The sequence below is a fragment of the Strix uralensis genome, chromosome 2, assembly GCF_047716275.1.
Source record: "Strix uralensis isolate ZFMK-TIS-50842 chromosome 2, bStrUra1, whole genome shotgun sequence".
In the NCBI taxonomy this organism is placed as follows: Eukaryota; Metazoa; Chordata; class Aves; order Strigiformes; family Strigidae; genus Strix; species Strix uralensis.
Genome location: NC_133973.1, coordinates 105,464,899 through 105,601,506, shown reverse-complemented (window position 1 = coordinate 105,601,506; position 136,608 = coordinate 105,464,899). Strand labels below are relative to the sequence as shown.

The window sequence follows — 136,608 nt, the reverse complement described above, 5'->3', positions numbered from 1 at the left end:
TCTGGCTGGCGGGGCAGGGTGGTATTTTCCACTAGCAATCCCTCCCCGGGAGACTGGAACAGGTATATCGGGTATTTCAGTGCTCCTCGGTTAATGAACAGGTCACTCGCCCCTCAGGATTTCTCCTCATCATTAACTATAACGACATTGATTTTGCCCCTCGGTTTACAGTTGTGCGGCCGCCTGTGCTGCCTAGCGACACGACAGCAGTATCTAGTTAATATTCCTTAAATCGGTACAGGAACCTTCGGTATCTGCTCTGTGGAGAACAGAAAGGGGCAGGGTGAGTTTAAATAGCTACTTTAAAATACCCCGTTGAATATTTTTTGACAACACAGTTCCACAGGTGACTTTGTTATTATTGTGCAGCTTTGTGCAATTCTAACTACGTTTCTTTGCATTACCAACGCTGAAGTTATGCGCTGGCTATGTAAACTTAACGTTGCATTGTAAATGTATATCCCGTGCCCTTCCAGAAGGATTGCAGTGTGCTGTACAGGACTTTGGCTGTGGCCACCATAATGCTGCCTGGCCAGAGGAGGAACGCGGGGGCTACCCAAAAGGGCAGGTCTCGGCCACTGTGTGAGTGGCAGCAACCAGTCCACGAGGACTGGACAAGAACCAGAACTAGTCTGTTCCCTTAGTTCAGAGCTCAGGACTCCCTGTGACATAGTTGAAATTGGCTCTTTCTCTTCCCCTAAAGGCAGCCTGGTCTGGCAACTCAGCGCTTTCTTGTTCTGGCTGAAGAGCTGCCAGACATCTTGTAGGATCTACCCCCACGGTGCAGCCCTGCTGCCACTGTCACTCCACTGCCTCTCAAGCACATGCATACCTTACCCCTGAAAGGTCAAAACATCCTGCGGTATTGCTTCCCTCACTAATCTGAGGGCAAGGCTAGCAACTGAGAAAGTTTATTTAAGCTTACCGTCTGGTGGAGGAAGGGCATAATGCTCATTCAGCTCTCATAAAGCATCTGGCTGTAGCCTCACATGAATCTGTCAGTAAAACATAAGGAATTCAAAATTTGAGACCCAGTGTGCTGTAAATGCTTCATACAGTGAAAATAGTTCTCTACAACCACCCAAGTCCATTGCAGACCTCCCAGAAATTTTACATTGCTGTTATTACATGGGCAGCCCACAGAGCTCATGCTCCAATCGTGGTGTTGCAAAGTTGTCTTTGCAAATGGGTCTCTCAGAAGGTAGGTACAAACTCACACCTCAGAATTGGTGATCATGCTCAGAACCCCTTCTGAAACTCCTAGTAACTGTCTAGTACTGTCCAGGTTTTATATCTACAGCAGGGAGGATCTCATCTGAGGTAAACTTTAAATGGCTCCTTTCTATTTGGACTAATGCTAAGTGATTTTGCAGGACAGCCACTTTTGTTTTCCAACTTCCCAAATTTCTGTCTGCTTTTAAGACAGACTTTCATTCCAGTTTGACCTTAAGTTGTTCCTGGAGCTTAGCCATCTCCTTCCACAGGCAGCCGGTTTTTATTATCTCTGATGCAAACCAGTTGCTGCTCACACATTACAGCTTGCACCTGATCACATTTCTAAGTACCTGTTAGTACTCAACTGTGTATTTCTGAATAATGAGGAATTCAGGCTAACTTTTGCTACTTCTAGTGACTTTTGGATGGGTCCTCTGAATAACCTCTTTTCTTGTATTTTCAACCCAATTGATACAGAATGCTTTTATCAACAGCCAATAGATTATTTTTGGCAAGCTGCCTTGAGCCTGACATCAATGCCATATCAGCAGTTGACTTTGGTGCTCAGCACCTTTTCACATGTCTCTGAACAATCCATGTGCTACTGGTGTGTCACTGGTTACACAGTCTTACAACAGTTTTGTCCAAAAGGCAGTTCTTTCCTGCTGGGCTGTGTAGGGCTAAAGTTTAGTTACTTAGTTCCCAGACCCCTAACCTTACTGCTCCTGAGTTTCCTCACACATGTTTTGTGTTTCTTTTTTAAACAAAAGAGGGCCGACCCCAAACAATTCTACCAGAGCCCTCTGGTTTTTGTGCATTGATTCTTGTTTCACTGGTTCCCCTGCTTCTTACAGAGGAAAATCATTTCTCTTCTGGTCTCTGCAGTCATGAAAACAGTTTTGCCTGTTGCCCTACTGCTTAAATGAAGGGTTAGTGAAGTGACCCAGATGGTTATGGGCATTATTCAAACTGCCTTGTTGTTTTGTCACTTGTAACCACTGGAGAGTTTCCTTTGTCCCTTGGAAACTCCTAAGTAGTCATCACATAATTCATTTGCTTTGTTCATGTCCCATTGGCTGCATGATGAAAGTGAGTCTGGCACATGGGAGTCAACCACTCCCTGCCCTGGCACAGCCTTCTTGTCCTCGGTGTTTGCACTTTCTGTCTCAGAAGGAGTTAATCTGACCCTCAGTCATACAGCAGATGACTTTTTTGAAAAAAATAAACACTCGACATGCTATTGGCATGTGTAAAAATATAAGACATATTAAACAATCCTTCCATTGTGTTTGCCAGGGGAAAGCCTCAGCTGGAGCACCACGTCCAGCTACGTGCGACACATTTCAGGAGGGCTGTAGAGAGGAGTTAGGAGAGTAAGGCTAGGGATACAAAACACGATCTGCAAGGAAAGATTGAAAGAAATAGACTTGTTTATTTAAAAAAGATTGAGGATAATGTAATCTTCAAGACTGAAAGGTGGCCATACAGAGGAAAGGATTTATCTGTTCTCACAACTTGTATTAGACATTAGAACAGACTTTCTAGGAGTACGGACAGTGCTAGATGAGACTGACTGGGGGGCTTGCAGTGCCTTCATCATCACAAGCTTTTAAAAACTGTTAAGCAGCAGTTTCTCAGAAGTAGTTTCAGTCTGGATGATCCAGCCCAAGCATCAGGGTGGGCTCTCGAGGATCTTTCCAGCCCTTTTTTCTGTAATTATTCATTTCCTGCTCATGCTTCTAGCATATGTCATATAGGCATACAAAGATGGCACATCTTAGAGTTTCTAACTTACTAACAGACTCTGCTGTGTAGAGTTCAAGGAGAAAAGAAAGTGAAAGCAGGCATAACAGCAAATGTTATTTTGTAACCTTTTGTCAATAAATATTTTTTGAGAATCTGATTTGGGTTCTGTCATTGGCAAGAGCCAGAAGTCTTCATGGTATTTGTTTTTAATGTGTCAAGGGTGAAGGAATGGAGGACATTTCCGGGCTTTGAGGGTGAAAGAACTGAGGATAGTCCTGGGCTTTGAGTGGATGAGAGAGTCATACAGCATGAGTTCCCAGCAAGGCAATTCGAGTAAATGTAAACCTGTAATCCAGACAAAATTTTCTGGAAGTGTTGCAATCTTTCAGCAGGTCCTGGGAAACTGATTTCTCCTCATTTCTGAGACTCCCTACAGAGATAATAATTCCTATATATGTCATGGTGTTGGATTTGATGTTATTTGAATGAGCAAATAAAAAGCTGTTAAAGGTTCTCTGGTAGGAAGGCACTACAGAAGGCTTTTCACTACTATACAGTTCTTTCCAACCTCAACAGGCGATCTGAGAAGTAGGCTGTTGTCCTCTGACCACTTGCCAAATAAAGATCAGTCACAATTGCTTCACAGAGGCTTTTGTCTAATATGGCACTGCAGTTAAACGATGCCAATTTGAACGCTAGTAGATGCAACACAAAGAAAAGCAAACATGTTTCTTTGCCCTACTAAAAACCAGGCAGCAGGTGGTGTAGGGTATGGCCTAACCATTTCCACAAGAGGAGATGATTCAATGTTGAACTAAGGACAGAGAGGTCAGCACGACACCAAAGAACATGGTACATACGGTATGTTTTCTTCAAGTACACCCCTTACTTGGCAGTAGTCAATATCCAGGGATACTAGGAAGCATCTGCTGGGGGAAATACATATTTGCACTTGACTATCCCATGAAAGCAGAGATGCAGGTGAAGTAGTTCTACAGTAACAGAAATGTGACTCATACAAGACAACTGACAGTGAGCTGTGGCGCCAAGTGACCCCAAGCCATGTCCTTCACAGTACAGGGTTTAGGCTGATCAAAACACAGAAATGCCAATGTAGGAAAATTTCAAACTTTCAGTGCTGTTACTTTTTAAAGGAGCCTCACTATTCTCTTTCCCGATTTCCAAGTTTTGATCATTTTCCCATGGTGTCTATAGAATGCTTTGCATTAAATCATTACCCAAATAATCCAGTTTTTATTTTGTTTACCACAGTCTGGCTGTGGGTAACCCAGCTTTTCCTATCAGTGTTTGAATACCATCTCCTTCTTTTTAAATTTAAATTTACAAAACTTTTTTGAAATTAAAAGGTTTTGAAAAGAGAAGATGCTTTCTGAAAAAGTACTTTCTTGCTTTCCAGGCCTGCTGATTCACAGCATGACAACGCCAGGGTCCCAGAACTAACACTGTGTTTGGCCAAGATGAGCTGACTGCTGTTAACCTTGAGCAAGATGGGTTATTCTGCACAGCATGGGAAAACAGCTGTAGGATTTTGTCCTTATGGTAGTCATCTGTCACGGAAAACACATCTTGGATGAGTCACTCAGAAGATTTAGTGTGCAGTGGGATTCCTTGCCAATGCTGCAAAGCAGCAGCCACAGGTAGGAACTCACATCTCCACTTGCTTCCAGTAACAAATCCTGACAGAGTGGGAAAGCTGTGGTCTTCCAGGGGCTGAACAGGCACAGACTGTGGTGACACCCTGGGCTTTTGGGAGAACCTGACAGCTGATGTGTTCAAACACCTCCCTCCACTTTCCATAGTCGTCCTTCCCTACACAGGGCTCAGTGGATGCCAGCTTTGGGACTCACTCATGCCTCCGGTGGCAGCACCAGTGAGCACAGAGATGTGCCTCGCAGCTGCAACAAGGGTATTCTGCAACATGGTAGCACTGAGGTAGCAGCTCACTGCCAGCAAGGAGGATGCTCCCTTACCTTCCCACATCACCCTCCCATTCCCAGACACGGTTCTGGCCCTTTGTTCACGCTGGTGATAGCTCTTGTCTGACTCGTGAGCAGGTTCAACTCAGTTGCCAGCTGATGGAACTGAACTGGCTTCACACTGGCACCAGCACCACTGTAACAGAAGCAGCAGGAGTGGATGACTTGCAGTGGGTTCAGCCTTTTTGGAAGTATCAAACTGTGAGAATGACTCAACATCTCACAGGGCTTAGCCACAAGTATCTGGCACAGCAAAAACATTTGAGGGGTTGCAGTATGCATCCTGCCTTTAATGCCACATCCTAATACCTCTGTCTGACTTGCAGTGTGAGCAGGAGGTGGCATTAACCACCAGACTTCACACAGCATGCCAACAACTTTTTCTGACCTTCTTCAAGGTTGGAGAGCAGAGACTGCAACCAAGGCAGAACCACCTTGCAGACTGCAAGGCTGCCAGCTGGACCATGTGTAAAACCTCATCAAAGGACTTTGGATGGACTTCTGCAGTACAGCTGAAAATGCAGTCTATTCATGCAGGAGATGGGTTGGCCTTGTTTCAGCTCTAAGGCCATGGGGAATCCAGTCCTGTATAATCAAAGTACCAGTCTACAAATTTCATCGCTTTTCATTTCAAATGCGATGCCAACAAGAAGACAGGGAGAAGAGACAAAAAAGCAATTAAGAGTGACAGATGAACAAGAGAAGATAGTGCAAATGAAGGCTGAGACAAGAGACATGAGCAGAACAGGCATGTATAAATTGTGAAGAAGCTTTTACTGGTGCTAGACTGTCTGAAATGACAAGAGGGGTTTTTTGTAAGTGAAAAGAATAAGTGATCTTTTGAAAACAGATGGTCTGCCAGTTCTGTAATAGCTGACGTGAGGATTAAGGCATTTAGGTAGCTTGTTCCAGAGAAAAATGCTACTGTTGAAAGACTTCTGACACTTTCAGCAGTCTGAGAGCCAAAATGTTCCAAGGAAAGATTGAGTTGAATTTCCTGGAGGAGGTCTTGAGGGACCTTGGAAGGCCACAGCACTATGTAGTCACACCTCAGGAGACCCAGCATGGCCATCCTTCAGGCTGCTTGGAGAGCAGGACTCAGCAATAGATTATATATTTCCCCCTGGATGGAGTTAAACTTTGCGGGTTTGTAATATCTGTAAATTTTATGGGAAACTATCCCAGATCTTGTAGTTCTGACACATCCTGGATTTTATATGGTTCCAAAAGATGTACATCCACTGTTTTTATTATTTTTATTTCTTAAACTACAGTTCCTACCTGAAAGGCTTCTATAATGGATGCAATTGTATGTGTATGAAAATGTGGTAACTATAGAGGCTACAAAAGTTTTTTTCAAATACTTCTCAGTAATATGGAGATGACAGCACATTTTCTGGTGTTGATTTTCACTGCAGACTCCATTGTAACACTGAATTTTGGAGACTAGAAACAGGATGCTCTATATTTCTAAAACCTTGGAGTATAGAAGCAGTTCCAGAAGCAGGGGAACCCCAGAAGATGGCTTTTGATCAATAAGTGTGCAGCATCTGAAAGGAGTGGGAGAGGTGCAAAGAGTGAGCAATGAAGTGTGCAATATCAATTACCTTACTCTCTCCATACTATCTGGCACATTGTAGAGGCATTTAAATGGTGTGGTTAAAGACTAGGTGGGAAAAAAAATCACAGTGGTGTGCAGACTCCTGCAGCTCCATCTGGTTTATCTGAACAGAGCTCATTCAATTAGCTCAGCAAGTCTCTAATCAGCAAAAAAGATCTTAGTTTAACCACTGCCTTCGTCACCACTGCAGAAGGATATAGCTCCCAAACTGAGCTGCCCTCCCAGCTGACCATGTTAACACATAGCTCTGTGTCAGTCTTTTCGATCTGCATGTTAACACACCTAAATTCAAGGGTGTCAAGTATCAGATTAGTTGTGTCTGAAAAGCCTTCTAAGCTGCCAGACACTGGCTTCCGGATACCTGCCCAGAAATGGTTCTAAGAGTTTACTTAAGCCCATGTAGCCTCTGCAGCAGCTCTGTGCTCTGCTGTGATCCCCCACCAACAGTGGTATGAGACAGAGCTGCTGCAGCAGTGAGACCTTGAAAACTTCCTTTACATGTTGCGGGAAGACAGCATTAGGAACAGAGTACTTGGCACACTGTCACAAGTGCAACACTCCTCATAGCAGGAGAAATCAGAATCAGGACTCTTATGATCAAAGCTGTTCTGCCTGTGCCACAGGTTTTTTATTTTGCTGGTTTGCATTAGAAACAACGAGAGCATTTTTGCATTTTTATAAATAACATTTTTGGTCAAAATCAGTTTATCCAGAAAGATCAGCTGAACAGCTTTTTAATTCTTACTTCTGAATCCACTGCAAAATACATCAGTTCTCCAGAAAACAATTGTTCAGACAGGTCACAACATTTTTTCCTCCCATCCAGTGCTCTCTCTTCCAACAGTTTCAACAACCCTGAAGCGCATTTGCTGACTAGTGGCAATGGCATCTGGTCCTAGAGCTTCTCACTGACATTCACTTCTTTCTCCTTAACTTTGCCTGTTTTATTTACTTCGAATGCACTGACACAACTGGCAATGTAAATGTTATTGAATGATAGGCTTGTTGAAGGGACCTAGGTTTGCCTCCAGGTTTTAGCTGATCTCTCCCGGCTTTGTGAGGATACCGTGAAAATGCTTAGAAAGCCAGAGCTTTGATTTCAGAGGGCAGTGGTGGGAGGCCGATTATTATTTTGTGAGGTTCTCGAGGCAAAAATGAGAAAAAAAGTCTTGAATGAAAATCAAGAGCAAAATATGTCCCCCAGATTTTTGTCAGGATGCTAACAACTGCTCACCCTAAACCGAGAGTGTAACCTCACATCTTCAAATATTAGGCTAGACACAGTAGTGTTAAAATGCTTCACGTGCACTAGCGCTTAAGGTGCTGCCACAAAAGGTACATTAAACCTAAAGACGTGCCGTGATACCGACATTAAGTATTGCACTGTAAATATAGAGATGTATGTTCAAACATTGCTCTGCGCACATATAGGCTTTGCTCTGTTGATTCTGGTTGATTGTGGCCATTGGGGTGAGGAGTCATAGGTGGCAAGTCATAATAGTAGTCACTTCGAATTTTTGGTGGTGGAGACTGGCTGGTTTTATTCATACATTGATCCATCTCGGCTCCAGTATGTCTCAATTTTAAAATCTTTTCAGTCACAGACTGAAAAGTTTACCATCACTGAATGCCACATACCCAGATATAGATACTCTCCACACCACTCCCAAACTTACTTCATACTTGAAGAGGTGCTTGCAAACATGAACTTTAAAAGGTACAGTCAAAAGGGCAGTCAGGAGCACTGTAGGACAGGCAAAAATATATAATAAATCTCCTCTCTCAGAACTGCATCTCAGCTCTTGCTGCCTGTGTTTTGAGCCCAGATTTGAATGTCTGAACTTTTCCCCGAGTAGCACATGACAGAGTGAGTTTGTGCCAGCTTCCAAAACCAGCTCCCAGAGACCTCTCCTGACCACAGACAGGAGCCAATGCAAGCAGTGTGACCTTACTGCGAGGTCACTCTGCACTGGTGTATTAAAAAGTAAGTCTTTTGCTTTCTGCTTTACACTTCTGTAATTGCATTAACAGATTCATGTCTGAGTTAATGCAAGCAATACAAAGAGAAAAAAATACAGCATGCACTTACAAAATAAATGTGTGATCACAAGAAACTAGGAAGAGTACTGCAAATTAAAGCTGTTTATGTATTTGTAGGGAACGTGTAAGCAAATGCATCATGACTTTTGGAAATATAGTGCTGTATTTTATATCAACTGTAAATTAATCACAAACATGTTAACAGAAACCTTGTCTATGGAATACAAACTTACTATGCCTTAATACATTCATGACATTCAGCGTGTTAATTAATAACAACAGTGGCAATAATGATGATGCATCAGCTAAAATATTATGCCAACTGTGTTCATACACAATAATAATTCAGGCCATCCTTTTTCTTAGTTTAAAAATGCTCAAATGCACTTCCTTGTAGAGCAAGCATTGAAAAAGAATTGTACCTAAAATTTTGCAAATCTTCATTGTTTGGCTTCATTTCCTCTTACTATACACTATTAACATACGAATTCGTGTTTGAACTAAGCCAAAATAAAGCCATGGTGTCACTTGTCAGAGTATGGAAAATAAAACATTGCATTGTAAATCACCGCTCTTGTCTTGCAAACTACACGATTAAAAAATGTAACAACGGCAGTCATCTTAATATCACTACTGTATCACACACCAGACAAAACCTGAGCACATATTTTCAACAGTCTTTACCTCTCAGATTTCTACTGGACATTTGCATTTAAAGACTAATGTAATCTGATCACCAATATGTTCTCCATGAGTTCTGTATGCAAGTCCATGTGTGCAGTATATGCAGTCTGTAGCTTTCTTATTTTTCATACAAAAAATTACTTATTAGCTAACAGTAGTTAACACTGTATGCATGTTAATATAATTTCGAATTCTTTGAGATAGATATATGGATGATAACAGTATTGTTGAAATACTGGGGGAAGAGCACAAGTCTGTCTTCACTTTGTGCCTCCTGGTAAATCCTAAACGAGCTATTCCTAGTTACAGTTTTTAAGCTAGCAGGTCCTTCATATTAATGGTATAAAAGGGCAAATAATGGACTTCAAAATCCTGAATACAACTGATATTTCACTGATAGTGAAAAGAGGCTGGAGCACTGCCTGCTGCTGTTCATGTCTCCGCAACTGGGCTTGAGCAAGGGGGTGCCATTCTTACAAGCTTTGTAATACTCAGCCTTCTTTCTCGAGGCTTTAAAAGGATCTCATCCCGTATACTGCACTTCTGAGCTGTCAATAATGAGTCTTCAGGGTACCTCTCTGTGGTCAGAGTTACTGCCCAGAAGTACATCTATGAATAAAGGGACTGAAACCAAAAGATGGAAGCCCAAATTGAGTGCCAAGAGCAAAACCTGAGCATCACAGGAAGATCCTACCTCCTCTGAGAATCAGAAGAAAATTACTTTGATTCTTAAATACAGATTTACAAGCTTAGCCCTGAACACCCTAGAAAGTGGCACTGCTCCAGCAGGGCTGGGACATGGGACTTTCCAGCTGTCAGTCCAAAACCCAGCCCTTTTTCATACTTCTCTTTTAGGGTTAACATTTTGTAACTTGGGGATGCAAGGCCAAATGCCACACTCTGACAACAAACCCTGTAGCTTTCTGAAGACCAAACTCCTGCATCAGCACCACTGAAATATTTTATCATGGCAAGATCTTGGGTTCTTACTCTCCTTCTTGAATATCCATGATCTCCATAGTTTTGTTTCCCTGTCTATGGAAACATGCAATAATTTGTCACAACTGCCTTAAATCAAAAGAAAAGCTATGAATTAATAAACACATTTGGTCAATATATCTACAATCATGGTTGTTTTCAGGAATGGAGAATATCATCAGAAATCAAGGAATTTTATGAAGAAGAATTTTCATGGCCCTTAATTTTCGATGGGCCAACAATCAGAAGATCCAGCCTTTGTGCTTGTACTTTTCATGTGAAATCCTAAAAAGAAAAAAAAAAAAAGCAAGTAAAAAATCACTGTCCCAAGCCTCTGTCTGCCTTGGTGAAACTCCAAGTAGTATAGACACACTGCACTTACAAGTGGTCAGGTTGTTCCTCTGGCAAAGCTGACCCTCAGATAAGCAGCTTGCTTATAAGTCAGAACTGCAGGCAGAAACTGAAATGGTTTCTTTTGTGTTCAGCAGCAGCAGAACTGTTCAATGAGGTAACAGAGAATTTCCTTTTTTTCTATCTGTAGTTCTATGAAGCACGTGAGTGCGGGTTTTGGATAAAAGCCAAGTCTTTAAATAGCACTGGCAGCCAGCAGAAATCCAAAGGAGTGGGTAATAAACTCAGATTAAAAGAAAGAAAGAAAGAAAGAAAGAAAGAAAGAAAGAAAGAAAGAAAGAAAGAAAGAAAGAAAGAAAGAAAGAAAGAAAGAAAGAAAGAAAGAAAGAAAGAAAGAAAGAAAGAAAGAAAGAAAGAAAGAAAGAAAGAAAGAAAGAAAGAAAGAAAGAAAGAAAGAAAGAAAGAAAGAAAGAAAGAAAGAAAGAAAGAAAGAAAGAAAGAAAGAAAGAAAGAAAGAAAGAAAAACTGCCCTCATTTCCATGGCACTGCTCTTAAGTGCCTGGCTGGGGCTCACCCCCTCTGCCTTGCTGCAGAGGAGTTTGAAAACTGAGGCCAATTTCTATCCCGCTGTTCAGCAGCCAACCCTGGCTCTGGGCAGCGCCAGCACACCGTACCCTGCACGCTCTCACCGTGTGTCTGCAACACCCACTGTAACCAAAATGAACTCCTCAGCTTCTCTCTTGGATGTTCAGCACAAAACCATCCGTGAATGGTGAGGAAATGCACCAAAAAGACAAGCAGAATAATTTACATACATTTGATGTTCAGCATAGTGCATCTGTTGCATGGTTTCCATATTCATGCTGTTCTCAGTGGAGAATCATTTGCTTTGTGCTATAAGAGCATATGCCCCCGAGCCTCTTTCTTTTCTCCGCATTCACTTGCTCCTGTATATATTAATTATTTCAGTGGGATTTCTTCCTGGTTTCCTATCCCCATGGAGTAATAATGATTTGTTCTATCAACCCTCACAGTAGGTGGATAAACATTACTAGCCTCATTTCATGCATGGAGAGTCTGAGACAGGAGGGTTATGCACTGACTGCCGTCACAGAGAAGAGCGGCTGTAAACACGAGTTTTGGCACACAGGAATTTCTTTATTGCCTCCCAGGTGTGTACTGTGCTCCCACCCACACCACTGAGATTTTCAAAACTGAAGGACAGCATAACCATTTAGGAAAAAATTAACAAAACCAAACCTAACAGGCACTGTGTGTATCGTGGCCACAGCGGTTTTCATTTACAACAGGAAAATATATATGCTCAACTTTGCATGTGCGTATATGTCTTTTCTATCTCCCGATGCCCTTTGCTTGCTTGCACACATATAAATGTTTGTGGGCAAGGTGTACACGTATGTCAGGATGTCCCGGATGGGAATTTGCTGTCATTTAATGCCCGGTGAGCCACAGGTAGAGGAATACAGGACTAGACCACATTGCAGAACAACTCAAAAGTAAGACAGACAGACGGGGCCTGTGGCTGCCCAAAAGTCTGTGGAGGGTGAACGTGATTTCTTGGCATGGCTGAAACAAAGCAGCCTGACCTCGCAGCACCTCCGTAATCCTTTGCTTACCCAGGGATATCCAACACCGCCTTGGCTGGGCATTTGGGCACAGTCATTAAACAGTAAGGAAGCTGATGGCAGCTAAACCACCTGCCACATGTGAGGGTTTTACTTGGTGTTTCAAATGTCAAAACCAGGTCAGAACTATGAAACAGCAAAATTAGACCAGGGCAGCAGCTAATGCAAGCAGCATAGCTGGGAGCTGGTGAGGCAGAGCAGGCAGCGGTCCTCCCTCACCTCAGCATGGCCCCACAGCTCACCAAGGGTCATTTCAGGCCAGAGGAACAGCCAGAGATGATTCCCCAGCCTCCTTGTGACCTTCTTGCTCCCTCTTCCTTCCTGGAAACGTCCCTCCCTGAGGCTGCACATGATTGATAAGTTAATAAAGGGGATTCAAGGATACAGGAGATCTCTTCCAAACCCTTTATCCTGCAAAACCTACAAATCTATGCAGAGGAGGGTAACATTTCAGTGTTAAATTTCCTGGCCTCCAGCAGTCCTTGGCTGAAGGTCTTGAGCCAGAAGTGCTTAATAGCCCTTTCTGCAATTTTTTTCATGACTCTTTCTAATTGCTTTTGCAATAATCTGAACTTTTGGCATCCACAGCATCCTCGAGCAGTAAGTTCCACAATATAACTATACACAGGGTATAAAAAGGAGCCTTCTTTTGTCTCTTCTGAATCTGTCACCTCATCATTTTCTTGATGTTCCTATAGTTCCTGTCTGCTGACAGGCAGTGAATAATTGACCTTTTTTAACTTTCTCAGTGCCACTGTTAATTTCAAAGACTGCTGTCATACCCACCATCCCAGACATCTCTTTTTAAAGTTGGTGTGTCCTATTCCAGTTTATTATTTTGTTCCTGGCCTCTCTTCCTGGTACTGTTACTACTTTTATCATACCCTTTTGACACTGGGAGGCCAGAACTGCACATGGCATTTGCCATTTGGGCATACAGCAGTTATAAACAAAATGTGTGTGTGTATATATGTGTGTTTACTCTGTGTGTGTGTACAGACATATGTACAGCAGGGATGTTTCTGGTTTTATTCTCTGTTTCTTTCTTAAAATTTCATTAACAGTTTAGTCTTCCGATCAGCACTGAGAACTACTCTTATGTTTTCACAGAAGTATCTATTATCACTTCAGGCAACTCTGCCCTGAATTGTATTCGTTAGCTAAACTGCTTTTTATATAAAAAGCTTCTTGGCAGAAATACATGAGATGGGCTGGTTCCTCCATTTCTCCTCTCTGCCTACAGTGTCACGGCCCTGCAGACTTCCGTGTGCCCACTGGCCCAGTGAAGGAAACAAACAGCGAGGAACATCCTGCTTCATCCTGTGTGAAAGTAATGACAAAATAACACAGAAATTTTTTTGATAAATATGGAAACTGTACAGCCAAGTTCCATGTAGAATGAGGCAGACTGAGCTCCATAAGGATCTGAGCATCAGACAGACCCCTAAATCCACTTTAATGTGGGTTATGATCCATCCTATATTTACAACACTCACAGGGGAGTGGAAGGACCCAGCCCCCAGCCCCTTTTGCAGTAAATGTTTGTTCTGCAGAGGAGGATAGAAATCTCCATCATGAGGACATCTGAAAAACAAGGTAGACAAACATCTCCCCAGAGTGGTGCATGTCTAACTAATCCCCCTGATGCAAGAACACCAGCTGATTGACCACTCAAGGTCCTTTCCTACCCCAATCTTAAAGTGCCTAAGGTTATCAGCCACCTCACAGATAGATAAACAGATCAGCCCTTATTTTCTCAGAGCATATCTGTGGGGGACAATCTGCAAAGAGCTTCTTCTACCATCCTTCTGTTAAGGTTCTCCATTTCATAATGGTTCCTACAGTACTGCCATACCTTTCTAAAACAATATAAACCAGAGCAATTGAAAATCACTCAGAGGCTGGGTGATACCTCCTAATGCTCCGACATATCCTTTGTTGCTCAGGTCCCTTTCTGTTTTTCACAGAAGAAGGGAATCAAGTAGACACAAAATCCTTACCAGAAAATAATAAATAATAAATCTGTCTTGGGATCTTTGAAAATAATAACAGGTTTGTATTTGCCTCTGACAAGTGTTATGAACTCACGTTACTGGATTGTCATTTAGGAAGCTGTTTTCCAAAATGCAGTCTTTTGGTCCTGTTGTCTGCTTTCCCCTACAGTATTTTAAAGTGATGCTTTGCACAACTGGGAGACCAAAAGGTTGATCTACCCATTTCCTTATAATGCCACCTTTATTCCTGCCATTCTCCTGGAGCATCTGTAGCAAGGTTTGCTTTATAAACATAACTGAGTGTGTGCCTTATTTATTACCTGCTGGCAAATCCATTGCCAGAATTTTAGGAATAACACCATTAACGTGCTGCATGCTCTGATGATTATTTCTCTATTGACAAGACCGAGAGCTCACACTGCATAACAATGAACTAAAAAGTACACAGCGATAGATTAAAATGGCAGAACTCAATTTCAGGCTTCAAAACATTTGTGAAGCAAATGCCATTTTGAAAAATGACAATTGAGTGAGTTTAGCACAGCAGGATTAGCCTCTCTAATGGTTAAAAACTCAATAGACCCAAGCTCATCACATGGGGATGCTAATTATCTGGAGAGAATGGTATTTTTGTGCAGCATCCAACTGGCTAGGAGCCCAGAGAGGTTGTATCAGTTACAGGTCCAAGATCGAATTTTTCTCGCACTGGTCCTGGGGCATTCCAGGTGATATGGGAATGACACCAACACCAGTGGAAAAAGCTCTGGCTTCCTAAGGTGAGTCGAGTCCTGTTTGCCATCCACCGGCTCCCGTCCCGCCATCTAGTGGGGTATCTCGGTATGTCACAGGCACCCAAATAAGTAGAAGGGAGGGCAAATACAGAGATCTAGTGGGGGGGAAAGTCTTCTTTGAGTCTTCTCTATGGGGATCGCTAAGTTAACTGAGGATACAGTTCAGCTCAATGGCTTCAGAGAAAAAAATTAGGCAGAGAGGTTAGCTGGAGTTAGAAAAAAGCTGTTCAACTTTAGAGGGGTGTCTGTAGATAGAAGTCATAATCTTGTCTCAAATTGCAGTAAAACCAGCTGCGGTGTGAGACGAAGCCACGAGTGGCCTCACTGGGGCTCTCTCCCCCCACGGCTCAGCAGCTGCATTTGCGCTCAGGCCCTTCCCTCGCTCCACGCCTGCCTTAGGTTGCGGCCATGTTGTGCCTGGCCCCATATCCAGCTCATCCCAGCTCTGGCTTGACTTCGGACCTTGGTCCCACTCCACTGGCCTCGCTGGGGCACTGTGAGACTGAGCCCTTGCTGGGGAGGACACAGTCCCTGCCTGCCTCGCCACCACCCGCACTCCCAGCTCCCCTTCCCTTACATAGCTGGCCCTGCGGCTCCATAAGTCAGATTCAGCTCACTTAACAAAGGGATCTAGTGGTGAGCCATCTCTACTGTGGAGGTTAAATAGGATGAATTCCACTCTCATTCTTTGCAAAGCGACTGAACCAGTCAGGTGTGCACTGATTTTTTTTTTTATTATTATTATTTTTTGTGGATGACTTTCTAAATCTTCCACTCCGCTGTAAGAGCAGATCTCTCTGCAGAGAGATCCAGGCTTACTGCCTACAGATTAAGCAGAGTCCTGCCAAGCACAAGTAGTTAAGTCCCTGCTCACCTTTCCCTTAAGTTTGGCATGCAGCCCTTTCTGCAGCCTCTAATCTGAGTCAAAGGACTGTACCAAGTGGTATTGAGATAGGACTAAAGGTACCAGGGTTAAAGCTCTGGGCACTGCAGAACATGAATGCCCCTCTCTCTGTGCACATGTGATTTCCATGCAGGCCCATCTTGCTGTGCAGGGCAACAAACACATTCCTCTCTGACAACATCCTTTTACCAAACCCTCTTGTCCACTCTGAATAGGGATACGAGGATATTGTTTTTATCCCAGTTGTGTAACCAGTCTAAACAGGTGTAAATGACAGCACATAGTACATCTAAGAATCACTGGGTGACACAGAATAGGAAGAACCTAGAAGCAGTCTGTCCCTCTGTTGTGGGGGAGGATCAGCTATTTTCTGTCCTTCATGGTGGACTAAACATGCTTTCTGAACTCACCTGAGCAGGTTTCTAATCTATTCTCAAAAACCTGCAGGGACAGAGAACCAGGTAGACAGTCTATTCCTTGCTTCTCTATTGACAGTACTGGAAAGTATTTCCAATGTCTAATCTAAAACTCCCTTGCAGCTAAATAAAGCAACTCATATTCCTTCTACTCATTCCTACTGCTCTTCTGAACCCTTGCCAATTAGTCCACACCATTTTCAAAGCGCATTGCTAAAGGTACAGTCAGTGCTCCAGGAGGTATTAGCAGCACTGAACAGAGCTCAGTCCCTCACATATTTAAGAGAGCAGAAGTTTCTTACACATAACATCACCACTTCTATATTGCAATATGGCATGGGCTTTTCTTAAAACAGGTAAGACAGATGAAATTAGGAAAAATTTCTTCACCAAAAGGGTTGTCAAGCACTGGAACAGGCTGCCCAGGAAAGTGGTTGAGTCACCCCTGGAGGTATTTAAAAGACCTGCAGATGTGGCACTTACAGAGAGGGTTTAGAGGCAGACTTGGCAGTGTTAGGTTTATGGTCAGACTCGATGATCTTAAAGGTCTTTTCCAACCTGTGATCCTATGATTCTGATTCAGGTTTGGATCCGCCAGTACCCCAGATTTTTTCTGCAGAACTGCTGCCCAGTTCTCTGTTCTGTGTCTGTGGACGACCATTTCTGCTCTGCACTGAAGAGCATGATGACATCAGAGCAGCCATACAGGGTGCAGCACCAGCTCAGCATCCCCTGACATCTGCCAGCAGCAGAAGCCTAGGGCAGAGCAGAGGACCAGGGTCAGTATGAGGCAGGACTTCCCCCGTACACCCTCTCAGCTTCTAGCAGTGTGTGGCTCAGAACTTGCTTGAACCTCATGTTGCATCTTTGTGTTTGAAAGCCTTTGAAAGATTTTCCTTTAGTAAATTTGTTTGACTGCTCATTGACCTACAGGCCTTGCCCAAGGGCCTTCTAACAATTCAGGCCATTTATCCATTGTGTCAAGATAATTTTTTTAATTCTAACCTCCATCTCAAATACACTTGTGATCCTTCCCAACCTAATGTTGTCTGCAACTTTAATGAATGCACCTTCTGTTCCAGCATTCAGCACATTAGTGAAACACTGAGTGGTAGCAAACCCAAGAAAGGAGCAGACCTTTCTACCACAGTTCTTTTAGTCACATGGATGTTTATATGGTTACTAAGTCTAAAATGTGGCTGCAGATTTGGGCAGCACTTTGCTTTAAAGTTCTTATCTTGGCAAATCCAGTCCTGTTTTTCCTGAAAACACACTAGTTGCAGTGCAGCCTGACACCCTCACACATCCCCACTAGCAAGGTTTTAGGTAAACTGAACTGGTGCATGTAATGTCACAGATAAAAGGGGTTTTGTTGCTGTGCAGTGACCTCTCTGTCTGTTTGAAGAAGTGCAGCCAGCCATCAAGCAAAACAGAGCTGTGGGTGTACAGCCAGGGAAGATGCAGAGGATTTTCAGGGACCCAGCTGCAACAGGAAGGATTGCAAATACTGTAAACGTCAGGGTAACAATACCAACATTACTTCTGAGTGCAGGAGGGGCTGTTGCTGAACCGAAGACCTTTCTTGTCTGCTAAAAAGTGATGCCTTTGTCTGGGATATCTTCATCGATCTAATCCAGTCTAACATACCCTATTGTTTGTGACTAGATCGGACCCAATAAGCTACACTGATGATCAAAGCTCAACTCTTTCAAGTACCAATCTTGGGATGTGGGATTCTGGCTTAGTACACTGCCAACGTCAATCTAAATTATGAATTTTGGCTTGAGATCCAAAAGGTTCCAAGGATAGCCAGGTGTCATGGTTTGAGCCCAGAGGGCAACTGAGCACCACGAAGCCCTTCACTCACCCCTTCCCCCCAGTGCTGGGAAGGAGAAAAATTAAGCAAAAGGTTCGGGAATCGAGATAAGGACAGGGAAGGGTGGCTCACCCGTTGAGGTCATGGGCAAAAGACAAACTTGTTAGGGGAAGAAAAAGGACATCACTTTAATTCAAAAACTAACAACAACACTTAACAGACAGAATGGGACAATGAGAAGCACTACGATATATTAAACACACCTCCCCCCACCCCTCCCTTCTTCCCAGATTCAGTTTTGTTCCCAATATCTCTACTCCCTCCCCTCCAGCGGCGCAAGGGGAGGGGGATGGGGAGTGCAGTCAGTCCACCACTCTTCCTCCAAGAGGGGGGGAAAAAGCACTCTTCTGCATTCTTCCCCCTGCTCCACATGGCATCCCTTTCATGGGAGACAGTCCTCCATGAACTTTCTCCAGCTTGAGTTCTTCCCATGGGCCGCAGACATTCCCATGCTGCTCCAGTGTAGGTCAGCTCCACATGCTGCAGTCCTCCCAGCGCCGAGCTACAACAGTGGGGGCCTCTTCTTCCCACAGAGTCCCGGCCTTCTTTGGGCACAGCCGCCTGCTCCAGTGTGGGGTCCTCCAGAGGCTGCAGGCAAACCTCTGCTCCACCGGTGACCGCTATGGGTGGCAGGAGGGAGCCCCGCTGTCTCACCACGAGATACAGGATAGGTCTCTGCTCGGACGCACCTCCCCTGCTTCCTCCTCCTTCCTTCCACTGACCTCAGTGTTCGCATACTGCCCTTCTCATAACTCCTCCTCACAACTCCCAACCCCCTCTCACATTCCCTTCTTATATACGTTATCGCAGAGGTGCAGCCATTGCTGCTAATTGGCTCAGCCTTGCCCAGAGGTGGGTCCAGCTTGGAGCTGGGGGAGCTTTCGAGAAGCTTCTCACAGGGGTCACGGCTGTAGCCCTCTCCTCCACTACCAAAACCACACCACACAAACCTAGCACACCAGGGCCTGAAAGGCTGGCTGTATTGCATAACCTAAACACACCTGAAAGAATCAAACTGATGGGATGGTTTTCTGAGGTCAATCCCAATTAATAAGAAGGTTTAGCACCTAGGCATCAAATCTTTATTGCCCTGAAACTCCCCGGGGGAAAAAACTTGGACAAAACCAGTTAGACCTACAGTTTCCATCTGGGTGGGTGGAATGAGGGGCTATAAAGTCACAGCTGTTTCAGTCCTAAATTCCAGCCAGATTTGTGAAGACACAAGCTGATCACGGAGTTGCCACGCATCCTCTCTCCCAGCGCAAGAGCCGTAGTACCAGGAGATGCCCTGGGGAAGGGGGCACTGGGCACAGACTGCCCTGCCAAGCCTCTCTGCAGTGCCAGGTCTTGATCAGTTGTTTAGTCTTCAATTTTCCAGTTTCTCTCTAGCAGAATATATATATATATTTAGCACCCTCTCCCCCACATCCAGCAAATGATATAAAATATCACCACCACTATGTGACCTTCACAGCCTTTTACAAATGTTAGAAGAATGCACTGGTGCTGTCCCTTACATCATAGCCCAGCCTCACCTCTCATTTATTTCCACTGACTGCACCTGGCAACAGATTTAGCTGCAGGCAGGATCTCCTCCCTTTTCATACAGCTCAGTGGGAATGGCCACAATGAGCTGAAAATGTACTGTTTACTTAGAGAATGTTTACTTAGAGAATGGTGAAGTATCAGCTGTCATCTGCCATTTTAATCCAAGACACAAACAATTAGCTGAGCACAGTCATATCCAGATGCTAATATTTGATGGAAGTGAGTAACACTGCCATTAATTCACGACTAGCTGTGTCTTCCATGAGAAAGGCTTCTGGCGAGACCCTGCAGACACCTACCTAGAAAATCCTCCTCAAATGATATTAAAAGCCTCATCTATAAAAGCACAGGACTTCCATCAGTCCTTGGGGATTTACACGTCTCCAAAGATGAGGCGCGCTGTCAGGAAAAGCTGTCACATCATTCTAGATGTCAGTTGGCACCTAAAAAGACCCTGCTGCAGAGGGACCACCTTTTTAACCTGCCACTCTGTAATGTATTAACCCTGTCTGGATGCAAGAGGTGCTTGAAGGGGCTGCCTGCACAGCAAGCAGGTGAGGAACACTAAGGTTTTCTTCAAACGACATTGGTTTCTGGGGGAAAAAAAAAAAAAAAAAAATTAATGCATTTTCTTATCTAGTTCATCACAAAGTATCAGCAGATGACAAAATTATCTGTTTATAATGGCATCACAGAAAATTTTTATCACTGGTACCTCGGTGAAGTGCTTCTTGTAAAGCCTACACCAATTAAAATATCACTAACTTAGTCCTGGGATGTATTCAGGGTTGTCTGAGTTTAAATCAGTTTTAAAAGCAACTCAGGTTAAAAGGATGCAAAACCTTGTCACGTCAACACACCTAGTCCCATTTAAAGCTTTTTCAACTTTGTATTTAGCTTAACTCCACCTCAAATTGGTGTTCACGCAGGAGCCTTGACCTATTTAACCAATGCATTTTTAAATAATACCTGCCATTTCACAGCTGCAACTCTGAATATAGACCTACTGGCAAAGCAACCTGAAGGTCCATCTCTACCTTAGCAGTTGTGTCAAAGGGTTTCTACCCTAACTCCAGTAAACTGAGTCAACTGCTGAATTTGTAAGAGGTTTCAATACTACTACAGAAATAAAAATTTTTCTAGAACAATCTCTTCAGAATAAAACCACACTGAAGCACACCTACTAACTGGATGTTTTTAGCTGCATATTACACTACGGTGAAGGAGCCAAATGTTCCCTTGTCACTCAACCTACTGCTAAAGATGTAAGTTGCTCTTTTTCTACTGTGGTTTGTAAAAACAGGGGTTATCTTTTATCAGGACAGCTGCCACAGAAAAAACAGATGAGCTTTTGGGCAGAAGCCCCTTCTTCAGGTCTGAAATAGCAGCAGTAGTCTTGAAGGTGAAAACCAGCAGAGAACGACTTACAAATTTAATGAGATGACGTAAGCAGCTAGACCATTTGAAAAAAAAAAAAAAGGGCACTGATATCTGGAGCAAAAGAAGGGGTATCAGGGGAAGAGAAGATAAAACGTGAGTTCCTCTGGCACACACAAAGCAAGCAATGAGTAATTTACTGCCTGAGGAGGGTGAGGGACAGGGAATTGTATCCTGTACCCTAGCATCTCTGTCAAGTCCAAGATCGTTAGCAGCATTAAGCATTTTAGGTCCCATGATGTCTTTTGAAGGTATTTTGTCAATGTCCCATAAGAATCGGGGTTCAAGGGAGGTCTACATTTATTTCAACTGTGACAGGCTGCTGCAGAAAAGTATGTGCAAGGGGGGAGAAAAAGAGGCCTAGGTATTACTGTCCTTCTGCCTTTCATCTCGACCCTGACTGCTGGGCTTAATCTCACTTATCTGTTTAAAAATAAGAAAAATATACCTGCCCCAACCAGTCCTTTTGCAAGCGCAGAAGTGGCATCTCTGAACACACCCAACTCAATTTATCTAAGGGAGTAATAACAGGAAGAGTCTAACAGCTTCTTAAATATTTGTCCATTTAAAAAATACCATTTATTTGGAGAAGGCACAGCACTCAGTACAGTGAATACATGTCATGGCCCTCACAAGGCATCAGGAGCTCCCCAGCAGCGAGGGAGCACAGCCCACATTGCAGCAGTCATTACAGCTGATGGAGATCACAGCGAGCCACACTGCAGGTGAGCAGGCAGCAGCTGGAGGAGGTCAGGACAGCCGCTACACACCTTCTCGGGCTGTTAATGGAGTGAGCACAGCAAATGACGTAGCGGTACCCCCGACCGCGGCGGGAGACGGGCAGCAGCGCTTCCTCCAGAGGCCTGGGAAAGGCTCGGAGCGTCTCCCCTTGAAAACTGAGCTTGTGCCAGAGCTCAAGAGTAAGATTCGTGCCCAGGTCAGTGGAAAAAAAAAAAAAAATCAGCAAGAGGAAGGCGGCTACAGCCGCTGGGCAAATCTGCCCGTCAAAGCACAGCGAAGAGCCACCACCGCGACAGCCCGCCCTCACCCCCTGCCCGCGGCTGAGGGGAAAGAGGGCTGGCCTCCGACCGCAGCTTCCCCTGCCTGGTCCGCACAGGCACGTAGCCGCCCGCCCGCCGGCACGGCTCTGCGGCCCCGGGCCGGGGGGAGCCGCTTTGCGCTGCAGTAACCCCCCCTCAGGCGGCCCCTCCAGAGGCCGCCGAGCGCCTTCCCGCCCAGCGGCCGCGCGGGGGCGCCGCGCGGGGCGGGGGCGGGGGGGGCGGAGGAGGAGGGCGCGCGTGCGCGATGACGCGCCGGGACGTGCCCGCTATATGAGCTCCGGCAGGCGCTGACTCGGCCCTTTCCGCCTCGCTCCCGCCCGCTCTTGGGTCGCTGCGCAGAGACCCGCGCCGCCGCTCCCCGCCGCCCCCCGCCGTCCCCCGCCGCCATGATCATCTACCGGGACTGCATCAGCCGTAAGGGCGGCGGCGCCGCGCGGGGGAGGGCGCCGGGAGGGCCGGGCGGGGGAAGCGGCTGGCCGCGGCCTGGGCCCGGCAGCTGGGCCCGGCGGTGCCGCGCATGTGCGGTGCGGGCGGCGGGGAGCGGGGCGGGGGGGGAAGGGGACGGGGGTGCCGACCGCCCCGGCCGAGGCCGCCGGGCCCGGGCTGGCGCGCCGAGCCCCCGGCTGGGGGTGACGAGAAGCCGGAGCGGGGCCTGGAAGCGCGGTGAGGGGAAGGTGTCCGCGGGGAGGCGGAGGGCGGAGGGAGGCTGACGCGGCGGCGCCCGCCTGTGTGTGTCTGTGCCCCCGCAGAGGACGAGATGTTCTCGGACATCTACAAGATCCGGGAGGTGGCGAACGGCCTGTGCCTGGAAGTGGAGGGGAAGGTGAGTGGCCCGCCCGCCCCGAGGGAGGGGGGGGAGAGGGAGGCAGGCCTCGCTGCGGTGACTCAGGGCCCGGCCGCTGCGTGGAGCCGGGCCTGCCGGGCCGGTGGCGGAGGCAGGGTTTGGGGGGAGCGGGCTGGCTTCCCTGCCCGGGGCCCGAGAGGGGGAGACCCACCACGGCCTGGTGCCTGTGGCCGGGGCAGGGCCGGCTGCTGCCGCAAGTGGTGTGCCCCAAGGTGGAGTGCAGCGCCGGCGGTGTAACGAAGCTTTGGTCAGGCACCGGGAGAGGAGCCCTGGCTTCAGAAATCCGTGCTCGGGCTGCAGTCAGATTCCTTGCACTTAACTGTGGCTCTGAAGTCATGCCCTGCTGTCAGGTCATAGATGTGTAAGAGCAGTAGCACGAAGATTTTTGCAGAGCCGTTAAGTTTTTTGATGTCTCTAAATCTAGATGGTCACCAGGACAGAGGGTCAAATTGATGACTCTCTAATTGGTGGCAATGCCTCTGCTGAAGGTCCTGAGGGAGATGGAACAGAAGCCACGGTCATAACTGGTGTTGATATAGTAATAAACCACCACCTTCAGGAAACCAGCTTTACAAAAGAAACCTACAAGAAGTACATCAAGGACTACATGAAAGCGTAAGTGTGGGTAGGCATTTTCTTTAAATGAGATTGCAAAATTTTTAGGTGCTGAGATTTTAAAAACAGCTTTGAACTTTATTCCTAGTAGGTGTTAGTTCTGATACAGGTGCCAAACTGGCTGTGAACTTCAGTAATGTCTTAATACTTGGCAAAACCGGAGATCTAAAGAATTGTTACTGGAATATCTAAGTTTACCTTGGCTGAGGTAGAGGACCTGATCATGTGCTTTGGATATTATTTGTAACCTTGCTGTTTTCTTTTGGATTCCTCTATGCCAAACGTTCATGTGGAAGAGGGTGAGGTGTGAAGAAAAGCTTCACGAAGCTTTTCTAACTTGACAGTTTAAATGTCCAAAAACAATGTGTGTGAATGGAACTTTTTGCTAGTTCAAGGTTTAATTTCTGTTGCTCATGGTTCAGTGGGTTATTAGTATTAAAGGTGAAAATGCTTTGTGATACTGATAGATAGTACTCTTGGTGCTGTGGAAATGGCTTGTTAATTTTTGTCTACCACTGGCCTAGAAATAACATGAGTTTGATATGATTGGTGGGCACTATAATTCACTAGCAAAATTAAGTTAAAATTTAGGGGCTTGGAGAGGGGGAAAGGCAGTGAAATCAAGTGGTTTGACTGCTAGTAACTACTGTGTTGTAGTGCTACACATTGAAGTTACTAAGCTAGAACATGTTTTCAGAGCGTTTTTTTTCCTTCCAGAATCAAAGCCAGACTTGAGGAACACAAGCCAGAGAGAGTAAAGCCTTTCATGACAGGGGCTGCAGAACAAATCAAACACATCCTTGCTAACTTCAAAAACTACCAGGTAATGAAACTTAATGTCTGCTTACAGCAGTATTGCAGTGATACTCATCTGAACTAGGTTGTTGAGGGTTTTGAGGGCTCCTGTTGTGGGGACATAACTTGCCCTTCTCTGAGAGTATTAGGGGCCCTGAGAGTCAGGGAGGAGAAAGAGTGGAAGACTCCTAAGTGTTTGGGGATCTCTCCTCAGCTTGCAATGCATGTAGTTAACTACATCTGTAGTTACCACCATTTAGGAACCATGGAGTTAAAGACTTGAAAGATGGATCACTTTGGCCCCTGCTGTGTCTTACTCTGCTGTTCATAGCAGTGTGGTAAAGTTATGTGGTACTGAAACAGACAAACGGCAGAAAGCAAAATCCCTGCAGCTAGTCAGGGAGACTTTTAAACTGAACTTGGAGATGTTACAGCTTTCTTGTATAAAAAGGCACTTTGTCCTGGTAATAGCTCATTAAATTAAATATCTTAGTAACACCTTTCTTTGAAGTTCTTTGTAGGAGAGAACATGAATCCAGATGGTATGGTGGCTCTCCTGGATTTCCGTGAGGATGGTGTGACCCCATATATGATTTTCTTTAAGGATGGCTTAGAAATCGAGAAATGTGTAAGTACTGACCTGAACTGGATGAATGTGCCTAACTACATGATTAGCTCTTTCAATGCATCGCTTGTTTTGTTGTGTCCCTGTTAAAGTTGAACAGTAGCTGCCAGTTTAAAAACTTGAAGTTCATCTAAGTACGGCCTAATTGCTGCTTCATATTATACAACGTGGCTGAAACTTCCCTTGTATACTATTCAGTTATACTAAAGAGGGACATAGTTTCACTGCAATGATTCATGGTGAGTTAATGGCTAAGAAATGTGGGAAGAATTGCCTTGAGATGTGTGTAATTGGTAATGGTTTTAAACTGTTAGATTAAAGACAATGTCCTCTGAAAAGGAGCACTTCTACTTCACATCCCTCTTGTGGGGGTTAATGCTGAAGTACCTTACGTGGTCACGTTCCATCTTCTTTCACTTAATCTGATGCCCTTATTTTGTTATGCAAGAGCTGTGTGTTTAAATACTGCCCTCAGTTTGGGAACATGGTAATACTTGAATGAGTGCTTAACCTTATTCTGTCAGGGATCTCCCAGCTGCCTGAGCTCAGACAGCTCCTGTGGTCTGCTTTGTCTTTAACTGTCCTATGTTGAAATGTGGTTGCAATGAATGAAGTATTTGAATCCCAATACTTGCATTTTTGGGCTTATTTGGAGAGCTGTGGAATTCACTGCAGGCTAGCAGTGTGGGATCACCAATTGTTTTGCTCAGTCATTGTGGACATATGAAGTCTGTTTATAGCCAGCTAAATTTATCTGTAAAGCCTCTTACAAGCTTTCTGGTATGCAAGTCATGTAAAGATGAACCAACTTCTAGTGTGGAGCAGTAGCCCAACTAAAGGAACATTTTTATTGGCCAAAACAGACACACCACTTCCTGCAGCTTGAGTGAAGGGTGATGTCTGCCCTGGGCCCTGGAATGGGTGGTCACCAGGAAGGTGCCTCCTCGGAGCAGCAGCTTGTGTGCATCTCCACTACTTGGGCAGAGCTTTTGGGTGTGTGATTGGGTTTAACTCCATCTGCTTCAAGATGGAGTGAAAGAATAGTAGCAGGGTGTTCCAGTGGGCAAAAAAACTCTTACAGCTTCTTGGTAAAGCACTTGTAAGAGACAGCACATACATGGTAGGCTTTAGCGCTTGTTGAGGGCATTCTCCTCTTTGAGAAGAAACCTGAAACTTGGTGTGTCAAGCAAAAAGAGTGTGAATGAGTATCCTGTCTGGCTTGCTCAGCAGCTGATGCCAGTTGCTTTATATATTGTAAAAATGATCAGCATCCTCTGATAGACCATGAGCACTTTTCTTGTTGCTCTCTGGTTTGCACTAAGATGCAAAAATAACTTCCTTGCGCTTTCTGCCTGCCTGCCTGTGGCAGCTCAGATTGAATTAGGGAATACACAAATAAATTGTAGAAACTTACTGTGACTGTCATGACCTTGGACTAACACTTGCTACTCTTGTTTCAGTAACAAATCAAACAGTATGGTTTTGGATCACCTGTCTTCATAGCTGGCTGCTGTTTCTTCTTCATCGGCACAACACCAGGAATCGGCAATGTCTAATAACTGGACTGATGTCATCTTGAGCTTTATTCACTTATTTTGACCCTGATTTGGAGTGGAGGCATTGTTTTAAAAAAAGAAAACCAAACATCTGTCATGTAGGTTGTCTAAAATAAAACTCATTTAAACCCATTCTAGGTGATACCTCTTGGTCTAGTGTGTTTCTTAGGGTGACTTGCAGGAGAGGTTGCAGCAAGGTGTTTGTCCAAGGATTTGGTACTGTCAGTAGTATAGCCTGGTCCTAGCACACTACAACTTGACTGTCTCCAGACAGACTTCGTGCAGTTTCTACCTGTGGCATTGGAGTGCAAGAGCAGGCTGAGGTCAATAAGGCAGAGCCCAAGAAAAGTCGTCGTAATGGAGAGGATCACCTTCATCTTTCATGATTGTACAGAGACTTCTCTCTGGATTAATAAAAAAAACCAAACCAGAATGGAATATTTGCTACTCAAGCTGAGTGCTGGCTGAGCATCTTTTGTCAGACAAGGATACTTGAGTCTGTCCTCAGTTGTAGTATGACTTCAAGATCCGGGTAGGATGGATGGAGCGGAAGTCTTAACACCAGCACACTCTGAGCCCAGGTACTGGGAACAGTCTGGGGAGGGAGTGAAATGGTAGGTTTTCCAGCACAGCCTGGCTGTGACACTAGCTCCTTTGTATTGGACAGCTTTCAGGAACAGATTAACTAGAGCTCGGTCAAATTGCAGGATTTGGGGGGTTTTCATACTTCTTGGGGAGAGAAATGTTGGAATGGTCTAGCCCTATCCTAGGCTTAATACAAAGCAGGTGCATGTCTGGGCTTGAGACTTACCTGAGTATTTGTAACTTACTGTTCCTGCTGTGTTCCTTGTTGGGAAATGCATCTGTTTGACAGACCTGGAGCAAACTGCCATTGCTTCTCTGGTTCTTGCTACGATGCAACAGTAACCGGTTCCTTGCGCTTTCTGCCTGTCCGACCTCATGGCAGTTTGGATTGAATAAAGGAGCACAAACACCTTCACAGAGCCCCAGCTGGAGCAAGGGGCTTTATGTCACTGCTGACAACACGACTGTGTGCGTGACCAGGGGTGTTGCCTTGGACTACAAATCATTAACTTATTTCCTGCTGCAGTGATGGCAGCAGTCTAGGAGGTGCCTGAAAGGGGAGGGTATGACTCACTTGCCAGCTGTTGATCTGTGAGGCCTCAGGCCTCCAGAGTTTTGGCATCTTTGTCTTGCATGTCAGTTTTTGGCCCCTGGTACCAGAGGGCTGAGCTGGAGGTAGGTTTCTGCAGGGGTGAGATAGATACGGCAGCAGGCTGGGAGGAGCGAGATACTGGCAGTGGAGGTGGGAGCAGAGCGTGCCCTAGTTACCTTGGAGGTTCCTGTCTGGTTTAAACACATCCTATTTTAGTTTTATGGGAACTTCATTTACATACCTATTTTTTGGCTTTCCCGAGAAAGGGTTTTGGGTCAGCTGCGCTTCTGGCTGAGGTACAATTTCAGTGTAATCTGAGCAATGTAAATTAATGCTCCTCTGCCTTCATGCAATGGGGCTGAAAGGCAGAGAGACAGGTTCAAAGCCTAAATAAAATCACTGTAAGACAACTCCTGCTTTCCTTGCAGAAGATTTGTTTAACAGGGCCAGGTGAGGATGTTTTCTTACCCTTCCTGTTGCATCTTTGTTGAAAACTGGGAGCCTTAAAGGAAGGGGAGGGTAAGCACTTGCTTAGTTTGAGACTTACTTGCTTATCATCAGTGGAGCAAGGTTAGTGTGGGCAGGACAGTGGTTGTATGGCCATGCAGCCCCTAGTACTCCTGGCTTCCACTACCAGTGAGTCAAAGTGTTTAAAACTGAGTGGAGCTGGTATGTGAGAGTGAAAACAGCTCTTCCCCTTGCCTGGCTGCTGGGCTAGTTAGGCTGAGGCTGGGAACCCCAGGCACAAGTCTGGAGCAAAGGGCTGTGTGGCAGCTGTGTCCAGATGAAGTGCTGCTTTGAAAAGCAGGTGCTTAAAACCATGATGAGCACAGCCTTGCTGTTGGGTTGAATGGCTTAGGGCAAATTGTGTGACATCCTGTCTGTACTCCAGGCTAATTGGGATATTTAATTGGTGTGCAAACATGCCAAACTAGTGGGTCGCATACTCCTATCAATCTTGTATGCTTTTCTGCATGGCAGAGCCTCTGATGGGAAGTCTCCCTTCAGCCTGTTGTAGGAAAGTGTCAGCTCAGAGGCTCTCGAGGTGCAGAATTTTATTCTGCTTCTCTCCAGTGACCTGCAAGAGAAGTGGTTTTGTGCTGGCTGCACCACTCTTCCCAAAAATGCAGTTTCTCAGGGAAAAGGGCAAGTCGTCTTCTGCAGTGTCAAGGCTGCCAGGCACCAGGGAGGAGAGGTTAAACCACACTTGATGGCAGGGAAGGACGGTGGAGGTGGCAAACAGTGGCCTCAGCCGTGCTGCTGCTACCTGCAGTGGAGGCAGGGCGAGGGAAAGTTGGGATCCAGCTCCTTGCGTTGGGAGCTGCTACGTGCTGTTAGGTGGGAGGCCTGTGGCTGGTAAATGTGTGTGTCAACAATCTGTGGTGGAACTTTGAGTTGGAAGTGAAGTCAGCCTCATAACCGAATTCTTCCTCTTCTGGCCCCTCTTCATTTCAAGCAGCTGTTTTCTGGGGCTGAAAAACTAAAGTGATTTGAGAAGGGAAGGCTTCATGCTGCTGTAATGCTACAGCTTTGGAGTTACTAAACTCATATAAATCCCCCATCATTACAAATTACCCTGGTGCTGCTTAAACACAGCCTGAACTGAAGGACAGCTTTAAAACCTAGCCCCATCTTGTCTTAAAATGTGTTTATCAGGCTTACATCTTGCATTCCTGGGAAGATACTTTCTGTGGCTGGAAGGTCTGTGGAGCTGGGAAGGATTGAAGTAGCTTTTCCCCTGAACTGAGTGGGTCAAGCAGTTGGGTAGAAACCTTTCCTCTGCTAGCTTGGGTCTCAGCCCAGTATGGGACCAGGAGGCTGCTCCTGCACCCACCATGAGCTGGCTGCTGGCAAGGGAAGGAAGGCTGATTGCTCGTAAGGAGGGGAAAAAATGCTCCCTTTTTAGTTTTGTACTTTTGTGGTTAGGGAGTGATGTCTTGAGGCTGGAGGAAGTAGCTACTGTGCTGGGCATGTCCCCCATGGTCCCCTTGGCCTTTTTCCCTCCCACCCCACAATTCCCCTTCAATACCTGATCTTTGTCTCACAGTTCTGCTGCCCTAGCTGGGTCTCACCCCATCTACACTCTTTTTGCCCTCTCAAAGCATCCCCTCAGTGTCTCCAGCCCACAGCCAGTGTGCAGGGATTCAGCCAAGCGCTGGCAAAAAAATCCCACCTCCTTCAGGCCAGTGACTGTGCTGTTAATATCTGAACACTGCTGCAGCAGCTTGTTGCTCCTTGGCTACCTCCTTTGAGGAGAAAGGGTGCAGGCTTGGGGATGTTCATGCAGTGGAGGGAACATCTGGTGTCCTGGGAGAGGTGCTGGTGGGGCCAGGGGGAAGCTAGATACCACCATTGCCCCCCTCTTAGGTACCCTCTTAGCCAAGCCAGCCCGGGTCTGTCCCTGGACTTTGTCTACTTAGTATGGGCAGGGGGTGGGTGCTGGAGCCTTGTGCAGCCTTCAGCTTTGGCACAAGGAGGGAAAACCTGCAGAGGGAAAACTTTAAATGAGTGGATGTAGGGAATAGAATTGGTGTTTGGGTGGGTTTTTTTTCTGTGGTTTAGCTCAAGGTCAGGAGAGGCTTACTGTAAGTTTAGGACATGGTTGTTGTCAGAGAAATAAAATTGGATTATTTTTTTAAAAAGACATAGAAAAAAAATTGCAACTTGCTTCATTTCCTTAGCCAGTCTCTGCATGTTGAGGTGGCTCAGGCCAGTCCACTGCAGTGTTGGCAGTGTTTTCAGCGACAGCTGTCTAGGGAGGATGCTTTTATTCAACAGCAATAGTATCTGCATCAAGATACCTCTTTCTCACATGCTGCTGCTAGCTTGGAGCAGGTAAGACACCTCCCTCTGTTCCCATGGACCTCCGACTGCGCTTCAGCTCTGCAGCCGCTTCCCTGGGATGTGGCTGCCATTGTAAACTGGGATGTTCTGCCCCATGCAAGCCAGCAAGTTAATCTCCATGTCGCCACTAGCCTACAGCGGGAGGTGCAGCAGTTAAACACCGTGTTCATTTAGCTCAGAGATAAACGTCTCAGTAGGAGGGAAAAAACCCACCAAACTAGCCTAGCCTGAGAGTCTTTGCCATAAACAGCCTGAAATCCATTGCCAGGAGTGCAACTGTGCTGGTTTACCGTCCCTGTGCCTTGGCTGTCTTTTGGTTGAAGCTGCAGCTGGAAGCTGTTGTGCAAAGATCACAGCCAAGTGGTTGTGGCCAGGGCTGGAGGCCTGGCGGAGGTTGGTTTTTTTTGTGCCAGCAAATGCTGGTAACGCTGGAAGTGTGTTCTGTAGGAGTGCGGCAGGATGTTGTTGAGGATGTGCATAGCTGCTGGGTGTTTCGAGCCATTAGAGATGCATTCATCACCTTCCACTTCTGGCAGAAAGGAGTCAGACACCCTAGGAGGCCTTTTTAGACTGTTTTGATGTGTGATACCAACCTTGCCAATGAGGCGGCAGCTGAACACGGTGAGAAAAATGAGCAATTGTTTCTCTGCAGCCCTGCTGTTACCCTGGGAGCCAACAGCTGGGATTCACCTCCCTGTCTGTGACTGGCAGCGGCGGGAGGAAGCACTAATGGCATTTCCTCTCCTCCCATCCTCAGCGAGGCATGGGTATGCTGGCAGCCCTGCCAAAGAAACTGCAGCTTTTATAAGGCATGTCCAAAAAATAAATGTCCAGGAAAGATTTAAGGATTGGTTTTCCAAGTTCTTGGTAATAGAGTAGTCAAGAAGAGGCCATGTAAAGCTGGATGCTGCCTCCCTGTTCACTGTGAATGCTCAGCTAGCAAAACCCCACTGTTGCTACTGGCTGAGGTTCATCTCTACCTACAGCTGTGCCTGGGCTGAGCACCCTCGGCTCCTCCAGCTGAGGCAGGAAGGGATGATTTCTCTGCTTCCTGTAGCTGTGTCGTTGATGTGGGCTGTAGCCATAAAACTGCAGCTGCTGGTGCTTGGTCAAGCTGCCCACAGGAAGATGTTTGAAGGGGCTGGTGCAGCCCCCATTGGCTTTGGCTGTCCTGGCTCAGTGGCCACCTCCTGGCAGCATGTGCTGTTCAGTTTACCTGTTGTGGTGGAGCTAAGAGTGCTTTGAACCCCATAAACCCACCTGATTTTTAAGCTGAATGGGCAAGATAGCAGCTGCCCAGAAGTAGAAGGGTTTCACATTCATGGCCACATTGCTTACTGTGGGCCAGGCAGCTTTGGGAGGGACACACAGGAGGAAAATCCTGTGGCTGGGGGTGCATGGGCTGGCAGACTTCACATGGATGCAGCCCTCGCTGCTTGCAGCTTCTCCCATCACTGGAGTATAAATAGCATCTTCCCAAGGCTGGGCTTGTCTGGGTGGTGGAGGGAGGCTTTTCAGGAATCCAAGCTGCATTTTGTGTGAGCCTCCTTGGGGAAAAAAAACAAAAAAACAAACAAAAAAAAAAAACCCAAACCCAAACAGACCTTAAATTAAACGTGTGAAGCCTAGGGTGCGTTGGTCTCATTTCCCTCCCCCAGTGCTATCAACCGTTGCACCACAGACTGGTGGGGACAGCTGGATGGGTGCAGGCATAGACCCAGGCAGCTGAGGAAGGGCTCTCCGTTGTTTCCTCTGTTGCTTTTAATCAAGCCTTTGCCCTTGCCTGTTCCTCTGGTGCTTGGTACTTGGTTGTCCATCTCACAGCTGCTGAAAGCCTTCCCTGACTCCTGGAGGTGTTCAGGCCCCTGTGGAAATCCCACTCCCAAGAATGAGCTCCAGAGGTAAAGCTAGTTAATGGAGTAGAGGGGAAAATAAATAGTTGTGTTCTTCCTTTCAAGATGGAAAACCAACTACTGCAGCTTCTCCCTTCTCCTATTTATTTGCCTATAGTTGCAAACATACTGGCTGCAAAAGCCCAAACCCCTATGTATGCCATCAAGAGCAGGAAGCCCTTTCTCGGATGGTTGCACTTCTCCAAGGAATGCATTTTGGCTGAGGTATTCCCAAGACCAGTACCAAGCAGATCCTTGCACTGAGGTTTGCTGAGCTGGGCAGAACAGGGTAGCTGTAAGTTTAGCTGCTGGTGCTCAGATCTCACTCATCACCCAAGCCCTAAGTGTGGTTAGCTGAAGTGATGTCAATGGCACCTGTGTTCATTGACCCCTCCGGCTTATAGGTGCCTCTTGTTTCCCATCCAAAGGTATTTATCAATTCCTTATTCCAAAATGCAATGAACTCAAGAATTTTTTGAGTTTGATGAGAACTGAAGGTAGAAGAGTTTGACCTTGAGTCAGACAAGAGATGTGACCCTTAAGACACCTGCTGCAGCACTGGGTGCTGAGCTCTTCTGGAAAGGGCCTTTTCTGATCTTTCCTGTTGGAGTTTGTCATCCTTGTGCGAATAATTAAACACTCCCTGAGAAAGGCTGACCCTGCAGCCTGGTAGCCACACACAGTCTTGGTAAGGAGAGCCAAGAAAAAGAGTCCTCCAGTCCTGCCATCAGCATGAGAAATGAGGCAGGTTGTGCCCAGCCACAGAAAAGCTCAAGAAGGAAAGCTATCTTCCAGGTGAGCCTGGAGCAAGGACTCAGCTCTGATACTGCGTTAGTGAGAAAAAGGATTTGTTAGGAGTCAGTAAATACAGTGACTAATGAAAATGCCATCCTGCCGACAGGGACATGTGAGTGTGGGTGGGCATAGCTGACACATGCAGGAGGTACCTTCAGCTGGAGCCAACTCCAAGCAGCTGGTGAAGACAGTATGGAGCTGACTCAAAGCATGGACAACTTTTAGGGAGCATCCACTGGGATCACAGCAGCTAGTGAGCTCTGATCCCACTCTGAGTTCTGTGTCAAAGATGTGGTGTCAGCAGCAGAGGTCTCATAGCTGCGGGCTGGCAGAAAGTTATGTTGCTAATGTTCACACTTGGTGCTTTCTGTTCCCATGCCTCATGCAGCCCTGCCTGTCCCACCAGCAGTCTCTGGGCTGGCTGCAGGCAGGGCTGCAGAGGCGGCAGGCAGCAGCGGAGGCAGGCAGATGTTTAGAGCTGTGAGCTGGCAGGGAGGGAAGCAGGGCAGCACTGAGACCTGTCTGTCCCATGCCGGGTTCAAATACACCCCCCTTCCTCATGTAGCAGTGACAGCCTCCAGGCTGGCACCTTCTTACCCATTCCCAGCTCACTGGCACAGGGATGTCTCTACTGGGGCAGCTGCATCACTGTCACCTCGCATCAGCTCAGGTCCATGCTGGTACTGCCTGGGCTTACTGAGTATGAAATTTTGGATGACTCAAAGAACTGGTCATTTGGGAGAAGTAATGTTAGAGGGGAGACACACTCATTTAATGGCATTTAGCACATTGATACTTCTGCTCATGCCTATGGGACCCACTTGTGGACCAATGTTTTGACCACAATTATTCAAGAACATCTGCACAAGTAGAGTTCATCAGTGAGCAGAGACAGCAGCACATGGGAAGACCAGCAGGGAATCGGTGTTCATCACTGCCGCAAGTTCAGAGTTTAAATTAATCCAAATGTGGGGGCTGGGGAATCAGACTTGAATGCCTGCAAGCCGCCTCCTCCTCCTCCCTTTTGGCAGACGGCAATCCTGCTAACAGCACTTGCATACTGTCCTCCCGCAGAACAAGTGGAGCAGAACTGGAGAGTTCTTGCTGGTTATTGCGTGCTGGATCCAAATGAGGTTGCCCCAAATGCTAAATCATTATTGCAACCTCACATGAAGTTAAACCGGTCCCACAGTGCCTTGAGTTACTGCAAAAGGGAGAATGTGGGGCCCATAGCAGCGTGTCTACCCTGCTGCTTCTATCTCCAGGGTGGGATGTGCTGCAAGACCCTGTGGCTTGGCTGCAGGCTGGATGATGATCTGCCAATGGCACCTAACAACTCCACCTCCATCTTTACCGTGTGCTCCCACCAGGCAGGAGCCAGCAGAGTCCTTGAATGCACGGCACAGGGCCTGGTGCTGGCACAGGACAGCATCTTTCATCCTCCTGGTCAGCACCCCTGAAGGCTCACTGTGCCAGTCTCTCAGGACATGTGGATTCTGTGGCTGCTCTTAGGGCTAAAATTCCAGTTGCAGCCTAACAAGCTAGAAAGCCTTCAAAATCACGCAGGAAGCAGGTAAAAAAGTGCTTCATGAGCCGCCTGGCTTCTGGACCGTCCACTGCATGTATTTTCTTTATTTACCCTGACATAGCATCTCCCAGTTCTATTTCCTAGTTCCATTTTTGAAATGGAGTTTCCTCACTGTGTCAGTCCCCATTTCACCCTGAAAACTGGTGCTACTCCAGTGAAGGCTGCAAGCAAACCAGGACAATTTGGCTTTCCTCAACCCTTCCGTTGCTCGTTGGTTGAAAACTCCACTGCTCGTTTACTTCTAGCACTCTCCACGTTTTTAATGACACCCATAAAAATCAGTCTTTTGTAAAAAACATGAAACCCACAAAAAAATGGGAGTGCTCCATACACTTTCCATTACTCCTAAGTAGAGCCTATTTACCCTGTCCAAAGGCACCCTGCAGATCAATAAAATACCTACTTTACTTAGATCTCCTGGCATTTCGCGCTGATTATGTCTCTCTCAAGGCAAATTGTGAAGCAGTAAACTTACATAAAACCAAAAATACAAGCAGATCCAAAATACTTTTCTGCTAAGCTAATCCTGCTAGAGATTCCACTAAAGGTAACCTTTTGCCTCTGAAACAGCACAGTCATTTTTACTTGTGGCACTGAATTGCAACACTACAAAATCAGAATCGCATGGCATTCCCCTGCATGGTTTTTGAAGACCATGTGAAGGACACAAGGGAGAAGCTGACCTAGACCTTCTAGGTACCTTAGCTGCTCAAACATGACACGAATCCAACAGAGGAGCCCAGCTCATGAAAAGCGAGTCCTCATCCTACATGGTTGTGAACGCAAGTCTCCGGAGGACTCGAACAGCATGAAGAGGACAGCAGTGTGTGCAGGCTCTGGCTGTTGCTGGGGAACACGTGATGTACCATAGCAAGACACGAAGGCTGACTTCCTGGGTTCCTCTCAGCATCCTCAGATATCGCCTGCAGCCATTAGCAAGCTGAGTCCTGCTTGTAGAGCCTGAGAAGACGGGAGTCAGTGGCAATATTTATGAAAGCACACACACACATCCCTGGAACATGATCTGCTTTTCAAAAAATCTCAGTAGTCCGCCTCCTAGGAACTGGACACTTCATGCCATGGAAAGCTGAGCACCAGCAGGAAGCATATCTGCAGAGATACCTACACAAACAATTCTAGAAAAAAATGAATCGAGCAAAATTAAAATGTGTGACTTATGCATAAGGAGTTAAGAGTTGTTTTACAAACCTCCCAAGGCATTTGACACCCCCCCACCCCACCCCAGACCTTTAATTGCTTCCAGGTGGACCAATAATGGAAAGTTTGCTTTTCATGCAGATCTGTTATTTTATTAGTGTGCGCTGAAGCGATGCACACATCTGAAGGGCCAGAGGGAATGTGAAAGTTGTGCTATAAAACCTCACTTTCTGCTTCATTTACAAGTATACCAATGAAGTTTTTTCCACTGTTTTCCTTGCCCTTTTTTGAAATAAAAGCTTTGAGAATATAATTAAATAGTCCCGTCCTATCTCCCTCCCAAAAATGATGCTGAAGAGACAACCCTTGCAATGTGCATTTCAAAAATGGGGGAACAGAGACACAGATACATTAAGCAATTGTACTGGGTCTGGCACAACAACCTTCCCCAAAACACACAGAAACCCAGTGGCCAGCAACAAAAACATGGTTTGAAAAAAACCTTCATACCTATGCTATCTAAATCACATGTATTCAGTCAGTAATGTAGAACATTGCATGGTACAAATTAAAATAACGCTTTTATTGATATGCTTAAACATAAAACATAGGTAACATCATAAAAAAATCAAAAGATAAATCTATTCCTTGATGTACATAATAGACAGACATTTAATTTTTTTTCTCAGTAATCACCTGGAGGGGATTTTCATCTTCCCACTGACCTGTGTATCAAACAGCCTTTGCTTTATGGGTTTTTTTAACTGTGTTGATTTGTTCCCATGGAGTCTAAGGACTGTGATGAGCACCACGGTTGTGGCTGTTTTTCCTAAAGCCTGACCCCAAAAGGAATTTCCACCTAAATACTGCACAGAGGGTTGGGTACCTTTGCAGCCTTCTGGATGAAGCCCTGACAGATCCCAGCAGAAGTGAGGGTATTAACCTGGTTCTACTGGAATGCAAAACCACAAAGTTACAGGTTCCTCTAGTACACACTCCTTCAAAGTCATTAAGGCTTGGAAAAGCCACAAAGCTACCAAGAAAAAGATCAGAACTCAAAAGATTTCTAATAAAGATAAATCTAATACAGGTTTATTCTATAAATATTTTTTTCCTGTGGAAAGACAGAACACTTATAGAAACATACAAGAAATATTCCTTGGAAAAAAAAAATGAAGCTACATAAAATTACAAAGTATCAGCTGCTTGAATTTAACTTGAGCCTTGCAAAATTGCGCTGCGCTCAGTCCTGTCTGTAAACCCACCACAGTTCCCTCAGTGCAATCACTCTAATTCTCTCTTGCTTTGTAAAAGCTTTTGTTAATCACTCTTGTCTTCTCCTTGGTAGTGTCTGTATTCTGGCTTCAGCTCCCAAGTGTTTTTGTGGGTCCCCTTTACATTGTAGATGCCTATTTCTCTTAAAATTTCTTTCAAGTATATCTGAAAGGGAAACAAAAATTCAAATTATACAGGCAGGCAATTACTATGGTTCCTACGCATCGTCTCACGATCTGCTCAATCACATCAACTTGGTTGATAAAAACAACCGGTGGACAGCAAGGTTGGGTGATTGGCACTAACTCATGGGATAATGACTCTGTGACAGACTTCAATCCCCAGGCACCAACAGGGATTAGAGCAGCCTGGGTGTAACGCCCACCCAGGGATGCAGCAAGGAGCACCCGAGCCCCAGGGGTGACGGCTCCCAGGCAGTCCCTGCACAGCCCTGCCCGGCTGCAGAGAGGCAGGTACCAGCTAGATGGATGCTCCAAGGGCTGCCGAAACGAGCTCCCAGTGCCTCCTCTGGGAAGGCGATGCTGAGGTTCTCTTAGACATCTTCCTCCTGCTGGAATTTCTGCACCTGAGCTAAAAGCTCTTGGCTTTTCGTCTTGCTTGGGCTGGGATTATTTTGAAACTCCCTGCCTTATTCAGATCCCATCAAAGGCCTGAGCCGTTGGTTTTCATGTCATTTTGCAAAGCTTTAAGCATTTTATTATGGCCTCATTTTTAGAGGAGAGCTGAGCAGGTGCCAGAGAATTTTCTAATACATTCAAATATTAAGGCTAGGAAGAGAAATTAAAAAAATCCAAGCAAAGCTGTGATACCAGTAGTGTAACCTTTGACACAAGACAGCTCACTAATACCACGCTCCTCTACTCTTTGTAATAAACACCAGTATTTTGTTTCATTTTTTAAAGAGCTGTTTGCCTTCTTGTTTGTTTAAATATTAATCAGGACTGACTTGAGTGGGTTGCCATGGCAACCACAGACCACAGTTTAAGAACCCCCACATAAAATTCATAATTGCTTTAGTCTGAGCCATTTAATCCTCTTTGAGTGCATAAATTGAGCTGGAGTTACTGGAACCCTTGTATTCTCTTTTTCTACAGTTCCACCAAGCACAAATATCAACATACTCCAACTCATTAAAAAAAGCAAGTATTTGTTGATGACATAGGAAAAAAAGAAAGGCCAATTGCCCAGTCTCTTCCTTACACTCTTCCCATTTTTTGCTAAATGGAAAAGTTGGGAAATAAATAAAAAGTATGTTTTCAGTCAGTAAAAAATGTCTCTTTTAGAGAAACTGACCATGTGTACCTCCCGGTACACATCAAAAATTTACAAAGAAAAAATAATCCAGATCCCACGCTAATGACAATACTTCATTTGGACTCATGTAGCAAAATTACTCTTAAAAACCTATCTCAAAGCAATGAGGGGTGTTTGACCAAGAACTAGGAAAGATGCCCATAACAGACTGTGTAAACAAACTAGTTTCTTCGGGTGTTTCTTCGAGCAGAGCGGCTGCACGCAGGAGCCGTGAGCGGGGAGCAGGGAGTTCATTTCGCACTGCGGGGATGGCTCTTCAGCCTTCGAGGGTGCACGATGCAAACCCCAGCAGGTGGCAGCAGGAGATCAGTGCACATCTCTTAGCACACCTTTCCACAGCTCATTTGTTCCCGAGATGCTGTCATTATTCGAGAGTCAGGTACCTAAGACAAATGTACTCACTACAACAGCAATTAGTGCGCAAACGTTTTTGTGCGACGACACTGCTGTTGTGCAATGAATTTTTTAAAAGATGATGAAAGCAGGTGAAAAAGTGATTTCCACATAGGTGTGTGTAGATGTGTATACCTGCATATCCACTGCTTTGTTTGCAGTCCTTGTATGTGCACAGGAGGTAGCTTTCAGTAGTGTCACCGACAGACACTTCAAAAGATGGCAGAGTGGGTGGAAGAAACACTCAGATTCAAGGTTAAATTCTGCTCTAGACCATACGAACAGATTAATGAGTATTGGAAAAAAACACAGAACTGCACTTAGTCCCATGAAGTACATCCATATGCAGTTTCTGGGCTGAGAGCCCTTGTCTGTGTCTGGGAAGCCAGGTCGCAAGGCGTGGCGATGCCACAGGGCTCAGGCTGGATGAAGCCGCTGCAGCTGCCAGCGGCTCGCTGCTGTTTGGTGGCACTCTCTTTGGATCTTTTGCACGAGGCAGTTCTCACCTCTCACTACTTGCTCACACCTCCAAACCACTCACCCAGTTAAAAGAAGGTTAGTTTTAATTTCAACTAGTTTTCAGACTCAATTCCCCAGGCAGTTCTGCTTCTCTCTGGGCAAAGCTTCCAAGAGTTTTGATTCAACACCATAACAAAATGGAACAAAACCCACCCAAACTGAATAGCGAGGTAACATCTGTGCCACAATTAAGAGCACTTCAGTGGATACTGTGAACTGCGGCAACTGAAGATTTGCAACATATTCCTATTTGCCATCTCTGCTGCGGGGGGGTGGAAACAAGAAGCAGTGGTTTTAGGGAGGGCAGCTGAGAGTGTTAACCCAAAAAAATCACTCTGCGTGCACAGACAATGCTGAACTGTTGCAGCCTTTAGACACAAATCAGGGCTACTCCTGCTGTACTGTACCATATTTGAGAGCAAGTGAATGGATGAGATGCATTCAGGGGACGTTCTGATTCTTCCTGTAAGATCACTCTCCTTCCAGAAACCAGGACCCTCCTGGTTGTGCCAGGTTGGCCTATACATCTTGAAGCATACTGCTCAGTCTGGTAGTATATGATTAAGAGAATCCCCCATTTCCTCAAGTGATGCCAAATACTGAATTTTAGAGCCTGGTGAGTGCTAATCAGAGGCCCAATTTCTTCTCAGAAAGGGATTCAATATGTTTATATACATATAATTCTAACACAGAAGCTAATATGTAGGTAATCTGTTTCTACATTTAAGGCATCCTCTGCTCTGTTACACCTTCCCTCATGATTTTTTCCATAAGAAGTGAAATGTTATTATAAAATTGTGGAATAAACATTTCTGAGGAGTTAACTTCCAAGCTCTGAAAACCCTTCTGAAACTTTGAGGGGAGACACCCCCCTCCCCATCCCCGTACTTAGCATAACCATTGCTTAAAGCTGAAAGAAAAAACTGCAAACAACGTACCCCATTTTGAAAAAATACAGTTCATATTAGACCACTGGTTCCATACTGATTCCATTCTTCACAAATATTTGATTACTTACATAAAAAGCATATTATGTTCTCAGCCATGAAATCCAAATCTAGAATGACTGCAGTATTTCCAGGGAACACTCAATATTTACATCTGGGTGGGTGGCAACAGATTTGCCTACTACTGAATATGGTTATTTTTCATTAAAAAGGAAAGGAAATAAACCCAGGTTTCCCTAATATAACTGGTTTGCATTCAGAATATCCTTGCTTTGTGATTTCATGATCATAAAATAAAGATGGCAGCAATTTCCCATGTAACGTGAAACATATTCTGTAGCAAGGGTTTAATTTACTATTTACGTTTACCCTTATGTAAGAAAAATAGCCTTATTTATTTGTTACTTCACCAAGATGTTAATTCCCTTAGATAAATGTGTTTTAAATATTATTAGCCAGTGATGTAAGCACCTAGAACTTCATTTTAACAGGAGCTGAGGAGACAGCAGCAGCAGCAGCAGCATTTTTTTCCTCATGTCTGAAAATAACCTCAACATTTAGAAACTCAGAGAAGAAATTACATACCCAGTCAATCTGAGACACTATGACAGAAAATAAAGCAGTGAACACGCCGCAGAGATTAATTAGCAACCAACCTCTGTACAGCACAGGGAAAGCATGCCTATTCACCTGTTGGCATTTTACTTTTTTTTAGCAGGTATAGCTGCTCTGCGAACAATAAAGTCACAGTGGGCATTAGGAACAGATACACCGGCTGAGCAGCAGGAACCAAGGGATAGTATTTTTAAATGGAAATGGATGCTGTTAGCAACTCCCTACAGAAGTTTTCAATGGGAACCCAGATGGGAAATTAGGATAGCTTTAGATGAGGGGGTAGATGACATACTGAAAGTTTTTAATTTATCACCATACTGGCTACCCAGTGAATGAAGAAAGGCATCAGAAATAGAATTTTGGTAATTTTTTTCTCAGGATGTCCAGGTTTGAGGAAGCTGTAAGGGTGCCAACATCTATGGAAAAACCCTGTCTGGGAATGAACACAAAACCCCTAACTCTCGCACACAGCTCGAAACTGAGAACACACAGCCCACTCAGGGGAAGAGGGTTTAATGGTTTGATTAATCTCAGGAGCCCTATGGGACTTTTATCTATCAGTAGAGAGCCTCAAACAAGAAACAGAGATGCAAAGATATAGCCCAAGTAACATGTGATGTTGGGTCAAATTAGTCTACCATTTCCTTTTAGTATACCTGTATTACTACAATAGTTGAAAAAATAAAGGCTAGATTTGCTGCGATGAAAGTACACAGCACAGACCGACTATGCTACAGGCGGAATATATTCAGGAACATATGATGACAGCAGAGATATATAGACAGGCATGGAAATTCATCATAAATGTAATAGAATTATTCATGTGAGGTGTTTTGCTCTCTACATCTAATCTAATAACTACCCTATACATTTAATCCTTAGGGCAGTGACTAAGACAAAAATTGGATTAATCTTGCCCAGCTTTTGGTGCTAAATGAAGAAACTTTTGTCAGAAGCACAGCTTTTCCAGGCCCCTTTGAGCTGATGCAGACAGGTACATTCAAGAGGTAAATCACATCACAGGAGGAAGAGAACTTTTGTTCTTCCATGGCTTAAGTAGGACTTGTGGGTGACTATTTCCAGCTGAAGTCATGCCAGATGGGATAAATCTGCACCTACTTATATTCAAAGCAATCAAGTTACTGACTGCCACATCTATCTCTTAGCAAAAAAAAAAAATCTTACAATTTTCTTGCAACTCCCTCCATATCTTGCTTCTATTCCTTCGTCCTCCTCAGCTCCCATTATCCACACACCTCCTCGGCCACACAGATAAGGAGTTGACTCATTAGATAAATGAATGGAATAGAAGACACGAATACATTATCCAACTAGTTTCTTCCAAGGTAGTAGAAAACCATGAACCTACATGTATTTGTATTAGGTAACATCTTCATGCAGCTTCTTAACCAGATTGTGGACCTTGTACAATTCCTCTGATACAGATCCACTTAGTTCTAAATGTGAAGTGAGCAAAACCAGTAAGCATCTCCGTTTTTTCTCCTCTTTTACAAAGGAACAATTTTTTCCATAATCCAGCTGTCCCTGTTCCTTCTTCTGCCTTTGCTCTAACAACTTTTGAAATTGTTGCTCTATTTAGACTCATAATTAAGTCCCTTTAAGTTTTCTGAAAACTGCAGCTGGGTTGAGGATAGATATTGAAGTCAGCAGTGAAAAACATCAAAAGCACCAAAGATACTTCATGTGTCATTGTCTCCCCCTGCTCCCGCGTAGTGTGCTCAAGGAAAGCTTGAAGAGGGGAAGCAGGGAAAGAACTGGAAAGTTAGGGTCCATAGATGAAGGGGCTGGCAGACACTGCAGGATAACAAAAGCATCATGTAAGCACGTGTCCTCATGCTTTTGTTGTTTGTGTATCAAAACAGTGTTTAAAAAAAAATAAATCCCAAATATCAAACCCCTAAACTCTTAGTCTAGAAATTACTGTATTTGTAAAGGAAATCAAGTGATTTTGGGGATGTTGACGTGATGCCTGAGCTCCTAACATGGACAATGCGTGTATTTAATACTAATTCCATGAAACACAATTTTCTAGACCCACGGAAAAAGAGTAACCCCTGTTGCTATGCCAAGATAAAAGTTCAGAAGCTGAAGGAAGGGCTTACCACTCACTTACATAAGCTCTCTATTGCCAACAGCAACAGAACTAGGCTGTTACTTCAGTGAGGATGGAAGTAGCATGGGAGACATCTGAGCGTTACAGAATTTGGTTTCTAGTATTAAAGCAAACCTAAATAAGAGACCATGTAGGTTACTTAAACCACCTCTGTCAAGAAAATCATACTCACTGCAATGCTTGGTATCATACACAGCCCTAAAAAAACTTGATGATTTCTGTTTGTTGTAAAACATTTAGAGAGCTGGTTCAAAGACATATAGTATATATGATACTCTTCTGGATATGGAAAATACACACACTACTGAAACTGGTTATATTGCAAGACTACTAGTACGTACCACTGGCTGTTTGGTTATGTCCACCAGGTCTTTAATGTTGTAATACTGATGTTTCTCAAAAGCTGAAAAAAGCATGTCCAACACTTGTTGTTTATCAGCTCGAGCCCGTTTTCCATCTTCTTTCTTCTTCTTCTCATATTCAATCTATCAGATACAAAACACGTTTTAAAGACATACATATATAACGCTGTATAATTCTCAGTGCTGAACATTAAGACATAAAAAACCTCTTCTATTTAATAAAACACTGTTCAGTGACTCAGTGCTTTTCATCTGGAAAATTTTCTTTTGAGCACTCAAATGTTCTTTAATGAACATAAACTAAGCATTTTGTCCTCAGCACAATAAGCTTTTCTGATATGTATCTCTGCTTTATCTAGTAAAAAACCTCAGAAACAGAGCCTGCATGATGTGCCCAGACTTGGAGACAGAATTAATATTAGTACAGGAATCCAAACTGAGACAGTATTTTCACTCCACCTCTGTTGATACCAGCTTCTGAAGTATAATGACAAATATCAAACAACCTACAAATTGCCATACTCGGGAAAATCCACAAGATCAACATGGCTACATCCACAATCATAACAACAACCTGCCCAAAGGATGCTCCAACGGCCCTTGGACACTGTCTCATCTGCTTCAGAAACAGCACTCTGTCAATATAAAACCAATCTTCACCAAGTGAAGACACGCTTTGACGACGTGGATGGTATCTCTTCAGAAGAAACCTGGGTAGCACACACAAAGTTATGGTAGTCCAAAAAAACCCCTTCCAAGCAAGTAGAGGCCCCTTGTAGCCACACATCATCCTCTTTCAGAAGGCATATTAAAAAGTACTTAACTATTGTAAGAGGACACAAGATGACCATATATTTTTGTAGAAACTTTTATCACCTCCATAAATCCTTCCTGCATTTCCTCAGATTCATCATCACAAGCAAGATTTGCACAGACCAGCACACCCCAAACAAACCCCAATTACCGCAGAGCACCAACCGTAACATCTGCTAGCACATCACTCCATCCACCCCCAATACCACTCTCAATAACAGAAAACCATCAAGCTCCTTGGAACCAACAAAGGTGACCCAGAAGGCAATACAATTCATGCAATCATCAAGTGCTTTCAGGCAAACTGTGTGGGTGAATTCAAAGCAGCAAAATATACAGCATAAATTATGCACGTGACCAATAAGCCTGGCTGCCAGTAGCATAATTTTGTATGGGAGTTGTTCTGCCTCTGATGTCTCAAACCTGATCCTCAAAAGACCTTCAGAGAAGAAGCCTAGAAATGAAAATTAACAGTTCTACTGGATACTAAAAATCTTATTTTTAAGAAGAGAGATTAGTTTTATGGCACAATTTATTTTTTCCTGTTTTCTTGCCAGCTGACTCCCTTCTATGCTCTGAGTGAAAATAGCCTGTCTCTTGGTATCTGTCCCAAAGTGGCTAAAGACTATTACCACCTTTGCCATTGCTCACAGGTCTCCAGCCAGCTAACTTCCTCTTTCAAATCCTGAAACAGATGTACATCATTAAATTGAACGCAGAGCAATTGTTCCCAACCTGTAGCTTGAAATCTGTTGCTTCTGCTTAAAACCCAAGATGGGCTTGGGCAATCAAATCCTTGTCTGCTTTTCCAACTGTATGTTAGTGTTATAAAAGATACAACCTCTCCACACAAATCCACACAATTGATTTTTATCCACTAATACATTTTGGTGTAATTATTTAAGTCTTTAGCCTCTGCATTTTAAAATAAATAATCTTCAAAACAGTAATAGTTTTGTAACAATAACAAAATGTAGCACCAAGTAAAACAGTTTCCCAGTATCTTGGTTGCCATGATCTACAGCAGAACTGCTACACCACAGAAACTAGAGTAGGAACATAAATCTGGGACATTGGCCTTCCTATAAACAATAGTAAGTCAAAATATTTGCTTCTTCTGGAAGTCCAACAGGCAATTCATTAGGAGCCTCTGTTGACCTTGAAAAGGTTTTAACTGTAAGCTTTGGAAGCCCTGCTGTAGATTCAATTTCTGTTTCTCTACTGGTATAGTCTCTCTATGGAGTATAATGCAAGTAGGCTGCATCTAGTTGTAACCACATGAAGCAGAACTGCAATGGCATTGAAACATATATGAACAAGTCTACTCAGTTGACACACTTTAAAACTACAGTCCCAAAATACAGTCAGGATCCATTAATACAACAGAAAATTACGACACCGTAATATGACATAAGCTGAATTCTTTACCAAGCAGCACAGCCAGGGTGCACTCAGGGGTTACCTGCCTCTGTTGGTTGCAATTCCACCAACAAAGCAGTTGGCCAGTTCTCTGGGTATGTTCACATAGTCATACAGCTACTGGAGAAGCCGGATAAATCCCATTCATCTGAAAGTCTACTATGGCCTGCAGCACTACCCATGTCATGGTACGTGAGCAAGGGTTTCTGTATGAAACACCTAAAGAAATGATACAAAGAGTTGGGGAGTAGGAGAGGACTGGCCTCTTGCTGCATGAAATGTAGGATGAAGTATGAGATGTGTGAGAGTGCTACCTGCGAGATAAGCAATACACTACATCAGATGTTTGATTGCCAAAAAGGTCTTTGCATCTGATCTTCAACTGATCTGATGCCAGTCAGTTTGCAACATTAAAAATGCTTTTAATTTACACCTGGCTTAAGTCAGAACTTACTAAGGTATATGATGAGCACTTTATATTTTTCCTGCCAGAGAAACCATATTTTCAGAGCAATCATCTACTATCATAGTCACGTTCTAACTCAACGCAATGGTGCAGGGACTTGCTGCAAGGACACAGGCACATCCTAAGGACAACGAAGTATGAAGGGTTTAAGACATGCATTTAAAATTTAATTTAGTATGAAGCTGTCCCTTTGGTCTTAAAAAAATACATGAATATATCACATCTCAGTCTGAAGTTGATACTCCATGCTAGTATTGAAAAGCACTTATGATCCCATTGCACTGTATATTTTGGAAGTCTCATTTCCATCTACAAGAACAATTTTGGTTTCTATCTTCTAATATCATTTGTATTTAAAACCTGTTTCTTTGCTTTGTAAGCTGGAGAGACTTAAAGGGAAAATCCACTGTCGCATATGTAATGAGTCTGACAGTGTTTCAAATAAACGAATGAGTAAGATCATCATGAATATGTCAGTATCATCATTTTACATGGAATGAAACCAATGTAGAGAAAATACCTGGCATGCACAAAGTTGCAGACAGTGCCAGGTTACACTGTGTTTTCAGAAGAAAATGCATAAACAACAGCAACCCAAACATTATTAAATAGAATAATCTAGTTGGGTAAAACAAATGATTTTTGGACCTGTTTGAAAACTTTCCCTTTGGTAGTTCATGGTCAAACACAGGAATTACTGTCCTGTAGGATACATTGTACCACATGGGAAGGAAAACACGACTACAACTTTATGGAGTCCTCTTCAAAAATCAAGACATCAACACTGTATTCTTCTGGAAGCAGAGTTTTCTAATTAGCCACTGCAATCAACTGCAGTGGGCTTTCTTGAGCCTGAGTTTTCAGCCTTTTTTGACTTAGTGATCCACAGATTTTCCCAGTTTCTCTGTGCAATTGCTGATCAGATCACAGCTGATACCAGTAAACAACACTCTACTGGATTTTCAGTAGAGCCCTATGCCATTTGAGACAATGGCTTATGGGACACCAGGGCTGGGGACATTAAAAATGTTTTGAATATATGCACATGAAAACATTTTATAAGAGGAGAAGATGAATTATCCAGCCTTAATTTGTTGCCAGAAAAGCATCTGACACTTTAGAGGTCAAGTCCAGAAGGTGGTAGGAGAGATGAAGGCATTTGCAATGCTTGACTGAGTTCTGGGTTCCTGCATACATCAGAGGTCACTTTTCAGTGTAAAGACCTATGTATTTGTTTTTGAGGTTAGCATCTTTTCTCTGACTCAAAAATACACCAGTTGAAAGATGCGGTGTGAAAGATAAAGACAGCCAGTTACAGGCTGCATCACTGCCACAGCAGCAATTATGCCTGTTCTCACCAACCCTTCTGCAATTTTCTACTTCCCCAAACAACAAAATCAAAATGAACAAGAAGAAAAACAGAACCAGAAGCAAACTGCAACCTCCTCAGGTGGAAGGTCAAGCTGAAGTGATGGAAGAAACCAATCTCCTCCTTTTCTGGTTTTTATTTTGTTTTTAAGGAGCAAGAACAAGAGCAAGGCATTGAGGTTATTCCTTCTGTATGTAGCAGAGCTACGGGAATAATGCATAAGTAGCCTGGGCATAATGGGAAAAGCTACTGGGACTCAAGACAATCTGAGAACAACAACAAAAAATCCATGGTACTGCTTGTACCTCTTCAAATGACATATAGCAAAAAAGTTCTTGGCTAGCAACTAGCTACGAGCTACATCTCTCTCCATGTGGAGAAAAAAACCTACTTGCTTTAAAATTGATGCTTCCTACACAAAGGAATAAAGTAACAATAAGGAAATTCTCAACATTATCTTCACTGATGTTAGATCTCTGACAGGACTATTTCACAACTGGGTATAAAATCCTAATTATACAAATAATAGTCTCCTGCAAAATAACATGAAGTAGCCTTTCTAACCAAACCACAACTTTTTTTTTTTTTTTTGCTAGTAAATCTAATGCCCAGTATTCTTCTTTCTCTATTATTTTAGTGCCTTGGTACGCTCTCCCCAGTAGGAGCTTCTATTTTACATTCTCTGGATGAGCTAAAGTAATCAGAGAGGAGTGTTTGTATTCCCTATACAAATGAAATGTGAATATTCTAATACTCTTAATCCATTAATGTATAAAATCAACTTGTGCAGAAAACTGAATATCAATTCCTCCCTTTGTTGAAAAGTTATTTGCAGCTGGTGTCCCAGTTGCCCACATCTTAATTAGCAACACTCTAGCATCACCCTCTAACTTCAGCAACAGCTCCCACTGTTGTCTAAAAACACAGAGCACATTGTGAAGTGCTATTTAAAAAAAAAAAAAAAAAAAAAGGCATGGTATCTGTTGCTGTTTTCTTCTCTTTATCTTGTGAATACGCTGCTCATAGCAAGCTACAATGCAGCCTTTCATTTTTTTTCCTTCCCGTTTTCTTTGCAAACAGGGTGTTTTATGCAGTAGGCTTAAAGCATTTTTTGAGTCACATTACAGAATGCATATGCACTGTAAACTAATTAGATTTCTTTAAAACTGTGTGGTTTTTAAATTTAAAAACCATTAAAATATGATTTGATTTCAAGGAAGGACCGTTTTAGAACAAGCTGTCAAGCACAGAAGTTGCGAGTTTATCCCTGCAAGACTTCATACAGAAATCAATTTCTCTTTGTTTACCTTCCCAGGATGTTGCTAAGCTTTCTGAAAAACTGCCAAAATTGCCTTCTTGAAGGTATCATTATTACTGAAGCTGATGTATTACACTGCTTCGGTAGACAGCTAACGCAAAGGTGATAAAAAAGTGAGACTAAATCTAAAGTTTCATCTGAAGGTGTTTGAAAGAAGTCTTAAAGGTCTTCCCATCCCCTGAAGCACAGGTACCAACCTCTATAGTACGGGAGAGTGGGAAGAGGGGAGACCACAAAGAAGCCTCTGGAGGGGTAACCAGGACCACTAGAGAACTCTTCTGCTGTATTACAGAACAATTCCAGCTGCAAGAATATTAATATTGCAACCTTGTAAACCTGTAATATTTACAGATATACAGAAAATGAAGGTCACTTTCCCAGAGAAGAAAAGCTAAGTTACAATCCTAGCATATACTCTAATGGAATTGAAATTTTTTGTAATAAAAAGGTAGGCTTTATATAATTTCTTTCAAAAAAGCCCCACCACTTTCCCCATCCTGGTATTCAAACAAGCTACTGCTATTTCCCATTCACATGTAATTTATTTCCCTCCTCCTTTCTGTTGTATGGGCATTTATTGGTATATGGAGTAGCCACACTTAAGTCCCATTTAATATTCTATCATCTCTTCCTTCAGGAAATGTTACCCCTTTCTTTCTTAGTTAGTAGATACTAATTGTTTGCTCAGAAACTCCCCAGAATATGACTGAATGCATCAGTTTGTACATTTTTTCTTGTTTCTTGTGAAAAGTCTTGTCCCCAACAGGACTGTCACATGATTACAAGCAATGCAGCAAGTTTTAAGAAAGCAACTGCTGCTTGAAAACAGCAGAAAAATTTAACCAAGAGGTTAAAAAAGTTAATGGACTTGTTCTCCCAGATGTACATCCTTTCAGACATCTAACCTGAACCTTAATAAAATATTTAATGAAAAGAAAGACGTTGTAGAAAGTAGTTGTGCCTGAGCCTTTAGAGTCAAGGCAAGGCCAAGAGTGACTCAAATACAAGTATGTCCTGCTAGACTTTTCGCATCAGAACACCTTTAAGGTAGTCATGAAAAGTAAACACAGTGCCAGTGGATTTCCATTAGCATGTACTGCTATGCATAAATGAAACCGAAATAATTAGGACACAAGAGCATCATAACTTTTAAGAAGCCTGGTTATGTCCTGGTTATACCTCTTGAATCTCACACAAGACTTAAATTTCTGTAATGATAAACAGCAGTTTGCAACTGGAATAAAGATTCAAAGACTGTCTCCAGGTTGAAGTCATACTGTTTTAATTATGCTCGTGTCAGGGAAATGGCACAGAATCCCGCTATAAAGAGAAGCTATACATCACTGTAGCTTATACCAGAATTAAAGAAGGAGAATAACAGTAGCAGCATAAAACAATATACTCATATAAAATTGCATTTGCATAGCAGGATATACCAGTGTGACTATTTTGGTTAAATGTCATTCCCTTAACTGAAATAGTTATATTGGTATGATCATCTATGTATAGATCAGACTTTGAACAGTAACTACTACAAAACAGTCCCATGAGAGAGAAATGATTATTTTTGGTTCTGTGGAAATAGACTGCCTTTCAGAATAATGCTTAAATATCATCCAGTATATTGTCATTTGTTTTATGTAAATAAAATCTTAATAAAAAGTGTAAAAGTTTAAATGACTAACACAGTGACTCATTTTCAGTATGACTTAACATTTCTCACATTCAACAGTAACAGCGATTATATATGCATACAGACAAATTACTCAAAGAGGATCTTTAAGAAAAAGGACATTATAGTTTGTATGTACATCAACTGATCTGGAACAGCAGTGTGGGTGTAATATTGACAAAGCCAATGATGCAAATAACACATACTACGAAGGTATGAAACTGTGAAAAATTATCAGCTGTTATTCTTTTCTACTTGTTGTCAGTTCCTGCAAAGGACTGCAAACCAATCATTCTTTTCAAGTCTTTAACCCACCTCCATATGATATTTGGCTCAAAGGAGTGCTTCCACATCTCATCGCACAAAGCCAGAACTGCCTTTTATCCCCAAACTTCAAAATTACATTTCAAAAAAGACTAAAGGAAGAATGTAATAAAGCCACTAGAAAATGCTTGGGTAAAAGCAGTTTGCCTTCCATCAAGTAACATCAGAGTTAGAACTGGCAGACCTTAGCCCCAAGGGTGATATTATTCTTGAGACAGAAAGAAGATCCCCAGAACACAAAATCAGGGAAAAGCCAGATAACATAGAGCATTTCCAAAGACAGTGGCCAACTGCGAGCAAAAGAGCTGCAAGACAGCAGCAGAGCAATTCTGGAGTCCTGAGCCAGACCGCTCCTGAAGAAGAGATGAAGGGAAAATATTGAAAGCTACTTACATTATATTGATGATTAGCCACCGGTTTATAGTTCGTGGTTACGGCTTTGTCCAGCTGCTGTGATAGTCTTACAGGTTTAGAAGATTCTTCTATCTGTAATCTGCAAAAGAAAACAAAAAGAGAATAAAAAGTTCAGACAAGCACACACGCAAAATTAATTCTAAAAATCTGCAAGTATGAACCAGTCCTTATCAAAGTCAGCTGCAAACAAATCATAAGGCAAACCTGATGCACTCTTCTGAATTAAGTTTTTCCTACTCTATTTTTGCTCAAGGACACTGAATTATTATGTCAATATATGCTACAGAAGACACTGAAATGCTGAAAACTAAGCAACTGTGAAGGGAAGATAATAAAAGCCATGTCTAAATAAAAGTTTTATTCCAAAAGCCTGACGCTCAGGTGGAAGAAAAGCCCTTGCCCTTAGAAAAAGTCTAACCCAACCCAAATTAACCCAGAATCTCCCAGTTTACTCAGCTGAGGGCTGAAAAAGCTATTTGATCCACCTCTGCTGACTCCTAGAGCACAGCAAAGATTAGACTTCATGACTTTCTTCTAGATATTTTAATGTAAAAATATAAATTTCTGTGACCTTTCTTTTGGCATTAAAGCACAGTAACAGAGCACAAATAACTGTTTTACAAGCACTTTTAAAAACACGGAAGACAGATAAATCCACCCAGGTTCAAATCAATGTACAATCAAGTCTCAATCATACAGTCAACAATAGGCGACCTTCAGTCCTCTTCGGGAAAGACTCTGAGGTCAGAGGTTGAACACATTTTGTCAAGTTCATCCCCATGTAATTTAAAGCGTATGTGCATGATGGTGTAGGAGGAGTGCTCCATTTACTTCAGGTTTAGCACTCAAGAATGACTACTTGAAATGAAGATGCAAGAAACCAAGCTTTAGAAAGGTGCAGGGCAACATCCCTTCAGGGAAAATAGCACATACGATTAATGTTATCTTCAGTGAAGTTATTTTGTTTCCAAAGATGTATCTTACAGGAAGAGTCAATTTTCACTAAACACAATTTAAGACTTTTAGACCAATATATGTACAGTGATGTTTGCTTCTTTCAAAAAAATTAATATGGTGACATTAATGCAAATAACAACTACATGTTTACTAATGTAAAACACCAATGTGATAAAACAGACAGTATTTTAAAAATTGTGTTTAAGATCACTGATTTCCTTTTGTAAAAATATATCATGCAACCAAACCCCTAAATTTAAATTCAGCATGCTTCTGATTTGACACTTGAACAACCTAAATAAATGACATTTGAAGTAAACATTAAGAAATAAATTCTCTAGTTTTAGCAACTGGAAATTAAGCCAATCATCCTTCATAGCTAGTATGGCTGGACAGTAATTGCTCACAGTTTTGTCTCATACATAAACTTGCTTCCTCTTGAATCTTTGTAGACTTGTCATTTGTTATACAGTTTTAATTACCCTTAAGCAACCATTATCTTGTATTCTACATTTCTAAATCAGGAGAAGGTATATCAATGCCTTCTCTGTCCAAATGTAGCATATTTTTTCTTAGCTTGAAGGAAAATCAATTGGAAGGTAAATGAGCAATGAACTCTTTTTACCCCTGTTCTGGAAAATAAAAGCAGAAGTTTTTATCACAAGAGTTTATCTTTTGGCCTTCAATCTAATTAAATGATTTTAAAGATTTTACTGATGTGGTTACCAGAGGTCTTCTAAACTCATGTTTCACAGTGGCACAGGCTAAAGCTAAATCAGTATCTTTTCTCCTAATCTGTCTTTTTCTTCATTGCTTATTTTTTTTTCTTTTTGGTCTCAATGACCTTATTTTTAAATAGTTTGGCTTTAATTTAAAAAAAAAAAAAAATGTTGCAGTCCTTTGCCATTTTTCCTATTGTTTTAATCTGGGGAGTTTTCCAGTCCTCCCTCTCCCCTCCCACTGTACTTATTTTTCATCTCACTTGTCCCCTCTCACATTTTTTCTTTCCATAAAGGAGGTTTCCTGTTCAACCTCTTTACTGATATTGCTCCCATTCATGAGATAGAGGCTCCTGGAGATGAACTGGGAATTCCTGTCTCTCCTTTCAGCTCCAAGGCCACTGCACCACCTTCACATGGACCAGATTTACATATCTGATTTGTGATGTTGTTCCTGAGTCCTTCTCATTACAGCTGCAGCACAGGTAAGTGACTGACAAGGTTCACAACAACACTAAAATACATCATCCTGTTTTCAGGGAGCACTGTGCTTAGAACAGTGGCATTTCTCCATGATTAAATCCTCCTTGCACCGGGCTTTACATTCAATGTAAATTTCATTTACATACAATGTAAATTTACAATATCCTCAATTTCTTCAGGAAAACAGCCAAAGAACATTAGCCCTTCAATGATGAAATGTCAGAACACTGAAAATATGGACTGAACACCTCAGACTGTCCTCAGAAGGAAAAGCTTTAGAATGCTGATGTCAAACTGCCTCCAGCTTCTTAATAAATTAGATATTTAAACGTGCAAACAACTGACAGCTCTGTAGCCTAGAGCCTGTCGTGAACTTCGGACACGACTCAGTGTTGAAGGTCTCCTCCTGTTCTGGCATTTTAAAATTACAATACAGGATTTTCAACCCCCATTTCAATGCAGCTTCCATAAATTAATCCTCCTTTGCATAAAAGAACACCAACAATTTATTTCTTAACCTTTTTCACTTGCCATGCAGGATACGCATTTCAGTTTATTTTAACCTGCTAATTTCCAAACAAGTAGAAAACCAAATATGTAGCAGAGCTAATGCACTTCTCAGAGGCCTTTAAAGGTTGATGGCAGTGAAGTTACATCTAACATGTGAAGTTCCCCAGCACACAATCTTGAAAGCAAACAAAAACTTCTTGCCTGCTTAGGAAATGGGAGGGAAGCCTACCAAGTGAAAATGGAAATCGACAATCTAAGTTTGTTTGTGAAATGGCAGAAGACTTCAGAAAGATCTACCTGTACCAAATAACAAATATATCACCCACAAATATCTGTGTCTCTGTAAGAAATTTCAGATATATCCACGTTGTACTTCAAGATTTCTTGTAAAGGTTTCCAAATTACAATGCACAGATCTCAGATGGTCTTTAGAAAACTGGCTACCAGTACAACATTAACTTTTTTCTGTTTCTAGTGGATAAACTGCCGTAGTGAGAACTAAAAATATATTCCATTCCTAGTATTACTTTTTAATGCAAGCAATTACAGCAGTTGCCACATGCTAATATGAAAATCTAAATGGGAAGCATGGTGACTCAGGAGGCAAACCTTTTTATTAATATACATTTATTCTACACATGAATCTTGCTCTTCTCCCTAATGGCTGCCCTTCTCATTTCCTTTTCTGCAGCTTACAAGGTTTCCTGGAGAATGACAGAGCCTCAGGTTGCCTTCCTTTCACCGGGCTTCCATGCGGAATATGGTCACACAATCCTATGCGGAACAACAGCTGCTGTACATCTGGAGTTAGCCTCCCCAAAATGCACAAATACAGGTAAAGGACCTGACAAATGAGCTACAAAACCCAAATTAGCGAATGGTTGATGTGTGGACTAAGCACTGAAATTTGCTTAGTGCACTACAAAGGGTAAAGACAAATAGCCTGTAATCATTTTGTCCGGATGATTTGTTGGTACAGACACTATTTGCATGGAAAATATGGTGTGTTTTGGTTGGTTTTTTTTCAAAACCATGCCATAATTCTCCCATATTCAGAAAGTAGTATGTCTGGGTGAATATAATTGACTTTTTAAATTTGTATAGCTGTTGTTTGAAAAAAGTTGATGAAATATATATTTATACATTCTAGTAATTACACACTCAAAAATTTATAACAAAAGCTATGAATTGGGCATTATACTAGCCTTTTAGATCGATGTTTTAATGTGTTACAGATATAATTACTTTTAAATGCTCATTTCTTAAACAGAATTTAAAAAGCAGTATTAAACCAAAATATTATGAAGCGTTTTATACAGGGTTTTCTCAGAGTGGATCTGCTGAATCTTAATTGAAACTGTTGGTAGGAAGAAAGAAAAAAAAATCAATAGATATTCTGAGTCACTGGTGACACTGATTTAAAGGAGCAGTGGCTTTTTACCTATTACTCTTTATTATGATTTGCAAGAGTGTGACAGTTAAAAGCCTTAGTTATGGCTCAGAACTACATACAACTCTCCAAGGAGTTAAATTTTTCACTTGAGTCTTGTTGAAAAAGCTAGCGCCATAATTCATGCTAATATCTGGCCTAAAAAATAAAAAGAGAATGCAGATTTTTTTCCCCAAAACTGCCAATAAATTAGCGACAGAGCAGCCACCAGCCTGCATGCACACTGTGGTTTTCTCTTCCACCCCCAAGATCAAATATAGCTCTTCTGCCTTGAAATACAGTAAGTAACCAGCAGGCATTGAATTCACCACGGTCATTTCCCAGCAAAATACATCTTCTACTGCAACTCTGATTTGTCATTGTGCCTACAGTTGAATAAGGGGAAAAAACATTCAAACAGGCTGGAAATAATTCTATAGGACTTGTCAACATGCAGCAGGCTCATAAAGGGAGACAGATGAAGGCAATATGTACATTCCTAGGAGGAGATGCTCATTGGCTTTTAAATATATGTATCTTCCAGCAATAAAAAACAAACCAAAGATCTTTAGAATAGATGATTTCCTGTGATTAATCTTCTGCCACAAAACAAATGTTCCAAAGATTAGAAGCAGGTATTAATCAGAAACACTGCTAGGCTTGAATTCTTGACATTTCTAAAGAAATCATTGTACGGACGGGACTGAAAAGTTTCAATACCTTTTTGTGCTTGGCTGTGTTGACACAGGGCACTAGTAAGTAAGGAGCCAACCTCACTCTTGCAAAAAAGGAAAAGTTGGTTTGCTTCTCTTTCTGAAATATCACCCAACAGAGATGCACTGGAAAAGAGCAAGCCCACCGCCCAAGCTTTGGAGGGGAAGAAACACAAACTCTCCAGCTCCTCACAGTTTTGCAGGTCTTTTTTTTTTGACTCCTCTCAGAAGTTCCCAGGCCGGTACCATGGGAGTGAAAGCCAAGGACTAATGCTCTCTTAGTCCTTCACTCAGTAATTCTGTACTTGAACCAGATACAGCTACATTACATAAAGTTTCATGATACCTGATATGGGCAAGAAAGTTTTTTCTTTGCCTCCTTAGTTTGATAAGCATCTCAAAGATGATAGAGGTAGGTACATCCTGCAACATCTCATCCAAAACAAGCTAGTAAAATAAATGTAACAATATAGCTTCACACCTACTTCTCTTGTGTTCATTTGGACTACCTCACCTTGCTGAGATAGCATCTTTTCTGACTTTTCTTCCAACCAAGAATATTAGTAATATAAGAAGTGAGCAGACAATGGGCCAGAGATGAAAACTACGAGATGCTGAAACTTAAAGTTTTTGTAATACTGTGAGAACTAAGGGAACTCAGCACCCTGTGGGGCATATCCTGCTAAAACAACCCCATGGCAGTGCCTAACCACAAACAACATAGGACATTACCAGAATGACCACACTGGTAAAAATACTCATGATCTAATAATAATGATGACAATCTGTTGCTACACAAAACAATCTGTCATATATTCCGAAAGATAAGAACTAGCAACATGCAAAATGTTGTGTTTTGCTGTAAGAAGTCCTCGTGTCTCATGTTCAGTGGAGGTGGATGAGTGCAGCCCGTTGCATGGATGATTCTACTGTTCTCCTTCAGACGTTGAGTGTTACTCCAGCACACACACCCAGTCAAAGAAAAGTGAGTCCACACCATTTAAAAAGACTAGACAGGCAGAGAAAGGGATAAGCTGAATGGAAATGGCATTAAGAAGTGTATTTGCCAGCATTAAATAATGAAATGTTTCAGATTATTAATATAGAATGTGATTTATAACTAATTTTAAGCCTTGAAATCCTGGCACTTCAAGAAAAGCGGTGCAATTATCATATGTTCAGGAAACCTATTAGGTTCTTCTGAAGTTGACATCTTCAACTATTTATGTTGAAGGCTGATCAATGAATCATACAAATATAAGATAATTTCATGTCTAATATTGAGACAGGCACCACAGTCGTAGCTGAAGACTCCAGTTCTACATATCTTTCTCCAGTACAGAACACAAGATGATATGAATGGCAATTCAACAATAAGTAACAATTTTATGTATTTTATTTTCTGGTGATAAAATGGGAATAATTGATTAAAACCACCAAGCTCCCATTTTTTCTGAGTTTAGTATTGCAAATGATTAAAAACCTTCGGGGCTGAGGTTCTAAGGATAAATAATGTAAAGATAAAATAAGACAGACTTTAGCATTCTACGAGTGATAGAGTAACTTTCTCTATTATTTGATGCCCAGCTTTAAACATTTCAAGTGATGCCCTAATGCAATTAGCATGAAGAAAATGATAAGATCTGCTTGACATCATGGATATTTTTAATCAAACTCATATGTGCCTATGGATACTTTCTCTAGAAGTGTACTGATGCTCATGAAGTCAGGTTCTAGCCGTGCCTGATCCTTACTGGGGACAGGGTGGAAGTGTGTTATCTGAGGCTAAGCTCAAAAAAGGATTCATAACTCAGAGGTATCTTCTATGCAATGTGACTGTTAAGTGAGGTTTTAAGTAGCCCATCTATTAGTGTGGCTGACAAAGTTTGTTTCTTGTCTTAAATATCAGTGGGAATGAATAACCCGTGAAAGCAGTTCCTTGCTTTGGGGGAACCACCATGAATCTCACAAGCCCATTACTAGTCCTACAGAAGGCAAAGATTGGAGATCTAGGAAAAGTGACTAGTTAGCAGTCTAGGCAGGATAGAAAAAGTCCAGCCCTTTAATTTTAACATGAAGATTATCCTCCTGAATTAAAGCCCAATGTATTCCTTTCAAAAGGTTCACATACAATTTTAACCATGCATGCACACATATTTTAATTGTTCCTGTCAAAAAAGATCCTTTAGGAAACAACTATCAGCATCTCTTCTTCCTCTTTTATGCTACCAGATGGTTTAGAAGGTAACTTGGAAAAGAAAATAAAGACTGAGTGGTTTTGGGGAGGGGTCAGATTTCTTGAAAATGTGTAAATGAGCTTAAGTATATGCAAAAACATATTAAGAAGTGTCCTTGTGATTTTGAAGGCAAAAATGCAAGGAATAGTTTTCTCTCCTCTGTTGCTGGCTTAAGACTTTTTTCTTGCGTTGCAGCCAGATGTTTAGAAATCTCTTGCCTCTTACTAGAAGAGAAGTTTATTCTAAATTGTCAACAAACAAAACCAACCAACCCAGAAATAAAGTATTTGAAACACCATTGACAAAATGTAGACTGCTAAAAACAACAGCATGGATGAAAGGATTAAACCCTGCAAGTGCTGAGCACTTTGAATTTTGATCTAGGTGACAAATGATGTGTGTGTCCATGAGATTTTTGAACAGGAACTTGGGATAAGATGTGTTTAAAGTCAAGCCCTGTTCCCAGCTCTGCACTCTTTATGCCACGTACACCTTTCTGAAAATATGCAGTTTGGAGTCCTGTTCTTATCCAAACTTTGGGGACCACCAGGTTCTATATTTTAGGTCTGTCCTGACTACCCTGGGTTGCCCACTCTCCCACCAATATGAAAAAATACGTTTGAAAGTGTCTGTGCCTGTACTCAGGAACTTGTAGCTATAAACTGTTTCCCGTTTAAGAAAAACTTCAACTTGAATATTTTCTTTGATATGATAAACCAATTAGTGCCAATATTGTACTTGGATGCCTGAGGAGATAAGAGGGAAGAGAAAAATCTGACATCCTAATGTAAAAACTAAGACAAAACAGATCTTTAAAAATGAAGTTATCTTCAGTTATTTTTTTATATATATTTTGAAGACAGAAAATCATGAAATAATTCAAATTTTTCTCCTGTGTCCTACTGACTGAAGAGTATCCAGTGATATAATTTCAATTTTGCTACACTACATCATTTATAGAAAAACATCCTGTCATCATTCAAAAAAACAAAAATTATGAAGACTCACTGTATGTCTATTCCTTTTTATCACGTTTTTAAAAATAAAGTCTCCTTTCCCACTTACATTTTCAATGATGCAGTTTCCTTTCCTGCTCCCATTTTCCTCAGTCCCCAAATTTCTCCATAACTAATGGATTTATTTGTTAGACACTATTTCTATTTTGATTTTAGAAGAATTTTAAATTATCAACTATTAATTCTTTCTAAATGTAAAATAAATAGACTTGTCTCAAAATCCCATATTCTTCGTTTTCCTGCCAAAACTAATTTGCAATGCTTGTTGCTGCTTTGAAACCAATGGTATAAATAATGGGGACTTGTATGTCCAGGCAACAGAAAGCCCAACACTTCTTGTGGTTGTCTGCAGATACAGAAACAGTGTAACATTTTGCTGATGGGAGCAAGAAAGGAGAATTTTAGGAAGAAGTCTGTTAGAAAAAGCTACATCTTTACCATACCCTGAAAGGCCTAGGTCTTGAATTACTGGTAAAAAGGTGGATGATTTACAAGCTCGTCAATCCACTCTGCAATGAAACCGCTCACAGCTAAAGGGAAGCTGGAAAGAGAGAGGCAGACTGTTGGCTACAAGTCCTCAAATGAAAAAGAACCCCTGCAGCATCTCAGCTAACTCTCCTCAATCTGAACCTCTCCTCCCCTTCTCCTGCAAAACGTCTTCAGGGAGTTACAGCTGCCAACACTCTGCCTCCGACTACGTGCTCCCATCTCTAAAACTCCACTTCCCAGATACCTCACCCCTCCCCCGATCGCTCTGCAAACAGCCACAGCATCTGGCTTCATTGGGGATCTTCCAGTTAAAATTTACTGTAAACAATTTAACAGTTTGTGGCAATCTGGGAAACATTTGGATTGCTTCCCTAGAAAACCTAGCTGGCTCAAAACCTCGAGGTTTTTCTCTGCCTCTTCCTTCCTCAGCCTGCAGACCTAAAATGCCAGATAGCAGAATGCCTTTTTCATAGAATCATCACAGAATCGTTGAATACTAGGTTGGAAGGGACCTCAAGGATCATCTGGTCCAACCTTTCTTGGCAAAGAAGGACATGTTTTTTGAGGACATCCACCTCCCTTCTGTTAAAATAAACTTGGAAAAAACCAGCAAGGGACTGCTGCAAAGGGCAATGAAACTAAACTGCTGGGAGAAAGCATTGCGCATGCCTATGTGTTAATGTGTTAATGACTATATACTGCCCTCGATAGCTTAAAAGGTAATTTGCACAGTTCAGCTACTGTTAAATAGTTTAACCATATTCTTGCACTAAATTGCTGAATTAGCTCACATTGAACTGCTGAATTAACCCATCCAATGCTCTTCCCTGAAAGCAAAGAGAACCAAATTGTTTTTAACTGAACTCTGAAAACACAATCCAAATAAAATCGCATTAAGTTAAAAAGAAAAGCTGTGTAGGCTCAGCAGCCCTAGGAACCCTAAGCTTTAAACAACAGAACAAAAACTGAAAGGGAAAGAAACCTGTCTTTTTCCTTAGTCCAGGTGTAAAAGCAGTTTTGCTTATCCTCCAACTAGAAAAATTACCAGTTTCTCCTGCAAGCTGCAGAAAAAAATGAAATGCAACACAGCAAACCAAAGAGCAGACTGAAAGATGTATCACTTAAAGCAGAAAACGGATTTTTTTTAAAGTTTGATCATCATTCTTTCAGCCAACTGTATTTCCTTTTCCAACTGTACAGCACTGCTGCTCTGCTGTATTTATTTAAATAGTTTAATTAAATTTTACCTCCTCCTATTTTGCAAAACAAGTGCTTCCCCAGCTCCCTCTCCCGATACATTACATATCCACCCACCTCCGCCTGCAAATCACTGCTATGACATCCCTCAGCTGTTGTTCAAGTGGGGACTGTGCGTCAGCTTCGTGGTGTACGGTGCTCATCACAGCCACAGGTGTATCACTGTTAGCCCCTGATAAGAGCTCTCACTCAGTATTTTGAAAATAACCTTCAGGATCTTGAGGCTGTGTCTCAAGACTCAGCTTCAAGCTCTGCTACAACTTTAAACCAACAATTCTCAAAATTATTTCAAAATATCTTTCTTTTAAAAACATAGCAATGAGCACAAGGCACAACAAGGACACGGCTAAGTTTTGAGGCAACTGAGCCCAGAAAGCGTAAGATTTCATTTTGCATTTTAAAAATATAATTTAAAAACTAGCTTTGTCTTTGTTTTGGAGAAAAAAACAACAACATAAGCTTGGTAGCTCACAACATTGTATTTTGAACACTCCCTAGTGAGCTTATTTGTCAAGAAATAAACTTAAGCTTCATGCACTTCTGAGTTCTGCTACATTAGTATTCTCCTCTTAATTAGAAATTTTCAGAAGAGTGCCTGTTATTTGTGAACACAAAGAAACTCACCCAGACTTTGTGAAGCCATACCTATTCTGTTATTAAATAAAAAAACCCAAAGATTTGATTATAGATTTGTCTGGCATGACAAATTCCAAAACCAGTAAATGGCTGAAGCATAAACATTGTCTAGCTTCCCTAATAGGAAGCTAGATAATTGGGTTTGTCCATAAGATCTGTGTGAAAGCAGACTCCATGCATGTGTAATTTGGTTGAGTATGTCCTCCACAGAAAAAGAAAGTCTTGAAAGAAGCTTCAGGACCCTTATATTTTAAAGCCTGCTCTGCACAGTTTTTCTTAATTAGACCTAAGGTTGCAATTAACAAAAATAAATACATACAAGAAGAAATGCTCCACACAAGTTTTATTGGTTTGTCATAAACCTGCATGGAACTGAATTTGTCAGTCAGTAATCCAAACATGAAATAGAATTATACTGTGAAACTATTACTATCGAGAAAAAAGTATGGTTTTCCAAAAACTTCTACAATTTATAATTCAGTGTGCACGTACGTATCAAATAGCACTTGTAAATACAGAATGTGAAACAGCATATCTGTGTACTGAGCCTGGCTGGGAGGAGGTTAACTTTCCTCATAGCAGCCCATATAGTGGCTCGGACAGTGTTGATAACCCACCCATGTGTTGGCTGCCACTGAGCAGTGCCCGCACAGCATCAAGGCTCTCTCCAACACTGCCCAAAGGCCAGTAGGCTGGGGGTGGGCATGAGGTTGGGAGGGACACAGCCAGGACAGCTGACCCCAGCTGACCAAGGGAATATCCCATACCATATGATGTCATGCTCAGCAATAAAAGCTAAGAGAAAGGAAAAGGAGGGGGGCATTCATTACTAAGGCATTTGTCTTCTGAAACAGCCGCTACGCGTACTGGGGCTCTGCTTCCCACAAAGTGGCTGGACATCATCTGCTGACGGGAAGTAGAGAATAAATCTCTTTTGGTTTTTCTTTGTTTCTGCACACAACCTTTGCCTTCTTTTATTAAACTGCCTTTATCTCAACCCATGAGTCTGTCCATCTTATTTTCTCCCTCTGTCCTGCTGAGGAGGGGGGAGTGAGAGAGCAGCTGGGTGGGTGTCTGGTGGCAAGCCAAGGTCAATCCACCACACTTAGAAACACTAATAAATTTGTAACTTTATTAAAATTTACCTTGGGATTAGAGATTTTGAGAGTTGTAAATTTTTTAAAAGCATTTAACACCAGTGTGAGAAGTACTCTGTACTAAACAATAAACATACTGCTACCTGCTATATGCAGCAGTAAATATAGGTCAGCTCAGAACAATGTGAACTGCTGGATATCTGCCCTCTCTTCAGTGGCATACATGGTATATTTTTAGGAACAATCACAGTACATCATATATACTTACTACTTTACAAAAAGGCAGTTTTTATTCTCCCCAGTCATGCGTCTCCTATTAAGTTCCTTTCTTTCTACATAATAGTATCACCTTGCAGTACGTGTATTAATTTTTCTCGTGTATTAATTACTGGCTTTGTACAAAATAAAATTATAAGCATCTCTAGGGGGACTGGGAAACAAACTATCTTTTGTGAAAGTTGTGACATTTGACAGCTTGGAGCTGGTGGACAGTGTTTAAATTGCGTGGGAGATCGATTTTTAAATTCTAGCTCTAAGTCCAGAGAAGCTGAGGACACTCTAGAGAAAAGAACTGCGAAACAGAATCACTTAAAAGAAAGAAATGGCCGTAGCAAATATTTAATTCTCAAAATGCAGAGAACAGTCAAGCAATTACTCAGAAATGTAAGAAGCCTAACAGGTTTCTTCCAAATGGACGCTTTTGTATCATGTTATTTCTGCAATATTCTTCAGAATACTTGCTCTACTCCACCACACCCTTTAATTTTATTAACTCCGCAAGATTTTGGAGGATTCCCACATCCTTCAGTACAGAATGAAATGGAATATAAACTACCTATCACTTTCTCATATTTACTGCTTGCAACATCTGTATCTAAAGGTGCAAACATTTTGTTGTTTGTGGTAAGTGGGGAGAAGAAAGCTGTCTCTGCTAGCATGTTTCTTCAGCTACACAGAGCCTCAAGACTTCTATAGCAATTCACCATTTCAGCCTAAGTAATTCCTTCTTTAGAGGTTACAGGATCTGTCTGAGCTGAAGATGACAGATACTACACAGTGTATTCTTTTCTGTTGGCTTAGCAGAAACAGAACACAAACAGTCTTTCTGGCCTTGATAATTTTGGAAAAGCCTCCATTCTGAAGAAAAGAGGAAACTTCTTTTTCACAATGGGAAAAACGCCTACTTATGCAAAATGCTGATATAATTAATTTCAAGTTCCTCTCCAGTTCACAAATTAAGAAAATAATTCACCATCGTTTCTTCTCAAGTGCAAATTCTATTAATGGCTGCACGAAAACTAGGTTTGCAAAAGGGACTGGCAGTACACAGCTTTGTAATGCAAAAAGGGTAATGAAAAATAATAATATATGAAAATACCAAATAACAAAGAATATAGCCTTGTGAATTGAAACAACATGCCTTTACAATAGGTGTTCTGGTGCATGATAGACTGGGTAACACATGAAATAAACACCTTACTGCAATGAAATACAAACAACCTGAAATGGGACTTCTCCCTTCGCACATGTTCCATGACAGACGGTGCTGGAATGGCATTTGCTGCAAACCAGATTAAATCAGATTTAGAAACTGAATTCCATCGATGAACAGATTGCACCATCTGCTTCTACTAATATACATTAGAGAATGTGTATTTTCCATAGCTGCGTATTTACTTTGTAATCAGAAGACTACAAGACAAATAGGTGTAGCTTAGCTGTGGAATGACTGAAAAGCATCATAATTTGTGAATGTCAAGGGTGTAAACAAAAAAGCAGTTAGGTTATTTGAAGGCTGCGCAATGAAGTAATGAAATGAAATTAGGCAAAAGAAAATTTAAGCAGCACACTGGGACACTAATAGTCATTGCAGCAATGAGAGAAACACAAATGCAGTAAGTGTAGATGTAATAAAGTTTCTTACTAATAACATGTAGGAAAAAATAGAAATAATCTTCCAACTGAAGCATAAGTAGAGCTGGCTGGAAATCTGAATCTTTATTACGTGCTTTTTGTGTTTTCAAGAAAAAAAAAACAAACCTTGAATCAGGAGGTAAGCCAACATTTAAAGTTTTCATGGAACAGAAATCCTTCAAAATTTTGTTTTGGAAACCCAAACATGATGTTCCCAAAACAAAATATGCTTTCCCAGTATCCTCAGCAGCTGCTGACTGAAATTAATGCAATTCCTGTCATTTCACAACTGCCACTTCCATGGCTTGCTGCAGTGACAAAAATGACAAAAACTACTTTAGACTCAAGCTCAGGGGCTGCCAGAGCATCCGTGGTGCCTCATCTCTGGCAGTCCAGCCATGTGAGTTGCCCAGGAATGCCAGAGCCCCACACTCCCAGGCCAGCCATCTCCCTGTGCCACTCACCATCAGGGCAGCCAGCCAGATGACTTCAGAAATGCTGACATCTCATACACAAGGCTCCTTCTTACAAGCAGCTGAAAAGTCAGGCTGACACATTGGTTAAATGCTCATCTGATACGCCGGCTTTGCAAAAACAAACCTGAACTAAATGCCTGAGAGGCCAGGGTGAGATTTCAGCATTATTATTCTACATATCCTGAGTAGTAAGGGTGATTATCTCCAGGCCAGTAAGACATTGCAATTAATCAAGCAGTATTTCATTAAAAATGGCAGTCTTCTCCTCATTGAAAGGACAGTAAAGGAAACAAGAACTATTGGGGCACTATTATGCCCCAGTATAAATTCACAGAGGTATGGAACAAGTTATGTTGTAAGAGAAAACAAAGAGCAGTATGCTTCAGGGCTGGAAAAGAGAAAAGTGAGAAATGAAGATATGAGTGAGGTCTACAAAATCATTTTGTCCAGGAAGACAACAAATAGGGAACAACTGTATGTTTTAAGTACCAGCAGGCATTAAATCCAGAAGATAGGAAAATTCAAAGCAAACACAGGAAAGCAGTTCTTCACACAATTGGTAAATAAATATGGAATTTCTTGCTGCAGGATATTATGGATGCTAAAAGTGCCTAAGGGTTCAAAAGCGGGAGTGTCGATCTGCATGAGGATAGGGAGGCACTACAGAGAGGCTTGGATAGATTGGATCGGTGGGCCAATGTTAATGGGATGAGCTTCAACAAGGCCAAGTGCCAGGTCCTGCACTTGGGTCACAACAACCCCATGCATCGCTACAGGCTTGGGGAGGTGTGGCTGGAGAGCTGCCTGGAAGAGAAGGATCTGGGGGTTCTAATTGACAAGCAACTGAACATGAGCCAGCAGTGTGCCCAGGTGGCCAAGAAAGCCAACGGCATCCTGGCTTGTATCAGAAATAGTGTGACCAGCAGAAGTAGGGAGGTGATAGTCCCCCTGTGCTCTGCACTGGTGAGGCCACACCTGGAGTATTGTGTCCAGTTTTGGGCACCTCAATACGAGAGAGATACCGAGGTGCTGGAACAAGTGCAGAGGAGGGCAACGAAGCTGGTGAAGGGCTGGAGAACAAATCCTATGAGGAGCGATTGAAGGAGCTGGAACTGTTTAGCTTGAGGAAGAGAAGGCTGAGGGGAGACCTCATCACTCTCTACAACTACCTGAAAGGACATTGTAGAGAGGTTGGTGCTGGTCTCTTCTTACACATGATTAGTGACAGAACAAGGGGGAACGGCTTTAAACTGCAACAGGGGAGGTTTAGACTGGACATTAGGAAAAAATTTTTCACGGAAAGAGTGGTCAGACAGTGGAACAGGCTGCCCAGGGAGGTGGTGGAGTCACCATCCCTGGATGTGTTTAAGGGTCCTTTAGATGAGATGTTGGGGGATATGGTGTAGGGGAGAACTTTGTAGAGTAGGGCTGATGGTTGGACTTGATGATCCCAAGGGCCTTTTCCAACCTGAATGATTCTGTGATTAGGATAAATTCCCAAAGGATAATTCTATTGATGGCTGTTAAACACCAGGGACTGTTGGGCTGTCCTGAGGAGACTCAGGGACTGTGCTGAGGAAGTATCTGCAGGTGCCTGCCCTGTTTTAATAGTCTTCTCTAAGCCACCCATTACTTGTAACTCTTTATGACAGTTGGTGAGACAATTTTTGCTCTGACCTAGCAGAGATAGTCTTAAATTCAGGCATAAAACATGTTATATGCATCAAATATAACTTTATGTGTATCACAGGACAAGCATAATGTGCTGGATTTAGCAGGAAAACTGAAGAGACACTGCACTCCCCCCTTCTGTTGAGCAGTGCAAGGCATGAGGTGTGCCCTCCATGGCATATCAAAAATGAGCAGCCACAGAGTCTCTCCTTTGTAACTACAGCACAGCTACATGCAGGTCTGTAAGAAACAGATGAAGATTTGGATGTGCTAAATGCTCACTCCAGCTCAAAAGAACTGACAATCCAGAAAGAGAAAACATATCAGACATTGTTGTGATTTCTTCTCACTCACTTGAAATGACAGTCCTGAGAAATGTTAATTACTGGGCCAGTAATCAAATGTCATAAACAGCTACAGTAGATGAGGAAAAAAAAAAGGATTTTAATGTCATTCCAAATGTGTGATAGATTTAATTAGCTCCTGCTCAAAGGTACCTTTTAACAGAAGGATGAGATCCAATTCAAGGACACAAAGGTATATATTGTTGCAATCCTATTGTTGGAAGTAAGGCTAAGAGATAGAAGAAAAATTGAAAGGAAGACTTTCTGAGTCAAGTAAGTATTATTTCAAAAGCAAGGCTTTTGACTTCAGAGTCTTGGAAGGAAGAAGCATCTCATATGACACATATAGACAAAAGAAAATAAGATGAACCTGTTTTTTGCCTGAAGCTGGAAAGTGACCATGCCACAGAATTTCTGGCAGGACATGCAGAGGAACACCATCAGTTCACTCCTGAAATCTGGATTGGTTGTACATCTATCTCCTCCTATCTTGAAAACATGGCATAAAATTGACCATCTAAAATGAATGCCTTTCATGACCCTTGGATATAGGCATATTACACAGAGTATTAACAAACCCCACTGGGCTATGCCCTGAACATGTGAATAAACAGAGAGGTACCACTTTGGAATAACATGCAAGCTAAGTATTTGAACCAAAAACAGGCAGAAGAATAAAAAAGTGAAAGCTTTATTCCTGCTGGCCAATGAAACTGCAGAGGAATTAAATTACTCATTCAAGATGGACATCCATGACAAAGCTGGGTATTTACACCTATGATAGAAAAGAACTAAAAGAACTAAAATGAAGTAAAAAAAAAAGTTTTGCAGTTACTGCATTTAGGTAGGATAAAGCAACGTAGTCATGACCTGATGAGGACAGTCTCAAGCATGGAACCCTATGCATCTGTATAGACATTCTAATAAACCCATTTCCTAAAGCTAGAGAAAATGAAGAATGAAAATGTAGACAGAAACACGTTACAGAAAATTGGGGAGGTTTTTGGAAGAGTTTTTTAAATAACCAAGAAGCCACAACTACATAAATAAAAGAGAATTTCTTCAAAAAGGAGGAAAGGCACAATGTGGAGGAAAAAAGATAATCAACAAATAGAAAAGAGGCCAACAGACAGCCATCGTAATATATTAATTTTCTGTACTTCACAGAAATTAGGGACATTAGACAGGATTTTGCTCGTGTACTAGAGGTTCTTAGGAGAAATACAACCATTTGTAGGTGGAAATAGGGAAGCTGCTGCTGCACTTCAACCTCAACCCAGAAATCAACATAGGGCATCCTCAAGGCTATTTCAATGAGGAACAAAAACTATTGATGGAGTCAAGTATTTCTTTCTTGTAATCTTGTTTATTTGAAAAAATCGTCTACAGCTTCATTTTCCTTGGAGATAGGCTACTAGCTGCTTGTTTTGAGTCATTTACTTTGACAGAGTTGTTTCCAAAAAGCTCCTATCTACTGCAGCCAGAAGCTATGTCTGAACAAGATGATTATCTTTGTCAGCTAGCTTTCATATAGCTAAATCCTCTAAACTTGACTTTTCTTTCCTTTATTAATATTGCAATGAACAGGAAGTACTTCTTACCAAACCTTCATTTTTTTTAACTTAAGAAACATTCTAAACAAAACCAAAGCAAAACATTTTTTAAAGTAAGGAGGATGCCTATACTTTGAATGAAAACTACTGATTTATCTTAATAGAAGGCAAAATGGAAGTGTGTGCTAATTGCCTGGTCCATGAGAGCGCAGAGCAGATGATCCTTTTTAGCCACAATTACTTTCACAAGGGGCTTTCAATTCACACTCAAAACTGAAAGCAAAGCCAGGTTCAATTTATTTTATTCAGATAGTAACTGAGTCTAGGGCACTTGCTTGTGTTCGTAGTGATTAATGAAGAGAAGGGATGCAACTGTCAAGCCAGTGTGAGAAGCCAGGTTATCTGAAGAGCACTTGGGTGACAAAGCAATGCTTAATCATTCCGAAGACAGTGCTGCAGAATGGGTGGCCTCCACCTTGCATTTTGTTTCAGGAAAAAAAACCCACCGTTACAGCAATATCTTCTTCGCTTACACAAGTAGAGGCAGACCAGTGAGAAAAGCAAAAAAACCCCAAAAACATTAAAAAGGCAAAGCAAGTATTATATGTGTAGTATGTCATGAATTCAAAACATAATTTAATTTTTGCCTTTTAGATTTTGCCAAATAAATGTCTTGTGTATCAGTCACTTTTTATATAGACACACAAATACACCAAAAGGCCTATATAAACATCAAAGCTGACCATGTAACAAAATGCTTCCCTTGCTTCCAAAAACGGCATAGGTCTTTCTGAACTTAGTAAGAGCTTGTGTGATTGCTTCCTAGCAAGTTTTGGACATCTCTACCAAGTATTAGTTCTACTTTGCACTCAACAGGTTTTCTAAATACCAGACTTGAACTCTATGTTTAAATAATGGCATACTCGACATTTGGGCAAATATGCTTATAAATCCTCTTCATCTTCTCTGGATGATACACAGGACACTTGTGCTTCACTCATTAGTTTCTGAAATTGATCTGTCCATTATCTATGTAACTCCAAATTACTTCATGCATAATTAGGCACGTCCTGATTTTCATTACTCATGTTTATCTCTGTAATATTTACACAGCACAATCATACAGCTGCCCATGTACAGATTGGAACACATCACTAATTACATACATTTGATTTGGTTGTATTCCTCTACAAGAGAGGATATTGTTTTCAAGGGCCTTGTTCCAGCCTCATCACCCAGATGTTCAGGGACCAAGAAGTCCCTGAGGTATACAAACTCCTTTGAATTTACTGACCCTTTCAAGAGAAATAAAACCACAAGTTACGCCATTTTATTTCCTAACTTGTGTATCTATAGCTAAAACATAACAGCTTGGATTCACTAAAGCTGGTAACATTTTACCTGTGATTCCTTACACACTGTTTTACAATATTTTAAAAAAATTATATTAAAAGAAATGCATATTTTATCTGTTTGAAGTTTGACATTTTTGTTGGAGTTTATGATTTGTTTGCTTTTCTCTCATCAGTTTAGATGAATGAATTAGTGCCCTGCTTAGGCCAAGCAGATGCTTTTCAAGCAGTCTTCACAAATCTTGCTTTCCTTCATACAGCTGAAGTCCCAGTATATATGTAGAAGATAAAATCACAATCTTATTTATTTCCCCAAAACTTTATCCTATCCTCCATTTTGTCAGTTTCTAGACTTTCACAAATTATATGCTTAGATAATTAAACCATGTGAAACTTCTCTTTCAGTTGTACTATGTGCATTTATAAACACGGAGTGTAAGAGAAAACAATTTCTTAGGTTATAAGAGCCTATAAAGTGATTATAGCAAATAATTCCCATATTCCAATCTATGTTCTGACAAATTTGATTACACAAGCACAGGCTAGGCAACAGCTAATATACTTCATTGAGTACACAAAGCCACAGCTCATTTTCCACAAGCATTGGTTCTTAGGCATGCTCGGGGACAGAAATCAGCACATGCACACTACAGCGAACATATATAATTTACTAGCCTAGCATTTCACTTACATACAGTTTAATGAAATTTTAAAAAAAGAAAGTTAAATGCTATATAATAAACATCCTCTGCAGAGTACAAACTAACATCCAAGTCACATTCAAAGTTACTTTTTTTTTAAAAACAGTAAAAGGATGTATTAAGTGATTAATCTTTCTGCGCCACATCAAGCAACTCTAAGAGATCAGGATAGAGAAGGAGGAAAAGTATCTGTGTATGATTGTAATAACATGGCTCAAATCTGGAAGAACTATTTGCTAATTTTGTCCTTGCCAAGGTACCACAAACTGGTACAGTTTCTGGGAAGCATTTTCCCCCCCACAGTGGATACTACATTGGATATTAGTCTACTAATAAAAAAAGAGCTAATAAGAGTTAAAAAAAGAAATAGCAATAAACCCAGTTTTATTAATCTACTCAGATCAGGTGATTTAGGTGTCAATTTATAAAACCTACACCATTACTCCTACTCTATTATGTGGCAGCTGTACGTGTTTCTCTCCAAGTAGCTCTCCTGGTCGATATTGCAGTAATAAAGTGTATTTCATATTACTTTACATTTATGGTAGTAAGACAGGGAAAAAGGGTTTAGGTGCACACAGTTAGAAATTAAAACACTTTAATTCTGCTACAATTTAATAGGAAATATTTGTATGATTCAGTTTCACAGCATGTGTGAATATAAATCCTCCAGGGATTTTTAATTAGCTGTATTTTATCATAAATTGCATTCCCATAGACAGATGCTGCTCCTGCATCATGCTGATAATAACAAAGACCAACTGACACTTAAGAGCACATCTGAAATGTGTTTTTCTGAAGACATTAGGTACAATAAGAGAATCACTAGTGCAGAATAAAAGTACTGATGGTCTTCCCAGTTGGTTTACCATACTGACTTGAAGGGCAGTTTATTTTATACAGTACAAACAAATTAACGTCACGAAGTTACACATTTTGTCAATCTACAAAATGTATCTTTTGCTTCCAATACCAAAAAGACTGTGTATGAAAATTCTCAGTTTGCTGTACCCATAGTTGTGCTTTAGGACATCCTACAAAAACACCCACTTTCTTTGAAAGCCATGATTTTAATCAATTAACCCCTTGTCAACTGAAAGGTACTTTCTACAATATAGCTATTTCTTAGTGCTTTAAGCATTTTGATCACAGTTTCAGACTTTTAGGATGTAGTATTTATTCCCTGCATTTTACTCCAGAGAAAGAATACCTATTTTTCAAGGCCTTTGCTGAAAAGTCCCTTTTCAACATGTGCCACCAACTTTCTAAGTGGTTCCCAAAGGTGAGAACAGGAGCCAATGTCTGAGTTGAAATCAGAATTCAAAATAAAGTGATTATTTTAAATATAATGTGAAAACTATGTAAGTTGGGTTATTTTTTTAAATTTTGAAAAGTATTATATAAATACATACCTAACACATATTTCTCTCAGATATTATCATGTAACATCTCCAGGTTTGCATCCATATATCAATGTTGATTTCCATGTAGTTTGCTATTTTTATCACACGTTTTTATACTCCCACCTACACTCACATACACTGAAATTTCTCTTTCAAGATGACTTCTAAATTCAAAATATATTTCTGAAAGCTGGGATTTTCTTTCCTTTTTTTACATAAAGAAATCTGGCCATGGATATTTTTATGCTCCCATTTCTCCTGTCTGTTTTCCAGTTAGAAAAGATGGAATGAACTATGATACAGATAATGTTCAGCCTTGCAACAGGTTTTGAGCATAGGTATTTCTTTAACCTTAGAAACAGCTATAGTTAACACTGTTGGAGAGCTAGGATCCTTTCTTTTCCTTCCTTCAAGTATGACACAGGAACTTTTAAAAATGAACTTAGCAGCCAGAATGTGTGTCTCATTGCTTCGAGCCCCAACTAAACCTTTTTTTTTTAAATCGAAAGAATTTCACAAGTGATTTTTTTCACCTCCCTCTGTTTTTAAATCTGAAGCGGTTGCATTGTCATGGTCATGATGGTCTAAGGATTAACAAGAGCTTGGGTTGGTGAGAAGTTAAGCACTTGTGTTAGCCTATTTTTTTACATTTAGATTCTTCATCTTAAAGCTGTTGTCACATTCCTAACTTATTCTAACCTGAGTTAACACAGTTCAACCAATTCTGCAGAAGATCAGAAGCCCGTGTGTCTCCACCGTCTGCAGACTGGAATCATAAAGCCAGAGCCTTATGTTATTCACAGAACTGAACCCTGTAAAATCCGAAACTTCCCTATGCTTGTTAAAAGGAGTGCTGCGCAAAGCCTCAGAATTGAATACAGTCCAAGAGCAGAAGGAGCAGAGGAAAGCTCTTTGGTGAGCTGTTTCTTTTCCTAATTCATTACTATGTCTTCTTTATCTTCCTCCTTGGCAAGGTCTCAGTCAGCGCTCAAGCACATACACACAATCTGAGGGAACAGCAGGACAGTAACTCAAATTTGTATTACAAGTCACAGGGTACAGTTCTTCCTGATTCTGCGACTAACATTAAAAAGGGGGTTAGCCAGATATTCCTGAAAAATAGTTAAGTATTCAAAGACATAAGCAGATAATTCATTGGCATTAATTTTGGTGAGGACCCAGTCTGTTCATATGTCTCTCAGTTAGTGTTTCAGTGTGCCCGGGACCTGTGAGATAGTGCTGTACTTGTTCATTTCTGGCAGGTCTTTTTGGACTTGCAGCAGAATGAATTCTGTGAAACGTCTGCCAGGACAGACTAATACATTAATAAAGTTGAAAGTTTGCTATCTCTGGCATTAGTTATTTGTAAAATTAAATGTAAACTGTCAATAGAATACATTCTATGAGTTGAGCACAGAATTAAATTGCTTTCTTTTTAAAACTGCTGCTGAAGACGACCCCTGGATAAACTCACTTGGAATTTTATCTGAGTCAGAAAGGGCCACCCTAAACTCCTATCAGCAGACATTCAACAGTGCTTGGAAATACTAGGAGCATCTGGCACACATAAAGTTTGAGTGAGATAAGGACACTGGATGAGAGAAGGAAGGAAAAGCGGGGGACGAAAAAGACACACACAGAGTGAGCAACTGCAAAAAAAAAAAAAAAAATCAGTCTGTCCTCCAAAACATCCCAACTTCAGTCTGCCACCGCAGGTTTCACTATTGCCCTCCTCCGCCTTGTAGGTGTAAATTCTGGTGTGTACACACAGTGGTTTCTAAATTGTTCAGAGATGGCCCAACTAGAAATGGCTTTAGACACCTATGTTACAACACCTTAGTAAAAACGTTGGATCCTAAAGAGAAACAAAAATTAATATTTTGATAGGGTGGGTGACATGTATTAATATATACTGATATGATATACAGTGATATCAATACGATATTAATTCAGTTGTGCAGAATCACTTTTAGTGATTTAGCAGAACATTGTTAATGTTCAGGTATGCCAGAAACTTGGGTGAAGATGAGCACATTTCTTTTGTTTAATTGACATTTCCATTTACTGGCTTTGCTATATTAATTACACGCTATTGTAAACTTTAATTTCAAATACCAGCACACAATCTCTCTCAGTTTCACTTTATGCTATACCTTGCTTCCAAACTCATGGCTTGCAAGCACCCGAAACAGGATGAGATGACAACTCTCAGGTGCCTCACTACCCATTTTAACTTTGTATCTGGGTGTTTCAGTTTTGTGAAGCATCGGGAAAGCACAGAGCAGTCACCTGAAACAGTCACCTCCAAGGCAAAACAGACCTTCACAACTCCCATGCAACATCTCCTGCCTTCACTGCATAGGCAGGAGTCAGTTCCTTGCCTTAGGCATGAATCTGATTGTCTAGTCTTATATCCATGTATTACTTTCATAGAACCACAGAATGGTTTAGGTCGGAAGGGATCTTTAAAGATCATCTAGTCCAACCCCTCTGTCATGGGCCAGGACACCTTCCACTAGACCAGGTTGCTCAAAGCCCTGTCCAACCTGACCTTGAACACTGCCAGGGAAGGGGCAGCCACAGCCTCTCTGGACAACCCGTTCCAGTGTCTCACCAACCTCACAGTAAAGAATTTTTTCCTTATATCTAATCTAAATTTCCCCTCTTTCAGTTTAAAACTGTTGTCCCTTGTCCTGTCACTACAGGTCCTACTGAAAAGTCTTTCTCTGTCTTTCTTATAAGCCCCCTTTATATACTGAAAGGCCACAATAAGGTCTCCAGGCTGTACAACTCCAACTCTCACAGCCCTTCTTCATAGGAGAGTTGTTCCAGCTCCCTGATCATTTTTGTGGCCCTTCTCTGGACCCGCTTCAACAGCTCCATGTCTTTTCTGTACTGGGGGTCCCAGAGCTAAACACAGCACTCCAAGTGGGGTCTCACCAGGGTGGAGTAGAGGGGAAGAATCACCTCCCTTGACCTGCTGGCCACACTGCTTTTTATGCGGCCCAGGATACCATTGTCTTTCTGGGCTGTGAGTGCACATTACCAGCTTAGGTCTGATCTTTCATCTACCAATATCCTCAAGCCCTTCCCTACAGGGCTGCTCTTGACCAATTCATCACCCAGTCTCTACTGATATTGGGAACTGCCCTGACCCAGGTGCAGGACTTTGCATATTATTATATGTATGTGTGTGCTACAGAAGACAACCATATTATACAAGAACAAACTCAAACAAAATTGTACACTAAAGTAACACTGATCCTAAACCTTCATGATTACAGGCAGTTGTCAGAAAACTGCTCAGTTCCAGCTTTCTGCCATGGGCAGCAAAGAAGGAAGGAACTGAGCAGCAGTGATTCTGCAGCACTCTTACGCTTTCCTTGTATCCTCACAGTATACAAGGTACAAGCTTAGCTCGTAAAAACCTTCTCATTCCAATCTCAGGTACAGGTAAAGCACATCAGCCCTACAGCAGCTTCACATGGACACTGTAATAGGTCCCACTGATGGTACTGGCTTAGTATATAATGCCAAATTTTCAGCAAAGCATCACAGAAACTGAAATGACAATGATTGAATCCCAGACAAAACCACTAACTGCAAACAAAGGAGTCAACAGCTTAGCAGAAACATCATTACAGATCATGACCAGAAACGTCAGGAATTGTATGATTATTGTCTACAAGGTTCACTTAAGAAACATATTTCATTACAGAGCACAAAGTAATTTGAAAATCTCAAGCTCAATGTAGACTCAAAAAGAAAGAATACTTTCATGATTTGCACATCACTAGCACTGACATTTAAGTCACATTCTGTTGATAAAATACCATTTCAAAGAGAAACCATCTCGTTCTCTCACAGCCATGTTGGTCTTGTGATGGTAACAGAATTAAAGTAGCAGCATATATTTCTCTTAAGGCCATAAGCTGATGTGTCTGTATTTAAATGCAGGCATGGAGAACACAAAGAATTTGAAAACCATCGTTTTTATAGTACTGTTACATCTGAGCATACACATGAATGTATGTAAGAAATATTTTTAGGCAGTGGTCCTTTGTGTTCATTTCTGCTTCTTTCAAGATGTGGAAAGTAACATTCTGTAGAAGAGCTTTTGTGAAAAACACTACCGAAAATTATTTGAACTTTATTTTAAATGTAAATAAAACCCCTAGGATTTTAAAGTTCCTTCACTGTATTTGCAACTTCAGTATAATTTGTTGGCTTCCAATACTTGGCAGTCTCATTTTCTCTATCCAGATAACTCAAGGGGAAAAAAAGTGAGTTTAAGTACTCTAGATGACTGAAATTCAAAGGATTTTGCATTATATCTCTCTCTTAAAAAAAAAAAAAAAAAAAAAGTAACTTACTACTCTTTTTCATTTTATGGTGTTCATTTGAATTCAACTCCAAGCCATTTTAAAAATGTCCCAGACTCAAGCATTGGCAGGTGGATGCACAACATTTCAGGATTGTGTCTGAGGAGTAACTGATGGTTGCAGTGTTTCAGTATCTTGTATATATATCTGAGGTATTTAGAGAATGAAAAATTCTCCCATAAAATGCAATGTTGTGATTAATTTCTAAAGCTGGAATCTTTTCCACCCACAGAGCCTTTGAGGAGTACAAGAGATACCTCTATTTGCTTCCCCCGTGGTGTAGCTGGCCCTGTGACACTCTAGGAGGTAAGCTCCCACTGTAATTTTGCCATCTCCAGGAATTAAATCACACACTGATCACAGGGAACCCCAGTCTGAGAAGCATTTAAGCCCTACAGACAGACACTCCCCCCAAAAGAACCAGAAACAGAGGATGGATGTTTTGTCATCTATGAACTTGTTTGAACTTGGCGACATCCCAAGTAAGTGCTATCTGGATGGACACATATGTACTCTGTCAACCTTGAGGCCATTTGTTTTAGTGCCTTCCTGCAGTTCCATGAATTTCAGAAATATTTTAATAAGCCAGGAAATCAATACATCACCAACAGAGTTTGCCACCTGGCGATTCTAATCTTTGAGTTTGCACAAGGATAACTTTCAGTACTCAGTGATATCATACAATTTTTGGAGCTCCTTGGCAGCAGGGTAACTGTTGGACGATACTAGTCTACCGATCTTTCACAAATTGCAAGTATCATCAGTAGGATGTGAACAAAGTTGCTTAAAATAGAAGATGTGCTGTGGTGCTGACATTCTACATATTGTGTAAATTTGAGCTTGTCAGCCTGGTAGTTGCCAAAGCAGTTTTGCAGATCCCAGAACACCGGCAGTACTCAGCATGACTATAGTATCTGGCATGGTGGCTAGGAAGAGATCCATGAGCTTCACTGAGCTCTGCTCTGCAACAGAAAAGATGAATATTTACATCTGAACTCTGACAGTGATGCAGAAATGGCCTTTTTTATACCAGCTAGCTATCCCACCTTCCCTGACAGGGTCAAGCATGATGGTAAACAAAAAGAACAGGAGGTTAGTATATCTAGTAACACAGGATAAGTCATGATAGTTAAAACTGCACTCTCTTTCAGAGATTTTCACCCATTATAGTGTGACTTTCATACTACAGATGGAAAAGAAGATGAAAAGAAGGAATTGGTGCTACTCTGGGAACAGAAAGGATGTCCCTAAGTACTAAATGACTACCTCACTGAAATCTGGAAAGCACCTTAGCAGCAGAGACATCTTTGTAATTATTGTAGCCCTGGTAACAGTAAGGTAGAAAGACCTCCAGTACTGTACAACACCAAAGGCTTTAGTTTCAAGAGAAGGAATCTGTGCCACTGACATTTAGGTTTACTGGAAATACAAGTACCCGGAACTTCTGGTGCTGAGCACTGGTACTGAGTGAGGCATTTTTTGGCCTGAAGAAGCTGGCTATGACTGAAGCCTGAACATATTCCATGGTGACTATTTTTAGCCTCACCCCCCTTCAGCAGATAAAAAGGAAATGGATGCTTTTTGGCTAATTACCACAAAGGCAAATTAGAGATGTTCTTAAATGCAATGCCTCTGATAGCAGGGGAAAAGGAGCAGTGTAACCAGCAGAAGAGGAATATTGTTTCATGAACTCTGTGTTAAAGAAACAGGACAATGAGAACTCTCCAATTACAACTATTGATTTCCTTCCCCAGGGTATAAGGAAAAAATCCATGCCATATTTGCCATAAACTCTTCTTAAATATGCATCCCTAAGCATCTCTCTTCTTTCTGAAAATGACCTTCATGCTAGGCTCCTCTCAACAATGTGCCTTTCTGAAAGGCACAGAATACATACAGTATGCCCGCTGTCAAGAAACACAAGAGCATTCCAGAAGCATCTTATCACACGATGTCAATTCCAGAGAAATGCACGGCTGTCTGGACACAGTCTTGAGCAACTGGCTCTAGGTGTCCCTGTCTGAGCAGAGGGGTTGGACCAGATGACCTCCAGAGGTCCTTTCCAACCTCAACTATTCTGTGATTCTGTGCCTGTCACATGGAAACTATGATATTTAAAAGATGGAAAGAAGGCAAATTTCATGCCACGCTGTAAGAAAGACATTTTAAGGTAAACAAAAGGAGAATGGTAAGTCAGCCAGCAAGGAAGCCTACTTTTTTTCATCCTCTGCCTCCAGGCATTTGCAAAAGGAAGGAAACTGAGATCCAATTATCAGATCAATGGTCTCTCCCAAAATTTAAGAGTATCAGTTTCCATAACTAATGATTCATATTCTAGAAAGTATATAGCAGAAAAATAAGAATGTTTCATGCTTCTTTGTTTTTCTTCTTTGTTTCTTTTCCTACCCACCCCTAGATTAGCCCATATATACCTGGCTACTAGAGGCTGAAGACAACAGTGGAGTAAAAAGGATATGGTAACCTTCTGCAGGTTTAAGAGAAACATAATAAAATATATGCTGCATTACAAACAGTACGTTATTCCTTATTTATTAGCATTATTATAATGGCTGGAAGCAGCGACCAAAATTAGGACCTTTTCTTATCACTGAACAAAAAAGCATGGTAATAGAAAAGACATATTAAAATCAAGCCACAGAACAGCACTTGTAAGAACAGTAAAAGATGCTAGACAAAATGGAAAGGCCAAGAGACAGAGAAAAGAGCCTAAGATCACAAAGAAATACATAGCAAACCAACAAAAGGAACTCTCCTGACCTCTGAAATGGGGAACAGTCTCTCTTCTGTGCTGTTGAACTCATCTCGTTTTAACCTTATTTTTCTTACTTGCTCCTCTCTATTACTCCATTCAAAAAATGTGAAAAATGAACCAAAAATGGACAAAGAAACTTAAGTACTAGTGTGCCTGCTACTTTGCAGTCCAATTGTTCACAAGTAGAATGAATTTGCTTGATTTGTAAAAACTGGTGGGTGTCCAGGAACATAAGGGAAATACATCTCTCAACAGTAAAGCTTAACCCTTATGAACATGTTTATTAGATAATTTTCCACAAATTGTACATTATTCTCCAGGAAAAATTGGGATTGCAAATATTTTAGCATATGGAAAAAAAATATCTATTTTTGGTACATAATAATGAGCTACTCAAAACATCCTAGAGAATGTCTTTTTGTATTATGCTGAATCTTACTTCAAGACAAAGAAATTGATCCTCGATAACGTGAAAAATCAAGGTTGCATTTGACTGACAGGCAGATGCAATCTCAGCTTTGCGTAAAAATGGTCTCCCACTTCAAACAAACTGAACAGCTTTTGTGGAAAATGCACAAATGTATTCATACATATTTATTTTGAAAGTGAGTTCATAGCCAACTAAGCACATCTACAAGAATATATATGAAGTGGCATGCTGGTCAAATTATTCATTTTCTTTTGCTAGTAGGGGGTATTTGGGAGAAAAAAAACCTGGCATAATGCTCATTTTCAGCAATATACTGAACTGTCAGTCAGTCAATACTCTTACAGTATTTTAGAGAAGATGAGCAACTCATCTATACCAATTAAATTTCACTTGCTTGGCCCAGACCACCAACTGTCTGGACTTCTAGTGGCCTCTGTAATATGGCTGTAAGAAAATGTGACTTTTCAAAAGTGGCAATTCATTAATTATTCTAGAACGTTTTGCAACCCATTTCTCCTCAAAGCCTGTCACGCATGTTTCTTCCAGTAGCTTTTTCTAGGTACTTTCATCACACTCTCTGTAGAAAATTCTTAAAAGAAAAAGCAAGAAGATATACAGAATTCTTCCAGCCTTGTTACAAGCTGCCATGTTGGCAACTATCGTTTTCACTAACAATACTTCAAGATGTATTTTTAAGTTACTTAAGAGAATTATAGGGATTACCATCCTCACTGCAGTGTTAAATGTCAGCTCTTCTAGGCTTTCTGTAATCCTGGGATTCTTTTTTTTTTTTTTATTTGGTGTACAGTTTGGGAGAGATCAGTAATTCAGATTATGTATAGTTGAATCAGACTCTCCCAAAATCCATTTTGAAAAGTGACCAGCATTTCACCAGCACAGTTGAGGATGAACCAAGGCCTCTGATTTTATCCCAGTTTTTGCCTGCCATCCACTACTGTTGGAGAAGTGCTATCAAACACTGCATTCAACTGCTTGAGCTGCACTTTGCATGTGCCTTCAAAATCTCCCCTGAGAACTGCAAGCCTGGTGCCCAGCCACCCCAATTGCAGAGGACCTGAGCAGTCCTGGAGACCTTGTTGTAGCTACTCAACTTGACAATGTCAGTTTGAATTAGAGTTTTGTAGAAGTTGCTCCAAGAGGTTATTTTTTTTTTCCTTAACTTTTCCTCAAAACGAAATGTAGTTTGAGTGTATATGATACCTATGTGTTCAAATTGAGTTTGAAAATAAAATTCTTTCTGGGACGAAATGGAGAAACATAAGTACACAGAAATGGGAAAGAGGGACTGAGGAAGAATTAGGAAAGAAGAGGGTTTGCTACGGTCAGAGGCACTTACAGAACGGATGTGAGGACCAGTACAAGGATGGAAACAGGTAATTTGGCAGAGAGAGTCTGAGATGGGGTGTGTGACAGTCCACCATTTTCCCTCTTTTCTGCATAGCAAAAGACCCTTGGGAGTATTAAAAATCTTATTCTCATCTCCTCTCAAGTCATCTGGAGCCTGAGAGGATCCTGAGTGCTTGGGGGACTCCTCTCTCCCTGTGCCTGTCCTTCCCAGCGCAGACAAGCCTCTTGGGAGGACCTCTCTCTTTGGGGAGTCATTAATCCCAAGGCAGTTAAACACTGGGATCATGGAATTAAGGAAATGAAAACAAAGATCTTAAGCCTCCAAAAGACAAAATTAAGGGACAGATAATGCCTCCTCGTGGTGGAAAGCTGACTACAGTAAGATGAAGAAAATAGTCTAGTTTGGTAGGACTGGCTGGAGTGGATGCGGAGCCTGCCTAGGGCAGCCTGGCAGAAGGGAAAGGCAGCCTACCTAAGGTGACATGGATGGTGGGGGCACAAGACTAGTGCAAATACAGCGTGTGCTGTACAGCGAGCCATGGATGTACCCCCATCTGTGTTACACACCCTCTGCTACAACAGTTCACATGCCACCATCTTCCTTCGTCCAACAGGCTTGATGGGGCAAGAGGGGAAGTATCAACCAGAAAGAGTAGTGTAGGGACAGTATTTTCTGTAACCACCACCTAGTAAAACCGTCTGCAATTGGGAACAGTCCGCCTATTTTTTTCACCACACAGTCTAAATATTTTTAAGTGGGATCATGAGATCCACTCCCACAAGACAGAAATTAGGACAGGTGCTTGGAAACCACATATTATTTTCCAACTAGCTGCAATACCATCACCAGCAGCAACTGCAAATGTGTAACTAATCATTAAGGTGTTACAAAGAACAAATACATTGTTAATAAAAAATTTCTAGGAAATTCAATAGCATGAAGCTTTATTAGTATAGGATAGCAGGTATTTCATGGTATTTGTTCCCCTTCTAGAACTTGAAGTTCAGGAAAATAGAAAAAAATAAACCTGCCAGCAACAAAACTTCCAAAATGGAAAATATCCAGTGAAGGTCACACAATCTTTGTTTTACCTTTCTGACTAGTTATCCCTAGACACACATTTGTACCTTGTATTCAAAGTGTTCTGAACATCAGCCATCTACACAACTTCCTGTAATCAAATCAAAAGCTGCTCCTTGGGAAAATACCCTCCCGTCTGCTACATTTGATAACGCTTTTGCCCATGCGTGTCACCAAATTCTGTGCTTTCATTACGCATCCTTAAACCCACACGTCACACATATCTCCCACCTAACTGCTGGCAGCCCCATCACAAGACCATCATTTTGTCCTCTCACTGAAACTCTGCAGAGCAGCACAGAAATCAAATGCCACGCTACGCCACGCACCCATCAGCTGATTTCCTTGACCTAGACATAGCATGGAAGGCAAATGCCACACCACACTACATACCCGTCACCTGATTTTCTTGACCCAGATACAGATGGTAAAATAGAGAGGATCCATATCTGCATTTAATTCCAGGGAGGTATATAAACCCTTTTGGTTGCTGCCAGCTCTCAGAAAACAAATGATTACAGTTATTGGAGTGTGCAGCTTAACTTCATTTTCTAGACCTTTAAAGTTTGAAGCAACTGCATTTATCTTTTAATTTTATTTCCTTCCCAACTCAACTTACTATTGCAGCACTTAAAGCCTACACAACAGACTTGCTGTTTTATCAATATTATCAATTCCACCTTTGGAGAGTCTCTCTCATGTAAAGCACAATAGTAAATAGAAAAGTGAATAAAAATGGTTTAATATAACACAGTTCTGTAACTTCTGTGGTTTATCTTGAATGCTGTCACTTTTTTAAAGCATAAATACAGACTGCAGCATGTTGAGGGTGGGAGAGAGTAAAGGGAGTGAAAAGTTAGATCCTACTACTCAAATAGCAGAGACAGTATTTGGACATAAACCAATTTCTTCTGAGGCTGTGACTGCTAGATCTGCTAAATCTCATGCTGATTCCCACCAGATTTTTTTTAAAAAAACTTTTCAGTAAAAGGTAAAAAAATCTTTAACAACATGGAAAGTTAGAAACGAAGGCATACACAGCCTGACAATTTTTCCACAGGAAAGAAGAAACAACAGTACCATCAGTTTTCAGCTGCCAGTGCTTCCAAACACAAAACCTGCCTTTGTGTTTGCTTCTTTGTTGCTCCTATAGGAGTTGAACATGACAAAATCAAAGACCAGGAGGGGCTACATGCATGCATGTGTGACAGAAAGTAGAATTCAAAGTTTGGATAGTACGTCATTAAAGCTATCAGTTTTGTTTTGGTCTCCTGCTGTGGCCTCACCAGAAGAAGCTTATTTGATCAACTCATAGAAAACTATGTACAAAATACAAAAAAACACTTGGATCGGGCAACCTGTGATTACAACAATTATGAAGCAAATACATCTCACAGACTATATTTGTATATATTTAAAATTGCCACATTGAAATGAGTCCTTTTCTAGTAACATCACATTTGCTTCATACTCCATTTCACACTGATGACAAAAATCATGATAGCAATCAGAGAACTCAGTCTGAAATAAAGTAGTTCACTGTACATGAGCAAACTTATGGTACTGATTTGCCAACAGCTAAAACATAATTACAAATTGTGTAATTTTGTGTAAAAACAAAATTACAAATTCAGAATTGAATGAACACAGTAAGGAAATACTGGAGCAGTTTAGATGACAGCAGAGATTAATAAAACTTAAGATATTCTAAATGTAGTATATGATACACAGGAAACAGATCACAAATTGGGGGAAAAAACATTACTTAGCCTTTTCTGCATTTCTTTTGATGATTCTAGAACTAGCCACGGATGATTCTCTTCCTGAAATTTCCTGCTTTGCATTTCTCTATTTACAACAAACTCACAATATAAAATGGTGATTTAATTAAAACCCACATGCTTAAAATATATAAATATGTATTTAATATCATGCACAATTTAATTCCAAATCTGATTTATTACTAGAGAACATCATCAAATTAATTATCCATTTGATATATGAATCACATGGTAAATTCTAGATGTGTTGGAATAAATTTTCAAAAGTCTATTAAATGTATGTCCTGTGGTTTCCATGCCATTTCTGACATTTTCAGCCATTACCTCTTCTAGCAAGCGTGCCAGTTTAGGTCTAGCACTTCTCCCTGAACTCTTTCCTATTTTGGGCATTTTAAATATCTTTTCAGAGGTGCTCTTTGTCTAGCATGGCACAGTATTAAGTGGAATTAAATCTGAACGATCCACACAGAAACCCATACTTAAGCAGCATGTCCTGACCAGACAATGTAAACCTTTTAAGTCCTCAGGAAATTCAGCTTCAATCACATTTGAATATAGCCACACATTCATACGTTCAGGTATGAAGAGGCACAACGTGTGCTCTAGTAAGAGCTCTGCACATGATGGAACACAAAAGTCTACTTCATCCCACCAGACAATACCAGAGGGACGTACAAGCCCCATGTCAGCCTTCATTCCCTCCCTACAGTAAATCCACCCTAAAAGCAAGAACAGTTCCGATCCTGTATAAATCCCATGCAAGGTCATGATAATACTGAAGTCATCCATCCCTAGTAAGGCAATAATAAAAACAGAGTCAGATATCACATATCCATTTGTAATAGCGCACTCCTACCTTTTCAGTTTCATATAATTTTCACTAGCTGCAGGTCTGCATTCAGCACGTTGCACCACTATTCCTTCCAAGGAAAGTTTATCTAGAATGAAAAAAACAAAGCAAAACTGGACATTAAAATAAGATTCACCAACATGGTCAACATTTGAATTATTTTTCACTAATTAAGTATTTAGTAAATATAATGTAATTATAAATTCTCAAATCTCAAATTAAGTTCTAAAATCTCTGCTATTTAGACACTGAAGAAACAAGCAGGAAAAGCATGCTTGCACAGCTGGTATCCCCTAGACTTCCTTATTTTGAGATCAGATGTTTTACATATTAAGAGTGAATCACTACGACCAAATTTTAAATAAGAGATGGTAACTGTGTGGTCCTCTTTTCTCTAGATTGTTGCACTCAGATTATCTATGAACTGTTTTCCAGAAATGTGCATAGAATACAGTCAGTGACCATGAAAAAATAATCTACAAAGAGAATCCAAACATCAAAGTATCCAAAATTAGTGGAAGATAAAATGAGAGCTAATTTTATTCTATCCTCAGAAAAGAGTAACCTATTTTCATCTTATTACAGTACCAAAAAAAATTGTTCACTAAAGGAATATAATGCAATAAAGTAATACTACATATGCTAACCCTTGGTGAAAAGAAATAAAAACTTGCAGTTAGTAATCTAGACCACATATTAAGTGTCAGTTAATACTGCTCTCTGTACATTCACCTCTGTAACACAGACACTTTGTAATCCAATGTGAACACCTTTTTGCCTAAAGCAATGACAACTAACAGAGCAGTACAATAGTACCAGCCTACTCTGTAAAGGTGGAAAAGCCTAAAAATTAAAAGCAACTTGATGTAGAAAAGAAAAGAGAAGTGATGATGGGCAAACACCTGCTTCTCTACTATGATATCTTAGTGCATAGTGTGTGTGGGGGGTATCTGTGAGGTGGTCAGAGACCTGCTACACCACTTGGATGCACACAAGTCTGTGGGACCGGATGGGTTACACCCAAGGGTGCTGAAAGAGTTGGCAGATGTGCTCGCCAAGCCGCTTTCCATGATCTACCTGAAATCATGGCTAACTGGGGAGGTCCCAATGGACTGGAGGGTGGCAAATGTGACACCCATCTACAAGAAAGGCAGAAAGGAGGATCCAAGAAACTATAGACCTGTCAGTCTGACCTCGGTGCCAGGGAAGGTCATGGAGCAGGTCATCTTGAGTGCCATTAAAAGTCATATAACGGACAACTGGGGGGGTCAGGCCTAGTCAGCATGGGTTTATGAAAGGCAGGTCCTGCCTGACAAACCTGATCTCCTTCTATGACAGGGCGACCTGCTTATTGGATGAGGGAAAGGCTGTGGATATTGTTTACCTTGACTTCAGTAAGGCCTTTGACACCGTTTCCCACAGCATTCTCCTGGCAAAACTGGCTGCTCGTGGCTTGGATGATCGCACGCTTTGCTGGGTAAAAAACTGGCTGGATGGCCGGGCCCAAAGAGTTGTGGTGAATGGAGTTAAATCCGGTTGGCGGCCGGTCACGAGTGGTGTCCCCCAGGGCTCGGTTTTGGGGCCAGTCCTGTTTAACATCTTTATTGATGACCTAGACGAGGGGATCGAGTGCACCCTCAGTAAGTTTGCAGACGACACCAAGTTGGGTGGGAGTGTTGATCTGCTCGAGGGTAGGGAGGCTCTGCAGAGAGACCTGGACAGGCTGGAGCGATGGGCTAAGGCCAACTGTAGGAGTTTCAATAAGGCCAAATGCCGGGTGCTGCACTTTGGTCACAACAACCCCCAGCAGCGCTACAGGCTTGGGGAGGAGTGGCTGGAGAGCTGCCAGTCAGAGAGGGACCTGGAGGTGTTGATTGACAGCTGGCTGAACATGAGCCAGCAGTGTGGCCAGGTGGGTGGCCAAGAAGGCCAATGGCATCCTGGCTTGTATCAGAAATAGCGTGGCCAGCAGGGACAGGGAAGTGATCTTGCCCCTGTACTCGGCACTGGTGAGGCCGCACCTCGATGACTGTGTTCAGTTTTGGGCCCCTCACTACAAAAAGGACATTGAATCACTCGAGTGTGTCCAGAGAAGGGCAACGAAGCTGGTGAAGGGTCTGGAGCACATGTCGTACGAGGAGCGGCTGAGGGAACTGGGGTTGTTTAGTCTGGAGAAGAGGAGGCTGAGGGGAGACCTCATCGCCCTCTACAGCTACCTGAAAGGAGGTTGCAGAGAGCTGGGGATGAGTCTCTTTAACCAAGTAACAAGCGATAGGACAAGAGGTAATGGCCTCGAGTTGTGCCAGGGAAGGTTTAGACTAGATATTAGAAAGCATTTTTTTACAGAACGGGTTGTTGGATGTTGGAATGGGCTGCCCAGGGAGGTGGTGGAGTCCCCATCCCTGGAGGTATTTAAGAGTTGGGCTGACGTAGCGCTGAAGGATATGGTGTAGTTGGGAACTGTCAATGTTAGGTTAATGGTTGGACTAGATGATCTTCAAGGTCTTTTCCAACCTAGATGATTCTGTGAATTTATCCCTCTTTTTTGGGCATAGGCAGCGCAGTATGTGTAAAACAAACACCTCTGAAACAGCCTTGCATAACAAGAAAGGATGAGCTTTAATGGCTTGATTAGCTCTAACTATTTAAAATGTCCTTCCAACAGAGTCTTGTCCTGCTATTGGTGTAGGGTCCTACACTGTCACCGCCACCTTCAGCTGGCAATGTCACAGAAGATAACAGAAATGCTTAGACATATTGATGCCAAGTAACACAAGGCATTCTGAGTTGCCTATAATTTTTCCATTGCCTTATAGACTGAAATATTACATCTGGAAATCTAAGTCTCTTCTCCCTAAATAATGCAGACAGCGATATTTCAACACCATGTATTTTAAAATGATTTAATCTAAAATTTCTTGGTTTGATTTTAAACTAAATCCTTGAAAGGAATAAAAATGTCATACTCTTCCAGGTAGCTTTGAATGAAATAAAGAAAACTTGCATTAAAACACTTCTGGTTTTACAGATTTGTAAGGTTTATGATCAGGAGACACAACCTGGCAAATTTGCCTGACCTCCTGTATATCAGACAGACAAATTTTACCCTCTTTCTTCTGTACAGTACCTAGTAACTTATTTGAGGCTAAAGTGGTACTAATATTGCTGCTTAATTTCTAACACAAATTTGCCTTCAGCTTCTAGCAGTCGATTCTTCTTATAACTTTCTATACTATGCTGAAGAGTCTTTTAGTACCTGGTGTTTTCTCCCTTTGAAAGTACTTACACATTGTAAACAAGTCACTTCTCAATCATGTTTGCAATAAATGAAGTAATTCAAGCTCGTGCATTATCTCACCACAAGGCATTTACGGCACACTTAGAGCAGTTTTGGGTCTCTTATCTGCACCTTGGTCAATCTTGCAACAATGTTTAAGAACACGGAGACCAGAAAATGGGCATATTGTACTGGTCTTACCAAAACCATATACAGAGGTAAAATAACAGATACAAGAGCTGGAATTTCTCTCACCTCACTTCAGCCATCTCAAGGTTATTCAGCAGAATCTCTGAATTCAGCTGAGAGAGGGAGGAAGGGAAATGTTCAGAAGAAAATTGGTCCAGTCTCTTTTGGGATTAAATGATCTGTCCTGTGCAGGTATTCTTTTTTTCTTTTTTTTTTTTTTTTTTTTTTTTTTTAGGGGGGGCAGGGCACATCTGTGTCCCATGACTGTGCTTCTTGTTTAGATGGCTAAAACTGGGTTAAGATCAATTTATCTCTAAAAGTCAAGCTTTGGGGGTTGATTGAGCTGGCTGGCTATTATATCACTAATAGATCTATTTTGAGTCTTTCCTAAGCCTCACATTTTACTTATATGCTCTGCATTCCCTGTTTCTAGGTGTATAATTACCTTTGGCTTGGTTAAAATGCATTGTCTTTAAACAGATTCTGTGAATTAAGTGATTCTGGTCACATCATGACAGTCCTGTCGTAGTTACTCACTGTCTGACCAGCATTTGTGTCAATCATGACACGTTTTATAAGCAGTATCACAGAATCACAGAATCATCTAGGTTGGAAAAGACCTTGAAGACCATCCAGTCCAATCATTAACCTAACATTGACAGTTCCCAACTACACCATATCCTTCAGCGCTACGTCAGCCCAACTCTTAAATACCTCCAGGGATGGGGACTCCACCACCTCCCTGGGCAGCCCATTCCAACACCTAACAACCCGTTCTGTAAAAAAATGCTTTCTAATATCTAGTCTAAACCTTCCCTGGCACAACTCGAGGCCATTACCTCTTGTCCTATCGCTTGTTACTTGGTTAAAGAGGCTCATCCCCAGCTCTCTGCAACCTCCTTTCAGGTAGTTGTAGAGGGCGATGAGGTCTCCCCTCAGCCTCCTCTTCTCCAGACTAAACAACCCCAGTTCCCTCAGTCGCTCCTCGTATGACATGTGCTCCAGACCTTTCACCAGCTTCGCTGCCCTTCTCTGGACACGCTCGAGTAATTCAATGTCCTTTTTGTAGTGAGGGGCCCAAAACTGAACACAGTAATCGAGGTGCGGCCTCACCAGTGCCGAGTACAGGGGTAAGATCACTTCCCTGTCCCTGCTGGCCACGCTATTTCTGATACAAGCCAGGATGCCATTGGCCTTCTTGGCCACCTGGGCACACTGCTGGCTCATGTTCAGCCAGCTGTCAATCAACACCTCCAGGTCCCTCTCTGACTGGCAGCTCTCCAGCCACTCCTCCCCAAGCCTGTAGCGCTGCTGGGGGTTGTTGTGACCAAAGTGCAGCACCCGGCATTTGGCCTTATTGAAACTCCTACAGTTGGCCTTAGCCCATCGCTCCAGCCTGTCCAGGTCTCTCTGCAGAGCCTCCCTACCCTCGAGCAGATCAACACTCCCACCCAACTTGGTGTCGTCTGCAAACTTACTGAGGGTGCACTCGATCCCCTCGTCTAGATCATCAATAAAGATGTTAAACAGGACTGGCCCCAAAACCGAGCCCTGGGGGACACCACTCGTGACCGGCCGCCAACCGGATTTAACTCCGTTCACCACAACTCTTTGGGCCCGGCCATCCAGCCAGTTTTTTACCCAGCAAAGCGTGCGATCATCCAAGCCACGAGCAGCCAGTTTTGCCAGGAGAATGCTGTGGGAAACGGTGTCAAAGGCCTTACTGAAGTCAAGGTAGACAACATCCACAGCCTTTCCCTCATTCAATAAGCAGGTCGCCCTGTCGTAGAAGGAGATCAGGTTTGTCAAGCAGGACAAGTAATTCTCACTTACTACTGTCCCTCTTGCTAATCCAGAGGAAGACCTTCAAACTACAACCTGAGTGGCTTCCTACTGATAATTACTTTCTGATAACTGTCAGCCAGTTTTTAATCTTGTTTTATGCTTGCTATTTATTTTTTTTTAGACATAAATCATAATGTCACAAGATTCTAAATTATGTGCAATACAAAATGCTAAGCAGGCTGCAAACATGCTGCTACTTTAAGCTCACAACTTCTAAAATAAACAAGATTAGGTTTGTCTGACCAGAAAACATTTACATAAAGTGTGTTTGCTAGCATTCATTATATTTCTCATCTTTTCTACCTCTTGAATTTCATAACAACTTTTCCCCTAGTTTCTATGGTACAGGTTCAAGGCTAACTTGCCCATACTCATCTGAGCCATCCAGCCCAGCTGTCTGAACACCGACATGCCTCTATCAATCTCTGCACCTTGCACAAATTTCAAATTATTCTCACGTTTTCAGCATCAGGATTAGTGTACCAGATGCCCCCCCACACACCAACTATTTAGGAAATGAACCTGCCAATTAAACATACTTATCCTCAGTAATATCTCATCTTTGATGTCTTGGCTAATACCCTCTTTTAATTACCACTGATCCAGATTTGGCTTTTAATATTCCGGTTGCTTCACAGTACCAGGCTGTCTGCAGTGTCCAAGAACACCGCCTTGCAGCTAAGCTAGTCTGCTGTCAAAGCTCATCCACTGTCCAAAAGCCAAGGTTTATGTCCCATTTTCCCTGGACCCTTTTGGGGATTTTAATACATCCAGAGAGTCTAGCAGAATAAATCTGCAAAGATGCATGCAAACATCCGGATGCAAGACTGTAGTGGGGTAACACAGGTTTCACAGCCTAATTAGTCAAACTCAAGTTCAGAGATTTGGGTCTGTCTTCCCTTTTGCAGGACCAGATCTGCAATGAAAAGACATCCAAAGTGCTACATGTCTGCCTTGATATTTCCACAGCCACATCAGCCTAGAAGCCGAAGTATGAATAAGGCATGAAAGTGGCAATTCCCTGTTAAAAATACCTCCTCAGCATAAAGCAGATACAAGATAAATGAATTGGTCTGGAAGACTAGCTAAGACCAGTGATTAGAAGAGAAAACAGACATTTTCCCAAGCATCTTACGCTCTCAGTTGTCCTATTTGGGGTGGCAGGTACAAGTACACTGTGAGTGCAGCTCCAGACAGGCTGATCTACATAACCCATAGCTTCACCATTAGCTGCCAAATGCATGTTCACCCCGACCTCCCTGCCTGAATGCCCCAGTGCCAATTCATAAAGGAATTTCAACTGTCTCTCTTTCAGTGAGATGATAGGGAGATATGCTGGGGAGACACCAATTCCAGCTTCAAATCCTGCTGAGAATCACCATCAAATGAACAGAATGTGGTTAAAACTCTTAAGGTAATCTTAATACTGGCACTGGCTGAATTTGCTGGAATTGTGCAGAAGATGGGCTGATAGGGGCTGGGGTTTTTGCGGGGGTTTTTTGAGAAGATGGACTGACTGGCTTGGAGATTTTAATGTGTTAGTATTCTAGTCTGACTGCATCCAGCTCCAACTTCCAGCAACTGGGTCTTGTTAGACCACTGACTGCTAAGTTGAAGAGCCTGCTAAGCCTGCTAGGAAAGCTTTTCTGCCCATCCAAGCACTCATGTACTCTCCACCTTTACCAAGCCTAATAAAAATAAATTGTTTTCTTGAATCTTCCATTAGTCCTATTTTTCAGCTTCTTAATCACTCTTACTGGCCTGACAAAGTTCTGTTCATGAATGTCTCTCTTGAGACATCATGTCTCACAGCCAGACTTGACAGCATGTGGGACAGGATCTGGAGTTTACTAGCTCCTGCTCTTTGTGAGTGGTGCCAGGGAAGGAGGAGATGAAGACCTGCATCAGGATGCATGATTCCCAGGCAGCAGGAAAAAGTGGAAGAAAGTGCAGTAAGGACAGGCTATGGGCACTGCCTGCAAGTCAGAATCCCCAGTAGCTCCTGCTGCCCACTTACACTGCTGTGCAGCTTCCCAGGGTATTGTATGTGATTGTTGGACAAGGAGCAGACCCCTACTACACTAGACCTCAGCTCTGCTCTTCCAGACCAGAGGCATTTTGTGGCACCTTTCTTCCATTCAAAGGACAGCCTTGAAGCTGGTGCCCTTCTCCAGACCACCCTTCCCTGGTAGCTACGCAGCTAGAGAACAAGATTGCCTGGTCTTCACTTGGCACTCCCTTATTTAGGCATCCAAAGATACATACTACGTTTGTTTTACTGACCACCATGCAGAACGACGACCTCACGTTCAGTTGTCAATGATGCATTACACATAGGACAAAGCCTCTACCCTAACCCTCCTGCAAACATATGTACTGCAAGCCTCATCTACAGTGTATTGCTGGGCATATAAACTTCGTATTTGGTCATATTAAAATGTTATCCTAACCAACCATCCAGATGGTTCAGCATCAGCAATGTATCTCCTTATTGATTACATTCTCAGTCCATATAATCTCCCAACTTCATCAGTAACTATCTCCTCCTTGATCACTGACTAAAATAAATAGGACTGAGAACCAAATCACAGCAATGTTTCAGTGATAATTCTCTGCTTAACACTTGCCAGTTTGAAGCCTGTAGATAATTTTTGTATAGTTAAATGAAAGGAAAACTAATACAGTATATATTCTAATTCAAAATGACAAATGAGACATACTCAAAGATTTAACAGAAAAAAGCATCACCTCCTTTGTTGAACAAATTGTAATCAAAAAAAGGGGGAAGAAATTTTGGCACAATCCATTTTCCCTCCACCCATACTGATCAGTATTATATCACTCTCCCTTAACTATTAACTGATTGACTTCCAAGTCAGATGTTTTATTGTTTTTCATACAGTCCCTTTTTGTTTTTAAATACCTGGGTCATCCAATTCACCCTTCAAATACTGGCACAGCATTTGATTTTTCAGTCTTGTAGAACTGCAGTGCTCAAAAATTATTAAAAATATCAACAGCAACTGTTGATAGAGTATCTAAGATAGCTCTTTCAAAACTCTTGGATGCAAATTGTTCAGACTTGCTGATTTAAAAATCTTCAATTTTAATTAGAGTGTAGTATTGTCTTCAATAGCTGTTAATCAACGTCCTGGAGTTATTATTGGAATGAGAATGTCTATGTTATCAACACTGTGAGATAGTAGCTATTGAATGGTTTAATTGTCCAACAACCTGGTCAATTTTCAGTGTTATGACATTAAATGGCTAGCAAATTGCCTCGATAACCCAAACAGATTTCATTAGCATGGCTTCCTAACACATTTCAAAAATCCTCTACCTCTTATAGCTCAGATATCTCATCATATCCTTTGCACTGTAATAAATAAAAGTAGCTGTTTTCTGTAACTCAAGTCATTTTCACTGACAGCAGACTCTCAGTGAAGCTGCTGCCTTTTGGACATGTGAGCTGAACCACTGGTAAAGCACCACTTTCCTGTGGTGTGCTCCAGTCCTGAATCAGCTCATGGCATGCTCAAGCTTCCAGACGAGGAGGTTCAGGAGGATGGAAGTTGAGGACGAGTGAGGTTATTTTCCAAAAGGAAACATGTAGAACAGAATGAGGGGCAGATGCCTAGCACCCTCCTCCTTGGATTTGTTTTCCTGTGTAGCTGATAGACACCAGCACTGCATTTTCACTGTCTCCAGGACAGCTTGCCTGACCAAGAACGAACTGAAAAGCTCTGTGGATTGCCCTCCTGGTACAGCCCAAAGGGTGAGTAACTCAGAAATGGAGTACTACTACTACAGCCACTCTCTTAAGTGTGTGCAAGAGTGCTTAGTATATTTTCTGACTTCATCTGGAACCAAAACAATATCCTTTCAGTTGCTGGATTCCAGCGATATTCCTTACTTGAATGGCCAATCCCAGCATACAGGAGATACTAACAATTTGTGAAGCAGCAGTCACTTCACAATTGCTAGCTACCAACATTGGTAAGCAGGATACTTCAGCCGGATAGGGCGGAGACAGACCGTTCACTCACAGCATGAGAGAGCACACAGCAGCAAGTTGCTCTGTCTCAATTCAAGAGGGCAGCAAGAAGATCTGAGATGCACTGGGCACATTTCAGCTATCACACGCCTGGTGCACAACACAAAGCCTCTCAGAACACAAGAATGGTCAAAGTCTCTAACTTGATTGTAAGAAATACTTGCATACCTTTGCCAAAATGAACTTCTGGATGATCTTCCAGTGCATGGACAAAAGGACAGAAAAAAGGAAATCCAGTTCCTCTAGGCATAGAAACAGTGAGCTATATGAAACCACCCCACTAACACTACGTGCGCTGCAATACCATATGTATCACCAAGTGCGCAGCAAGAACGAGGGCTCTTTGGAAAAGTTATCTTGTAGTATGGCACAGAAAGTGGAAAATTTTCAGAAAGATATGTCAGGCTTTAATTTTGTGTTACAGATGACTGTCAGCTGCAGTAAAGTTACATGGGTTTTTGGTGATGAAAATTTTACAGCAGCTCTACATTTTTCAAGTCTCAAAGGTTTAAATGTAAATATTCATGATCTCCACAGAGTATATTTTCCACATCAAATCGATTTTGAATATTTTATCATACAAACCACTAAAATGATTTTGCATGATCTTTCAAAGAATACTTACTCGTTCACAAAAATGGAAAATTTCAACTACAAGTGTTAGAACAGTGAGAAGATGATGAACATGAAAAACTAAGTGAGCAGATACTGTTCTGTAACTGCCATCTCTTAAAATCTAGACAGCTTAACTGGCCATGAAAAATTTTGTATCTTTTACAAATTCCATCTCTCCTTGGAAATCCCCACTTACTTGTGCCAGGACATTCCTACTTCAGCTTCAAAGTATTTCAAGATCACTGTGTAAGATGAAAACACCACAGATATCATTCTCTTAAGAGTTTAACAGCCACTAAGATGGTTCAACACTGTAGCTATGCATGATCTAAGCACATTAACTGAATTTTCCATCACTTAACAAGAAACTAAATTTGAATGGCTGTCTCCTGTAATGGCAAAAAAAGAAAAATTATACTTGAAGCTAATTGGCTCTTTCATTTTCTCAATTATTCACTTAATAATTGTGAAAGGAGTGAATTTTGAAAAAAGTCCAAACGTTTAAAAATTAGAAACTGGTTGAAAACTCTTTGACTGAAGTTATGCTAAACATATCAATGGCATCAAAGAGTTAAAATTAAAACCATGACTAATACCTGATAAATCAAATCTAATGAATAATATCTGCTTAATATATCACATACAGCAGCAGAAAAATTTAGCGTATCAGTGCTAGGGATACCCTGGCAAGGAGAATAGTGAGTACAGAAACGTGCATTTATTTCTACTAGATTCAGTTATCCATTAATAAAATATTATAGTGATGCCTCTACGGTATCGATAAACAGCCTTAGACACTGGGAGCAGTAGGAATAGAATATTTAGAAATAGAGCAGAAGAATTTACAGATGAATAATCTGACTTTTGACTGCTAATCGGGCAAAACAGGAGACATCTACCTGGAAAGTAAAAAATACATCTTGAAAAAGATGGGACCTCCTCTTCAGGTCCAGCCCAAGGTAAGCGTTTGCTCCAGCCAGTGCTGGGGAATGCATGCTGCGGCTCCCGCCCGCTCCCCAAGGAAATGCACACAGAGATGTGTGGAGAGCTTTCCCTTTCCTGCTCCAAGCTGCAAATGTTTAAAGGGGAAACCTTTTTCTAAGAGGCAACCAAGAGCGAGCCTCAAAGCACAGATTCATGGAGAGAAGACAGCCATTTGATACAAGTGTGCTCTGCTGATGTTTCCCCCTCCCCGTACCCAAGTGTTGCTAAGCTATCATGTTATGTGATGTTCAAAGCTATCTGTAGGCACACTAACCCTTTGTTCCGCAGGGCAGCTGAGTTGTTCCTATTGAGAAAGAACAAACTGATGCTAGATAGCCTTGGTGGCTTAAAAAACATCACCAATATAAATAGTAAATCCCCTCTCTCAAACAGGTCTTATCTATGGCACAGAGAAAGGCAAAAAGTGAAACCTAATCAGGCTGCAGTTCCTGTGTTGGTGCCATACTCCCACCGACTGCAAATGGCAGCTTTCACCACAAACTTAAAACAGTCAGATCAACAAGTCCTCAGCACCACTTCCGGAGTATCTTCTGTGAAAACATCTTACCGCTGTGCACGTGTTCGATAAATGAGGAATATGTATGTGCACGCACTCCACAGATGACACCCCCCCTTGTACAGACAGGGACACCTTTCCTTTCACTGTTGACCTGCTGTACGCATGACGTATTGTAATCAGTATCAAAAAATGTGAAAAGATGCTTTGTGAAAATTAAAATCCTTGAAACATCAATGAAGCTATCTGTTTAACACCATAAGCACTAAGCATGCTGATACTGATACTGCTGATACGACAAATACATCTTAAAGTATTAAAAACAAGGTGTCATTTAGAATAGTAGCATACATTTCTGTGAATAACCCCCAAAACTATGTAAACTTCTTAGACTTAAAGGGAAGAAAGAGACAAACAGTTGTTATACCCTTCTTCCCTTATACAGTTAAATGCAAATTCTCCTTTACAGTCATATTCCTGATATCTCCCTGCATACACAGCTGATACGCCACCTACTGCAAACCCGAGCTGACAGTCGGAGCAATGCTAGCAGCATTTCCATTTCAACATCGTGCCGGAGCTGAATAAAGGTGCTTTTTTTTTAAAAAAAAAAAAAAAAAAAAAAATTCTCTTTGCAAGCTGACAAGAACAAAGCAAGATAGCTGGCTTTTTGTCCTAGCTTCAATAATGGAGAGAAAAATAAACAGAAGAGAAAAGGAATGTGAAGAAAAACACAGCAACTCCGAAGGCTCTGAGCAAGACAAGGACTATAAAACGTCTCTGATTACTCTGAATGTTGGTGGCTATCTGTATATCACACAAAAACAGACACTAACCAAGTACCCAGATTCTTTTCTGGAAGGGATCATAAACGGAAAAATAATGTGCCCATTTGATGCAGATGGTCATTACTTCATAGACAGAGATGGACTCCTTTTCAGACACATTCTCAACTTCCTACGAAATGGAGAACTTCTTCTACCTGAAGGGTTTCGAGAAAATCAACTTTTGGCACAAGAAGCAGAATTTTTCCAGCTTAAGGCACTCTCGGATGCAGTGAAATCAAGGTGGGAGAAGGAACAGCTAGCATCTCGAGAGACTACTTTCCTTGAAATAACTGACAGCCACGACCGTTCACAAGGACTTAGAATCTTTTGTAATGCTCCTGATTTCATTGCAAAAATAAAATCCAGAATTGTACTGGTGTCCAAAAGCAGGCTGGATGGATTTCCAGAGGAGTTTTCAGTATCTTCAAATATTATTCAATTCAAGTACTTCATAAAGTCTGAAAACGGTACACGACTGGTACTGAAGGAGGATAACACCTTTGTCTGCACCCTGGAAACTCTTAAGTTTGAGGCTATAATGATGGCTTTAAAATGTGGATTTAGACTGCTGACCAGTCTGGATTGTTCGAAAGGATCAATTGTTCACAGTGATGCACTTCATTTTATCAAGTAATCACAAAGGCAAAGGAAACGAGCATGCAGCCAGTAAACCTCCTTGACCTGCAGCCTCCTGGCATCACAAATAATGTATCTAACCAGCCTTGTACCACAGAGCTCAGCTGCTAATCAATTGATGTGAGCTAATGGTATGTAAATCTCATAATGACATCCATGTCTGGCTTAACTTAAGCTGAATGAAAATTTTATGCCTGAATTTAATAAAAACTATCTGCTAAACATTGTAAACACAGATTGAATGCTTTATGCTATTTGTAATACATGTTTTCTCGATGCTGTCTTTCAACCAGAGAGTCTAGCTGAATTTTTGTGTACCTGTATGACTAACATGCATACACCTAACTGCTCTGCTAAACAGCAGTGACAATATTTTCATATAATAAGCAGGCTTAAAATGTTTTGCTTATAACAAAATCAGAATGGATTTTAACTGGAATAAATGATATTCAATGTTCATTAGTGTTTATGCTAATCTATTGTACTGAATTTGCAAACAACGAGATTGCAAGAGGGTTTAAAATTAATCAACTTTAAAACAAATGATTTCTCAACTCACCTAAAACCAAATTCATAGCTGTGTTAATACATAACAATTGCCAAAACCATGTAAACCAACCAAATAATGCTGAGGGGATTAGTTCTATTATGGGAAATGAGTTGAATCTGCACAGAATGTAAAATTTTCTAATTATATATACATATCAAATGGCTAATAAAATATTTGACATAAAAGTTTCACATAACAGGTTTCCAGTAATGACATCCTACAATGCTAACGTCACTATTTCCTACTAATTTGTGCTCATAAGGACAGGGAATTAACAGAGCCCTTGCTCTGCACAATGGTTTACTAAAAGCAACTAGTACTATTAGTTTTGAATAGACCACCTGCTGGCATTTAAGGTGCATCCCTCTAAGAAAGAGAATAAATGCCTTCTTTCTCCTCACCTCCACTATTTATCAAATCTTTTCACTTATGTTAAACAAAGTTTTAATAGCTTCTATGGAACAACTGTAACTATTTTAACCACCAGCATTACAAAACAGTCACTCCGCAAAAGTGGATTGAAAAATCATCACAAAAGGCAGAAAGAAACTTACTAACTCTTAAGTTTAAGCTTTATCCATCATTGAACCCAACCATCATTCACAGCTCATATGAACCCAAAATTCAAGTAAAATGGTATTAAAGAAAGAAAAAGCAACCAAGTAGTTTCTCAACTTTCCCAAAATGCCAACATCAATTATGAACAGAAAAAAACCACTAAGAATGTCAACAAAATGCAGTACAACCCATACTAGAGGTGACAACCGAGGAGAACAGCTAACACAAGGCAGGCTGAGGACAGTTTTCTTGCAGATTTTAGAGGGAACAAAGTCATCCTTAGTAGTAGTGACTGGGAATGCAAATACAAGGTCCACTTATCCTTCAACATGAAACTACTTCACTTTTAACATACAATAGGTGTTGTTAACTAGGTCCCTCGCCAGAGATGAATTAAGAGAGGGACTCTAGATCTCCAGACCAGGCAGCAGCGACTGAAACACACTCCAATATCATTTTATCAAATGGGGAAATCCATCCTCTCCAGAATACTCCATGAGAATGAACCCACTGTCTAGAAACTACGAACTTTTCTATCCAGTCCCCATGTTACATACTTACAGATCATAAAAGTTGTGGTTCTAAGTTGAACTTTTTCAAACTGAACTGTTTAAAAATCAGATTACACTATGTTTCAGGCATAGAAGATGGAGAACTGTTCATGTATCCGAAAACTTCTCTGAGTATGTCCAAATGCATCAACTATCTATAAACAAAAGATATATGGCAAAATACAGTTCTTTACATACATCATCACTATGTGTCATTCTTTCTCCTCCCCCCCCCCCCCAAGATATCTTCAAAAAAATCCTCATTAACCACTAATCTTGTGGTGGCGAGACACTGGCACAGGTTGCCCAGAGAAGCTGTGGCTGCCCCCTCCCTGGCAGTGTTCAAGGCCAGGTTGGACGGGGCTTTGAGCAACCTGGTCTAGTGGAAGGTGTCCCTGCCCATGGCAGGGGTGTTGGAACTAGATGATCTTTAAGGTCCCTTCCAACCCAAACCATTCTATAATTCTATGATACAATAGGACTTCTGCAAAAAGTAAATGTGAAAGCTCCCCTAAAAGAAATCCAAAATCCTGCTGATCTTCTAGGACAAGACTAGAAACGCCATTGCACAGAACAATTACATGAAAACCCCTTTGTGGACACAATTGTGTACAAGAGCAAGAAAAAGGGACAAGACAATCTAAAAAAGCTCCATAACTAAGCTACAAGTTTTAAAGAAGCATACTCTCAGCGCTGTCAAATACACAGACTGCATAAGCACAAAGTCTGGAGGAGGCTGTTGCTCCTAGAATGTCAAATCATCCATTTTCACTTAAATGCTTTTGGTTATAACCTTCACATGTAATGAATCTTTGACTGAAATTTAAAATGTCACTGCAGTTGAAAAAAGAAAAATAGCAAAAATCAATTTTGATTTCAAACAGTTAATATACTTATATGTTAATTAAAATATACTGGAGTTGCTTGCCTTTCAGTTGGGCTCTTGGGATGCCCAATATCAAGAAAACATTAACACTTCAGTATCAGAAAGCAGTACCAGTTTTTCATCATCGCAGGACTTCACTCATGAAAAAGCCGTAGAGAATTTTATGGTTCTGTATTTATTATAGAAAATGCTTTTGGACTATGAGCTATTCACAAGCTGATAATCACACGTAAAATTCAAACCATCTGAAATATCTTCTAAGAAAAGGCTACAGCTACTCCTAAAAGATTTACTGGAAAGCTTTTATTTGTCAGGCCTTTGGTTCAGAGTACCTACTTCTCTCTTAACCTGTATAAAAGTAAGCACCTGAATCTCTTTTTTTTTTGTTTTAAAGTGAAAAATGTACATCTCTAATCATTAGTAAAAATAAATTTATGTTGTTTTATTTTTTAAACTCAATGATTCATTACGTTAAGCACTCTTCACTGCATTTTTTTTTATTTCTATGTAAATAACACTGACATCTGTCATACATGTAAAGTCATCCGCTGTAACGCTAACTTCAATCTTGTCATCTTTTCCCATTTTTATGAGCACTCATGCATTTCTACAAGTGTCAGGGTTTGAAATTTTTATATGCCGGCTCTGATCGAAGGCACTTCACTCGGCTGTTTGATTCACGTAGCAGAAACAGAAGGAAGATGAGGGTGACAAAATCATTCTCTTTCCTGTTCACATTGAACAAATCCACAACTACATTGAATCACACCATACCAGCTACGCTCAAGCTAGCTATAAACCTGAATAATTTTTCAAACCAGGGTGGAAGAGTGTCTTTCTTTAGTATATGAACGTGATAAACTTCCATACTGTGCATAATGTTTCCTCTTTAATCCATAAATATATTCAATAAAACATAAATACATATAGATTCAGTCACTCAGGTAGATGCTTGTGTTCCACACCCATAGGCTGTGCCAGAAAACATACTGAGTTATACATCAGCTACTTTTTCTTTGTTTTCTTTAAGGTTGGAAATTGCATATTTAACACTACTATGACAATAAGAAAGCTGCAAAATCAAGTGCTTAACTCGGAAACACTAACAGCTGTTCTAACAACATTACTTTGAATATTATGTGCATGCAAAGTATTTCTACTCATCTTTCTCTCATTAAGAGTTGGATCACAATGAACTTAACCAGAACAGTCCTACAAGTATCAGGAAAAAATGGCAATTTCCATAATTTCTCTGATGATCTTCAACTGCACAAGTAGGAGTAAAAAGGAACTTCCTCCCCCTTCCCCAAGGAGGCACTCAACCTGCTCCCACACAGGTCAGCTTCTCTTGCCTACCTGCCCATCCTCTCAGGTGAGAAAAATGGCCACCAAACAGGTAATTCAGAAGGGCCTGAGTGAGCTGAAGGCAGGACTGACCTCCATACACTAAAAAAAAAAATATATCTGCCCCTGTGAGTTTCCTGAATGACTGCTCATGAAAGAGCAGTGCCAAACTGACCAAAATATCCATTGTATTCCTTCCTCCCACCTTTGTTCACCCATCTTTTCCACTGGTGGAGAAGCCAGTGGCTCTTTTATCACACTTGGCAGTACACTGGCATAGTTATCACCTATTTGTTTTTTTCCTACATATGGACAAAACATAAGAGTGGCCGCACTACGTGAGACTAAGGTCTAGGTAGCCCAGTGTCCCCTGGTGACTGTGAACTGTTTCCGTCCCCTGATCCTTCACATCTCTTGGCAGAATCCCCATTTTTGATCTTTTGACCCTCACATCCTTCCCCTTATCTTGTCTTCTTCCCACATCATGCGACTACTTTTCTTTTTTTTCTTTTTTTTTTTTCACCATACCCCTCCCTTTCACCAGGAGAGCTGTAGGGCTTTGTTAGGGGGCAGCAGTCTGACTCAAGAGAAGAAACAGTAAAGACAGTGGCCAGAAGCAGATGCCCAGGAAAGAATATAAGAACCAGAAAAAAACATACAGGATGATGCTCCCTTGAAGTACTCCCTCAGTTTCCAGCCACTTACTGCCCAATGACTTCTAGAGCCAGACATGTTTCTTGGAGGAAGCCCTGATGCTGTGAAACACAGTCAAATTACAGCTCCAACTCCACACCTTCAGTAACTGCCCACCACTGATCAGTGTTTCACAGCATCGTAATCGCACTATTGACATTTTCAAACACTCATGTCTTATTTTTAATTGTGTTTTTGCATTTGTACCTATTACAACTGTGTGAGTGACAATTGGTCACTTCTCTTCTACAGTAAATATTTCTTTAGATCCTAAAGGGGAAAAAAATTACATCATTTGCAGCAATCAGTTGCATTGTTATGCCACCTCTTATTTAAAATCATTACAACGTTTCCATTCAGTGAGATGGAAACAGCTTAAGAAAATTATCTTCCTCCTTCTCTCGCCATTAGTATACAAGCAGAATAAGGACAGGCAACAAATATTACAATTTAATAACAGTGGTGCCTCATCATGAATTTATTTGCATAGAAGGGTCATGTTGCCCTAATTCTGTTGACTAATGAATCAGGATTGGGGATGAAGAGGACAAGTTAACCTGGGTCTATGACAAAATAAATATTATTTTCTTAGGCTAGAATTATTTCGTCTTTGCTAGGTAACTATTGCCTGACCCTAATTTTGTCTCCTGTGCTGCAACACAGGGCAGAAAATCTTAAGACTGACAGGAAAGCGACTACTGGTTAAAAAACACTACATATTTTCATTTGGAGAGATAGGCTTGCATAATTTATTAGGTTGAAACAAAAGCAATCGTTAAGGCATGAGAAATTTAAGATCAGAAAATTAACATTATTTTTTTTAGTTACTTTTGAAATAGACATTCTGTAAGCCTATGTACGGGTATATCACACAGAACATTGACTCAAAACACTGCCTCTATAAATCACCATCATTCACAATAAAATGCCAGAAAATGAGAAGCATAGCAAGGACTGGGGAAGGTAGGAGGGAGATGTATAATGACACCTGAGGAATGTGGATGAGCAAGCACTTGGAAAAAGAAAGCACATTTGCCTTTCTTTCTGAAAGAAATTGTATAATATCCTGTAGAACTAGACAGTTGATTTCTTTTCCTAAAAATGTGTGTAGTAGGAGTGCCACACACAGCTAAAGCAACAGTCTCCCAAAAAGCTGTTTCTATCTGCGCTGGTAACAGTTTAACATCATTGCCATTATCATTTAACACCATGTTTGTTCATTTTCAGCTTCAGAAAAGAATACCGTTCTGCTGCTTCAGAAACAAAAACATTCACAAAACTGGTACAATAATTATAGCCATGAACAGCAGCTACTCATTCAAAACCCAGTTAGGGGATGATGACATGCAAGTTCAACATGTTAAGGATTAAAAACCAAGTAGTTGGAAGATGACTGTTAAAAATCAAGCCATTCTGAAGGTCTGTAAACTTCTGATAATGCTAAAAATTACTACAGTATTGCCTTGTTTACTGCTGGCGGGACTTTTGGGGACATAACTTCAGTTTACAGAGTTCAGGAAACCCACAATCTTTCCGCACATTAAAGGGCAATTCCACTAGTTCCACCCCAAGTGTTATTTCAAATACCTGAAAACCTAGATCACTACACTTTTCCAGGATACATCTTTTTTGCCTTTGACACCACTTCACCCTAAGCTTTCAACAGCTGTTTTGTTCCAGGTATGTAAAGCCTGGCCAAAAGGAGGCAGCAGGTTTTCTTGCTCACATCTCCAGAAGGGAGATTCGGAGTCCTGTGTAAGGGGGTGGTGCTTCACTAGCCACAGGGGCATACCAAGGAGATGAGAACTCAGATTTAAAAGCCCAAGGCTGCTTGCTAGGGAAACGTTCCAGGAAGATGAGGATCCAAGAGGCTTGCTAGAGCCACAGGCCTGATGCTCAGGGAAACTTGTAGTGCTGGACTCCCTGAGCAGTGAGGATGGGGAGGGAGCAGTGTGGTGAGAGAGCCTACAATACCTGAGCACCAGGAGAGGAAGAGGAGGGCTGAGGAACTCCATGTAAGTGACTGTCACCTGGGGTCCATGGGTTTATAGAGAAGGCACAGATGCCAACACAGTGCAACACTGAGGTTGTACAACACGAGCAACATCTAATTATCCTGAAATTACTAAATAAAATGAAATAAAATAAATTTCTCTTTTGGCTTTTCATATGTCAGGTTTCAGATAGGAAATTTTATTTTTTGCAGCAGAAGTCAGAGGAACGGAGACATTCACTTTTTAAAAAATCTGTTAACAGAAAACCTTGAGCTACATATCTACTGTTGCAACTGAACAGAAAGCTGCTTGTTATCTCAAAGGAGGTTCTTGATTTTGTACCACAGTGAACAGATGAAGAAAAAAAAGAACAGGTCAGAGGTGGGTACAGACTCTCTCAATTAGAAAAAATTAAGCAAACAAACTATCAATGAACAGGCTAAGCATCAAAAAATGTAAACAGATCAAGCAACTGTAACAGCAAACCCAGTCATTTATTGCCTTTCTACTACTTAAATAAAGCCTCTGGCAAGTATCAGGGATAAAGCGGTATATTTTCTCAATGCTGAACCTGGTAATGTCGGAGGAGACAAATTAAACTGCAAACCAGTCTGATAAGAATCAGTTAAGCAGAGAAAATAGGTACTCTCAGGTTACGAGTCTTATCAATACTAACTTTATCTAAGGCTTGCAGCATTGTCGGGTCTTGTGACATTTCCAACACATTTTCTAAAATGAACAGCAAATAATATTCCTTACCAACAGGGCAGAAATCTTAACATGTAGGCTATTTTATGCCTTCTCATATGATGATAAAAGTCCACCTCTGTAAGACTTTTCTGCCATGCACAGATGATTATTTTAGGGTTTGCCCACAGAGTACAGTGCAGAAATCCTAAGGCAACCTGCATGAGTAAGACAATATGCTGTAGCACAGCTACACGCTGTTCCTGCTCCTGTATCACCACAGCTGTTGGCAAGATGCTGGGCCTGGAAAAGCCTTATAGCTCAGGAAGAGCACCAGATGAGCTCTGCTAGACTGTATCCAGACTCAAGTATACAGAAAGCTCAGGTCCTACACACTGTGCTGCAGCCTCCAGTGCTCTTGCAGCTGCAGTTAGCAAAGGCAGAGGTAACACACAACCTTAGAAGAGCTGCTCTTGCCTTTGCCTTCATTGCCTTCCCCCTCAAATGTTACTTCCATGATTAAAAAGATCAACTATCGCTGATGCAAGCTGTGTAATAATGGTACAGAACTGGAAAAAAAAATAAGGGGAGAAAAACAGGCAGAGCTTGAGAATAACAGTACTGAATCAGACTAAAGGTCTGCTTTGCTCAGCATCGTGACTGCAGCAAAGTGGCCAAAAGTGGATATCCATGAAGAAGCCTAAGGACAGAGGAGCCATGTATGATTCTCCTACTGGGTATGCATCCCAGTGTTTCCCAAGCTTTTGTATCTTGGGGTCTCTTAAATCAGATGTCCTCTCAATCTTAGTACACTCTGTGGATCTTCTTTCACATACCTCTTTGGTCTCCTCTAAGGTCATGTAAACCTTTAGCAAATACCACCTTCACATCCACATCTTCTCACAAGGAATTCAATAGCTCAAATACATTCTGAGTGCAGAACCATCTCTTTTTATTTACTTTGAAACTGCCTCCTGCTAGCTTTACATCTGCTACATGTCAGTCTTGTACTGGCCAAGGCAGCAAGCATTTGATCTCCCTCTGCCCCTTTGATCCATCATTCAAGGCTCTAATTTGCAATACTGCAAAGGTTTGAACCCATCAAATATGATCATGCTGGTAGGTGGGTGAACTGCAATAATCAGCGAATTTCCTCACAGAAGACAAACACAATTTGTGGAGTCACGCTCTGCGATGCCAGGCACGACTGAAATTCCTGGGATTTCTCAAAAGCCACAAGGGAAGACCAAGAACTGTGATGCAAGCCAAAAGCACACTTCTGCTTAGCGCAGTACTTTAACAAGCTGGACGCGAACATCACTGAAGGACAGAATAGGCTCGTGGGATTAACTCCCACTGTTTTATATCAGGTTCTGTTCTCAGGATAGAGACTACATGACAATAAATATACATCAGTGCTGCTCAGGCAAACAAAATTTTAGAATATTCATACAGTATACTAAAATAAATAGCCAGACCCTAAGGACACTAAGGCCATTTATGCAAGTTCTTAAAAAATTTAACTCCAGTTAGTGTTAACCTACACTAAATCCATAACCTTTTTGCTGTCCTACCAGTGCACCTTCCCTGTTTTCTACAATATTTATTATAACTAGTATGATAGACTTTGACTACATAGACCTTAAAGCAGGAATTGTTGCTTATTTGTGTGTTTTAACAGCTACAAATGGAGTCTCGTTATTGACTGTGGCTCCTGGAAAACTACTGGCAAGCTTGTATTTTAAATTTTGTTGCATTTAGCTGCCAACAAAACTAGTTATATTTCCAAGACAAAAACTGTTTCTGTGGCTTGAAAATGGCAGATTCTATAACTAAGTTATCTTCAACACCAAGTTTCAAGCTAGTATTTAAATTAAGAATTACTGTTTTATTCCTCCTGATGATCATTTTTCAGTTAGTTTCCCTTTTGAAGTATAATTAATATACGTTAACCGCTTTATAGAGTATGAAATCAAATGAGCACTTAGCAGCTTTATACAATCTTGTGTCATAAGGTAAGAACTCTGTGCCTTTAGCAAAAATTTGCTGATTTTACCGCATGCAGTTCAGTGTTTATCTAAGTGCTTACACTGAATTTCAATTATTCCAACACATGTATAATCAATACCTGAATTTTTTTTACTGCGACATCAAAAAATGAAGCAAGTGTGATCTACAGACAATTCAAGCATTGTATATTTGTGCCTGCAGTCAAACATGTACATTCACAATTGGCAAAATATTAATACTAGGTTCACAGTATTGTCTGTAGCAGCTCTGATAATTTATTCCTTTTAACCAAAGACAAATCAGAAATGGTCCCAATTGTGCCTCTCCCTTCACTAGAAGGCATCTGTACTATTCACTGGCAGGTTTAGGGAAAGAGATGACTAATACCTTGTCCTAAATCATGTTAAGTACTGAAGGCTGCTATTTGCTATAAACTTACATCAAAGACATTAAGAGATGAAATTGGGATACAACGAGCTCAACTGGCTTGAAGAATGTTCAGGAATTTCAACTACTAGATTGCATATAACACTCCCTGATGTATGCATTCTTGAAGAAAAAGGTGCATCTGTAGTTTGTATACAGAGCTGATACACCACTCCTGCCCCTGAAAGCAATACTATGCTTTCAAAACTACATTCTCAAAGTTTAGGCAACATTATAATCAACTGCTGTCTATGCAACTTTCTTTTATAACACACTTGCACAAGGACAGTACCTAATTACATTTGCTCTTACATGAGAATGCATTTCTTTACCATATCATTCACAACAGACTACAGAATCTCGGGGCAGCAGCTTCTGGGTATTTTTATTGGGGGGGTGGGAGCAGGTCACACTAACTGGCACAAATGCTTGGTTTTCACAGCTTCTGTCACCACTGACAGCACTTACAGGTAGGTGCGAACAAAACCATAAGCAAACAGGAGCTACATACACATATTTGGGTTTAAATCACTTGCTTATCATCATATAGGAACAAGCAAAGCCAATTCTCATTTCTCTTTTCCTTAGCTGAGTAATTTGCTACACTCCTTTTATGTTTAACATAAACCAGCCTTCAGGCACTAAAATCACCAACCACTGTTTATCACAAGCACTAATCAAACTGGATTTCTGTACGGGAAAAGTGATCTAAAATGATAATATGCAAAAGGAGCTCAAATTTAGTTTAGATAAACTTGTTTTACATATGTCTTGATTCCTGAATATTTTGACTGTAACTGTAGCATCATTCAAGATATTACGGATACTAAAGGTTTACAGAGGCTCAAGCAACAGGAATATTTCATAGAAGGAAAATCCATGAGGTCCTGTTAAATAAAACACCATCACCCCTGGCTCTGGATCCCTCCGAGTTGTGAATCACTGAAGGCTGGAAGAAGTATTCTGGGGAGGTATCACTATGCTTCTGCATTGTTCTTACACTATTCTCAAGGCATCTGTTACTGACTACCACTGAGGACAGGATACCAGCTAGACGATCTTTGGTCTGACCTAGTATCACGTTGTCTCTGTCTAAACGGCATCAAGTAGAGTAGCAACACTGGTACTATCTTGCCTTTTGGTAAGTGGTTTACAACCATCCGAACAATAAATGTGATTAAAAATGTCATACATAATATTAATGATTTATGACATAAGAAATTCTGAAGATTGACAGTACCCTCCCAATGTAAAAATGTGGGAGAACTTTTTAAGGATGCAAATCAAAGGATTTCTGAACGTTATTTATCTCACTTATCTCCTTTATTTACTTCCTAACTACCAATAAACCTTATGTATTTTTATTACAGTAATACCCAAAAGCAGTCATTAGGGTCTTGTTATACTAAATGCTACTTAAATACATAACAGACATAATCTTTGCCTCAAAAGTACTTATGTAGGCCAAGATAAAATAGATTAACACAAAATGAAGCAGTCAATAACCTGATTTACTTGAGAGGTAGTTTGGAAAAGGTCATCTGAGTTCCACGATGATTTTGAGGAAAAAAGTGAATAAGCAAATAAGTGCAACTGGTGGCTTAGAGTCCTCCTTTAAATGCCCCAGTGTAACCAACTATCATCAGTCAGAAACTGAAATCACAAACAGCTTAATTACATCAAACAGGTTTAGCACTCATCTTGTCAGTGTATTCAAAAAGCCCACAGCATACAGGAATTCATTCTTGTGATCGAAGCAAAAATGCAAACAACTAAACACGTGGGCAACTTACACACTATTCGGAGAACAAGGAGGAGACATCAAGAGTGAAGAGCAGACAATTCAACCATTCAAAGGCAAACAAACAGAATGAAAACCCCAAAAGCCAAGCAAAAATCAAGGGTGCATCCCTACAACTAAAGAACATCAGAGAAATGCAATGTAAGGATCAAAATTTTGATTCATTTTAGCAGTTAAACTCTCAAGATCTGCTTTACATATGACATTCCACAGCAGCGAGTCTCAGTTTTCAAGTGGTATAAAAAACTAATCTCTAGAAAGTAGCCCTTCATAACCTTAAAACCACACCACAATTAATATATAATCAGTGAACAGGTTTTAACAAGCAACTGAGAAAAACTGCAAGCTGTAAAACCCACCTTGGATTCAGTACAAGCCTACAGTCTGTAACATTTCTAACACTAGTCTTTTGACATGCTTAAGCCAGTGTATTAAAAAGCATCTCAGTATCACAAAGAATTCCCTCCTACAAAAAACAAAACCCGAACCCTACTTCCAGCCAGACACAAAGTACACACTTTTGACAACATTCAATGCTGAAATGCAATTCAAATAAAAGTCAAACATTAGAAAAAACAGACATCTCCATGTTAAAGTGTCCAAAAACTTGCAAGAAGACATTTTGAAAACCCACTCGCATTAGTCTTATGTTTAGGAATTGCTTTTTAAGAAAGGCATGGGCGTGAGACTCTTCCCAGTCCATCTGCTATCTCTGTCATTACCACTTACGAGTGCCAGCCCAGTCCCAGTACTATTTAATCTGTGTTCATCAGAGGTAATCCTTCTACTAACAAAACTGAGATTTGCCTATATATTTTATATTAGCCGTGTCTAGTTTCCCAAGTTCACAGGCTCCTGCTAACACTGGCACTTATTTGCACTAGTATGTTAATGATATTTTTGAAACATCTCTTTAATAAAAGCCAAAAAGAGGACTTTTATTAAACACTACTTTACGCTGTAAGATTCTCATCCTGTCGTGTACTATCTGGGAGTTTCAGTAATATAAGCCCAAAGGATTTAGCAGAAGAGAAGGAGCAGGCTAGGAATACACAGCCTCAAGAGAGCTCTGCTCGAGCTGCTGAGAATTGCACTTTGCACATATCTACGTTAGAGTAAGACTTTCTGGAACTGTCTCCTTCAGTGGCTGTAAAAGAATCCTGCACAGACTAGCTCAGACCTGAAATGAAATCTTTAGATTCCTAAGGCTGATATCCTATCTGATATAAGCATATTGCCTATCTCACAGAAAAATAGCAATCGAAGGGCAATACTCTGAACTGTGTAAAAAAAACCAGACACTTTTACTATGGCAAGTGCAGTTTGAGAAGAGCCCTTAGAATTTTTAACTGTACTTAAGACATTGTTGGACTAACTAATATGTCACTGGTAGGTAATACCAGTGAACTAACCCTTTTTACTCTTCCCAAAGAATTTATACAACTTTCACAAGAACATTTTTCTCCATTAGAAAAACTGAATAAAGTACAATACTAGATACACTATTTTTCTGACTGCTTAGTCTATGCAATTAAAATGAAATAACAAAAGATTTGGAAATCTGCTACACACTTTCCAATCAAGAGAAAAGAATTCAAACTAAAAAATATAATGAACCTAAAAAAGGGAGAGCTGAGAAATAATAATAAAAAAAAAATCTAAAATAACATTCCAAAGAACATTACATTTCTAAAGCTCTCCCTCATCATTTTATTCCCCTTCATTCAAATAAAAAAGATTAATAATTTAAGCTTTTGGTCGCAGCAGATAATCAGTTTATGAAGTGATTTTTCAATTTAATGATATGCTACCTTAGAAATATAACAAAAAATACTTTTTTTTTTTTAATCCACAGATTTCTTGAAAAGTTAAACTGAAAAGCTGCAGTCGTAAGTAATTTCTTAAGTGTTTCAAGGAAACTGTCACCAAATACTCACCAGCACTGCTGCTTTCAGATTTTTCTTCTGGTTGGCTTTCTGGAAAAAAAAAAACAACAAATGAACAAAAAAGCAAATATAATGTTTCTGTGTTGATTATTTGAAATTACATCCAAAAAGTGGGTTGCAAAGCAAAGAACGATAAATTACAACAAAATCACAATCACTGGATTTGATTAATGTTTATAAATTTACTTGCTGAAGAGTAATTTGCCACCAGGAGCAACAACAACAAAAAAAAATCTCCTTCAGTGCCCAAACTCACAATTTAAATGGGAGAACTCCATTACACCTCTGAATGAGCTCTGCAAGAATGAAGTCACACGTTTACACAAAATCAGTAGTAGGATTATGCTTAAACAATGAATAGCATCCATTTATCTCACTGGTCACTGTAGACAAATGAATATTACTGGTATATTTAATAAAAATTCTGCAAAAGAATGCTCTTAATTTGCACTACGTAGATTTTTGAACTTGACTGATTAACCTCTTCTCTACCCTTTCTGCAGATCATGCAAGAATTTATTTCTTCAATCTTTTCCCTTTCTGAACATTGGTCTTCAAATTGTACTATAGCCCAACTTCTTAGGTACAAAAATTACACATAATCAGAAACATCCCCTGTTCCACAGAGCAGAATCAAAGTATGCATGAAAGAAAAACCTAGACACAAGTGTTGCAAAGTGACTCGCCAAAAAATTATCACTCGGGTGAACGGCAGTGAGATTCAGAAACAGCTTTCTGCATGAAATTCCAATCCCACATTTCAGTAAGTGGCAGCTGGCGGATGTATTTTGGTAAACTGAGTTCTAACACTTACCAAGTCCTATGAAATTAAACCCCTACATAAATTTGTCAACCTGAAATTTCACTGCTCCTCCTATATTTCTCATTTTTACACATCTTCTAAGGTAGAGAATAAAAAGAACATTTTCACTTATCTGAAATACAGTTAAAAATGGTAAAACATGCTTGTCCGTAGCTTTCAACTCAGACATGTCACAGTTATCATTACAGACTACTCACAGGCAAGAGTGAATTACTGCTCTAACTAAAGAGTAATTTTTGAGTTCAGTTAGTGTGATCATTTCTGCCATTTACAGGCTGGGTATTAACAGAACTGAAAATATGAAATATTTTACAAAACCTTTTTCTTGTAACTGATTGTTGCTGGCTTTCATGGCCAATGGCCCTGCTTTCTCATTGAGGTGGCTAACAGGCTGAGGACTAATGCACATGGAAAAAGCAGTATGTCACAGATCCTTTTTTCTTTACCGGTGGCTGTCATTAGACTTAGCAGCTGAAGGCACATACTTTTTCAATGAGAAAACATCATTATATGGCCTCTTCCCACCTGTGAGCATGCACAAAGAGAGTTAAGATCCCTGCCAACTTTCAGATATACATGCAGGATAGCCTGTTTGTCAAAACCCATGTATTTTCTCATTGACATTATTTTTTGTATGTATTTAGCACATTTACAGCATAATGTTACCACCCAACCAATACCCTAACTCAGTTGTAACGTAACTAAAGAAACATTCAGTACACAAACAAGAAGCAAAGGGGACGTAATGAAGAACATGCAAACATACTATCAAGCCCTGCCTGGACTGAGATGTAAGAAGCAGCTGGATTTAAAGCTGTTTCTTTTTAACTCTGTTTCAGTGAAAGACTAGCTACCTAACCAAAACTACTGCATAAGACATCACATTTCAAAATGGTTAATAGCATCTCTGATTCAAATAACAATAAATGTGTATCATCTCTACAGAGGGAGTGCGTGTGATTGCTTGTATGTATCAACAGAATCTACCCTCAACAGCAGAGACAAAAAAGCAAGACAAAATTGAAGCCTCGCAAAGAAGCGGTGGGTTTTTTCTCACAATCGGACAATTTGTTTTTGTTATGATTAGGTCACAAGTCTCTGTTTCAAAAATCTTCTCAGTACTAATATCATGAAGAAGGTAAAAGATATTGAACTATATCTACTTGATATATTTTATCAATGCAGACTACAGCTGCTCAGCCTCCTCCACAACATGCAAGATTCACAGATAAATTTCAACAGGTTGGGGTTGGTTGCATTGGGTTTTTTTGTTGTTGGGTTTCTGGGGGGCGGGTGGGGGGGTGGGGTAGGTTTTTATACACATACATCAGTGAGACTGAAAAAAAACCAAAGAACTTTTAAGTCAATGAAGTAGGCCAAAAGCCAATTCTATTCCCATCACACCGAGCCCATTCTAAACATACCATGTATTTTATGCATTATATCCTCTATTGTTTAAATTTGTACAGGAATAAACAGTCTATAGATTTAACAACAAAAATTAAAAGAAAAGTAGGAGTTTACCCCTGTCAGCCAGCTGAACCCACTTTATAGTAATTTGTTAATCCTCACAACACTCATACGAGGTAAGTAAATATAATTTTCATTTTTTAGAGATGATGTAAGCAGTCGCAGTTGTTTTCTAAATGGACCATATGTAACAATAATACATACAAAATCTTGAACCATCAAAATGCTATCTGTAATTAGACTAGTTTGAGTCACGTATTCTGCTTTTCTGATCATGGGTTGCATCTTCTTTATGATCCTCACAAATATTTGGAAATTTGCATAAATGCCAGAGATCTCAAAGGCTGCTGTTGCTTCTATTTCTTTTGATCATGAGGCTGCTGGGAAGTTTTCCTCTTCTGCTAATAGTCCCTGAAAGACCGAAGTACATAAAGGAACAAAGAAGCATTAAGTAAGACCCCAAAGCATTTTGGAGACTCGAACGTGTGGTTAAGTGACAGCCTGAACAGAGAGAGATAACTGGAAATTACTGTTAAAGTACTGGAAATTACTGTTAAAGTAGACAGGTATATGTCAAAACTCCTCAGCATGGCAAAACGATGAGGGAGAGTGTTTATTTCCTAAATAATAGTTTGATGAAAAATTTGAGAAGTTAAACATACATCTAGTAAGATTAGTAGTAGTATCACAAGGCATCAAGATTCTGAGCACTATGTATTTTACTGTAAATAAATAAATGTAATTATAGGAGTAACTGCTTTAATTAAAGAAAGAAACATATTTCCAGGATTTTTATTAGTGTTCCTTCCCTTCACATTTCTTTAAATGGATGGATATATCTGATATTTCAAAAAATAAAGATACAAAATACAGAATATAAACCTCTGAATATTCATTTTCACTGGAATACAATCACTCATTGCAAGTCACATAGTAGGCATGATTCACGTACAAACTCAGAAAAGGTCCTTTCACATATGAGAAGCTGTATAAAGAAAAAAACCACAAACCAAAACAAGGGGAGAATATTCAACGGGTGTGGGAATAAAGGAGCTGCTCTAAGGTGTACAGGCAGAGCTATATGTATTATTGAACAGGAATACAAAAAAACTGAATTTCATGAACTGATATTCTGAAAGAAGACTTGGAAAACTGGTGAAGAACGCAATGTTAAGAGACAACAATCTTCTGTGAAGCATGAAACAGTGAAACAATCCATGCATGAATGCTGCTCAGAAACAAAGGTCTGGTAGTCATTCTGTCAATGGAATTCTCTGAACACTTTTAACTTTCAGTAAGCATGAAGGAATTTAAAGTCACTAAACCAGGCATTAAGGCAATCCCACTTATGAAGGGGGAGTTGTGAAGACACATTCAAGATTTCAATAAAATGAGTCATCTCACCCAACTTTACAGAAATATCTTATAATTTATCTGTGCCTACAGTGTAAAATCTTCCTCTCCATCTATCAGTCCTTTACAGTTAGGGATGTAATTGCCTGCCAAGGTCTGCGTTTTCCCAAGTCACATTAGTAGCACATTTTTTCAAGAACTAGCTCAGTAAGAAAGTTTTATCATTATCTATAACATAGCTGCATTTTTTATTTATATTTAGAGCTTGCAATCCTAAACTACCTGCTGGGAGAAAAATTAAGCAACAGGCAATTAAAGCAGTAAGGGAATTAATTTATAATCACAATGAGAGAAGTTTGCTGTTAAATGTTTAACAAAGCATGTTCCCATTCCTTCAACCAAGAAAGAAACTGTCAAATTATAGCACTTCCTTATGCCAGGGTGTCTGCCAGTAGGAAGCTCAGAAAAAAACAATTTTAACCAAACACATCAAACCCATGACTTGCCCCTAGATAGTTCTTTAGCTATACACGTATAAGAAAAATTCATTTTGTTCAATACAACACATTGAAATATATGCAAAATGCTCTCCTTTCCTCCCGCCCAAAAAATTACAGCTATGATAGCTGATGACAAAGATAAGATAAAATGACTAGAAGCACAAATAGCATTGTTGCATAGCAACTGTTGATGTACATATGGTGATGTTTATGGAATAGAGCGTAGTTCATATTTAATGCAGAAATAATACTGAAACCAGCCTAGACAGCAAGACCTAGACAGCAAGAGACAACTGTGCTTTGGATCCCTCTGCAGTCATCAGAGAAGCCACACTTCCCGCCAGCTCTGTTAAACTGATGTTCAGGAACACCACCGCAGGTCTTAGCGATTTGCCCAGCAATGAAAACAACGCAATGTCTCACATGTGCAAACAGCCTTGCAAATGAAGTAGGGAGATATTTTGCAACTACTACTTTTAGAGTGCATTGCACTACTCTGTATTATTCATTAGAGCTATTTCAAAATACATGAATAGGAAAAGAAAAGAAACAGAAGAAACCCCATAGTTAGTCTAAACAGGAAGTGCACCATTTGTGAAAGCCAACATAGACCTGATTTTTAATAGTACCTGGGATGGGATCCACTTTATCCAGCTTTGTATTACCTCAGATCTAGTACACACACTGCAGACGACTAAGGAACTGCAATTCATTAGACTTTGAACATAGCAAATGGCACCTCAGAAGAGCTTACTGCTGTCCAATAACTAGTATGGGACCACCAGAGGTTTACAGTGTAAGAACTAAAGGATTTCTTCCAACTACAACAGCTATTAGAAGCAAGTTCAGTTAACACAAAAAAAACTAAAACCACAGAAAACCCATTCAGAAGTCTAGAAATTACATCATGCAGAAAATATTAAATTACTTGTCAAATTTGATCTTTTTTGCTTGAAGTGACCTGAGGAGTCAATGCAAAGTGCTGAATTATCCAGAATATGTAAACTCCCTGCAGTATCCTCCAAGATTACAAAATATTTCAGAGACAGCATTGTCATCCCTCATTCATTTTCTGAAAGACTATCAAAAAGATGGTCACTACAACATAAGGATCCCAGGATTAGAGGACAGCACACAGAATAGATCTTACAGCTTTTAATGTGCTCCAAAAAAATGGAAAAAAAAAAATCCCCAAACCCACAACCAAAAATCCCTACCCTTTACAATAGAAAGAAACACAAGTGTTTTATGCCATTTGTTCCATTTTAGGTAAATTCAGTCCTCAAGAAGGGTACTGACCAAGAGTAATAGCGCACGAAGCACTTTTTTATCCATATTTCATTTGCATAATTCCTCAAATGCATCCTTCCAGATGCAACATTAGCAATGCCATCTGCAGTTCCATACCAGCTTGATCTTTGGCCCATGGTTCAAACTGGCATATTGATTCTCTCACATGGTGCACTTTGCAGAAGAAAAAGGAACAAGATCACCAATGCTTTTGACAAAAATATGCAAATTCTAAATTGAAGACAAATAGTGGTCTGTGAACATAAGAATGAATGAATTTCAGTTCCTATGACTGTCTCTTACTGAGGATTGACTGATGTGCAAAGACGTGTACGTTTTTATTGAGTCTTTTTCCATGGTTGATATAATTATAGTGTTTTTTTCCATGTGGACTTTCTGGCATCAAATAGGGTAGCAGCCTTTCTTTCAGTTGGGATATCCATATAGTTTCATTCCACTCTTCAGACACCTGTTTTCACACTATCCATAATTCACTATGAAATTTGTTGAAATTGGCCATGGAGCTCAAAACATACTGGCAATACACATTTAAACACTAAAGTGTGGCTGCAAGAACGTGGTGTCTGCAAGAAATCTGACTGGAATTTGGAATATTTGTGTCACATTCATCTTTACAACCAAAAAAATCCAAGCAAGAAAAGCGCATTATTGTTTATTTTTGATCGTACTGCCAACACCAGCTTTAACACAACAGCAACACATTTTAGCCATTTTGCATTTAAGCGAGTTTCATGAAAACTCACTGACTGCATGTTATGCTTGCTAATCTCAAGCAAAACCAATTTTGACAGGGTCTATGCTTATTCAGTGCTTCATTCCAAACATTTCTCATTTCACTAACTACCCTTTGCTCCTGATTAATATAATAACTTCTACTCAATAGATCCATGGTCCTTGAATAACATTTTCTAGTTGCTAAGAAATGCAAAATTTTTAATTGATTAAATAAAAATTGGACAGCTTCTAAGTACCTAAAAGTTTCGAGACACTGGTATTACAGATGGTAAAACAGAAATAAAGAGGCATCTTCTAACTATCACATTCTAATGACTTTAATTCAAACTGATGACAAATACTCCACATTCAAGTTAAGCATTTGCACTCACTGCAGCGTAAGTTACTGTTAGAGGTTTTTTAAGCAATATTTTGTATGAAAAGGTGTCTTAGGAATCAAAATCCCATGGGATTCACAGAAAACATGCAAAAATCACTGAATGTATACTCTAAACAGCTTCACACCTGAAATCTCTCTCTTCTGTCAAGCATTCTGAGGTTGGGGCACAGAGAAATGAAAAAGGATGAGGTACTACTAAAATGCCTGCAACATTCTTGAAAACTCCCTCCCTATCTCTTTCCACATTTGTAATCTATGAATCATAAAACACAGTATTTTAAATTGTTGCAAGTCACACACATGAAAACACATTTTTTTTAAAAAGTGAAAAACCAATAACATGATTACATTTGTTTCAAAGAAAGGGGTAACAAATGGAAAGTGCCCGAGTTGTAGCATAAGAGCTTGTATTTCTAAACACAACTGAGACAGGCAAGCTACCTGTACATTAATATCTCAATGTTCAGCCATTAAATCTTTAAAATTAATTTTAGAAAGGAGGTGGTCAAACTTAGTAAGTACTCTAACTCTGCCCTGTGAGTTATGATTCTCCCTCCTTGATAAAGCATCACACTGCCATCACAGCAATTACTTAAAAGCCTGTGAACATCAAAACACTGGAAGCTGGTCACACTGTAGTTTTCTGTCCCACAGAAGGCAGGGGTATCAAAAAATATTACTATTATTTGTCTTCTGGGGACAACCTAAGTGCCTGAAACTGAGGTACCTTCTGCAGACAATGAGATACACTCTGCAGACACCTTCCTTCTCTCTCTAACATCCAGAACATGACCATGTAATTTTAGTAGAAAACCTTACAGCACATGGGAGTTACACGCAAGGCAGTCTGCTGAACTTACTGTACACTGTAACACTACCATGTCCCTTAAGTCTAACATGCAATTTAGGACATATGGTCTTGAATATCCTAATCACACATACAGCTACTGAGCTGAACTTAAGACAGGCCAAACAGCTGAAATCCAGCAAGAAAAATTATAACCTTACTGCTGGACTGTCTGTTATTATGACCTTATTAAGCTTTAAAACACTTAAACCATATATATACATAAAGAAAGTATGGTTAACAGATGTGTTTATTGCTAAAATGGATCTGTTCAACTGGACAGAGGAAGAATGAGCATTCTTATAAAAATATATTCACAGCAGAGAAAAAAAATAAATGAGTTGATCTCAAAAGTACATGGGAACACAAAAACATTTTTCCACTGAAAACCCTAAAGGGGAATACAAAATGTACTGCACTCCATACTCTCTCTGTTCTCTTCAGCAGACCCACAGCTGAAATGTACATGGTAACCCCATACAGAGAACTTAAATTAGTTGCTCAATCATAGGAAGAAAAGAGACAGACACAAAAAAAAGTACAAGAGTCTTATGTATGCAGGTAACAACAAAACAGAGTCAAAATCTGACTTACGAATCTTCTGGCCTTTAGAGCATTCAGTTTATTGAAATAATGTATACTGGAATCATAACAAATAACTTTAATTCTAACTTACCTACTGAACTTTCGGTGAACACTGTTAAGGTCTGTCCTCCCACACTTTGCAAAAGAAATGGATGTTCCCTTGGTGCGCTGACTGAAGCAGGTTTTCCTCCAATATCATTGATGCTTGCAAGCTCTTCATTCAAAGTAAATGACACCTAACAGTCACAATTACCACAGTGTTACTAAACAGACTCAGTTACACAGCTTTACGAGTTATGGGGAAACAAAAAGAGAGAAAACACAAGTAGTATAGCACATTTCCATTTCAAAAACATAAAGAGTGGGATAAGAGTCTTACTATATTGATCTCTAGTTGAAATACAGAATCGAAAGCTTTCATGTACTTAATAAAATTTACTCATCTTTTAAAAAATTGTAAATTAATTCCTCCTGAAGTCAGAGAACAATTTGATTTTACTTATTAAAATGTAAGGCATAATAGGTTTTCAGACACTGTTCAGTATGAGTGCTTTAAAATGTTTCACACAGCCAGGTGAGTTCCAGAAAAAGTGCTAATGTACCAATACAAGTGTTATTAGCCCGGGGACTCCTGAATTGCATGCGGCCCAGGAGAGGTTAAAATATGGCTCCCTTGCTGTGTTTACATTGTATGCCCAATACAGGAGCTGAGGAGGTACTGGGGGGACTGGGTGACCAGAATCCCTATGTGCAGCAAGAAACCTGAAGAGAGAGATTTCAGACTGGCACTTCGTGCTTTTCCTGCACATCCTGCTTAGCCTCATTCTGCCATGCAGCAACAGGGTCCCCTGGAAGCCATACGTTCTCAGGGGTTCCTCAACACTTGGCTCTACACAGACTGCAAAATGAGCTTTGTGGCTCTTATCTATATCAAGATTTTGGTGTGGGGCTCACAAACTTAGGGAGGTTGTTTCATACTCCAGCCTAGAAGAGTCCAAGCGAACATCCAAACCTCCAGTGGAACTCTCTCCACTTATTCTAAAAGGAGCTTGGTCAGGTTATCAAATGGCAAATGCAGCTTGCTTCCCTGCCACTTTTCAGTCCACAGTTCTTCCAGTTCAGTGACAGACCTATGTGGTATTTGAAGTAATTCTAATTAATGCAACTTTCCTTATCTCCTGTAAAAGATAAAGGAAGTTACTGCCATTCACTGAGGCTGCTAATAAAGCAGTTACCTTTGCATGCAGAAAAACCTTCAAGTTGCTTTATATTTAGTAGGACCGAATTCCAAATACAAGACAGAATACTTTCTGAAATTGCAGCCCTCCATCTCCAACTTCTTTTGTTTTATCATCATCCTCCTTAGTTCTCAGACAGCCTTTTGCACTAATACATCTCAAAATGTTTGGAGAGAAGGTTGCTACTACGATTGCTGCTTACAGACGAGTAAACAAACTTCGGGAACAAAGAGACCTGATGAAAGTCCCACAGTACAATGATAGGCAGAGCTATGAACAGAATTCTCTCCTCCTGATTCTGTGGTACAATGCTTCATTACAGGTGTAACGAAAAAGATGTGACATCAGAAACCAGCATGTTCTAAACAATTTTTAGAATTCAAAATATAACACGTTCACAGCCTTTGTATTTAGTAATTACTTACTTCTGTTCTTCCTTGATTTCTGCAAAAGAAAATATTTAATGTTTTAGTTTCCATAATCTAATTCCACAAGTTTAGCTTCCCTGATAAAAAAGCAAATTCAAATTCTAGTTTAGTTACTCATCTTCACTCCTGAGCTGCTCAATTTTTTTTGTTATGCTGATGCCCAAGAATAAAGGGGAAAGTCAGCAGGTGAGAACAGAAGCAGCAAAATAGCACAAGTAAGTTAACATTCTCCAGCTAGATGTGCATATTTCTTGGGTTTAAGAAATCAAACATCATGTAATGGGATACAGACACTTCCCAGTGTAATTTCATATAATTTATTTTCATAATCACTATACAAGCAAGTATCATTCAGGTATCAGAGAAATATGCACAGTGTTTGCAATAAACAGGATTATAAGAGGTGTAACATAATCTGTTTCACTGCAGGTAACTTCTAAGAATTGCAACCAATAAAGGTACAGTAAAGCCTTACTTGGCAATCCTTAGTTTTCCCACTTCACCTCTTCCTGAAGCTTTATTCCACTGTTGTGACAAGTACTTGGGGACCTAAGAAAAGAAGACAGATTTCAAGAAAAGCAGATTTTAAAGCTATATAAATTGTGTAAGTTTTTATACTTTAAATGCTTTTACTCTGACCACTTCAGGATACAGTATGAGCTAAGTATGGTAGACAATATAGAATCATAGAATGGTTTGGGTTGGAAGGGACCTTTAGAGATCATCTAGTCAATACCTCTGTCATGGGCCAGGGCACCTTCCACTAGATCAGGCTGCTCAAAGCCCTGTGCAATCTGGCCCTGAATGTTTCCAGGAATGGGGCATCTACCACCTCTCTGGGCAACCCGTTCCAGTGTTTCAGCACCCTCAACATAAAAATTTATTCCTTAGAGCTACTCTAAATCTACCCTCTTTTAGTTTAAAACCATTACCTCTTGTTCTATCACTACAGGGCCTACTAAAAAGTATGTCCCCATCTTTCTTAAAGTACTGAAAGGCTAGAATAAGGTCTCCCTGGAGCCTTCCCTTCTCCAGGCTGAACAGCCTCAACTCTCTCAGCCTGACCTCGTAGGAGAGGTGCTCCAGCCCTCTGATCATTTTTGTGACCCTCCTCTGGACCCGCTCAAGTTGGTCCATGTCAATCCTGTGCTGAGGGCCCCAGAGCTGGACACAGCACTCCAGGTGGGGTCTTACAAGAGCGGAGTAGAGGGAGAAAATCGCCTCCCTCGACCTGTTGACCACGCTGCTTTTGATGCAGTCCAGGATACAGTTGGCTTTCTGGGCTGCAATTGCACATTTCCAGCTCGTGTCCAGCTTTTCATCCATAAGTACCCCCAAGTCCTTCTCCATAGGGCTGCTCTTAATCCCTTCATCCCCCGTCCTGTATTGATACCAGGGGTTGCCCTGATTCAGGTGCAAGACCTTGCACTTGGCCTTGTTGAACCTCATGAGGTTCACATGGGCCCCCTTCTCAAGCTGTTATATATATATATTCTGTTAGGGAGAGCAAAGAGAATAATGTAGCACAAAAATAAGGCCGGTGTAGATGCCCAAATTTTCCAAATGAAGGAGAAATCTTACAATACCCTGAATCTCAAATACTATTATCCAATCATGAAAGGCAAAATAAGATCAGCATCATATTCTTAAACTAAGGAGTCCCAATCATTTTAACAATACTTTTAAATATTCATTAGAAATTACCATCTCTCTGGGGAAAAAAAAAAAAAACAAAACAAAACATAAAACAACCACAATGATGAGAAGTTACACAGTTACAACTTAAGACACCAAAAGGTGCTGTGAAGGGAAGGCTTGGAGTTTGGAAACCTCAGACACATTGGGGAGCAAACCGCAGCCCTACTCCCACCAGATGTCCACTTCTCCAGCAGCAGAACTACCCTAGGCAGATGTGCCTCCCATCACTCATTACCACACCTCCACTGTATCGGGAAAAGTCTTTGTGCAGCTGGTGAGTATATAGAAAGAGCAGACTGATCCAGCTGGGAGGTGTGGGGGATTTCCTCTGTTTTAGCTGTGCTGATTTTGTATTTAGCAGGTGGAACAATCAAACCAGCTCCCCAGCCCATTTCCCAAAACGGCTGCACAAAGCAGAGGTCACTGCAGGGTCAGGAACAAGCAGCCCTGCTTAACCCAATACATCCAAGGAATAAAAGTTGCTCCAGTGATGCTGACTCACCTGCACACAAGTTCCTTCAGTTACAAAGGTTTTGGTATGTGCAGCATCGCATGACCTGGGTTCATGATGGACAGTAAAGGTGTCTACATAACCAACCAACAAGCTGGAAGCTGGCTTTTCAGGTGGACTCATTTTTCCCCTTTTCTCATCAATGTAGTATTAGCTGAAATCATAGCCTGCCTCTCAACTCTCTAGCTAAAAAAGTACCAGCTAACTACTGCCAGCTAAAGTGGACCCCAACAGCTGGCACTTCCCCGGTCAGCCTCAATGCCTTGCTGCTGCCGCTGTGCCACACACCCATGTTCCTCAGACTCCCAGATGTGTCCCAGACGTGATGATGCATGCACGCTGCGTGCAGCAGCAACAGCACTTCTTTTTTCTGGAGATGGTAATGCCAGAAGAATGTGTCCAGTGCTCAGCAGAGTTACCACGGTTCTCCTTAAAGGCCAGGCAAGCTTAAAGATGACAAACAACATTTATTCTGTGAAATCAAAAGGTTAAGAGTTTGTTTTCATATATGGTGTTATCACTCATTAACACCTATAAATCTGATCACTTGTATGAATGCACAGTTCCCTAGGACTTCAAAAGGTGGCCTGCACTGGTGGCTGCCACTGCCCTGCCTCAGAGAGGAGCTCCCAGCTCAGCCCGTATGTCCGTGCATCCAGCCCTGGTGAGGTACTTCAAGCTTCCCAGTTTAGTCCCAGAGGAACAAGGAACTTCTCTACCTTCTCTGCTCCACTGCATGGCATCAGTTCTAGGCATGTCTACCTTCCCTTGCAAGAAGCCAGCACAGTCGGTTATAAGTGCAATGCTCTGCAGATCACAGGTTTTTTTTCCCCACCACTCTGCAATTACGACTGTCTTTTCTATGACGCTTTTTATAAAGACTGAACATGACACATTAGTACAACAAACTGAGATTGGAGCGATTTCCCCGCTACATACAAGTTATGTGATGCAGAAGTACTGTGGCACATCAAGAGGTGGAATACAGACCTGAGGCAATAAGGACAATCTCACATTTCACTATTTAAAACTAACTGTAAGATGTTCAAGTGAGATGGAAATTACCATTTTTATTTCAAAAGGAAATAGCTGAAAGCAGTCTAATAGAACCTCCTACTTCCTATAAACCCTTTTCTTTCTAATAAGGATGCAGCAATCGCTGGGAGAACATCATCTTAAAGACCTACAGTAGTCTCAGTGTCTAGAAAAACAGTGACTTGTTAAATGAAAAGTCATTTGCTGTTCCCATGCCACGTACTAAAGAAGTATTCTGATACAGGAATGTTATACCTTTTTTCTTCATATGCTCATGACACATCAGGACAAATCTACATTCTTTAATTTTGCAGGAATGTTCTTTACTCGTACAGCAAAGTTTATTCTGGCTCACACAGTCCACAGCTACTGAAAACATCTGTGCCCACACACAAAAATGGTGTGAGACACAGCCAGTGAGAAAGAGAAACGTACTAAGCTATGCCTGTGGCATTTTCTCTTTCAAGCAGCGAAGAGGCACTTTGTAGTCTGATTTTTGCCTTGCACAGAATAAAACTAAGCCAAGTTTCACTGCACAGCTGAGGAGGCAAAGAGCCTGTTCCAGGAACTTGCTGACAAACAGCAACCTGCTAACTTCCTAAAACTCAAATGAATTTAACACTAACCTTGCATTTACCTGCTCAAAAAAACCCAGAAAACATCTTGGTACTGGTTCTTCGCACTTTCCTTTAGTCTCACAGCACCCCATGAAGTACTGTGGAACAGCTAGAAAATCCAGATGTCCTCCAACTGCTCAGCCAAAGCAAATGCCAGTCCAGCTTTCCATAAAGTCCTAACACGGGGTCAAAAATGCCACAAATGCACAACAGAAAGCCAGGAATTTATCTATTAATATATACTTTTTCCACAGTTTTCAAAGTGGTAATTTTCTGCAGTGGATTTCATGCCAGATCAGATATCATCTTCTTTCTAAAGCCAAGATAAATGCTATGACATGTGCCCCAGCTGACTCAGCAGAAATATTACTATGTGCTCACACCTAAACTGTATCTAATCTATATTGCTCGGAAATAAGATAGACACACATTCAGTACGAGTGGACAAGGAGTGAAGGACTTGCTATATAATATAATCAGACAGGGAATTTCTTCTGATTAAGAGGTTGCAGATCAATCATACTTTTTTCAGCTGCATGGGAAACAGTCTCAAAGAGCGTAATTAATCATCTTTCTGCTGGCCTACCTGCAGTCAAGGGCTACACAGAGAAAGGAAAAGGGTTATGAAGGACGGTGATCAAAGGATTACTTCTAGCTATAAACAGATACTTCAGATAAAACCAGATGGTATTCTCAAAACCACACGCTAAACTCTGTAGCTCCACGCTAATGGTGTAAACAATCACAGGGAAGATAAAGTCTTACACACTGTACACATCTTATTTTGCCACTTCCTTTCACCTTTATCAGAATAAAAATTTAACTTATGAAGAACAGTCAGTTTCCAAACTCTTAACACTGCTCGGAAGAGTGTACAGAAAACAAGAGTGACCTGCTTTTACAGAGCAGAAAGAATTTTCAAAGATCCCACAGCAGGATTTTGAAAAATACATACCTACAGAAAGACTAACCTGTGGACAGAGTACCTCTCATACTGAAGGGCTACTGAACGTTTTCAAGACAAGTGGCCTTTATTCTGGGATTTGTAGGTAAGAACACTCTTCTCTCAATAAAAACATACAAATTAATCACAAAAAGAAATCTGATGTACTAAGTAGCATCGCTTCAACATGTCTTCACACTGCCGTTTTCTTCTTGCTACTCACGTCATACAAACACCCAGGCACCCCCAGGCAACATGAGGCACCCTGCAGCTACAGTACAACACGAGGGCCCCCTGCTCCATACGTCTTCAGCTTATTCACAGCTTCCTATCTGCCTTTTGAACAAAACACACAATCAGCCCCTATCTGTAATAAACTACTTCCAGTTTTCTGTATGAAATTAAATTATTAGCTCTTTCTCTATATAGCAATCCGTATGCAGTATGTACATCAGAAACTGAGTAAGGCTGATGTCAGGTTCTATTTTCCTTTGAACATACAAAAAAGAAATTATATAAAGATATCACCTTTCTAAATACAGATCAATGCAGCAGATTAAATAAAAAAAACCCCAAATCACCATACAGGGAACAAGAAATTAACAATTCTAACACTAACACTAAATGGGCTTCACTTTACCAGTATATAACCAACAGTTCTTATAATATTCCCCTATCTTAGCTTTCACTGAAAACACAGAAAATTTATGCCAGTTGCTTTCTGGGTTTGTACTAAACCAACTCACTCCATTTCTGGTACCTTCTCTTACTGCTCATTCTTCTAAAATACTCATTACTATATTTTTTACTGCCTGTTAAGCAGTCTCTCTGGAATACTTCCTGCGCTAGCATAATACATGATAAAAGGAAATTAAATAAGCCAGGTTTTTTATTCCAGCAGAATAGATAGCTCTCTCCCTCAAAGGAAGGATAAATTCAGCCTCATCCTAGCTAGTGAAGATAAAAAGTGCAGGTGTTACTCACTGTCATGCCTCTGTGTTGAAGGTCCTAGTAACACAGGATGGTTGTTTTCAAGTTCAGGTATGAAGAAATTCAAAGGATAAAATCCTGCACATCCCTTGCTATGGCCTATCAATGTTAGCAACTTTGTAATATTTTTTTAATTAGCACTATTATACAAGAAGACAGACAAATTATAAATTCAGACCACATGCATGAAGGATTACATTAACACTTACTTAGAAGAGTAGTATTTAAGCGTTCCTTTTACTGTGGTTTTCTCATTAAACCAGGCAGCACTCTGTGGTCACGGAGTGGGATCAACTATAAGCACAGATATGCCTTAAAATTATTGGCTTACTTCAAGAAACGCCAAACTGTATCAGACTAAAGGACAAGCAAGTTCAGTGTCCTGTCTGCAAATGCAGCCAACAGTGGATACTTCAGGAAGAACAGTACAACATAAGAAGAAAAGGTATTTCCCCAGCATGCTCTTCTGATTTCTAGGATCTTTTACTCGGCAGTCTTGGGGTATGGAAGCATATTTATTTTTAATCTCTCAATCTGATTTTCTCACTTGAATTTGTCTAAAGGCTTTTTGAGCTTCTACAGAGTTTTGACATTCACAACTTTCTATTGCAACAAGTTCCAAAATTTAACTACATATTGTCCAAAAAGGTACCTGCTTTGTTTGCTCTGAGCCCCACTACATGACTTACTTTGACACACCTCTTATTCTTGTGTTCAAACCTACTCTTCCCTTTGCCTATTCACTTCTTCCTTACCCACCTGTGACATTACTCATTACTTCAGACCTCTGTAAGACTTCCAAAATCATCTTGCCAATCTGAAAGGTAACCATGTATTTAGGAGCTCCCTCCACATCCAGCATTCTTTGCTACCCAGATCATCCCTGGTGCCTTCCTCTGTACTGTTTCTAGATCCACTGTATACTTTCCATGATGGGGAAGACGAAACCACAACTACACACAGTATTCAGGATACAGGCAATATGATGGCACAATAATATTTTCTCTTTTGTTCTCTGTATCTTTTGTAATCATGCCCAATGTTGAATCCGCTCATTTGACATGACATTCTTATAGTTATCCACATCTACTGAAAAACTAAACCTCCTCCTGAATGACAACCAGCAGAGACCCAATTGCCATGTACATATAATTAGGATAGTTTTTCTCTATGCATGTCAGATTAGATTTTTCAACTCTGAATTTCATCTGCCACTTTATCACCCTGTCACTCAGTGTATCATGATAGACTTCCGCAGCTTTCTGCTGTCAGCTTTCATTTTTACTGTCCTGCATAAGCTATTACAATTAGAGGACTATGCACTTTTCATTACGGTTTTCTGAAACCAGACATTCAGGTGTCAGTATCAAAGAGGAAGCCAGATGCAGCGACCTACCCACCACCAGAAATTCTGCACAGCAAAGCAAGTCTGAAACTCCCCACCATTTCTGAGGGCCACAAGAAGATGTTCTGGTAGTTGAAGTATGATGCTGTCACACCCCCTCACCACCTAGGACCAGTATTTGGGTACTACCCTGTCCCTACAGGTTCTTTCAAGTTGATGGTATGAGCCTGTTTCCTCCATCCCCAAAGGAGGAACAAGAGGCTACTGCTTCTCCCCAGACAGAACAAATGCAGGTCTAGAAAAACGGGGGCACACCCACAGGGGACTAGAAGGGAGCCAAGGCACATATTCCCCCACTGGCTGTGAGTCTTCTCTTTCCTGAGCCAAGGCTTGCTGTTGCCAGCAAAAGCAGCCAAGCCATTTTGACAGAAAGACCCTCCACAGAACAGAGGTGATACGTAGGCAGTGGCGGCCTTGTTGGCAGGAGCATACGTGAGCGTGGCCCTGCACCAGACGGGTGCTTGGGTTTGATTTGATGATCTTGGTATCTTTTCATAGCACCTTCACTATAGCTGCACTTCTCTAGCACCAAGGTGAGCTGTAGTGACAAGACACAAGCGTTTATTGTCCTTGTTTTTTTTAACCAGGATGTGAACTTGGGAGCACTCGAACTTTCTCCGACTCTCAGAGTTTTGGGAAAATAAAAGTTAGGCTACCGTGTTTGTTACTCCTAATAAAGCACGAGCCAAGGACAGCTCCCACGTAACCCGATTTTCCCTGTAGTGTCTCATTTACCCCAGCAGCTACCCGGGCAGACGCCCCGCGTCGCAGCTCGCCCAGCCCCCGTGCCCACGAGAAAGGAAACGGGGGCACCGGGCGAGCCTGATGCGGGCAACCCCGGCCCCACGCCGCGGGCCGGCTCCCCCCGCGCCCCAGGCACGGCCCCGCTCCGCGCCGCCGCCACTCCGGACACGGCGGGGCGGGGACGAGAGGCGAGGCCCGGCCGCCACAGGCCGCGCCGGGCCGGGCCCAGGGGCGCGCCGGCGGCTTCTCACCTTCACCAGCCACATGCCCGTGTTCTGCTTGGCCCCGGTGAGGTCCAGCTCGCCCTTCTCGCTCATGGCGGGGCAGGCGGCCGGGGCGGAGGACGGGGCGAGGTGGCGGTGCACGCGATCAGCTCTTCCGGCTCCCGCGGCCGTTGTACCCGCCCGGACCCGCCCGGCAGCGCACCGCCGGCAGACGGTGGCCCGCGGCGGTCAAACCTCCTCCGCTCGCGGAGCACAGCGGGCCCTCGCTGAGGCGGGAACGCGGGTTCGAGTCCCCGCCCCGGCGCGGCTGCGGGCAGGGCGGGCCCTCGGTATGGTGGCATCAAAAAGTTATTCTCTCACCGTACGGGAAGGGTTATCCCGGCATGCTGGAGAACTGCAGCAGCATGCAAAATGATCTAGAGAAACTGGAGGAGAGTCTGGAGAGAGGTGACACTGCCATGACAGTGCACTCCCGAGTGGGTGGGAAATGGCGGCCAGGGGGAGCAGCTCTGGGGAGAGGGGTCAAGGCATCACAGTGTGCCCAGATGTCACAAAAGTGAGAAAAAAAAAAAAAGAGCGGGTGAATCATTTACCATGGATAAAAAGTGAAGAATTAGGCTTAGCTTTCCGCAAAGGGAACTCATGGTGAACACTGGTAAAGGCTGTCCGAAGATGGGATGGCATCTCGGGCACTGAAAATGGCTCAAGTCAGGAGAGAGCAAGCAGCTGCCAGTTCTGCTTTGAGACGGAGGTATTGGGCTTAGATAACCTCTCTTAAGTGTCTATTTTATGCCGCTGTCCCTATCACTGGGAAAGTTTTCATAACATCTAGAGGGGCTCCCTTGTTGCACTTTAAGTTCGTTTTTTCTCTTCTATCCATTGTGGACATGGAAAGCATTTTATTACCTTCCTCTCTTCTGTTTTACTTCATCCCTCCACTGAGATGTATCCCTTTGGTTTGTCTCCACTTACACTAAGCAACCTCAGTTCGTTCAGTTTTGTCTCATAGGTCATATTTCCTAGACCTCTGGTCATGCCCATTGCTCTCTGAATTCTCCCCAGTATGGGTTTACATCCTCCCTGAAATCTGGTTTCACAACAATGAAGGTCATACTCCATCTGAGACTGCATCAGAAGCAAGCAGAGAATATTTCTGGTACAATATGCAAGACATTGCTCATCTGGCTTGCAGAAAATGATCTCAGTATTATACCTCAGATATGATAGTCTGTCTTTCTAATTATAGGCAAGCATCTAGGTAACTAAGGAGGGCAATGCTTTTATGCATTTCTGAAGCAAAAACAGCTAACATTGAACTATTCTGATTAGGATTACATACATTTAAAAATTACTTTTGTTTTTACATTGGAACTGTATTTGTCTGCAGGACTCAGCTGTGAGGGTGGATGAAGCTTATATCGCTAGTCAGCTTCCACTAAAAATTCGGATGTCACTAAGACAACCTTTCACAGAGGCATCTCCTCAAATGCTAACAAAAATGGAAGCAGATGCATCTCAACATTGGTAAAAACAGCCACCATGCCTGGAACTGTGCAACCCCAAAAGGTTTAAGACCCTTAGGTTTTGTTCACCTGGAAAAAGGGTGGATCTACACAGCCAAACACCATCACTTTACAGTTTCCTTTTGGGTCCTACTCCACTGATTCTCTGTGCTGTACATAGGACAGTTTGTTCCACAGGTCTCTTTGAGAACGAGTCAGTGAATTCCCTCTAAGAGAAACCCAGGCTGAGTATCCAGGAAGGTATGGATGCAGCCATATCCTGCCTCACTCTGTACCCAGTACAGTCCTTCAGCATAAGTCCAAGAAATGCTACACCCTTGACCACAGCCGAAAGCTCTCAGGCCATTTTTCAGGACATATGCTGTTCTCCACACTGCTGTAAAACAACATGGTGATGGGTCTGGTAGAAATGAGGGGCTCAGTGATACAATTTTCCTAGAATCGCAGAATGGTTTGGGTTGGAAGCGACCTTAAAGATTAACTAGTCCAACCCCCCTGCCGTGGGCAGGGACACCTTCCACTAGACCAGGTTGCTCAAAGCCCCGTCCAACCTGGCCTTCAACCCTTCCAGTGATGGGGCACCCACAACTTCTCTGGACAATCTATGCAAGTGTCTCACCACCCTCAACGTAAAAAACTTTCTTTCTTATGTCCAATCTAAACCTACTCTCTTTCAGTTTAAAATAATTGCCCCTTGTCCTGTTACTACAGGCCCTGGGTAAAAAGTCTCTCTCCACCTTTCTTATAAACCCCCTTTATATATTGAACGGCTGCAATCAGGTCTCCCTGGAGCCTTCTCTTCTCCAGGCTGAACAACTCTCTCAGCTTTTCTTCACAGGAGAGGCATTTCAGCCCTCTGACCATTTTCATGTCCTTCCTCTGGACATGCTGCAACAGGTCCGTGTCTGTCTTGTGCTTTGAACACCAGAGCTGGTACTCCAGGTGGTGTCTCAAATTTTCCCCTAGGATAAACATTGAATTAACAAAAAATCTGTCCCTCTACCACCACTCCCAGCTCAGTCTGAGTGCTCAGATCACACCTGCCACCACTTTTAAAAAAGAAAAAACTGGTGGAATGGATGTTTCTAACAGGAGTGACATTTTCAGTGAGGTGGCATTGCAGTGGCTTCAGGTGAGCCTGCGCTCCACCAGATGGGCGATGGAATGAGAGGAGCTCCGCTTGCAAGTATCCCAGCTGCAGGCAACAGCAGCATGGCTGACCACCTCACGACTCCTTAGAGAAGGAATCCACGAGGAGCCATCACCCCTATTCCAGGCGTAAATGACAACAGAGAAAACCTCTGTAAAAGCGTGGCAATTGGGGTGGCTCAGCTGGCAACTCGGAGGGGAAGGCGGCCAGGCGGAGATCTCTCCTGGCTCCCTCCAGGCAGCCTCTCCAGACCCGTTTCCTTGGAAACTGAATTTAAAGGGACAACAAGCAGGAAAAGAGCACATTTTCATTAATTCCTTATTTAAAATATCAACCTTCTGTTTGCCAGGGACACATTTAGCACCACAGAGAAGGATCCAGGGGCCAGCTGCTGAGTAGCAGAGCTGTATGTTAGTTACCCATTTTCTTCTTGCTTGCACAGAAACAGATGTGTCTGAGGAGATAAGTGGCTAAATTCAGACTTGCACAACCTTTCTGTCTTGTTTTTTCCCCCCATCCAACTAGGTGAGATGAAGAGGCTGCAGTGTTGTCATCAGTCACAGAGTTTCTCTTCACTGATTTTAGGAACGGGCTGCAGCCTGATGGTGTTGGTTGAAAACCAGCACAACATTGGATGCCAAAGGCTTGATGCTGTCCTGTTGAAGCTAACAGGATTTTTGTCATCGGGAACTCACATGCTTCCCTCAGAGCCCGACAAGGATGAGGGAAGATGTGCTCTTGGGAGCTGGTAGTGGGACCAGATGTCAGTGATGGACACCATCGGACAGGTTTCACTGAAAACACTTCTCAGGCTTCAAATGGAGTTTTTAGGGGGGAAAGACTTGCTGGCAAAGTGAATTGCACATGAGAATGCTCGAACCACTCAGCTGTATCCTCTGTGGTGAAAACCTGCTTTATTGTTGGGTAGCACTAAAGTGTGACACCTGGGAAGGCTCTTCAGCTCCTGACACAGTGTGCACATCTTCCCAAGGGTGCTCCCAGGGACAGCACTCATTCATGTGCTGGCGTATTGGGTCTGGCTGAGATGTAGTTAATTTTCCCCATGGCAGCCCTCATAGTGTTGTGCTTTGTATTGGTAGCTAGAAAGGTGTTGACAATACATCAGTGTTTTGGCTACAAGGCTGTCTCTCCAACATTCCCCCCTCACCAGTAGGCTGAGGGTGGGCAAGATCTTGGGAGGGGACATAGCCAGGACAGCTGACCCCAGCTGACCAAAGGGATATTCCGTACTATATGATGTCTGCTTAGCAATAAAAGCTAAGAGAAAGGAGAAGGAAGGGGGGCACTCATTATTTATGACATTTGTCTTCCAGAGCAATCCCTATGTTTACTGAAGCCCTGCTTCCTGGGAAGTGGCCAGACATCACCTGCTGATGGGAAGTAAAGAATAAAATCTTTTTGTTTTGCTTTGCTTCTGTGCACGACCTTTTCTTTTGCTTTATTAAACTACCTTTATCTTGACCCACAGGATTTTTTTTCCACCTTATTTTCTTTCCCCCATCCCAGTTCTGCTGAGGAGGGGAGTAACAGAGTGGTTTGGAGGGCACCTGGCATCCAGCCAAGGTCAACCCACCACAGTCCTTTTTGGACCACCCAAGATGGGGTCAAAGGAATTAGAGATAATGATAGTAATTGGGAGAGGTTACAGGTAAGACATGGACTGAACAATGTTAGAGAGAATAATCGTGGGGAATTTTCTGTTGTTGTAATTGCGGTGAAGTGACGAGGGGTGGATTGTGTGTAATTTGTCTACTTTTGTTTGGCATTGTGATGATGTTGTTTTGATTTTGGTGTGGGGAATTCTTTTTTTGTTGATGTGAGTGAAGTTTGTGAAGATTGTGTGATGAATGTGGATTTTAATGATAATTCTTAAATATGTATTTCACAGAGTTGAGGAGTGGAATGTATTGGGTTTGCATGGCAAGGTTTTGGTAGTGTTGATTGCTGCAGGAGTGACTTCTGTGAGAAGCTGCTGGAAGCTTCCCCCATATCCAATAGAGCCCATGCCAGACGGCTCCAAGATGGACCCACTGCTGGCCAAGGCAGAGCCCATCAGTGATGGTGGTAGCACCTCTGGGATAACGTATTTAAGAAGGGGGGGAAAAACCTGTGCAACTGCAGCTGGAAAGAGGAGTGAGAATATGTGTGAGAAGCAACTCTGCAGACACCAAGGTCAGTGAAGAAGGAGGGGCAGGAGGTGCTCCAGGCACCAGAGCAGAGATTCCCCTGCAGCCCCTGGTGCAGCCCATGGTGAGGCAGGCTGTGCCCCTGCAGCCCACGGAGGTTAACGGGGGAGCAGATTTCCACCTGCAGCCCGGGGAGGAGCCCACGCCAGAGCAGGTGGATGCACCCGAAGGAGGCTGTGAGCCTGTGGGAAGCCCACGCTGGAGCAGGCTCCTGGCAGGAGCTGTGGACCCGTGGAGAGAGGAGCCCACGCTGGAGCAGGTTTGCTGGCAGGACTTGTGACCCTGTGGGGGACCCACGCTGGAGCAGCCTGTTCCTGAAGGACTGAACCCTGTGCGAGGGACCCACGCTGGAGCAGTTCATGAAGAACTACAGCCTGTGGGAAGGACTCATGTTGGAGAAGTTCATGGAGGACTGTCCCCCATGGGAGGGACCCCACGCGGTAGCAGGGGAAGAGTGTGAGGAGTCCTCCCCCTGAGGAGGAAGGAGTGGGATAGACAATGGGTGATGAACTGGCTGCAACCCCTATCCTCTGCCCCCTGAACTGCTCAGGGGGATGACATAGAGAAAATCAGGGGTAAAGTTAAGCCTGGGAAAAAGGGAGGGGTGGGGAGAAGGTGTTTTTAAGATTTGGTTTTATTTCTCATTATCTTACTCTGATTTGATTGGTAATAAACTAAACTAATTTGTCCAAGTTGAGTTCTGTGACAGTAATTGATGACTGATCCCTCCCTGTCCTTATCTCAACCCATAAGCCTTTTGTTATATTTTCTCTCCATTGCCATGCTGAAGAGGGGAATGATAGAGCAGCTTTGGTGGGCACCTGGCGTCAACCCACCACCATGAGTGGCTGGTTCCCACTGGAGGGAAGGACACCTGGGCACGCAGACAGAGAGCTGGCCAGTGAGCCTGAAGGCCACGTGCTTTCTTTTCCTGAGCCCCCCTAATAGCACCAAATGGAGAAACCCCCACAAGACAGCTCTTGAAGATGTCAGGATTCCTTTGCCCCAGCCTCACCAAGATGATTCAACATAGTTCTTATTCCCTGTTTGGCAGGAAAAAGTCATGGGATAATGTTGTTTTAGAAACATCAGAGGTCTTGATGAAAACTACATTTTTTCTGTATTTTTCCTGGTGCAGAGAAACCCCTGGGGAAGTGAAGCAGGCTGTGCAGAAAGGAAATAAAATAGAGACCATGATAATTAGTGTATTATGAGCTAATACAACACATATTGCTCTCTGTGCAGATGTCCCCAAACCTTCCACATCGGGTAAAGTAGCAGATGACAAACAGTTTTCATACACTAGATCAAACAAATCAGCTATAATCACACTAAACTGCAAGCACTGAATTATATTAAGCAGGAGGATCCCAACTTGTGTTTCAGTTTATAAGCAAGGGAGAGCGCGAATGGAGTTTTAACAAGAGGAACAAAATTTCCCTACTCCAGGTGCATGACACCAGAGAAGAAGATCATTTCTTTGAGTAACGGAAAAATGGAGTCACAGCCATCTCTGGCTCCTTTTCACTGCTCTGCCAGCAATGAGTCTGCAGACCCCCTGTCTTTATTACTTTCCAAGTGGTGGATGAGGAGAAGTGTGTATCTGGCACAGGGGGAGGAGGAGAGGTACTGCAGCTCCTGGTTGTGGTCCTGTGAAATCACATTAAGCACGTGAAAGCTCCTTCCTACCTGAACTGCTGCAGTGACGTTGCTGCTCTGGGACTCATGCTCCAGATGTGCCACAGGGGTCCAACTGTGGGCTCTCCCTGCAAGACAAACCACACCACTGGGCCACAGTCTCCCGTTCCTGTGAAAGGCATTGGGGCACAGCCAACGAGCTCCCATTCCATCTCCATGTTCATGTGGATGGGGACATGTAGGGGTGGGAAGAGTTTGAGAAAGGCCACAAGGCTGCCCAGGTCATGCTGGCCACCTGGGTGGCCTGAGAGCTGGGCAGCCCTAAAAGCCAGAGGCCACAACTTTCTTCCTGTGGCTAAATGCAGCTTAGCCATCTTGCAGCCCAGAGACTTAGGTATATAAGACCAAAGTGTTCAGTCTAGAGATAGAATCTAGAATCAGTGATGCCCCAGAAACCTGGCTGTACCACTCCTCTGTGGATGGGGTGACATCCCTAGTCTGTTTTCTAGTATTTCAGTGTGCTGGAGGAGCTGAGTGCTGCCCAAATCTGGATGCTCCCTGAGTTCAGCTGTGTACACAGGAGCTGCGCTGGGCCTCCATAGGGTCTAAACATTTGGGTCTGGAGCTAGAGCTGAGGTCTGCTGCCAGCCACGAAGGGAAGCTCCTGCAGAAG

The 136,608-nt window shown here is 41.5% G+C and overlaps 3 protein-coding genes and 2 non-coding genes across 7 annotated transcripts; 4 read left to right on the top strand and 1 right to left on the bottom strand.

Moving 5' to 3' along the window:
• Positions 1–22,560: 22,560 nt before the first annotated feature.
• Positions 22,561–26,872, top strand: TPT1 (tumor protein, translationally-controlled 1). Its single transcript, XM_074859632.1, has 6 exons — positions 22,561–22,719; positions 23,055–23,128; positions 23,574–23,764; positions 24,482–24,587; positions 25,071–25,187; positions 26,645–26,872. Exons 1-6 carry the CDS (start codon positions 22,692–22,694, stop codon positions 26,645–26,647), a joined length of 519 nt encoding a protein of 172 aa, XP_074715733.1. The 5' UTR covers positions 22,561–22,691; the 3' UTR covers positions 26,648–26,872.
• Positions 26,450–26,579, top strand: LOC141940320 (small nucleolar RNA SNORA31). The gene has a single exon (XR_012627950.1). It is a non-coding gene; the product is annotated as a small nucleolar RNA SNORA31 (small nucleolar RNA).
• Positions 26,873–27,597: 725 nt separating the features above from the next.
• On the top strand, positions 27,598–27,733 carry LOC141940321 (small nucleolar RNA SNORA31). Its single transcript, XR_012627951.1, has one exon. It is a non-coding gene; the product is annotated as a small nucleolar RNA SNORA31 (small nucleolar RNA).
• Positions 27,734–36,756: 9,023 nt separating this feature from the next.
• GTF2F2 (general transcription factor IIF subunit 2) lies at positions 36,757–129,620 on the bottom strand. Of its 3 annotated transcripts, none has more exons than XM_074859631.1 (9): positions 129,445–129,620; positions 121,726–121,799; positions 121,248–121,266; positions 119,676–119,820; positions 111,573–111,611; positions 85,198–85,279; positions 51,549–51,648; positions 43,754–43,897; positions 36,757–37,634 (listed from the first exon to the last, which is right to left on the bottom strand). In XM_074859631.1, exons 1-9 carry the CDS (start codon positions 129,508–129,510, stop codon positions 37,515–37,517), a joined length of 789 nt encoding a protein of 262 aa, XP_074715732.1. In that variant the 5' UTR covers positions 129,511–129,620; the 3' UTR covers positions 36,757–37,514. The 3 variants fall into 3 exon arrangements, with proteins under 3 accessions (XP_074715732.1, XP_074715729.1, XP_074715730.1); XM_074859628.1 differs by lacking the exon at positions 129,445–129,620 and adding an exon at positions 123,451–123,739; XM_074859629.1 differs by lacking the exons at positions 36,757–37,634; positions 129,445–129,620 and adding exons at positions 37,665–43,093; positions 123,451–123,739.
• Positions 97,123–98,594, top strand: KCTD4 (potassium channel tetramerization domain containing 4). The gene has a single exon (XM_074860996.1). It carries the CDS (start codon positions 97,360–97,362, stop codon positions 98,131–98,133), a length of 774 nt encoding a protein of 257 aa, XP_074717097.1. The 5' UTR covers positions 97,123–97,359; the 3' UTR covers positions 98,134–98,594.
• Positions 129,621–136,608: the final 6,988 nt, after the last annotated feature.

What these genes read in the sequence shown, in the direction of transcription:
- TPT1 (XM_074859632.1), top strand. Translation starts at nt 22,692, where the DNA reads ATGATCATCTACCGGGACTGCATCAGCC. An exon ending in ATCAAGGACTACATGAAAGC is followed by an intron (nt 23,765 to 24,481) that starts GTAAGTGTGGGT and finishes TTTTCCTTCCAG; the next exon opens with AATCAAAGCCAGACTTGAGG. An exon ending in CTAACTTCAAAAACTACCAG is followed by an intron (nt 24,588 to 25,070) that starts GTAATGAAACTT and finishes CTTTCTTTGAAG; the next exon opens with TTCTTTGTAGGAGAGAACAT.
- KCTD4 (XM_074860996.1), top strand. Translation starts at nt 97,360, where the DNA reads ATGGAGAGAAAAATAAACAGAAGAGAAAAGGAATGTGAAGAAAAACAC.
- GTF2F2 (XM_074859628.1), bottom strand. Translation starts at nt 123,582, where the DNA reads ATGAGTCCACCTGAAAAGCCAGCTTCCAGCTTGTTGGTTGGTTATGTA. An exon ending in CTGAAGGAACTTGTGTGCAG is followed by an intron (nt 121,800 to 123,450) that starts GTGAGTCAGCAT and finishes TTCTTTTCTTAG; the next exon opens with GTCCCCAAGTACTTGTCACA. An exon ending in GTTCACCGAAAGTTCAGTAG is followed by an intron (nt 111,612 to 119,675) that starts GTAAGTTAGAAT and finishes TTTTTTTTCCAG; the next exon opens with AAAGCCAACCAGAAGAAAAA.